The sequence below is a fragment of the Pan troglodytes genome, chromosome 20 (assembly GCF_028858775.2).
Source record: "Pan troglodytes isolate AG18354 chromosome 20, NHGRI_mPanTro3-v2.0_pri, whole genome shotgun sequence".
Taxonomy (NCBI): domain Eukaryota; kingdom Metazoa; phylum Chordata; class Mammalia; order Primates; family Hominidae; genus Pan; species Pan troglodytes.
The window spans coordinates 10,919,125-11,060,655 of record NC_072418.2 but is presented as its reverse complement, the minus strand read 5'-3'; the positions used below and the strand labels follow the sequence as shown (position 1 = coordinate 11,060,655).

General features: G+C 52.1%; 2 protein-coding genes across 8 annotated transcripts; both read left to right on the top strand.

Annotated features, from left to right (window-relative positions):
- The first annotated feature begins 50,692 nt into the window (after nt 1-50,692).
- On the top strand, nt 50,693-81,199 carry ADAMTS10 (ADAM metallopeptidase with thrombospondin type 1 motif 10). Of its 6 annotated transcripts, XM_024351990.2 has the most exons (26): nt 50,693-50,764; nt 53,160-53,271; nt 55,599-55,785; nt 56,050-56,396; nt 57,501-57,657; nt 60,243-60,460; nt 64,119-64,202; nt 64,304-64,449; nt 64,847-64,890; nt 65,020-65,125; nt 65,213-65,359; nt 65,529-65,670; nt 68,576-68,683; nt 69,361-69,506; nt 69,601-69,664; nt 71,470-71,572; nt 71,876-72,009; nt 72,096-72,219; nt 74,555-74,635; nt 74,730-74,893; nt 74,981-75,107; nt 75,200-75,329; nt 75,792-75,996; nt 76,144-76,320; nt 76,398-76,557; nt 80,439-81,199. In XM_024351990.2, the coding sequence occupies exons 3-26, from the start codon at nt 55,698-55,700 to the stop codon at nt 80,546-80,548; spliced, it is 3,312 nt and encodes a 1,103-aa protein (XP_024207758.1). In that variant the 5' UTR covers nt 50,693-50,764; nt 53,160-53,271; nt 55,599-55,697; the 3' UTR covers nt 80,549-81,199. The 6 variants fall into 6 exon arrangements, with proteins under 6 accessions (XP_024207758.1, XP_024207760.1, XP_024207759.1 ...); XM_024351992.3 differs by lacking the exon at nt 53,160-53,271; XM_024351991.3 differs by lacking the exons at nt 50,693-50,764; nt 53,160-53,271 and having other exon boundaries at nt 53,287-55,785; nt 56,260-56,396.
- Nucleotides 81,200-84,104: 2,905 nt separating this feature from the next.
- Nucleotides 84,105-135,256, top strand: MYO1F (myosin IF). Of its 2 annotated transcripts, XM_024351131.3 has the most exons (28): nt 84,105-84,271; nt 101,020-101,157; nt 102,070-102,159; nt 102,242-102,336; nt 103,350-103,437; nt 103,559-103,648; nt 104,624-104,755; nt 104,914-105,048; nt 106,091-106,223; nt 106,425-106,621; nt 108,460-108,540; nt 108,655-108,741; nt 111,044-111,130; nt 112,317-112,484; nt 114,397-114,482; nt 116,357-116,438; nt 119,332-119,438; nt 119,790-119,888; nt 119,991-120,135; nt 125,851-125,965; nt 126,059-126,228; nt 128,863-129,008; nt 129,411-129,557; nt 129,745-129,893; nt 130,782-130,865; nt 133,533-133,728; nt 133,816-133,985; nt 134,764-135,256. In XM_024351131.3, exons 1-28 carry the CDS (start codon nt 84,269-84,271, stop codon nt 134,838-134,840), a joined length of 3,297 nt encoding a protein of 1,098 aa, XP_024206899.1. In that variant the 5' UTR covers nt 84,105-84,268; the 3' UTR covers nt 134,841-135,256. The 2 variants fall into 2 exon arrangements, with proteins under 2 accessions (XP_024206899.1, XP_063656574.1); XM_063800504.1 differs by lacking the exon at nt 111,044-111,130 and having other exon boundaries at nt 84,120-84,271.
- Nucleotides 135,257-141,531: the final 6,275 nt, after the last annotated feature.

Genomic DNA, 141,531 nt, shown 5'->3' with positions numbered 1-141,531 from the left:
TGCCAGCCTCAGCCTCCCAAAGATCTGGGATTACAGGCATGAGCCACCACGCCCAGCCACATCTGCCTTTTTTGTGTAGTAATATATACATAATGTAAAACTAACCGTTTTAATCCTTTCTCAGCGTCCATACAGTTCAGAGGCATTAAGCACACTCACATTGTGCAACCATCACCACCATCCGCCTCCAGAATGCTTCATCTTGCAAAACCAAAACAGCATACCCATTAAACACTAGCTTCCCATTCTTCCCTTCCCTTTATTTATTTATTTATTTAAGTTCCAGGGTACATGTGCGAGACGTGCAGGTTTGTGACATAGGTAAACGTGTGTCATGGGGGTTTGCTGCACCTGTCAACCCATCGCCTCGGTATTAAGCCCGGCATTCCCTATTTTTCCTTTTTTTTTTTTTTTTTTTTGAGACGGAGTCTCGCTCATGCCCAGGTTGGAGTACAGTGGCGCAATCTCGGCTCACTGCAAGCTCCACCTCCCAGGTTCACAGCATTCTCCTGCCTCAGCCTCCCAAGTAGCTGGGACTACAGGCACCCGCTACCACGCCCGGCTAATTTTTTTTTGTATTTTTAGTAGAGACGGGGTTTCACCGTGTTAGCCAGGATGGTCTTGATCTCCTGACCTCATGATCCACCCGCCTCGGCCTCCCAAAGTGCTGGGATTACAGGCACGAGCCACCGCGCCTGGCTTCCCTATTTTTCCTGATGCTCTCCCACCCTGCCCTCCCCCAACAGGCCCCAGTTTGTGTGTGTGTGTGTGTGTCTGTGTGTGTGCGTGTGTGTGTGTGTCTGTCTGTGTGTGTGTGCGTGTGTGTGTGTGTGTGTGTGTTGTTCCCCTCCCTGTGCCCATGTGTTCTCATTGTTCAGTTCCCACTTATAAGTGAGAACATGCAGCGTTTGGTTTTCTGTTCCTGGTTTAGGTTGCTGAGAATGATGGCTTCCAGCTCTATCCACATCCCTGCAAAGGACATGATCTCGTTCCCTTTTTTTGGGGGGGGGGGGCGGGGACAGAATGTCCTTCTTGTCCCCCAGGCTGGAGTGCAGTGGTGCGATCTCGGCTCACTGCAACCTCCACCTCCTGGGTTCAAGTGATTCTCCTGCCTCAGTATCCCAAGTAGCTGGGATTACAGGCGCCTGCCACCATGCCCAGCTAATTTTTGTATTTTTAGTAGAGACAAGGTTTCACCATGTTGGCCAGGCTAGTCTTAAACTCCTGACCTCAGGTGATCCACCCACTTCAGCCTCACAAAGTGCTGGGATTACAGGCGTGAGCCACCGCGCCTGGCCGATCTCATTCCTTTGTATGGCTCCATAGTATTCCACAGTGTGTATGTACCACATTTTCTTCATCCAGTCTATCACTGATGGGCATTTGGGTTGATTCCATGTCTTTGCTATTGTGAATTGTGCACCAACCCTTCCCTTTACACTACTGTTATTAGCTGCCTGCATAACTGAGTCCAGCATTGTTCTAATCGCGTTCCACATAATAGCCTCCTCTGATCCTCACCCAAACTTATAAGGCAGGAGTACCTGCCTATTAACATCCTATTTTACAGATGAGGAAACTGAGGCACAGAGCGATCAAGGTATCCGCCCAAGGTCACACAGCAAGGCAGTCATGGAGTCGGATTTGAACCGGGGCCAGCTGCCTCAGGGCCTGTGTTCTTCCTGCCTGGGTTTTCCTAGCCTAGATCCGGGTCAGGAGGAAGGCTGTGAGGGGTCACTTCTCTGAGGATACGCATTTGCTCTTGGTTTAGGAGGAGCAGCAGAGGAAGGGCATTTTAGACAGAGGGAACAGCACAGGCAAAGGTCCTGAGGTGTTTGGCAAATTGGAGGGACAAAGAGGAGCTCGGTGAGGGCTGAGTGACGTGGGGACAGCAGTGGGAGACAGGACGGGAAGTGATAGAGGGAACTGCATTGTGCAGGGCTTGCCGGCCACAGTGGGGATTGTGGTCTTTAACCCAGGGGCCTCGGGGAGCCACTGACGGTTCTAGGCAAAGGAAGAGTGGCTCTTACTTCCTCTCTCCAGTTATGCAGCCTCTGGCATTACTGGGAAACAGTCAGAACTCCTTTGGGTGTAAAAACAGAAGCAAGTGGCAGAACTGAACACAAGGTGAGGGGTCCAGGAATCCTGGTTCTGGCCACGCCAGCTGTGTGGCCTTGGACAAATTGCTTAACCTCTCTGCGCCCCAGCTTCCTCGTCTGTGCAATGGAGATTAATACAAGGCAAGTGGTTAGGCTGGGCGCAGTGCCTCACGCCTGTAATCCCAGCACTTTGGGAGGCCGAGGTGGGCAGATCACTTGAGGTCAGGAGTTCGAGACTAGCCTGGCCAACATGGTGAAACCCCATCTCTACTAAAAGTATAAAAATTAGTTGGGTGTGGTGGAACACACCTATAATCCCAGCTACTCGGGAGGCTGAAGCAGGAGAATCACTTGAACCCAGGAGGCAGAGGTTGTAGTGAGCCGAGATCACGCCACTGGACTCCAGCCTGGGCAACAGAGCAAGAGTCCATCCCCCCCAAAAAAAAAGAAAAAAAAATAAGGGTCTGGCATGTAGTAGGAGCTGTACAATGTCACATATTATTTAGGTTGGTGCAAAACTAATTGTGGTTTTCCAGTTACTTTTAATGGCAAAAACCACAATTACTTTTGCATCAACCTAATATCATCTTCGTTTTCACAGTAAATATGGACCCACATAACTGAAAAGCTAGCTGCTTCAGGTGAGGCTTGATCCAGGCACCCACCAGACCTCACCAAGGCTCTGGTGCCTCTCCTCTGCCATCACTGGCTGCCTGGGCTTTATGTTCAGGCTCCACATTGCAGCTAACGCCCCAATCCTTCCCAGTAGTCCACAAAGCAGTCACTGCCATTTCTCCCATTCTCCTACCCACACCCTCTAGGGCCAGCTCGAGGGTCTCTTTCAATTGCTCCCAAGAAAGAAAAAGGGAGGTGTACTTTCCCAGAATCCCCAGCAAGTGTCCTTGCCTCTCATTGGCTCTGGGTGTGTTACACACTCACCCCTGAACCAATCACTGTAACCAAAAGATGAGGTGTTGGCTGGGAGCCGGGGTTTGGAGCCAATCACAGCTGAGGCTGGGGACAACATGATCAGAAAAAGTAATGCAGGAGCCAGGCACTGTGGCTCATGCCTGTAATCCCAGCGCTTTGGGAGGCCTAGGCAGGAGGATTAGCTTATGGCCAGGAGTTGAAGACCAGCCTGGGCAACATGGCTAGACCCCCATATCTTAAAAAAAAAAAAAAAAAAAAATCACCCAGGTGTGGTGGTGCAAACATGAGGTCCCAGCTACTCAGGAGGCTGAGGTGGGAGGATCACTTGAGCCCAGGAGTTTGAGGCTGCAGTGAGCTATGATTGCACCACTGCACTCCAGCCTGGGCGACAGACAAGACCCTGTCTCTTAAAATAAAACAGAATTAAGGAAATTGTATCTCATACAGTGAGATAATTGATAAGTAAGAAAATGGAAAGCTGGACAGGTGCAGTGGCTTATGCCTGTAATCCCAGCACTTTGGGAGGCTGAGGCAGGGGATGGGGGGAGGGTGGGATCACCTGAGGTCAGGAGTTCGAGACCAGCCTGACCAACATGGCGAAACCCCATCTCTACTAAAAATACAAAATTAGCCGGTCATGGTGGCTCATGCCTGTAATCCCAGCTACTCAGGAGGCTGCGGCAGGAGAATTGCTTGAACCCAGGAGGCAGAGGTTGCGGTGAGCCGAGATCACACCACTGCACTCCAGCGTGGGCAACAAGAGCGAAACTCCATCTCAAAAAAAAAAAAAAAGGAAAATGGAAAGTTACTAAGATGAGGTTCAAATATCACCCATCTGTCATGATTCCCAAATGCACACCACTCTGGCCCCTCACGGGATCTCAAAGGTGTGCGACCAAGGCCAAGCTCCCGATGGTCCACGCGGACATGCAACCAGCCCCTCCCTCTGTCTTCACTGGCTCAGTTCCAGACGGATCAGTTCTTCCATTGACTCAGGCCAGAAGCGCTGGAGGGGCCCTCAGCTCCTTTTTCTACACCCCACATGCAGTCGAGGATTTGCTGAAGACAGTACACAGGGGGACAACGGGGGTAGCCAGACGTCCAGGCAGAGGTGGCTGCACTGGACCAGGCCAGCCATTGGGCCCTCCGCGGTCTGTCCTCCCTGCAGCAGCCACCAGAGGGCGCCTGTGAGCACCTGAGTCAGGTCCCATTCCTCGTCTGCCTAGGACCTTCCATGGCTCCCACCTCCCTCAGGGGAAAAACTCAAGTCCGAGGCCCACAAGGCCCTGCCCAACCTGCCCTGCCCTCCACTTCTCCCTCTCTTCCCCTCACTCAGTCTGCTCCAGCCACAGGGGCCTCCTCACTCCTCCTCCACCAGGCCAGGCACAGTCTAGCCTCAGGGCCTTTGCACGGGCTGGTCCCTCTACCTAGAATGCCCTTCCCCAAATGTACACCTGACTCGCCCCCTCACCTCCTTCAGGTCTTTCCTCAAATGTCACCTCCACAGAGATGCCTCCCTCAATCCCCAGACTGTACAACCATGCCTTGTCCCCATTCACTCTCCTTAGTCCACTTTGCATTATTTGTTTTGTTTTTGGTTTTGTTCTGAGACAGAATTTCACTCTTGTTGCCCAGGCTGGGGTGCAATGGCACGATCTCGGCTCTCTGCCACCTCCGCCTCCCCGGTTCAAGCTATTCTCCTGCCTCAGCCTCTCGAGTAGCTGGGATTACAGGCATCCGCCACCACACTCAGCTAATTTTTGTATTTTTAGTAGAGATGGGGTTTTGCCATGTGGCCAGACTGGTCTCGAAGTCCTGACCTCAGGTGATCCGCCCGCCTCGGCCTCCCAAAGTGCTGGGATTACAGGCATGAGCCACCACGCCTGGACCTGCTTTGCATTATTTCAGGCCACATGTCACTACCTCCCATCTTATTATTGATTTATTTGTCTAGCATCTGTCTCTGCCATTTTTTTTAATTATTATTTTTTGTAGAGACAGGGTCTCCCTCTGTTGCACAGGCTGGTCTCGAACTCCTGGCCTCAAGCAATCCTCCTGCCTTGGTCTCCCAAACTGCTGGGATTACAGGCATGAGGCACCACACCTGGCCCTGTCTCTGACATTATAAACACCAGCCCCCTGAAAGCAGGACAGCTGCTGCTGTGTCCCCAGTGCCCAGAACAGACCCAGCTGCCTGGGCTCAGATCCCCAGCTACACCTCTGCCCTCGCAGGGCCTTGCTTTTCCCATCTGTAAAGTGGAGGTAATCATGGCAGCTACTTGGTAGGGACAGTTGAGAGGAGTCATGGAGCTCACACAAGTGGCAGGCCAGGAAGGTCACTGGTACACAGTAGGTGCTCAATAAGTGCATGTCTATGACAAATGTCGGTGTTTACCCAGAAGTGTGTGTTTACAGGCAGGCCCAGGGAGGTGTGCACCTGTGTGTCCTCACGCCTGGGTCTCCACCCGCAGGTGTGATGTGAGCAGAACAAGTCACCACCCCAGACCTGACCTGGCCTGGCTCCCATCTCTTCCCCTGCCCGACCCAGGCCCAGGGACCCCAGCCACAGCCCACCTGGCTCAGGGATGCATCCTCCATCCATCTCTGAGGCTAAAAGTCAGCAGGAGCCGGGCACGGTGGCTCATGCCTGTAATCCCAGCACTTTGGGAGGCCTAGGCGGGCAGATCATCTGAGGTCAGGAGTTCCAGACCAACCGGGCCAACTTGGTGAAACTCTGTCTCTACTAAAAATACAAAAAAAAAAATTAGCCGGGCTTGGTGGCAGACACCTGTAATCCCAGCTACTTGGGAGGCTGAGGCAGGAGAATCGCTTGAACCTGGGAGGCAGAGGTTGCAGTGAGCCAAGATCCCACCACTGCACTCCAGCCTGGGCAACAGAGTGATACTCAGTCTCAAAAAAAGAAAAACAAATAAAAAAGGCAGCAGAGACAGGTCTGAGCTGGGGCAGGGGGACTACTGCTCTCATGAGACCCCTATGGACCCCAGCCCCTCCACCCTAGTCCCCTCATGGGAGGTCAGGACCCATCTCCCACCCACCCATCCCCATCCCCAAGCATCCACCTCTGAGATGCCTGATGACCCACAGGAGCCACCAGGAATGAAGGGGCTGGAAGTGCAGGAGAAGCAGCCTTTGGGGAGGAGAAAGGGACAGTGAAGGTCATGGGAGCATGGGGTCTCCTCTCCTGGCCTCCAATGACGCCCACTCACTGGAAGTGATCAAGCCACCAACACTGTGCAGACCTCTAGCAGCTGCAAAGAGGGAATCAGGATACGAGCTCCTCTCCTCTGATACCGTCCCTACCAAGTAGCTCTCTCCTCTCCTCTCCTCTCCTCTCCTCTCCTCTCCTCTCCTCCCCTCCCCTCCCCTCGCCTCCCCCCCTCCCCTCCCCTCCTTTCCACTCCCCAGGAGCCTGAGCCCCGACTACAGCATCCCCTGACCCCAGCATAGGGCAGGTGGGCGTCCAACCGCTGGAGACTATGAAACTGAGCCCGCCAGGAATGCAGAATGCAGTACATGCCTGCCTGGCCCTGGCTGGTGAGGCTTACTCTTAGCTCAGGTACCTTGCTCCTTCTGGGGTCTCAGTCTGGGAGAAGGGGGAGGAAGGGAAGGGATGTTACCACGACGGCCACCTGGACCCCCTCCTGTGGTGCCACCCCCTTCCAGGCCTCCGTTTCCCAAACACACCTCATGGGCTCCGCACACCAGAGCTTCATGGAGAAGGCATGGGCAGGCCAGGAGTTCGAGACCAGCCTGGCCAACATGGTGAAACTCCATCTCTACTAAAAATACAAAAATTAGCCAGGCATGGTGGCATGCACCTATAATCCCAGCTACTTGGAAGGCTGAGGTAAGAGAATCACTTGAACATGGGAGGCAGAGGTTGCGGTGAGCCGAGGTCGTGCCAATGCACTCCAGCCTGGGTGACAGAGCAAGACTCCGTCTCCAAAAAAAAAAAAGAAGCAGCAGCAGCCATGGGCAGGCCTCACCCAATCTCTAGACCCACAGGTCTCAGGTAGAGGAAAAGGGACATAGGGAATGACAGTGTTCAACAGCACACATGGCTGGCACTCTCCATCCACAGCCATCCACGGTGGGCCCTTGTCCACTCTCAGGGGGCACACAGGCTTCCACATGGAGACTTGGCCCCATCCTCTGGGGAAAAAGGTGGGAGCCATTTTTATGCTGTATTAGCTTTTCATTGCTGTCCTACCAATAAACGCTAACTTAGCAGCTTAAAAAACACAACTGTATTATCTTATGATTCTGGAGGTCTCGAGATCTGGAAGGCTGGGTGCAGTGGCTCACACCCTAAATCCCAGCACTTTGGGAGGCCAAGCAAGGAGGATTGCTTGAACCCAGGAGTTTGAAACCAGCCCTGGGCAACATAGCAAGACCCCATCTCTACAAAAAAATTTTTTAAATAGCCTGGTGTGGTGGCGTGCACCTGTAGTCCCAGCTACTCTGGAGGCTGAGTCTGGAGGCTCACTTGAGTTCAGGAGTCGGAGGCTATAGTGAGCTATGACTGTGCCACTGCACTCCAGCCTGGACAACAGAGTAAGACCCTGTCTCAGAAAGTAAATAAATAAATGAAAACATGGGCTACACTGAGTGTCAGCAGGCTGTGTTCCCTTCTGGAGGCTTGAGGGAAGGATGTTTCCTTGTTTATTCAGGGTGTCAACAGAGTTTAGGTCCTTGCAGTTATATTAATAGTTCTTTGCAGAAATCTGTTCCTTACAGTTATAGTTTCCTGCAGAATTCTGTTTTTTGCAGTTACAGTTCCTTGCAGAATTCTGTCCGTTACAGTTATAGTTTCTTCCAGAATTCTGTTCCTTTAAGTTATAGTTTATGGCAGAATTCTGTTATTTGCAGTTACAGTTCCTTGCAGAATTCTGTTCCTTGCAGTTGGGGAATGCTGTTTCTTGTTGCCGTAGTTCCTTGCACAATTCTGTAATTTGTAGTTGTAGTTGCTTGCAGAATTCTGTTCCTTGCAGTTGTAGTTCCTTGCTGTGTGGTTGCAGTTTCCTTGCAGAATTCAGTTCCTTGCAGTTGTAATTCCCTGTAGAATTCTGTTCCTTGCAGTTGCAGTTGCTTGCAGAACTCTGTTCCTCGTGGTTGTAGTTTCTTGCAGGATTCAGTTCCTTGTAGTTATAGTTGCTTGCAGAATTCAGTTCCTTGCAGTTGCACAGCTGAGATCCTCGTTTCCCTGCTGGCTGTCAGCTGGGGGCTACTCCCAGCTTCTAGAGTCCACCCACATTCCTCAGCTGATGAGTCCTTCCCCATCCTCAAAGCCAGCAGCCGTAGGTCAGCCCCACGTCAACCTTCCAATCTTTCCTCCTGTTCTTCCCAGGCAGAAGCTCAGTGGGAGATGAGAGTGTGGCTGAGGCCTCCCCACCCATCCCTGATACAGCACATTTTACTGAGAACAATGCAGGAAAAAGATGACATAGTTCCCAGGCTAGCCCACAATCATCTGTTGAACCCATAAGGAGGGTGAAAGATAGAGAGGTAGGGAATGGGGAAGTGATGGGGGAGCTCAGAAGGATGAGGGAGAAGGCCAGGCGAGGTGAATCATGCCTGTAATCTCAGCACTTTGGGAGGCCAAGGTGGGAGGATTGCTAGAGCCTGGGAGGTGGAGGTTGTGGTGACCTATGATTGCACCACTGCACTCCAGCCTGGATGACAGAGCAAGGCCCTGTCTGAAGGAAGAAGGGGGAGGGGGAGGGGGAGGAGGGGAGGGGGGAGGGGGAGGAGGGGGAGGGGGAAGAGGGGTGGGGGGAGGGGAGGGGGAGAAGGAGAAGGGGAAGAGGAAGAAGAAGGAGGAGGAGGAGGAGGGAGGAAGAGAACCCCACAACAAACAAAGAAATGCAAATATCCCATACAGAGGAAGTCACTTTTCATAATGAGGCTAGTGGGCTAGCCTGGAGGTTATGGTCTCTAGTTATAAAATCTGTTAGTCTGCTCTGCCTGCCCTAACAACATAGGGTCTCCGGTCTTAAGGGTCCACATGATTAGATTGGGCCCCCCTAGATAATCCAGAATAATCTCCCGATCTCAAAAATCTGTAACATTAATCACATCTGCAGATTTCTTCTTGCCATGGAAGGAAATACCTCCACAGGTTCCGGGGATTAAAGTTTCTACAGCTTTGGGAAAAGATGAGCATTATTCTATGTGCCACACACATGGACACCATACAGGTAAATAGGGGTCAGTGGCTAGCTCACAGGGCACCTTTGTGCAAATTAAAACAAGTCATCTGCCGGGTGTGGTGGCTCACACCTGTAATCCCAGCACTTTGGGAGCCCGAGGCAGGTGGATCATCTGAGGTCAGGAGTTCAAGACCAGCCTGACCAACATGGTGAAACCCCGTCTCTACTAAAAATACAAAATTATCCAGGAATGGAGGCGTTTGCCTGTAATGCCAGCTACTGGGAGGCTGAGGCAGAAGAACCCTCTGAACCAGGGAAGCGGAGGTTGTGGTAAGCCGAGATCATGCCGTTGCACTCCAGGCTGGGCAACAAGAGCGAAAACTCCGTCAAAAAAAAAAAAAAAGAAAAGTCATCTGACTGGACATGGTGGTTTAAGAGTGTAATCTCAGCACTTTAGGAGGCCGAGGCAGAAGGATTGCTTGAGCCCAGGAGTTCAAGACCAGCCTGGGCAACATGGTAAGATGCCCATCTCTACAAAAAAAAATTCTTTTAATAGCCAGGCATGGTAGCATACACTTGTGGTCCCAGCTACTCAGGAGGCTGAGGCAGAAGGATCTCTTGAGTATGGGAGGTTGAGGCTGCAGTGAGCCATAGTCTCCACTGCAATCAGCCTGGGCAACAGACTTCAAAGTCATAGCATAGACTGACTTCAATAGAATGAGATTCTTGACTGACCTCCGCTGGAAATGAGTTGAAATATATGTACAAGTTGACCCTATTACCGGCTATGATGAGCCACTCATGCCTGTAATCCCAGCAATTTCGGAGACTGAGGCATGTGGATCACTTGAGGTCAGGAGTTGGAGACCAGCCTGGCCAACATAGTGAAACCCTGTCTCTACTAATAATACAAAAATTAGTTGGGCATGGTAGCAATCGCCTGTAATCCCAGCTACTTGGTAGGCTGAGGCATGAGAGTCATCTGAACCCAGGAGGTGGAGGCTGCAGTGAGCCAAGACCATACCACTGCACTCCTGCCTGGGTAACAGAGCAGGACTCCATCTCAATCAATCAATCAATGCCCTATCTCCAAATTCAGTCACACTGGGGTTTGGGGCTTCAATACGTGCATTTGGGGTGGAACAATTCAATCTATAATGAGGGAAGGAGGTGTTGGGGGAATGCAAATGGCTGAGAGAGACAACCCCACAATAAACGAAGAAATGGAAATGTCCTGTGAATTAGTCAGAGTTCGCCCGAGAAACAAAATCAATAGCTGATCAGAAAGATGGAGAGAGAGAGACAGCAACAGAAAGAGATAGAGAGATCCAGGGTGAGATTTATTATAAGGACTATATAATTACAGGGCTCATCTGATTATGGAGGCTGAGACGTCCTATGATCTGCTTTCTGCAAGCTGAAGACCCAGGAAGATTCATGGTATTGTTCAAAGGTTGGAGAGCCTGAGAGCCAATGATGCAGATTCCAAGCCAGGTCTGAAGGCCTGAGAGCCAGGAGCACCAGGGGTAGAAGATCAATGTCCCTATTCAACAGTTTGACACAGAGAGAATTCAACCTTCCTCTCTGCCTTTTTGTTCTAGTCTGGCCCTCAACAGATTGGATGAGGTCTGCCCACATTGGGGAGCACCATCTGCTTTTCTCAGTCCACCAATGCAAATGCTAATCTCTCCCAGAAACACCCTCCCAGATACACTCAGAAATAATGTTTAACCCAGATATCTGGATGTCTTATGGCCCAGTCAAGTTGACACATAAAATTAACCATCACATCCCATAGAGAGGAAGTCATTTTCCATCATTAGACTGGTGGGCTAGCCTGGAAGTTATGGTCTCTACTTATAAACTCTCTTCTTTTGAGAAGTGAAAACATGTGAAAACATATCTTTAGAGTCAAAATCCTTAGCCGGGTGTGATGGCTCACGCCTGTGATCCCAGCACTTTGGGAGGCTGATGCAGGAACTTCACTTGAGCCCAGGAGTTTGAGACCAGCCTGAGCACCAGAGGGAGACCCCATTTCTTCAAAAAATTTTCAAATTAGCCAGGTGTGGTGGTGCATGCCTATGGGTCCAACTACTCAAGAGGCTGAGGTTGGGGGAGAGCTTGAGCCAGAGGTTGAGGATGCAGTAAACTATGATCACACCACTGCACTCCAGCCTGGGTGACAGGGAGAGACTCTGTCTCAAAAAAAAAAAAAAAAGAGTCAAAATCCTTTAAGTTGAAACTGACGATTCAACACCCAACCACTTGCCAGCAAACGTGTGACAGATTGGGCAGTGGGAAGAACAGCCCCAATATTTACAATATTTGTCATTTCCTCCAGTCAAGAGATAGATTCTGTTTCCTTACTTCCTGAGTCTGGGTTTGACCACATGGCTCGTTTTAGCCAATGAGACATTACCAAACATGACACAAGGGGAAGTTCTTGCGCATTAGGGCTATATTCTCTGCTTTTCCTAGCAACTCTGCAACCACCATGGGAATGAGCTTGAGCAAGCCCACCGGAGAGGCCACGTGGAGGAGAACCAAGGCACCCCAGCAAACAGCCTGCTAATGGACTCATGAGTGAAGCAATCCAAGATAGTCAGCCCCAGCCAACCCACCAGCTAACTGTAGCCACATGCGTGGGCCCAAGCAAGACCAACAGAAGAACTGCCTGGCTAAACTCAACCAAGTTGCCAACCCACAGAATCAAGGGTTAATAAGTGGCTATGGTTGCAATCCATAGGGTAGTTTGTTACACAGCAAAGGCTAACAGATACAATGTGTAAACACACTGTCTTTGGAAAGAGACATAGCCACTAATTCCCCAACAATAACCACACAGGCAAAGACATGCATGTGATCACCATGTTTCAGTGCTACAAACCCTACTTTATTCATCACAGAACCACTAGGTGGCAGGAGTTCTTTGGTTCAAACTTTGACTTAGCTACAGGCTAAAGAATCAAGTCGGGTCTACACTTAAAAAAAAAAAAAAAAAAAGAGAACGGTGATAAAAATTCGAGCCATAGGCCAGGCATGGTGGCTTCACACTTGTAATCCTAGCACTTTGGGAGGCTAAGGCAGGAAGATCACTTGAGCCCAAGAGTTCAAGATCAGCCTGGCCAACATAGCAAGACCCTGTCTCTACAAAAAACATAAAATGTAAAAAAAAGTACTAGCTGGGCATGATGGTGCACATCTGTGGTCCCAGCTACTCAGGAAACTGAGATGGAAGGATCCCTTGAGCCTGGGAGTTTGAGGCTGCAATGAGGTGTGATTGTGCCACTGCACTCCAGCAGCCTGGGCAACAGAGTGAGAAGCTCTCTCTAAAAAAAAAAAGCTATCATTTCTTAAGGCATTGGTTCTAAATGCTTCACATATGTGTCATGTGATCCTCATAGCATCCCTACCAAGTAAGTGTTATTATTATCCTGGCTTTGCAGATAGGGAAACTGAGGCACAGAGAGAAGACATCTCAGCTGGTAAGGGAACTCACATCCAGTTCTTACTCTGACAGCAAGGTCTGTCATGAAGTGTCTTCACAACCCCGAGCAAGTCTTTGTGCTCTTTTGACTCAGTTTCCCCATGTGTAAAATAAGAGAACCAAGCTAGATCAGAGGTTATGAACCCAGAATTGGAATGGGCTCTGTGGATAAAATTTTGGAGCACCACAATATCATATAACTATCTGCAAAATCTTTTGGGTAAATATATTTGGGGTGGGAGGAATTTTGGCAATGGGCCAGCGGTGGTCTTTAGATTTGGGTGAATTCCTAAACAAGTATGTGGTCCAGAAACATTTAAGAAACACTGGAGAGGCCAGGCATGATGGCTCACACCTGTGATCTCAGCACTTTTGGAGGCTGAGGTGAGCGGATTGCTTGAGCCCAGGAGTTCAAGACCACCCTGAGCAACATAAAGAGACCCCATCTCTACAAAAAAAAAACAAACATTAGTCAGGTGTGGTGGTGCATGCCTGTAGTCCCAGCTACGCGGGAGGCTGAGGTGTGAGGATCACTTGAGCCTGGGAGGTCGAGGTTGTGGTGAGCCGTGAGAAAGAAACACTGGAGAATATGCTCTTGAAGACCCATTCCAGGGATCAAGCTTCTATTCAAGCGAACACCAAATGCTACAATTACAAAGATGCAGAAACCAAGCAAACCTTGCAGAGAACAGTCTTAGTTACAATTCAGTCCATATTACCGAGACATTGAACTGCAGTCAAGGTTAAGTGTAACCCTGGTCTTCTTCCAGGCTTGAGTGATATGCATCTTTCCAATACTATCTGCACCCTCGTCTCAGAACTAAACCAGTTCTGGGCTTATCCCATACAGCACGACCTGCCCAAGGAGGTTCTCCTCACCCCTGCCCCTTGCAAGGTGCTGTTGCTGTAACTTTGACCTCTGGTCCTTGAATATCCACACCCTGAGAAAGCAGTTAATGATTACAGAAACTGTGAGAAGAGTCCACAACAGATTCTGTTGCCAACGCTTGCCTAATTTTCCAGAAGTCTGGTGCAACGTGGCTGCTTCTGGTCTCTTGAGGTTTGTCTGGGGATGGGTTGCTGTCTCTCAACGTGTCGCCACCTCAATTTTTCTGGACTGTGCCAGCTCTTACCCACCCGGGAGCAGCAGCGTTCAAGACAGCTTGACATCAAAGGCACCTCCTGCTGCTCACAGCCATTGGCCCCGGGTGTCCTAAGTGAACTTCCCCTTCACAGGACAGCCTGGTAAACTCCAAACCAGTCATCACGCCCTATGCTGTGTTATGCAAGAAGTGTGTAAACTTTTCCTGTTGGTGGTGGAATGCTTTGTCAAGCAACATCTTATGCAGAAGCTCAAGCAATGGTAAAAAAAAAAAAAAAAAAAAAAAAAAAACTACAGCAGGATCAATAGGGTCTTGCTACGTTGGCCAGACTGGGAAAGCACAGTATCTTGAGGGGGAACCTGCAGGCAGTCCATGTGCAAGAGTGATCTGGGGGAAAATCAAGAACACAGGACCGGTTCACCCGCAAAGCACTGGCCCCAGGAAGGTGGGTGAGAGCAAGAGTTCAGCGGGCAGGAACTCAGGCCGAGACGCAACCATGAGAACAGAGGCCCTGGGAATTCACAAGCATCTCGCAGAGGGCACCAGGCTTCCCACAGGTCGTGGGAGAGAGGCAGACGCCAAATCTCCGAGGCTCTATTGACCCCAGCTGACATCTGGGTAACATCTGTTATACAAAAGAGGCGGGACCCAGCCAAAACGCGGCAACCCCAGTAGGGCTTTTAAACACCCAGCAGGGTTTTTTTAAATAGTGTTAGAGAGATTCTTTCACAACAACAAACTCACTAATGGCCACCTGGCTCAGCTGCCGCCCAGACACACCCAACACACACACGCCTACCGCACATAAAAATAAACTAATCTTTACCCCATGTGTGGTATACGCCAGACACTGGCCTATCACTTTACACATATTAATTCATGTCGTCCTTCCAACAACTCCTTCAGGTAGGTGCTATTATCATCCACCCAGCAGCCAGAGAGGACACCCTCAACACATCCCAGGGTAAAACCTTGAGTACTTTCTGCAAATCTTTTTTTTTTTTAATTTTCTTAAGAGATGGTCTGGCTCTGTGACCCAGGCTGTATTGCTGTGGTGCGATCATAGCTCACTACAGCCTCAAACTCCTGGGCTCAAGCGATCTTCCTGCCTCCTGAGTAGCTGGGACTACAGGCACATGCCACCATGCTTGGCTAATTGTTGCGTTTTGTTTTGTTTTGTTTTTGTAGAGTCAGGGGTCTTGCTATGTTGCCCAGGCTGGTTGCAAACTTCCAGGCTCAAATGATCCTCCTGCCTCAGCCTCCCAAAGTGCTGGGGTTACAGGTGTGAGCCGCCATGCCTGGCCTGCCATGCCTGTAACTCTTGAGATCTTGCAAGCTCTCCTTCCCCACAACACCCACTGTCACCTCCCTGCCTTTGCCCTCCTTCCTCTCACCCCTTCTATCACTCTGCTCTAACCACATGGACCTCCTCACTGTTCCTTAAACAGCCAAGTAGGCCGGGCTCAGTGGCTGACACCTGCAATCCCACCACTTTGGGAGGCCGAGGCCGGCAGATCACTTGAGGCCAGGAGTTGGTGAAAGCCTGTCTCTATTACAAATACAAAAAATTAGCTGGGCATGGTGGTGTGCGCCTGTAATCCCAGCTACTTGGAGGCTGAGGCAAGAGGATCCCTTGAACCCGGGAGGCAGAGGTTGCGGTGATCCAAGATTGTGGCACTGCACTCCAGTCTGGGCAACAGAGCGAGATTCCATCTCAAAAAAAAAAAAAAAAAAAACAGCAAAGTAAATTCCTGCTTCAGGGCCTTTGCACTTGCTTTGCCCTCTGCCAGAAAGACTCTCCCCTCCCCTCCATCCCCCTAGAAGCACCTCACTCTCCTCACCTTCCCCAGGAGGCCCCCCCACCTCTAAAGCTGCAGCCTCCTCCCCATGTACACAAACGCAGCCCTACCACCCTGTGACATACTGCAGACTTGACCAACTCTTCATCTTTATTTCTGCCTTCCTGGCCCACCAGGGCAGGCATTTGGGTCTGTTTTGTTCGCCGCTGCAACCCCCAGTGCTTGGAATGGAGCCTGGCACGCGGGAGGTGTTCGTTCCGTAAATATTTGTTGAATGAATGAATCCACACTGAAAGAGGAAACGGGCAGGAGAGAAGTTGGGCAATTCGCCCAAGGCCCCACAGTCCTTAAGTGGCAGAAGCAAGACGGGAGCCCCCACAGTTCAACTGCACAGGCTTCCTAACCACCGTGTGAGGTTTTCCCCCAGGCACATCCCTTTGTACGCCCACAAATGCACACAGCGGCTAACGCACGTGCACACTCATGAACGCACGTGTAAATTCCACTACCAACAGGATAAGTGTGTGCACTTCTAGCATCACACAGCATAGCGTGTGACGCCTGGCTTAGCGTTTACCGCGGAATGGCAATGAGTTCGTTGTAGAATCTAGGGATGGGTGTGCCTGTGCCCAATTCTTTCCATTTTTCTGTGTGTTGGAAAGAGTTTCTAATGTTGAGAAAATCTGACTTCCCATAGCATCTACTGATCTTTGCTCTATTAAGGTGGCCCAGCAAGGTCATGCTGGCACTAACCTGTGTTGGGGGAAGGTCTATGAAGTCCTTCTCTGTTCTACAAGAGCAAGGGGACTATGTGGAGGCTTTTTGTTTTTCTTTTTCTTTTTTTTTCTTTTTTTTTTTTTTTTTTTTTTTTTTTTGAGACCGTCTTGAGTCTTGCTCTTGTTGCCCAGGCTGTAGTACAGTGGCGCAATCTCAGCTCACTGCAATCTCCGCCTCCCTGGTTCAGGTGATTCTCCTGCCCCAGCCTCCCAAGTAGCTGAGATTACAGGCATCTGCCACCATGCCCATATGGCTAATTTTTTGTATTTTAGTAGAGATGGAGTTTCACTATGTTGGTCAGGCTGGTCTCAAACTCCTGACCTCAGGTGATCCACACACCTCAGCCTCCCAAAGTGCTGGAATTACAGGCGTGAGCCACTGCACCCGGCCTTTTTTTTTTTTGAGATGGAGTCTCACTCCGTCGCCCAGGCTGGAGAGCAGTGGTGCAATCTCGGGTAACTGCAACCTCCACCTCCCCAGTTCAAGCTATTCTCCTGCCTCAGCCTCCCAAGTAACTGGGACTACAAGTGTGCACCGCCATTCCCTGCTAATTTTTGTATTTTTAGTAGAGAAGGGGCTTCACCATGTTGGTCAGGCTGGTCTCGAACTCCTGACCTCAGGAGTTGCTGAGTTAACTTTGTGTTTAAGGTTTTGTTTTGTTTTGGTTTTGGTTTTTTTTCTATTGCCCAGGCTGGAGTGCAGTGGTGTGATCTCAGCTCACTACAATCTCTGCCTCCTGGATTCAAGTGATTCTCCTGCCTCAGCCTTCTGAGAGCTGAGATTATATGTGTGCGTCATCACACCCGCCTGGAGTGCACAGTCCTAGCTCACTGCAGCCTCGCACTCCTGGGCTCAAGTGATCCTTCTGCCTTGGCCTCTTAAAGTACTGGGACTACAGGTATGAGCCACCACATTCAGCCTTGCCCATTTTTTTAAAAACTAGGCAAGGATTAGGTTAGAATGAAGATTCTGGCCTCCCCTGCAGGCACCCTGTCCTATACCTCACCTGATTTGCACTTCTATATCTTCCCCTTGGCCCCAGCTCTATCCCTGACTGTCCCCCTCCAGTATCCAGGGGACCAGTGTCCTGTCTCTCCATACAAAAGCCTCCATATAGGCCAGGCGCAATGGCTAATGCCTGTAATCCCAAAACTTTGGGAGGCCAAGGTGGGCGGATCACTTGTGGTCAGGAGTTCGAGACCAGCCTGGGCAACAGGGTGAAACCTCATCTCTATTAAAAATACAAAAATTAGCCAAGCATGGTGGCTCACGCCTGTAATCCCAGCACTTTGGGAGGCCAAGGCAAGCGGATCACCTGAGGTCGGGAGTTCAAGGCCAGCCTCACCAACATGGTGAAACCCCGTCTCTACTAAAAATAAAAATTAAAAAAAAAAAAAATAGCTGGGCATAACGGTGCATGCCTGTAATCCTAGCTACTCAGGAGGCTAAGGGAGGAGAATCGCTTGAACCCAGGAGGCAGAGGTTGTGGTGAGCCGAGATGGCGCCATTGAACTCCAGCCTGGGCGACAGAGCAAGACTCTGTTTCAAAAAAAAAAGATGGAGTCTCGCTGTGTTGCCCAGGCTGGAGTGCAATGGCGCATTCTCGGCTCACTGCAACCTCCGCCTCCCAGGTTCAAGCATTTCTCCTGCCTCAGCCTCCCAAGTAGCTGGGACTACAGGCGTGTGCCACCATGCCCAGTTAATTTTTGTATTTTTAGTAGAGACGGGGTTTCACCATATTGGTCAGGCTGGTCTCGAACTCCTGACCCCGTGATTCACCCGCCTCGGCCTCCCAAAGTGCTGAGATTACAGGCATGAGCCACCGCGCCCAGCCGAAAATAAAATTTTTTTAAAAGGCTAGTTTTGGCTGGGTGTGGTGGCTCATGCCTGTAATACCAGTACTTTGGGAGGCCGAGCCGGGTAGACCACTTGAGGCCAGGAGTTCAACACCAGCCTGGGCAATACGGTGAAACCCCCTCTCTACTAAAAATACAAAAATCAGCTGGGTGTGGTGGTGCGCACCTGTAATTCCAGCTACTCTGGAGACTGAGACAGGAAAATAGCTTGAGCCCAGGAGGCAGAGGTGGCAATGAGCCGAGACCGCACCATTGCACTCCAGTTTGGGTGACAGAGCAAGACCCTGTCTAATAAATAAAAATAAATAAACAAATAAATAAAGAGAGAAAGAGAAAGTCAGAGACAGAGAGAGAGAATAAGGACTCATAGGTATTCACCTTAGAGAAATGGAAACTTACCCTCACACCAAAACTTGCACATCAACGTCTGGCACATTATTATTTATCATCACCTATGAATTTGGGCATTCGTCACCAAAACTGGAAACAACTCACGTGTCTGTCAACAAATGAATGGATGCATGGTGACACATCCATACCAGGGACTCCTCAACAGTAAAAGAAACAAAAAATGCTACACCCAACAACGTGAATAAGCCTCAAATGCATTCTGCTGCCTGGAAGAAGTATGCACCAAAAGCTGCCTATGGTACGATTCCATTGACATAATATCCTGGGAAAAGGCAGAAATATAGCAACAGAGAGGAAGTCAGCAGGGGCCAGGGGCTGGGACTGAGGGAGAGAAATTGACTCCAGAGGGGCACGCAGGAATTGCAGGAATTGGGAGGGAAAAAGGTATTCTGTATTTCTTTTTTTTTTTTTTTTTTTTTTTTTTGAGATGGAGTCTTGCTCTGTTGCCCAGGCTGAGGTGCAGTGGTATGATCTCGGCTCACTGCACCCTCCGCCTCCCAGGTTCAAGCGATTCTCCTGCCTCAGCCTCCTGAGTAGCTGGGATTACAGGTGCCCTCCACCATGCCCGGCTAATTTTTGTATTTTTAGTAGAGACAGAGAGTCACTATGTTGGCCAGGCTGGTCTTGAACTCCTGACCTCAAGTGATCCACCCACATCAGCCTCCCAAAGTGCTAGGATTACAAGTGTGAGCCACCAGGCCTGGCCGGTATTCTGTATTTCTATTGAGGTTGTGGTTATAGGGTTGTGTGGTTTGTCAAATATCACAGAATCGTATACTAATATGTATGGGTTTCACTGTCAGTAAATTACACTTTTTGTTTGTTTGTTTGTTTGTTTGTTTGTTTGTGATAGGGTCTTGGCTAAAGTGCAGTGGGGCCATCTTGGCTTGATGCAGCCTCGACTTCCCGGATTCAAGTGATCCTCCCACCTTAGCCTCCCAATTAGCTGGAACTACGAATGCACACCACTATGCCCAGCTAATTTTCTGTTTTGTTTTTTGTAGAGACAAGGTCTCACTGTGTTGCCCCGACTGATCTCCAATGCCTGAGCTCAAGCGATCCGCCCGCCTCAGCCTCCCAAAGTGCTGGGACTATAGGCCTGTGCCACCACACCTGGCCAGTAAATTACACTTTAATTTTTACTTAAATGAAAGGAAGAAACATTACAATAATAAGGCCCAGCATTTTGGTAGGCTGAGGCAAGAGGATTACTTGAGGCCAGGAATTTGAGAGAGATCCCATCTCTACAAAAGTAAAAATTAGCTGGGTGTCATGGCATGCGCCGATAGTTCCAGCTACTCAGGAGGCTGATGTGGGAGAATCATTTGAGCCCAGACATTCAAGGCTGGATTGCACCACTGCAATCCAGCCTGGGCAACAGAGTGAAACCCTGTCTCAAAAAGAAAAAAAAAAAAAAAAAAAAAGAGGCCAGGCAGGGTGGCTCACGCCTGTAATCCCAACACTTTGGGAGACCAAGGGGGTGGATCACTTGAAGCCAGGGGTTCAAGACCAGCCTGGCCAACATGGTGAAACCCCTTCTCTACCAAAGATACAAAAATCAGCTGGGCATGATAGCACACACCTGTAGTCCCAGCTACTTGGGAGACTGAGGCAGGAGAATCGCTTGAACCTGGCAAGTGGAGGTTGCAATGAGCCAAGATGGCGCCACTGTACTGCAGCCTGGGTGATAGAGCAAGACTCTATCTCAAAAAGAAAAACAAGGAAAGAAGAAAGCAAGCAAGAAAGCAAAAAAGAGAAGGAAAGAAGGGAGGGAAGGAAGGAAGGAAGGAAGGAAGGAAGGAAGGGAGGGAGGGAGGAAAGTTATACTAATGATAACTGAGTAAGAAAGAAAGCTATACTCCCCAAATCCACTTCCTCCCCTTCCACAACCTCCTGTCCAGCCTCGACATCTGTCTCTCCCTCCCCAGGACCCTGCTCCCTTGACCAGGAGGCAGGGGGCCTTGTCCCAGGACAAGAGCTGAGTTGGGCGTAGCTAAGTTGGTCTTCAGAGGGGGCAGGAAGGGAGGCAGGAAACCATCCTCAGGGTGGCTGGAGGGCTCCTCCCACAGCAGCTGCAGGTGCACTTCCAAGAGCCAGAGGTGGGGGAAGGTAGAGAGAGGGAAAGGAGCTGGCCCTCAGAGCCTAGGCAAGGGTCCAAGGTCAAGGTGTCAAGTTCAAGGTCAAGACACCTTCCCTGTGCATCCTCAGCTTAGCCACAGCTTCCCTACCTCACTGCCAATAACACCAACTTTTACTGGAAAAGGGTCCCGATCCAGACTCCAAAAGAGGGTTCTTAGGTCCCCTGCAAGCAAGATTTCAGGGAGAGTCCACGGAGTAAGGTGAAAGCAAGCTTATTAAGGAAGTAAAGGAGGCCGGGCGCGGTGGCTTCCACCTATAATCCCAGCACTTTGGGAGGCCGAGGTGGGTGCATCGCCTTAGGTCAGGAATCTAAGACCAGTCTGGCCAACATGGTAAAACCCCGTCTCGACTGAAAATACAAGAAATTAGCTGGGCATGGTGGCGCACGTCTGTAATCTCAATTAGTCAGGGGGCTGAGGCAGGAGAATCCCTTGAACCCAGGAGGCAGAGGGTGCAGTAAGCCAAGATCACACCACTGCACTCCAGCCTGAGTGACAGAGCAAGGCTCTGTCTCAAAAAAAAAAAAAAAAAAAAAAAAAAAAGGCAGGCGCAGTGGTTCACGCCTGTAATCCCAGCACTTTGGGAGGCTGAGGCAGGCGGATCACCTGAGGTCAGGAGTTTGAGACCAGCCTGGACAACATGGTGAAACCCTGTCTCTACTAAAAATACAAAAATTAGCTGGGCATGGTGGTGTGTGCCTGTAATCCCAGCTACTCAGGAGGCTGAGGAAGGAGAATTGCTTGAACCTGGGAGGCGGAGGTTGCAGTGAGCCAAGATCGTGCCACTGCACTCCAGCCTGGGGGACAGAGCGAGATTCCGTCTCAAAAAAAAAAAAAAAAAAGGAATAAAAGAATGGCTACTCCACAGACAAGAGCTGCTGGTTGCCCATTTTTATGGTTATTTCTTGATGATATGCTAAACAAGGGGTGGATTATTCATACCTCCCCTTTTTAGAGCATAGAGGGTAACTTCGTGATGTTGCCATGGCATCTGTAAATCATCAGGGGGCTGGTGGGAGTGTAGCAGTGAGGACAATCAGAGGTCACTCATGTCGTCATCTTGGTCTTGATGGGTTTGGGCCGGCTTCTTTACTGCAACCAGTTTTATCAGCAAGGTCTCTATCACCTGTATCTTGTGCCGAACTCCCCTCTCATCCTGTGAGTTAGAATGCCTTAACTGTCTGGGAGTGCAGCCAAGTAGGTCTCAGGCTCATTTTACCCAGCCCCTATTCAAGATGGAGTCACTCTGGTTCACAAGTCTCTGACACAACAGCGGTAAAAATAACCACCCGACACACACACACACACACACACACTGTATGGCGGGGCAGTCAGCCCTGAACCTGCCTCCCTCTGGCTCCTCTAGAGCATCCCAGTAATAAAACACAAGGGCAGCTGGGCGCAGTGGCTCACGCCTGTAATCCTAGCACTTTGGGAGGCCAAGGCAGGTGGATCACCTGAGGTCAGGAGTTCGAGACCAGCCTGACCAACATGGTGCAACCCCATCTTTACTAAAAGTACAAAAATTAGCCGAGTGTGGCGGCAGGCACCTGTAATCCCAGTACTGGAGAGGCTGAGACGAAAGAATTGCTTGATCCCGGGAGGCGGAGGTTGCGGTGAGCTGAGATCGAGCCACTGCATTGCAGCCTGGGCAACAAGAGCGAAACCCCATCTCAAAAAAACAAACAAACAAAACACACACACACACACACACACACACACACACACACACATAAAAGCGAGGACTGGAGTGACCAAGCCCCCAGGGTCCCCATCACTAGAGATGCTTCAAGAGGTCAGCGGGTGTAGACGGAGGAGGCAGAAAGTGAAAGGCCAGGAGGCTGAGAGGCTGGAGCTGCCGCACAAAGGGGCTGGACAAGAAGGCCTGGTGGCTGGATGTAGGGGAAGCCAGGCCAGCACTGCCTGTTTACTTTCAGAAGAACAGGGCCAATCTGCGGCCTCCCACTGTGACCCTGGACTCGGGGGAAGAGGGGGCCAAGACTCAGATGTTTGTCTACTGAGCTAATCCCTGGGCTTTGTCCCAGGGGACTCCGCTGCCTTCCCAGAAGACACGCCTGCCTTCAGACCCCCCAGAGATCAAGGGACAGGCACAGAACTCCAGTTCAGAACCCTGCCTCTCTGTTCGGTCCCCCTGTTCATCCCAAGCCCAGCCCCCAGCCCTGCCTGGGCTGACCTCCTCCAGCCTCCCTGTGAGCTCCTAATTTGGCCTGCCTAGAATTTGCAACCCCACTGGGCCACCCCCGAGACAGCTGTGGGGTGCCAGCCTTGTTCTCAGTGCCCGGGTCCTGGGAAGGGAAAGCAGAGAGGGAGGAGCAGGAGGAAACCTTTGATGCTTAGCCAGAAGTCCCTGCCTGAAATTCCACCATTCAGGCACCCTCTTTGAGTTAAAGCAATAATTCCTGTATCCCTTCCAGAAACCCCTGGTACCCCAAAATGCTACAGAGGAAAAAATATCAAAGGAGTTAAGTAAGTTTTAGAAAGCTGTGCAAAGCACAGGTGTCTATTAAAGGCTCTGAAAAGATCTGCATGAAACGATCCTAGTCAGCTTTGCTTAATCCCCTCACTTGGCGGCAGTTCCATGCAACATGACCCGGGCATCCAAGGCCCCAATTAAAGGCAATCATGAGATCCCAGAAGGGAGATGGAGGTAGTTAAGCTGCAGGGGGAATGAGCTGATCCAACCGGACCTGTGTGGGGGTGAGGGGAGCCTAACCCAGCTCTGCATGCCCTCCTGTGTCAGAGACCAGAAATGTCCCACCCAAGGCATGGGAAGGAAGACTCAGCCTCTCATCATTACCACCTTGCTTCCTGCTCCTTGCTCCTCCTGGCTCTCCAGTCTTCCACCCAAGCCCTCAGGTTCCCCTAGAGCTCTTTCCCACTTCCTAGTCCCCAGCCATAGCAGAGAACTCTGTGCCCACGAACAGGGCTATAATGGAGATATCCCAGGTATTGTCAACCAACAAAGTGCCATGGAGGTGACATCATAAATATCAGTGATAGGCTGGGTGCGGTGGCTCACGCCTGTAATCCCAGATCTTTGGGAGGCCCGGGCAGGTGGATCACGAGCTCAGGAGTTCAAGACCAACCTGGCCAACATAGTAAAACCCCGTCTGTACTAAAAAGACAAAAAATTAGCCAGGCGCGGTGGCACGTGCCTATAATCCCAGCTACTCAGGAGGCTGAGGCAAGAGAATCACTTGAACCTAGGAGGCAGAGGTTGCGATGAGCAGAGATCACGCCATTGCACTCCAGCCTGGGTGACAGTGTGAGACTCCAACTCAAAAATAAATAAATAACTATCAGTGACAGGAGTTTGAAGCTAGTGAATACAATGTTCATGGACACTATGAACACTCTCATAGGTTATTCCTGATGCCACACACCAGTGTGGATTTGAACTGTGCATCTACCACTGAGCAATTGTGTGATCCTGGGGAGTTAAACTAACCAGACCTCATCTGGAAGTTTGTAGTATTTTGTTATAGCAGTCCTAGGTAACTAACATACACTCTCTCCCTTTCTCTCCCTGTTTTCTTTTCTTTAATTTATTTTTATCATTTCTTTCTTTTTTTTTTTTTTTTTTTTTTTTTTTTGATGGAGTTTCACTCTTGTTGCCCAGGCTGGAGTGCAATGGCACAGTCTCGGCTCACTGCAACCTCCGCCTCCTGGGTTCAAGCAATTTTCCTGTCTCAGCCTCCCAAGTAGTTGGGATTACAGGCATGTGCCACCACACTTGGCTAATTTTGTATTTTTAGTAGAGACGGGGTTTTACCATGTTGGTCAGGCTGGTCTCTAACTCTTGACCTCAGGTGATCCACCTGACTCGGCCTCCCAAAGTGCTGGATTATAGGCGTAAGCCACCATGCCTGGCCTATCCTTTCTTTCTTTTTATTTATTTTTATCTTTTCTTTCATTTTATGTATTTTTATCTGAGTGAGATAAAGTGTCCAACACCAGGAGATTGTGGGGTTTCTGTGAGATACTGAACCCAGACCCTAGCCTGCCCTTGTGCTATCTTGTCCTTCTCTGGGGTCTCACATCCTTCCTCTGTCCACAGTCCTCCATAGCTCCCACCTCCTCAAGGTAAAAGCCCAAGTCCTTCCTGCAGCCCACAAGGCCGTTCATGACCTGTCCCTGTCACCTCCCTGTCCTCACCTCTCCCACATCAACTCACTTCCTTCCAGCTGTACACACAGACCCTGTTATGATGCCAGAACAGATAACAAAACAGGCACAGCCCAACCCCAAGACCTTTGCACACGCTGTTCCCTCCACTTAGAATGCTCCTGCCCCAGATCCCCTTGACTTCAATCAGGCCTCTGATCATATATTGCCTCCTCCAAGAAGCCTTCCATGCTTCCATGAACTCCCTCTCTAAAAGAGCCCCCTGGACTGGGTTGAATAGTGTCCCCTCACCTAAATTCATGCCCACCTAGAACTTGTGAATGAGACTTTATTTGGAAATACAGTCTTTGCAGATGAAATCAACTTAAAATGAGGGCCTCCTGCGTTAGGGTGGGTCCTGATCCAATGTGACTCGTGTCCTTATAAGAAGACGGAAATGGCCAGGCATAGTGGCTCACGCCTGTAATTCCAGCACTTTGGGAGGCCAAGGCGGGCAGATCGCCTGAGGTCAGGAGTTCAAGACCAGCCTGACCAACATGGAGAAACCCCATCTCTACTAAAAATACAAAATTAGCCAGACGTGGTGGCGGGTGCCTGTAATCCCAACTACTTGGGAGCTGAGGCAGGAGAATCACTTGAACCTGGGAGGCAGTGGTTGCAGTGAGCCCAGATTGCACCGTTGCACTCCAGCCTGGGCAACAAGAGCGAAACTCCATCTCAAAAAAAAAAAAAAAGAGGGAAATGGCAGGCTTGGTGGCTCATGCCTGTGTAATCACAGCACTTTGGGAGGCTGAGGTGGGCAGATCAGCTGAGGTCAGGAGTTCAAGGCCAGCCTGGCCAACATGATGAAACCCCGTCTCTACTAAAAATACAAAAAAATTAGCCAGGCAGAGTTGTGGGCACCTGTAATCCCAGCTGCTCAGGAGGCTGAGGCAGGAGAATCACTCCAACTCAGGAGGCAGAGGTTGCAGTGGGCCGAGGTCACACCATTGCACTCCAGGCTGGGTGACAAGAGTGAAACTCCATCTCAAAAAGGAAAAAAAAAAGAAGAAGGAGGAAATTCAGAAACAGAGGCAGACACACGCAAAGAAGGCTACACGACGGAAGCTGAGATTGGAGTGATGCAGCTGCAAGCCAAGGATAGCTGGCCACCACCAGAAGCCAGGGAGAAGCAAGGAAGGGTCCTTCAGAAGGAGCATGGCCCTGTCGACACCTTGATTTTGGACTCCTGGTCTCCCAAACTGTACAATAAAGTTCTATTGTCAAAAATCACCAGTTTCTAGTATTTTGTTACAGCGGTCCTAGGTAACTAACATACACTCTCTCCCCTTGTCTCCCTGTTTTCTTTTCTTTCATTTTATGTATTTTTATCCTTTTTTTCTTTCTCTCTTTTTTTGAGATAGAATCTCTCTCTGTCGACCAGGCTGGAGTGCAGTGCTGCCATCTCGGCTCACTGCAACCTGTGCCTCCTGGTTACAGCAATTCTCCTCCTTCAACCTCCCAAGTAGCTGGGATTACAGGTGCGTGCCACCATGCCCAGCTAATTTTTGTATTTTTAGTAGAGACAGGTTTTGCCATATTGACCAGGCTGCTCTCCAATCCCTGACCTCAGGTGATCCACAAGCCTCGGCCTCCCAAAGTGCTGGGATTACAGGCATGAGCCACCGCATCCAGCCTGTTTTTATCTTTGTTTTTTTTTGTTTTTTTTTTTGAGACAGAGTCTCGCTCTGTCCCCCAGGCTGGAGTGCAGTGGCACAATCTCCGCTAACTGCAAGCTCCGCCTCCCAGGTTCATGCCATTCTCCTGCCTCAGCCTCCAGAGTAGCTGGGACTACAGGTGCCCGGCCACCGCGTCCGGCTATTTGTGTGTGTGTGTGTGTGTGTGTGTGTATTTTTAGTAGAGACGGGGTTTCACCATGTTAGCCAGGATGGTCTCGATCTCCTGACCTCGTGATCTGCCCACCTCGGCCTCCCAAAGTGCGGAGATTACAGGCGTGAGCCACCGCACCCGGCCTATTTTTATCTTTTTAGAGACAGGGTCTTGCTCTGTCACCCAGGCTGGAGTGCAGTGGTGCAATCATAGCTCACTGCAGCCTCAAACTCCTGGACTCAAGCGATTCTCCTGCCTCAGCCTCCCAAGTAGATGGGACTACAGACACATGCCACCACGCCCAGCTATTCTTCTAAAAAACATTCTTTTGGCAGAAACATGGTCTTGCTATGTTGCCTGGGCTGGTCTCAAACCCCTAGCCTCAAATGATCCTCCCACTTCAGCCTCCCAAAGCAATGGGATTAAAGGCGTGAGTCTGTTTTCAACCCAGCCTTTTATTTCCCGCACAACATTCACTTCCACCTGTAATATGATACAGTTGATACTCATTATTCATGGATTCTGGCATCACAAATTGGCCTGCTTGGCCGGGTGTGGTGGCTCATGCTTGTAATGCCAGCAATTTGGAAGGCCAAGGCAGGCGGATCACCCGAGGTCAGGAGTCGAAGACCAGCCTAGCCAACGTGGCGAAACCCCGTCTCTACTAAAAATGCAAAAATTAGCTGGGCGTGGTGGCAGGTGCCTGTAATCCTAGCTGCTTGGGAGGCTGAGACAGGAGAATCGCTTGAACCCGGGAGGCGGAGATTGCAGTGAGCCGAGATCACACCACTGCACTCCAACCCTGGGTGACAAAGCATCAAAAAAACAAAAACAAAACAAAACAAATTGGCCTGCTTGCTAAAATGTATTTAACCCCCAAATCATTACTGGTGGGGTTCTCAAAGCCATTCTCAGTCACGTGCAGATGGAGCAGCAAAAACTTTGAGTGGCGCTACACACCCGTCCCCAGCTGAGGTCACACAAGGCGACACTCTGCCTTCCTGTCTCAGCTCTCATCATATAAACAAGTGCCCTTTTGGAGTCTATCGAGTGGTGCTGGGTTTTTTGGGGTTTTTGGGGTTGTTGTTGTTTTTCATTTTTGTGCTTTTTTTTTTTTTTTTGGTGATGTTGCTGTTCACATTGGCTCCAAGCACAGTGCTGGTGTGGAGTCCTGGGTCCCTGCGCACAATGTCTTACTTCACTTTGTGCTGCCATCACAGAATTCCATAGACTGGGTAGTTTATGAAGAACAGAGATTTATGTCTTACAGCTGGAGGCTGGGATGTCCAAGGTCAAGGGGACTGCACCTGGCAAGGGCCTTCTTGTCCCATCATCCCATGGCTAAGTTTCTTAGAAAAATTACACTTTTCCAGACCAGTCGGGTGGCTCATGCCTGCAATCCCAGCACTTTGGGAGGCCGAGGCGGGCAGATCACAAGGTCAGGAGATCGAGACCATCCTGGTTAACACAGTGAAATCCCGTCTCTACTAAAAATAAAAAAAAATTAGCCAGGCATGGTGGCGGGCGCCTGTAGTCCCAGCTACTCGGGAGGCTGAGGCAGGAGAATGGCGTGAACCCAGGAGGCGGAGCTTGTAGTGAGCCGAGATCGCGCCGCTGCACTCCAGCCTGGGCGACAGAGCAAGACCCCGTCTCAAAAAAAAAAAAAGAGTTCGAGACCAGCCTGGCCAACATGGTAAAACCTCGTCTCTACTAAAAATACAAATATTAGCCAGGCATGATGGTGGATGCTTGTAATCCCAGCTACTCGAGAGGCTGAGGCAGGAGAATCTCTTGAACCCAGGAGGCAGAGGTTGCAGTGAGCCGAGATCACTCCATTGCACCCCAGCTGGGGCAACAGAACAAAAACTCTGTCTCAAAAATTAAAAAATAAAAGAAATAAAAAGAAAAATCACACTTTTCCATTTGGTTTTGTTTTGTTTTGTTTCAGAGACAGGGTCTCACTGTGTCCTCCAGGCTGGAGTGCAGTGGCAAAATCATGGCTCACTGCAGCCTTGACCTCCCTGGCTCCAGTGATCCTCCCATCTCAGCCTCCCAAGTAGCTGGGACTACAGGCATGTGCCACCCCGCCTGGCTAATTTTTCTGTTTTTTGTAGAGACGGGGCCTCGCTATGTTGCCCAGGCTGATCTCAAACTCCTGGTCCCAAGCAACCCTCCTGCCTCAGCCTCCCAAAGCACTGGGATTACAAGCATGAGCCACCTCGCCTGGCCAGAATTATGTATTTAATCTAATCCTTACCACAGCTCCATTAGATGGTGCTATGGTGTGAACGTGTGCCCCAAAATTCATGTGTTGGAAGGGCAAAGAGAGAGTGTGAGAGAACAAGAAAAATCAGGCTCATAGTCTCAATCCTCCTCTTTTTTTTTTTTTTTTTTTTTTTTTTTTTTTTTTTTTGAGGCAGAGTTTCACTCTTGTTGCCCAGGCTGGAGTGCAATGGCACGATGTCAACTCACTGCAACCCCCACCTCCCGGGTTCAAGCGATTCTCTTGCCTCAGCCTCCCAAGTAGCTGGGATTACAGGCCCGCGTGACCACGCTCAGCTAATTTTGTATTTTTTTGGTAGAGACGGGTTTCCTCCATGTTGGTCAGGCTGGTCTCGAACTCCCAACCTCAGGTGATCTGCTCACCTCGGCCTCCCAAAGTGCTGGGATTACAGGCATGAGCCACCGCACCCAGCCTAATCCTCCCCTTTTATTGAGATAGAGTTTTCCTCTATTGCCCAGGCTGGAATGCAGTGGTATAATAACAGCTCCCTGCAGCCTCAACCTCCCTGGGCTCAGATGATCCTCCTGCCTCAGCCTCCCAAGTAGCTGGGACTACAGACTCATGCCACCACACCCAGCTAATTTTTTTTTTTTTTGTAGAGACAGGGTCTTGCTATGTTGCCCAGGCCGGTCTCAAACGTCTGGCCTCAAAGGATCCTCCTGCCTCAGCCTCCCAAAGTGCTGGAGTTACAGGCATTAACCACTGTACCCAGCACTCAACCCCTTTTCAAATTGGTCCTAATCTATTCATGAGGGTGGAACCTTCATCACCTAAACACCTCCCCTTAGGCCCCACTTCCCAACACTGTTGCACTGGGGACTGAGTTTCCAACACATGTCTTTTGTGGGGACACATTCAAACCACAGTACACAGAAGACTGTGATGAATCTCACAGAGAAAATCCATGTGTTAGAGAAGCTTCATTCAGGCGCGAGTGGTCTTGCTGTTAGCCGTGAGTTCAATGTGAATGAAGCAACTATATATATTTAACAAGGTGTCTTTAAAAATAAACACATATAGGCCGGGTGCAGTGGCTCATGCCTGTAATCCCAGCACTTTGGGAGGCCGAAGCAGGCAGATCACCTGAGGTCAGGAGTTTGAGACCAGCCTGACCAACACAGAGAAACCCTATCTCTACTAAAAATACAAAATTAGTCGGGCGTGATGGCGGGTGCCTGTAATCCCAGCTACTCGGGAGGCTGAGGCAGAAGAATCACTTGAACCCAGGAGGCAGAGGTTGCAGTGAGCCGAGATTGCACCATTGCACTCCAGCCTGGGTAACAAGAGCGAAACTCCGTCTCAAAAAATAAAAAATAAATAAACACATATAGGGCCGGGTGCAATGGCTCACACGCCTGTAATCCCAGCACTTTGGGAGGCCAAGGTGGGCAGATCACTTGAGGCCAGGAGTTCAAGACCAGCCTGGCCAACATGGCGAAATGCCATGTCTACTAAAAATACAAAAATTAGCCAGACATGGTGGTGTGCACCTGTGGTCCCAGCTATTCTGGTGGCTGAGGCATGAGAATCACTTGAGCCTGGGAGGCAGAGGTTGCAGTGAGCCAAGATCCTGCCACTGCACTCTAGCCTGGGCAACAGAGCGAGACTCTGTCTCAATAAAATTAAATTAAATTAAATAACACATATAAACCAAGGTTATGTATTGATCAGTTGATTAAAATGCTGTGACCAGAGAGTCATAGGAACCTAACCTTGTATTTCCCCAGGAACAACAGTTTAGTGTTCCCTAATTCAGTGTCCATGGCGACATTAAAGAACAGAACTACCACAAGTAAAGAGAATCTACTCTGTGTGTATTCGTTTATTGGTTCTTTTGTCTTTTTCTAGTGCTATGAGAGTGGAGATGTTGTTCTCTTCTTCTGCCTGAACAAGGCACAGAGTAGGGGCCCAATAAATGTTTGCTGAATCAATCAACTAATTAATAATATCAGAGTGGCCGGGCATGGTGGCTCACACCTGTAATCCCAACACTTTGGGAGGCGGAGGCAGGTGGATCACCTGAGGTCAGGAGTTCGAGACCAGCCTGGCCAAAAGGTGAAACCCTGTCTCTAATAAAAATGCAAAAATTAGCTGGGCATGGTGGTGGGCACCTGTAATCTCAGCTACTCAGGAGGCTGAGGTTGGAGGACCACTTGAGCCCAGGAGTCTGAGGTTGCAGTGAGTTATGATGGCACCTCTGCACTCCAGCCTCTGGGTGGCAGAGTGGGACCCTGTCTCAAAAAAAAATAGTAAATAAAAGGCCAGGCACGGTGGCTCATGCCTGTAATCTCAGCACTTTGAGAGGCTGAGGCGGGTGGATCACCAGAGGTCTGCAGTTCAAAACCAGCCTGGTCAAAATGGTGAAACCCAGTCTCTACTAAATATAACCTGGTCTCTACTAAAAATAACAAAAATTAGCTGGGCACGGTGGCGGGCACCTGTGATCCCACTTACATGAGAGGCTGAGGCAGGAGAATTGCTTGAACCCAGGAGACAGAGGTTGCAGTGAGCCAAGATCATATAACTGCACTCCAGCCTAGGAGACAGAGAGAGACTCTGTCTCACACAAACACACACACACACACACACACACACACACACACACAAAATAATAATAATAGTAATAATAACTTCTGTGCCAGGCACCATTCTAAGTCTCTTATAAGAATTACATATTTAATCTAACCCTCACCACAAGGAGCTTCCAATCTGGGTCTCGGATTCTGTGGCTGAAAAGTGTAGATAGGAAAAGGCTTAGGGGCTGTGGAAGGGCGGGTGGGTCTGGAGGTCACAGCCTTTTGGAGACGGGGGTTCAGAGGAGACAGTTGCAGCTGAGACTAGGTCCCAGCCCAGCCCAGATACAGCAGGAGACAGCAGGGAGACAGCTCCAGGGGACACTGGCGTGGAAGCAAGAGGGGGCAAATCATGGTCTATATGTACAATGGAATATCATTCAAACTTAAAACATGTATGAGCAGCCAGGCATGGTGGCTCACGTCTGTAATCCCCAGCATTTTGGGAGGCCGAGGCGGGTGGATCACCTGAGGTCAGGAGTTCAAGACCAGCCTGACCAATATGGTGAAACCCTATCTCTACTAAAATACAAAAATTAGCCAGGCGTGATGGCAGGTGCCTGTAATCTCAGCTGCTTGGGAGGCATTGCTTGAACCCAGAAGGTGGAGGTTGCAGTGAGCCGAGATCACACCATGCTCTCCAGCCTGGGCAATAAGAGCGAAACTCTGTTTCCAAAAAAAAAAAGCATATGAGCTTGCTAGGGCTGCCAAGAAAATGCACCACAGACCTGGCTAAAACAACAGAAATTCATTTTCTCACAGTTCTGGAGGCTGGAGGTCCAAGTTCAAGGTGTCAGTAGGGTTGGTTTCCTCTGAGGCCTCTCTCCTTGACTTGTAGATGGCCACCTTCTCTCTGCGTCTTCACCTGGTCGTTGTTGGAGGGCTGGTGGGGCAGGGTTTTAAATGCTCACAAAGGCCAGACTTTGTGGCTCACTGTAATCCTAGCACTTTTGGGAGGCTGAGGCAAGATGATTGCTTGAGGTCAGGACCTTGAGACCAGCCTGGGCAACATAGTGAGACCCTATCTCTATAAAAAATTTTAAAATTAGCTCGGCCTGTAGTCCAGCTACTCAGGAGGCTGAGGTGAGACGTGGGAGAGGATCACTTGAACCCAGGAATTCAAGGTTGCAGTGAGCTATGATTGTGCCACTGCACTCCAGTCTGGGTGACAAAACAAGACCCTTCCTCTTAAATAAAACTAATTATTTAAAAAAAGCTCACTGAGAGGCCGGGTGTGGTGGCTCACGCCTGTAATCTCAGCACTTTGGGAGGCCGAGGCGGGTGGATCACGAGGTCAGGAGTTCAAGACCAGCCTGGCCAAGATGGTGAAACCCCATCTCTACTAAAAACACAAAAAATTAGCCAGACGCGGTGGCAGATGCCTGTAATCCCAACTAATTGGGAGGCTGAGACAGGAGAATCACTTGAACTTGGAGGGCGAAGGTTGCAGTGAGCCAAGATCGTGCCACTGCACTCCAGCCTGGGCGACAGAGTAAGACTCCATCTCAAAAAAGAAAACAAAACTCACTGAGTTTTGTCTCATCCTGGGTCCCATTCCTTCATCTGAGTAACAGCCAATGATTGGCTTCTACTCTCTTAGAGAAAGGCTGCCTTAGCAAGGCAAAAAGCAACAACAAAATGTCTTGTGAATGTCTAAAATAGAGCTACTGGCTGGCCACAGTGGCTCATGCCTGTAATTCCAGCATTTTGGGAGGCTGAGGCAGTTGGATCACTTGAGGTCAGGAGTTCGAGACCAGCCTGGTCAACATGGTGAAACCCCATCTCTACTAAAAATACAAAAAAAAAAAAAAAAATTAGCCGGGCATGGTGGCAGGTGTCTGTAATCCCAGCTACTCAGGAGGCTGTGGCAACAGAATCACTTGAACCTGGGAGGCAGAGGTTGTGGTCAGCTGAGATCATGCCACTACACTCCAGCCTGGGCAACAGAGCAAGACTCCATCTCAAAAAATAAAATAATAAAATAGGGATACTGAAATAATTAACAACCCTGGGCTGAGAGGAAATCTACTCTTCCTAGCGGATGGCAGCATAGGCAGAAGATGACCCAGGATCAGACTGGTTGTTCTCACTCCCACTCCCACACCTGCAGGGGACATTGGACAGTGTTTGGAAATGTTTTTCGTTGTCACATTTGGAGGAGTTACTGGCATCTGGTAGGTACAGACCACGGATGCTGCTGAACAGCATACAATGCATAGGACAGCCCTCCACAGCCAGGAACTATCTGGCCCAAAACATCAGCAGTGCTAAGAGTGAGAAACCACATGCTGGAAATCATGTGGTCCACCACAGGCATAAACATCATCACCATCATCATCATTATCACTATCACCAACATCATTATCATCATCACCATCATCACCATCATTATTATCGTGATCACCACCATCACCATCATTGTCATCACCATGACCATCATCACCATTGTCACCATCATCATCATCACAACCACCATCACCATCATCATCCCCACCATCATCACAATCATCACCGTTTTCATCATTATGATCACCATCATTATAATGATCACCATTATCATCACTGTCATCATCAGCACCATCAACACCATCATCATCGCCATTACCGTCATCATCATCACCATTACTATCATCACCATCATCACCACCATCACCATCATCATCACCATTATCATCATCACCACCATCATCACCATCACCATCATCATTACCATCATCACCATAATCATTACCATCACCACCACCAGCAGCAGCAGCAGCACCATTATCACCATCATCATCACCATCATCATCATCACTGCCATCACCATCATCACCATCATCAGCACCATCATCATCATCACCATCATCATCGTCATCACCACCACTACCATTACCACCACATCATCACCACCACCATCACCATCATCATTATAATGATCACCATCATCACCACCAGCAGCAGCACCATTAACACCATCATCATCACCACCATCACCATCATCATCACCATTACAATCATCAGCATCATCACCATCATCACAGCCATCACCATCATAACCATCACCATCACCATCATCATCCCCACCATCATCACCATCATCACTATGATCACCGTCATCATCATAATGATTACCATCATCACTGTCATCATCAGCACCATCAACACCATCATCATCACCATTACCATCATCTTCATCACCATCACTACCATCACCGTCATCATCACAACCATCACCATCATCACCATACTAATTACCATCACCATCATCATAACCATCATCACTACCATCATCACCATTATCATCACCATCATCATTACCATCACCAGCAGCAGCAGCAGCACCATTATCACCATCATCATCACCATCATCATCCCCACCATCATCACCACCATCATCGCCATCACCATCATCACTGCCATCACCATCATCACCATCATCAGCACCATCATCATCACCATCATCATCGTCACCACCACCACCATTACCATCATATCATCATCACCACCATCACCATCATCATTATAATAATCACCATCACCACCAACAGCAGCAGTACCATTAACACCATCATCATCACCACCATCACCATCATCATCACCATTACCATCATCAGTGTCATCACCATCATCATGGCCATCACCATCATCACCATCAGTAGCAGCAGCACCACCCTCATCAGCACCATCAGCACCATGATCATCATCACCATCACCATCACCATCATCATTATATTGATGAGATTTACTGTGCACTTACTGGATATCAACTCCTGTTCTAAGTGCTTTACATACATTGACCCTTTAACCCTCATAACAACACTATAAGGTGGGTACTATTACAGTCCTCATTTTCAGAGAGGGTAAGTAACTGGCTGCAATGGACTGAATGTTTATGTACTCCCAAAATTTATATGTTGAAATCCTAACCCCCAAGGTGATGTTACTGGGAAGCAGGGCGTTTGAGAGGTAATTAGGTCATGAGGGTGGAGCCCTCATGAATGGGATTAGTGCCCTTATAAAAGATACCTCAGAGAGCTCACTCACCCCTTTCACCATGTGGGGCTACAACAAGAAGATGGCGCTGCCCTATGAACTGGTTAGGAAGTGGACCCTAACCAGATATGAGGTTTCTGGCACCTTTATCTTCGGCTTCCCAGCCTCCAGAACAATGAGAAATAAATCTCTGTTGTTTATAAGCCACCCAGTTTATGGTAGTTTGTTACAGTAAGCAAAAGTCACTCAACTGGTAAACAGCAAAGACAGATTCCAACTCGGATGCCTGGCCATCCCCAGGTAGGAGTGGCAGAATACCCTAAAACAATTGGATCAATTGGGCTTACATTTTTTCTCCTGTAGCTGAATGAGGAGTTGGAATAGGAGTTAAGAGGGATTATAAAATATTCATTCTGCCAGATGCAGTAGCTCACACCTGTAACCCCTACATTTTGGGAGGCCAAGGTAGGAAGATTGCTTAAGCCCTGGAGTTCGAGACCAGCCTGGGCAACATAATAAGACCCCATCTCTACAAAAAATTAAAAATTAGCCAAGCATGGGGACACATGCCTGTAGTCCCAGCTACTTAGGAGGCTGAGGTAGGAGGATCACATGAGCCCAGGAGGTTGAGGCTACAGTGAGCCATGTTTGCACCACTGCACTCCAGCCTGGGTGACAGAGCAAGATCCTGTCTCAAAAATATAAAATAACAGGGCTGGGCGCAGTGGCTTACACCTTTGGGATGCCCAGGTGGGCACTTTGGGATTCCAATGTGGGCAGATTGCTTGAGGTCAAGAGTTCAAGACCTGCCTGGCCAACATGGCAAAACCCCATCTCTACTAAAAATACAAAAATTAGCCGGGCGTGGTGGCACATGCCTGTAATCCCAGCTACTCGGGAGGCTGAGATAGGAGAATCGCTTGAACCCAGGAGGTGGAGGTTGCAGTGAACCAAGACTGCACCACTGCACTCCAGCCTAGGTGACAGAGCAAGACTCGGTCTGCCTCAAAATGATAATAATAATAATGAAGTAACAGAATAAAATATTCATCCTATTTATTGCAACCTGAGCTTTAGGATTCATGACTATGTGCCTCCCTCTGGGAGTACCAAGCCCTCACATTGGTACTTGTGGGACATTTTTTCCAGCTGTGAATAAGCTGAGCTCTTCCTATTGTAGAAATAATCTTGCTTGGCTGTAGGGCGACAGGGGTCTGTGTTGGGACTAAACATGGGGCTAGTTATTCCAGGAGCTAGTTCAGAAATTGGAGGGTGTGGCCGGGCATGGTCCTCATGCCTGTAATCCCAGCATTTTGGGAAGCCAAGGTGGGCGGACCACCTGAGGTTGGGAGTTCGAGACCAGCCTGGCCAACATGGCAAAACCTCGTCTCTACTAAAAATACAAAAATTAGCTGGGCGTGGTGGTGGGCGCCTGTAATCCCAGCTACTCAGGAGGCTGAGGCAGGAGAATCGCTTGAACCCGGGAGGCAGAGGTTGCAGTGAGCCAAGATCGTGCCATTGCACTCCAGCCTGGGCAAGAGAAGGAGACCCTATCTCAAAAAAAGAAAAAAAGAAAGAAATTGGGGGGTGTGAGGGACAGTGCAGCAGGACCCACATGCTGCCATCTTCATCCTCATCACCCTCATCATTATTAACACCACAATAACAACAGTTCACACTAATTGAGCATCTACCATGAACCCAGCCCTGTCCTATATTCCTTAGGTTTTTAACTCAACATCCCCAAAGCCCTGTGGAATCGATACAACTCATCAGCCTCACTTTACAGATGAGGAAACTGAACCTCAACAAGATCAAGCCACCTGCCCTGAGCCACGCGGTAGAGGGTGTGGCTCCAAGGTTCCTGCTCTTCGCCCAGAGCTTCTTTTTTTGTGTGTTCGTTTTTGTTTTTGTTTTGAGACAGAGTCTCACTCTGTCACCAGGCTGGAGTGCGTGGCGCAATCTCGGCTCACTGCAACCTCCGTCTCCTGGGTTCAAGTGATTCTCCTGCCTCAGCCTCCTGAGCAGCTGGGACTACAGGCACCCGCCACCACACCTGGCTAATTTTTGTATTTTTAGTAGAGACAGGGTTTCACTATGTTGGCCAGGATGGTCTCGATCTCTTGACCTCGTGATCTGCCCACCTCGGCCTCCCAAAGTGCTGGGATTACAGGCATGAGCCACCACACCCAGCCTCACCCAGGGTTTCTCCACGTCCATCTGCTGTTTGCACTTGAAGCTGGATCATTCTTTGTGTCAGGGGCTGTCCTGTGCATGGTAGGAAGTTTCACAGCATCCTCAGCCTCTACCAACTAGATGCCAGGAGGATCCGCCCCCAGTTGCAATGACCAAAAAATGCCAGATGTCCCCTGGAGGGCAGAATTGCCCCCTGGTTGAGCACCACTGCCTTAACCCTGTGCTTTGGGATGAGGCAGGGAGTAATTCATATGGCTGAGGTCTGGCTGCTGCAGCCTCAGAATAATCTAGAGCCTGCCATGTGAGCCAGTAATAATAATCAGCATGGGCCGGGCGTGGTGACTCACACCTGTAATCCCAGTGCTTTGGGAGACCAAAGTGGGTGATCACCTGAGGTCAGGAGTTCAAGATGAGCCTGGCAAACATGGAGAAACCCCCTCTCTACTAAAAATACAAAAATTAGCTGGGCGTGGTGGCACACACCTGTAATCCCAGCTACTCAGGAGGCCGAGGCAGGAGAATCGCTTGAACCCAGGAGGCAGAGGCTGCAGTGAGCCGAGATTGCACCATTGCACTCCAGCCTGGGTGACAAGAGTGAAACTCTGTATCAAAAAATAATAATAATAATAATAATCAGCATGATGACAATACAGTTATATAGCACTACTATGTACCAGGCCCTTGAAGTCTCTTCCCTCATGTCATCCTCACGAGGACCTTGCCAAGGGAGGAGGACAACGAATCCCATTTGCAGGCGCAGAACCAGGAGCAGAAGGAGGAGGAGGGATTCCCCTGAGATCAGGACACGTTTACCTGACTGCAGAGGTGATGCTGGTCAAGACAGGTGAGAACAAGGGGAAAGAAGTTCTAAATTTGCAAGAGCAGAGCCTTCCGCTAGATTTTATTAGGGACCAACTGTGTGCTCCACGCCCTGGCCAAAAAAGAGAGTGACAAAGCTGATCTTGAGCTGTTCACCTTCCTGCCCGAACCCTCTTCTGTCTGGGATTCTTTTCCCAGCCTCTCAATCCAACAGCCAGAAAAGAGCGGAGAACCTATTAAGTGCCAATGTTTGCATCCACATTTAACACATGCACACACTGGGGCCCAGAGAGGCCAAGCAATTTGCCAGGGACACACAGCGGTCGGGCAGGAACTAAGAAGTTCTCCATCCATTTCGCCAGGTCCCTCTTTCACCTGTGATCAATTGTCAGCAAGAATCTACAGCCTCCCCGGCCCCTACAGCAGCCCTGACCGTCCTGGCAATCATCGATCCACACTTTTCAAGTCCACAGCCCTGGGGAACTGTCTCGGTGTTGGCAGGGTCTGAGTCCAGAGTATGTGTTTGCTTTTCTCTCCTGATGGGGGCCCAGCAAAAGCCTATAGACTTGGGGGGAGGCATTTTGGGGTCTCCTAGACACTACCCCTCGGGGGACCTTCTGGAGTGGAAGCTGCTTCCCTCGGGGCGTCCACCATGTCAGCTTCTTTTTTTTTTTTTTTTTTTTTTTTTTTTTTTTTGAGACAGAGTCTCGCTCTGTCGCCCAGACTGGAGTGCAGTGGCGCAATCTCGGCTCACTGCAAGCGACGCCTCCCGAGTTCACGCCATTCTCCTGCCTCAGCCTCCCGAGTAGCTGGGACTACAGGCGCTGCCACCACGCCCGGCTAATTTTTTGTATTTTTTACTAGAGACGGGGTTTCACCGTGTTAGCCAGGATGGTCTCAATCTCCTGACCTTGTGATCCGCCCGCCTCGGCCTCCCAAAGTGCTGGGATTATAGGCGTGAGCCACCGCACCCAGCCCACCATGTCTGCTTCTTTTCCCAGCTAGACTCCACCAACTCCAGACTCCCTCATCCCTCCTGATCCTCCCCAGCAGCCTCCTGACGCCTGGTTAATACTTGGCCCCTTTGGGCCAGGCACGGTGGTTCACACCAGTAATCCCAGCACTTTGGGAGGCGGAGGTGAGCAGATCACGAGGTCAGGAGATCAAGGCCATCCTGACCAACATGGCGAAACCCCGTCTCTACTAAAACTACAAAAATTAGCTGGGCGTGGTGGCACACACCTGTAATCCCAGCTATTCCGGAGGCTGAGGCAGGAGAATTGCTTGAACCCGGAAGGCGGAGCTTGCAGTGAGCCAAGATCCCACCACTGCACTCCAGCCTGGGCGACAGAGCGAGACTCCATCTCAAAAAAAAAAAAATACTTGGCCCCTTCTACCAGACCCAGGCCACCCCAGAAAAGGTGGCCAAGGGCTACTCCATCCAGGCATGACTTCCTTGGAGGACTGGGAGATGGATGCCCGGGCAAGCAAACCACTTGGGCATCTCTGGTCCTCAGCACCAAAGACAGCTGGTTCTAGACGAAGAATTGGAGCCCCAGAAGCCAACTCGGGTTTTTCTCAAGTTGGACCCGCAGCCTGATACTTTCCTCCCCGCTCACTCACCACCCCTCCACCCCAAGCAAGGGGTAAGGAGGTCACATCCCGGGGTCTCTCACTCAGGGGTGGGGGATTTTTTTTTTTTTTTGAGGCAGGGTCTTGCTTGTTGTCCAGTCTGGAATGCAATGGTGCAATCACAGCTCACTGCAGCCTCCAACTCCTGGGCCCAAGCAATCCTCTCGCCTCCTCCTCCCAAAGTACTGGGATTACAAGCATGAGCCACCACACCCAGCTGGGGATGGGAAATTTTAGTCACCTTCTGCCAAGTGTCCCCTGAAACCTCTGGGGTGGTCAAGGTGGCAGAACAGGACCAGAAGGTGCAAAGACAGCCACCCCACCAGGTGCACCAGGGGCAGCACAAAGGCCCACCCAGAACAGGACAAGAAAGGGAGCAGTGTTTGAAGTTTACATCGAAATCACAAAGCGCTGGGAAATCGAGGAAAATCACGGGGGATGCCGGGAGCTGCACCGCATCTGCCCCAGCTGCAGAGGGGAAACTGAAGCCAACCCCAGGCCAGGTCTGTGGGATAATCACACCAGGAGCCAAGATGGGAGCCAGCCAGGGCAGGGAAACACGTGAAGCAGGATCAGAGCATCTCCTGGGACGGGCTGAGACCGGGAAGCCAGGGATGCCCAGAAGAGACCGGATGCAGTCAGGAGGATATCAAAGAAGGATCAGAAGAAATTAACATTGCATGAAGTCGCAGAGACAGGGCATCTCCCCAGTACCCAGCACGTGGACCTCCTCAACACAGCTGCACCCAATCAAACATCCCCTCCTGCCTCATCCTCATCTTCCTCCTGTCCCATGCAGCCTGGACACCTGGGCGGTTTGGGGCACCCCCACCCCCGAACTGTGACAGCATCCACCTCACACTTGGGCCAGGCACACAAACCTCACGTCTGCTCCCTGGGACGAGGGACCTGTAGGGACCGCCCGCTCCACGACCTGTTTCCGCCCTTTCTATCCACTTCACCAGCACTGCTCCCTCCATGTGGCCTCAGGGACCTGCACAGAGCTGTCCAGCCCACCTGTTGTGACCTGGTCCCCAGCCTGCCTGAGGTTTTCTCCATGCCCACACTCCAGCCTCCCATTCAGAGACTTCCTCCCCAAGTCTCTATTCTTCCTCTCCCCATGCAGAAAATCTCTTTCCTGGACTCTGGGCTGGGATACTTGCTTCTTTCTTTCTTTTTTTTTTTTTTTTTTTTTTTTTGAGACGGAGCCTGGCTCTGTTGCCCAGGCTGGAGTGCAGTGGCACGATCTTGCCTTGCCACCACCTCCACCTCCCAAGTTCAAGTGATTCTCCTGCCTCAGCCTCCTAAGTAGCTGGGACTACAGGCACGCCACCATGCCCAGCTAATTTTTGTATTTTTAGTAGAGATGGGGTTTCACCGCGTTGGCCAGGCTGGTCTCGAACTCCTGACCTAGTGATCCGCACGCCTCAGTCTCCCAAAGTGCTGGGATTACAGGCGTGAGCCAGCACACCCGGCCTACTTGTTTCCTATACAAGATTATCTCTGGCTCACACCTATAATCCAGCATTTTGGGAGGCCAAGGCGGGCAGATGACCGCCCAGGAGTTTGAGACCAGCCCAGCCAAGATGGTGAAACCCCATCTCTACTAAAAATACAAAAATTAGCCAGGCATGGTGGTGCATGCCTGTAATCTCAGCTACTCGGAAGGCTGAGGCATGAGAATCGTTTGAACCTGGGTGGTGGAGGTTGCAGAAAGCTGAGATTGCACCAGGACTGCACTCCAGCCTGGGCGACAGAGCGAGACTCCATCCCAAAAAAAATAAAAATAAAAACATTCTCTCAAAGCTGTTTTTGCTGGAAGCCTTCCCTATCCCCGTAGGCATTGTGGAACTTCGGGTCCAGAAAATGCCTCTCTTTTTCCAAGGTGGACACTCCCTTCTTGGGGATATGAGACCAGTGCCCTTGCTCAGGGAAAGAACAGAGTAGAATAATAATAACCAAAAATATTTAAAAAAAAAAAAATTTAAACAAAGATTAAAACCAAAAAAAGAAAAATAAAGATTAATAAACAGAAACATTTCTAAAAATCAAACCAAAAACAGATTGGGCACGGTGGCTCCTGCATGTAATCCCAACACTTTGGGAGGCTGAGGTGGGAGGATCACTTGAGGCCAGGAGTTTGAGACCAGCCTGGGTAGGTGAGACCTTGTCACTACAAAAAATTTTTAAAAATTAGCCAGTTGTGGTGGTGAATGTCTGTAATCCCAGCTACCCAAGAGGCTGAGGCAGGAGGATTAATTGTACCCAGGAGTTGGAGTCTGCAGTGAACTGTGATGATGCCACTGCACCTCAGCCTGGGTGACAGCAAAAGACCTTGTCTCTTTAAAAAAAAAAAAAAAAAAAAAAAAACAGTCCGTGCACAGTGACTCATGCCTGTAATCCTAGCAGTTTGGGAGGCTGAGGCACGCAGATCATGAGTTCAGGAGATCAAGACCAGCCTGGCTAACACAGTGAAACCCTGTCTCTACCAAAAATACAAAAAAAAAAAAAATTAGCCAGGCGTGGTGGCAGGTGCCCATAGCCCCAGCTACTCAGGAGGCTGAAGCAGGAGAATGGCGTGAACCTGGGAGGCGGAGGTTGCAGCGAGCCGAGAAGGCACCACTGCACCCCAGCCTGGGCGACAGAGTGAGACTCTGTCTCAAAAAAAAAAAAAAAAAAAAAAAAAGCCTGTAATCCTAACACTTTGGGAGGCCGAGGCTGGTGGATCACCTGAGGTCAGGAGTTCAAGACCAGCCTGGCCAATATGGTGAAACCTCTTCTCTACTAAAAATACAAAAATTAGTCTGACGTGATGGCGGGTGCCTATAATCCCAGCTACCTGGGAGGCTGAGGCAGGAGAATCACTTGAACCCGGGAGGCAGAGGTTGCAGTGAGCCGAGATCGCACCACTGCACTCCAGCCTGGGTGACGGAGCAAAACTCTGTCTCGGGAAAAAAAAAAAGATAAAGAAAAAATTGTTTAACTTTAAAAAATTAAAAATCAAAACAAAATAATAAATAGTAACAACAAAACCAGAACTAATCATAATAGCTACCACTTACTTTGTGCCTGGCACTATGGTAATAAGCACTTTACCATTAATAGTGTTGAATCCTCACAGCCACCTGATTAAGCCCATTTTCCAGATGAGAAAACTGAGGTATGGAGAAGTTTAAATAATGGACAAAGATCGGCAAGGTGGGATTTGAACCCCCAGTCCTCAGTATTAAAAGATGAAGGAGGGTGAAACATTAGTTGTGAAATATCACCCTACAGAGGGACCAGCCTTACAGAGGTGTAAAGGTTTAGGTCTAGAGGGGCGTGAGGCAAGTATGTTGCACGTGGAGCATTTAGGCGCTATGTGGGTTGAGAAACCTCCAGATAGCTGGGGGCTTCCGGCCATGGGGACTTTCAACTGTTGTAGGACACTGACCTGGCAGCCACCGAATCCTTCTGGGCCCCAAAACTGCATGGGGCAGGGGTGAAGGAGGTGGACCCAGCCCTCAGATCATTCTGGGCTCAGCTTGCAAGATAAGATTATCTGTGATATCCAAATGAAGGCCGATTAATGTGTTTTTTGTTTTGTTTTTTTTGAGATGAAGTCTCGCCTTGTCCCCCAGGCTAGAGTGCAATGGCACGATCTCAGCTTGCTGCAATCTCTGCCTCCCGGGTTCAAGCGATTCTCCTGCCTCAGCCTCTCGATTAGCTGGGATTACAGGCGCGCACCACCACACCCGGCTAATTTTTGTATTTTTAGTAGAGACGGGGGTTTCACCATGTTGGCCAGGCTGGTCTAGAACTCCTGACCTCAGGTGATCCACCCGCCTGGGCCTCCCAAAGTGCTGGAATTACCGGCGTGAGCCACTGCGCCTGGCCAAATGTGTGTTTTGAATTTCAAGAGGAAGGGGGATGGGGGTGGGAGAGTTGCATTGCCTCTGCCAGGAGGGGTTTGAGTAAATAAATATTCACTCCAAGAGAATCCCATAGGAAACTGAGACCTGCCCTTCCCTCTCTCCCACGTCCAGGATTTTGGGCAGGCCGTGCCCCCAGCTTGAAACTCCCTTCCTCCCCGTCTTTAACTGCCTAAGTCTTCCCTGCCCCTGAAACTTGGAGATGAATTTTGATTTCAAATGACCTTGAGGAGGCATGATTTATCTCCACATTTAAGAAGATACCAAGCCACAGAGCTGGGAGAAAACGCCCAGCAGATGGGCTAAGGGTTAGGAGCTCCATTGTCAGGTGTAGTGACTTATGCCTGTGATCCCAGGACTTTGGGAGACCAAGGCAGGAGGATCACTTGAGCCTAGGAGTTCAAGACCAGCCTGGGCAACACAGCAAGACCCCATCTCCACAAAAAAAAAAATTTAAAAATTAAGCGAGCATGGTGACGCATGCTGTAGTCCCGGCTACTTGGGAGACTGAGGTGGGGTGATCTCATGAGCCCAGGAGTTTGAGACCACCTGGTGAACATAGCAAGTCCCCATCTCTACAAGAAAAAAAAATTTTAAATAGCCAGACAAAATAGAGCATGCCTGTAGTCCCAGTTTCCTGGGAGGCTGAGGTAGGAGAATTGCTTGAGCCCGGGAAATTGAGGCTGCAGTGAGTCACGAGTGTGCTACTCGTCTCCAACCTGGGCAACAGGGCAACACCTTGTCTCAAAAAAAAAAAAGAGAGAGAAAGAGAGAGATGGGAGCTCTACCCACTGGGAAAAGAGTCAGCCCTCAGCACAATGATCCCACGGCCCCCCCAGGACTCCCTCCTCCCCCGATCCTAGGGGAAGGTCTTCAGCCTCAAAGTTCACCTGCCTTCCCCCTAAATGGTCAAATTATGGGTGACTTTTACCTTGGTTGCTCTATTCTGGTTCTACCAATCCTAGCTGAGAGACCTTGAACAAGTTACTCAACCTCTCTGGGCTTAGTTTCCTCAGTTGCAAAATGGGCACCTACCTTGTAAGGCTGTCGTGAAGTTAAGACAAACCTCACAGCCCCTGCTCCATCGCCATCACCATCATTATCACCATTATCATTGCTTCTTTTTTTTTTTTTTTTTTTTTTGAGACGGAATCTCAATCTGTCACCCAGGCTGGAGTGCAGTGGCGCGACCTTGGCTCACTGAAACCTCCGCCTCCCGGGTTCAATCGATTCTCTCGCTTCAGCCTCCTGAGTAGCTGGGATTACTGAATAGCTGGGATTACAGGTGCACACCATCACGCCCATCTAATTTTTGTATTTTTAGTAGACACGGGGTTTCACCATGTTAGGCAGGCTGGTCTCAAACTCCTGACCTCGTGATTCGCTCGCCTCGGCCTTCCAAAGTGCTGGGATTACAGATTACAGGCGTGAGCCACCGCGCCCTGCCGATTATCATTACTTCTATTTTCCTAGTTCCTACTTTCCAAGGGCAACAATGGCGTTCCATTGCGCCCTCCTGTGGCAGAGCTGCAGTACTGCAGTACTGCATCCCTAGGCACAACCACTCCGGGTTCTAAAGGTTGCAAAGAATCTGAAAAACAATTTTTTCTTTTAAGTCAGTCCAGGCTGGTTTAAATAAAAAGAGAATGGGCACAGGAACCTTGCAGTTACTGTGCACTCCTCCTAGAACGCCTTCACCCTCACACTGCCTTTTTTTTTTTTTTTTTTGAGACAGGGTCTCACTGTCCCCCAGGCTGGAGTACAGCGGCACCTTCACGGCTCACTGCAACCTCGAATTCCCTGGCTCAAGTGATCCTCCCGCCTCAGCCTCCCAAGTAGCTGGGACTACAGGTACGCATCACCATGCACAGCTAATTTTTTTTTTCCAGTAACAGGCTCTCTTTCTTAACATTCAAACCACAACGTCATTGTCACCTCTTCTGAGAGCCCTTTTATTTACTAGTGAGCCTATTTATTCAACGGTGGGCACTAACTGTGGGTGAGACCCTGCTAGGCACCAAGGATACTGCTGTGGACCACACAGATGAAAACCCCTTCCCTCACGGAGCTGGCATTCCAGTGGGAGACACAGGAAGTCAGCAGATATAAGTATTCCATAGAGTATGTCCAGTAGTGACTCACACTAAGAGTAAAATAAATCAGGGAGTGGGAAAGGAAGCCCGTTGGGGTGTCATGTTGAAGTGAGGGGATCAGTGCAGACCTCCCTAAGGAAACGATGTTTGAGTCAAAACTTGAAAGATGGCCAGGTGCAGTGGCTCACGCTTATAATCCCAGCACATTGGGAGGCTGAGGCAGGCAGATCACTTGAGGTCAGGAGTTCGAGACCAGCCTGGCCAACATGGCAAAATCCCATCTCTACTAAAAATACAAAAATTAGCCAGGCGTGGTGGCGTGCGCCTATAATCCCAGCTACTCAAGAGGCTGAGGCAGGAGAATCGCTTGAACCCAGAAGGCAGAGGTTGCAGTGAGCTGAGATCGTGCCACTGCACTCCACTGAGATCACGCCACTGCACTCCAGCCTGGGTGACAGATCAAGACTCTGTTGCAGAAACAAAAAAAAAATTTTCAAAGACAAAACAGAGCTGGCCATGGAATAAGGGGGTTGGGGAGGGAGGGTGTTCCAGGCACAGGGAACAGCAAGTGCAAAGGCCTTGAGGCAGGACAGTGACCTTTGTGGGATGGAGATTGTTGTTCCTGGCCATGTCCCCAGTACCTGGATCAGCACCTGATACAATATAGTGCTCAATAAAGAGTGTGACTGGATTAAAGCCCATCTATGGGCTTCAGGAACAGCTTGCTCAGGGCTCAAATGATGATGGCCCCAGGGCCATTACTCTCCCCCATCTGCTCCATCTGGTGACTTCGTTCTTTTTTTTTTTTTTTTTTTTACTTAACTTTTTTTTTCTTTTTTTTTTTTTTTTAGAAAGAGTCTCACTCCATCACCCAGGCAGAAGTGCAGTGGCCCAATCTCAGCTCACTGCAACCTCCACCTCCTGGACTCAAGCCTCCCACCTCAGCCTCCCGAGTAGCTGGGACCACAGGCATGCACCACTACGCCCTGGCTATTTCTCTGTATTTTTTAATAGAGATGGGCTCTTGCCATGTTGTCCAGGCTGGTCTCAAACTCCTGAGCTCAAGCGATCCACCTGCCTTGGCCTCCCAAAGTGCTGGGATTACAAGAGTGAACCCACATTCTCAGCTGGCTTCATTCTTATAAGAGGCCTCCCTCTGTTGTCTAAGATAGGGACTCAGCTACAAATCCATCCCACTCAAGACACAGAAGTCAGGCCAGACTTGTTGGCTCACAGCTGTAAATCCCAGCAGTTTGGGAAGCCGGGGCAGGGAGATTGCTTGAGGCCAGGAGTTCAAGACCAACCTGGACAACAGAGAGAGACCCTGTCTCTACAATTTGAGGCCAGGCACAGTGGCTCACACCTGTAATCCCAACACTTTAGAAGGCTGAGGTGGGCGGATCACTTAAGGCCAGGAGTTCAAGACCAGCCTGGCCAACATGGCAAAGCCCCATCTCTACTAAAAATACAAAAATTAGCCGGGCGTGGGCGGCTTGTGCCTGTAATCCCAGCTACTTGGGAGGCTGAGGCAGGAGAATCGCTTGAATCCAGGAGGTGGAAGTTGCAGTGAGCCGAGATCGCGCCACTGCACTCCAGCCTGGGCAACAGAGCGAGACTCCGTCTCAAAAAAAAAAAAAAAGAACTTAATCGGGCATGGTGGCTCACATGTGTGGTCCCAGATACTCAGGAAGCTGAGGCAGAAGGATCATCTGAGCTCAGGAGTTCGAGGCTGCAGTGTGCTATCATCATACCACCTCACTCTAGCCTGGGCAACAGAGCAAGATCTTGTCTCAAAAGAAAAAGACAGAAAAGGGCCGGGTGTGGTGGCTCACACCTGTAATCCCAGCACTTTGGGAGGCCGAGGCAGGCAGATCACAAGGTCAGGAGTTTGAGACCAGCCTGGCCAACATGGCAAAATCCCATCTCTACTAAAAATACAAAAATTAGCCAGGCGTGGTGGCACATGCCTGTAGTCCCAGCTACTCGGGAGGCAGAGGCAGGAGAATTGCTTGAACCCAGGAGGCAGAGGTTGTGGTCAGCCGAGATCGCGCCATTGCACTCCAGCCTGAGCAACAGAGCGAGACTGCATCTCAAAAAAAAAAAAAAAAAAAAGGAAAAAGAAAAAGACACAAAAGTTTGTTTCCCAAGACTCATCACAAATGCCTCAACACAGCTCACTGGAGGCTTCAGATGGGGAAGGTGCATCCCCTAAACAATCGGCCAGGCCCTAGAGGACCACATGCCCTCGAGGAAAAAAAGAGACCCCCCCACCCCAGGGAAGTCTGGGGCTGTGGTGGGAAGTAGTGGGTGTAGAACTGTCAAAGTTTCACAGAGTAATTATAATGAGAGGTTTCACAGCTAGGAGTGCCAGAACCTAGGAGCGCCTGGCTCAAAGCAACCCTGAAATTCCCAGTGTGGTCTGGAAACCACCCATCCTTAAGAGGAGGGACAGGTGGGCTGGGCGCAGTGGCTCATGCCTGTAATCCAAGCACTTTGGGAGGTCAAGGTGGTCGGATCACTTGAGGTCAGGAGTTCAAGACTGGCCTGGCCAACATGGTAAAACCTCATCTCTACTAAAAATACAATTAGCCGAGCATGGTGGCAGGTGCCTGTAATCCCAGCTACTCGGGAGGCTGGGGCTGGAGAATTGCTTGAACCCGGGAGGCGGAGGTTGCAGTGAGCCAGGATCACACCACCACACTCCAGCCTGGGCAACACAGCAAGACTCCATCTCAAAAAAAAAAGTAGGGACAGGTGGCTGGACCAGTCACTAGGCTAACAGTGGGAGCCTTTAGTATCTACAGCAAAGAAAGGAAGCCACCACCTCTTTGATGGAGAAAGAGGGCCCCACAGGTAGTAGAAGAACAGCTAACAGAGGCCAGAAATGGCTGACTTAGACTCGTTCCTCAAATGGGGGCCCGAGAGGCCCTGGTGGGAAGGAGGGAGTGTGGGGAGCAAACAGGAGGGTGGGGGCTGCACCTCTGGTCTAGCCTGGAGTCCCAGGAGGTTGGGGTAAGGTAGTGTGGTGGGAACTCCAGGAGTCTGGTATTTATGCAGCACCTGCTGTATGCGTGAGTAATGACATGTCATTCCAAGTTCAAAAGGAAAAATTCCGAGTTGGGAAGCTGCCCTCCTGGTCTCAGCTGTGTCCCTGGAACCCAGCACATAACAACAAATCTTTGCTGCAGAATGAAACCCCTCCTCCACCCCCTACTCCAGCCCTGGGAAAGCTGTTATTACCCCCACTGTGTGGATGAGTAAACCCAGACTCAGACAAAGCCAAGGCCAAGGCTCTGCCCAGCTCCCTGGGGGGGGCGTTCCTGGGAAATGCCTGCAATTGTGAGGCCTGGGGGTCACCGCCCTTCCCTGGAACCAGGCACTGTACCAGGCGCCTGGGATTCAAATCCCAGCCCTGCCCCAACCATCCAGGTCCTCCTCATTCACACATTCGTTCATTTTATGGAGCGAGACCCAGAGTGACCAAGACCAAGAGGACTCCGGTTCCAACAGAATTTTCACTCTCCCCATCTCTGTGGCCTCAGTTTCCTCATCTGTGAAATGGGACCAGCTGGGCCTACGTCACCACAAAGGAGTTAAGGCACAGAGACCAAGGCCAGGCCCAGGACCGATCAAACCCCCCTGAGAGCTCGGAGAGGGCGGGGCCGAGCTGGGACTTATTTCCCGCCCCGGGCACCGTGCCTGGCACACGGGAGGCGCCCAATAAATGCTTGTTTGAGCCAGGCCCAGCCCTCAATAAATAACAGCTGTTGTTGATGCCGCAGAGGCTGGCGAGGAAGTGGGCTCTCCCCTCCCCAACCCCAGCATCTCATGCTCCCATCCCCCCTCCCGCCCCATTCCTTACCCCCCTCCATTCCTTCCCGTGGCCCCCAACCCAACTCAGCCCCTTCCTCCAGGCCCCCACCTCCCCCCACCCCACTCAGCCCCTCCTCAAGGGCCCCACCTCCCCCCACCTCACTCAGCCCCTTCCTCCAGGCCTCCATCTCCCCCTACCCCTTCCCATTCAAACTTCCCCCTCCCCCAACCTCTCCCTTCTCCTCTTCCTCCCTTTCCCCGAACCCCCACCCACCCAATTCTGCCTCCATCCCCATCCCCCACCTGATTCTTTCTCCCCTCCCCCGCCCATTCTCCCCGCCGCCACTCGATTTCTCCCGCTTCGTCCCCTCCCCGCCCCCCGCGGTTCCCCAGCCCCCTCCCCCGCGGCGGGGGCGCTGGTCCCGGGCGGGGCGGCCCGAGTTCCCGGGTCCCTGGCTGGGGTCCAGCCCGCGGCCCAGGCCGGGCGGCGGCGGGCGGGCGGGGTTTCTGGCCGCGCGCGGTTTGGGGGTTTTTTTATAACCCTGGCAGGCGGCTCAGGAAGTGCCTTCCCCGCGCCCCCTCCCCCGGCCACGCCGCCGCGCTCGCTCGCTCCCTCCCTTCCTGCGCGCGCGGGGCGGCGAGACAGCGGCGGCGACGGCGCGGAGGCCCCGGGCGCGGCGCAGGTAGCGGCGCGGGCGGGGGGCCCGGGGGTGCGTGACTCAGTGGGACTTTGTGTGTCCGCATCGGGCTGTGAGGGCGTGGGGCTGTGGTGCCCTGGATGGGGGAGGGCATCCCGCTGTGCGACTCCGGTCGGTGCCTGAGGTCCCCAAGTGCGCGCGCCACTGATCACGCCCGGGGTTGCCGTGGGTTTGTTTGCGCTGTGTGTGTGTGTGTGTGCGTGTGTCCGTCCACGTAGGGGCAGAGTGGTTGTGCATTACATGTGTGTGTCAGTGCCTGGGGATGAGTCTCTTGTGTGTCTGTGTGTTTGGACAGTGTGTGCGCATAGGGGTTTGCTATGTGCGCGCAGATCTGGAGGCGAGTGTGTGTGTGTCTGGGTTTGTGTGTGTGTCCCCAAGCATGTGTGCGTTTGTCTCTGAGCGTGATGAGTGTGTAAATACCTGTGTGTGTGTGTGTCTGGTGTGGGGGGGTGTCTAGGTCTGTGGGACTTGTGAGTTTGTCTCTGGTTTGGTGTGAGCATGCAAATGAGTGTGTATGTGTCAGCGTGTAGGCCTGTGTGTCTGTCTCCTTGGGTTGTCTGTGTATGTATGTGTGTGTTTCTGTTTGTGTAGGCCCCGGGTGCGTGTATTTGTGTGTCCGCGTGTTTCTCTGTCTTGTCCCGTGTGTGCGCGTGTAAACGAGTGTGTGTTTACACATGTCTGGGAGTGTGTGGTTGTGTGTCTCCATGTGTCTCCGGGTGTGTGAGTGTGCACTGAGCCTGTCGGCGTGTGTGTCTGCGGTGGAGGCGTCCTGCGTCTTTTGTGGGTCTACAGTGCCCGAGCGCCGGTCTCTGGTTGCGCGGGGTGTGTGTGTCGCTGCCAGTGTGTGTTTGTGTGTCTGGGTGTGGGAGTGGCGCCGCCCACTTCCCCTGAGTTGGTCAGTGAGGCCACAGCCGTCTGTCTCAGGGTGTCTCCAGCGGTCGGGCTCAGGGCCTTTAATTAGCGGCCGGTTGTGGGGGACCAGCCCGGGCGCCGGCCCCCTCCTCCCGCAGGCCCCGGCTGGGCCTTTGTCTGCTCTCAGGCAGGGACTGCCTCCTGCCAGCCCGGCCAGATGTGCAGCCGGGAGGAGGCCGGCAGGCTGGGGCCTCTGCCTGGGGAGACGCGGCCTTGGCCTCCACGGGGGACCGTCCGTCGGCCCTGTCCCCGCAGCCTGGCCGGAGAGGTTTGGGTGTGGAGCTTAGGGTCCCTTCAGGATCCCCGGGATGGGATGGGATGGGACAGAGCCTCTGTTTCTAAGCCATTTCCATTTCCCGGAGGCATTTCCTCCTCCAGGCCTGGCACCCTCCCCCACGCTGGCCACCTCCCTCCTGCCTTCGGGGAGGAGGGGCTGGAGGAATGGCCAGGCCTGGGTACACACACACACACACACACACACAGGGTCACACACACTCACAAGCCATAATGCACATGCAGTCACACGCTCACAGTCACACACAGGGTCACACACACTCACATACATGCTGTAATGTACATGCAGTCACACACACACGCCACAGTGCAGATCCCTCACTGACATCCTGTTGGCCACCACCGTCTCTGTCCCTGAGCCTCTCTCAAGCTTCATCTTTGGCCCCACACCCACTGCCTTGTTCATGTCCCCCCACCACCCGGTGCCCTGGGCTGTGTCACACCTCGACACCACCCTGTGGGCTGGACCCCCAGCTCAGATGCCTGTGAGCCTTCTGCAGACCCCCCTCCTCCCCCTACCCCATACACTGTGCACAGGTGAGTCCCCTTCCCCTGTCCTCACCCCCTATGCTGGGTCCTTCCACAATGTCCCAAGCCTTGTCCCTCACACCCCACCTGAGCCCAAAGCACAGAAGGGGGTGTGAGGGTTTTGGGAGGAGCGCCTCACTTCAGAGGACAATGATGAGGACTGAGGGTCTTAGGGGGACCGGGACAGACCCAAAGACCATCTAGACAAGACCAGAGAGAGCCCCTGAAGGAGGAGGATGGGGCACCAGGCCTGGCAGTGCAAGAACAGGAGAGGAGGGAGGGAGCCAATGGGAGAAAGGGGTGAGGTCCCTGCTTCACTTGCAATGAGAATGTTCCTACCTTTCAGGGGTGGCTCAGGGCAGGAGCGGGGGTCAGAGGTGCCCAACCAGGAAGGGCCTTGATCTGGGAGTTGGTTGACACTTCCAAAGAAGGAATAGGAAAGAAGAAGCAAGAAGAGAGGGAGAGGGAGAGGAGGTGGGTTTTTGTTGGAGGGGGTTCATTAGGAACAGAAGAAAGAAGAAGTCTAAGAGGAAGTTCTCCAGGGGCAGAGAGAGGGTCAGAATTTCCTCAGTGATCCCTCAACTACAGACCCAGCTCAGTGCTGAAGACCAGCCCGGCTCCTCCTCTTTGACCCCTCCCTGCCCAGGCTCCAAAGAAGAAACCAAGGCCCAGAGAGGGAGGCCCAGGTGCAGGGAGCAGGCGAGGGAAGGATCCATACAGGGGCCCAACACTACTCCACCAACCGAAGCCCCCAAAAGGTAAAAAAAAATAAAATAAAAAGGAGAGAGAGGCCAGGTGCTGTGGCTCACGGCTATAATCCCAGCACTTTGGGAGGCCAAGGCAGGCTGATCATGAGGTCAAGAGATCGAGACCATCCTGGCCAACATAGTGAAACCCCGTCTCTCCTAAAAATACAAAAATTAGCTGGGCATGGTGGCGCACACCTGTAGTCCCAGCTACTCGGGAGGCTGAAGCAGGAGAATCGCTTGAACCCGAGAGACAGAGGTTGCAGTGAGCAGAGATCACACCACTGCACTCCAGCCTGGCGACAGAGTGAGACTCCGTCTCAAAAAAAAAAAAAAAGAGAGAGAGAGAACAACAACAGAAGGAATGGACATTAGCCCAGCTAAAGAGTGCAATGGGGGTCACAGAATATCTGTGAGTGAGCTCCCCGTCACTAGAGGGATCCAAGCAGAAGTGGGGAATGTGGGCTTCTTGGTCCATCAGCAACTTGGCAAAAACCTGGCTCCCTCCCTTGGGGCTGAACTGCCCTGTTTGGGGATTGACTCTCAGACTTGGACTCTCAGACTTGGCTGGGCTGCAAAGAAAACAAGACTCTGTGATTAAGGGATTTTGCACAGAGGAGGAGGAGGGTGGAGACAGCAGGGTGGGGGAAGAGGGTTTGGCACAGGGTGGTGGCCCAAAGTGGTGTCTGCGGCAGGCTGGCCTGGGGCAGATGCTGGAGAGACTCAGACCTGCGGGGCGGGCTGGCTTGGAGCCTTGAAAGAATCTGAATAGAGGACGGGGTCGGAAACACAGGGTGGAGGAGAGGCCTGGGAGGTGGGAGTGAATAGTGCTACCCAGTGCAGAGAATCCAAAGATGGCCCAAGACAGTGGGTGCGTGGGTAGGCATATGAAAGTCTGCAGGACTGGAATACTAGCCTTAGCTTTAAAAATTTGGCTTGAATGGTGCTACCCATTTCAGAGAATCCAAAGACAGGGCCCAGGACAGTAGATGCATGGGTGGGAGCCTTAGCTCTAATCTGACTTGAAAATTCACACTGACCAGCCCAGCCTTCAAGTGCCTCTGATGCCAGCCTCCCCTTGCTCTCCTGCACCCACCCTGTCTGGGCTCATGCCAGGCTCTACTCCACCTCCAGGCCTTTGACCTTGCTGTTTCCCCTCCCAGTGCACCTTTGCCTGTCTCTTCACACCATTGATTTCTTATGCTTTGAACGTCTGCTTCCCAGTCTCCCCATTGATACCTTCTAGAGAACATGTCACAATCTGAACTATTCTCCATTCACTTGACTGTCATCTGTCGCTCCTAAGAGATGGAACCCCACAGGGCTAGGGCAAGTAGGGATTGCTATCCTTAGCATGCCTGGCTGTCATGCCCCCGTCCACCCTCCACCGGAGGCTATAACCCAATGAATGAACCCAGGTTCTACCACTTTCTAGCAATGTGACCCACGACAAACTCTATCACTCCTGAGTCTATTTCCTCATCTATAAAAAGATGAGGGATATGAGTGTGATGCGAGGTCAGGAGTTCGAGACCAGCCTGGCCAACATGGTGAAACCCCATCTCTACTAAAAATACAAAAATGTAGCTGGGCGTGTTGATGCGTGCCTGTAATCCCAGCTACTCAGGAGGCTGAGGCGGGAGAATCAAATGAACCTGGGAGGCGGGGGTTGCAGTGAGCCGCGATTGCGCCATTGCACTCCAGCCTGGGCCACATAGTGAGACTCCATCTCAAAAAAAAAAGCGTGATGACCATGACTTCTCAGTTATTTTGGAAATGAAATATGGTGGGCTGGGTGCAGTGGCTCATGCTTGTAATCCCAGTGCTTTGGGAGGCTGAGGTGAAAGGATCCCTTGAGGCCAGGAGTTCAAGATCAGCCTGGGCAACAAAGTGAGACCCCCGTCTCTCCAAAAAAACAAAAACATTAGCCAGGTGTGGTGGCTTGCACCTGCAATCTCAGCTACTTGGGAGGCTGAAGCAGGAGGATTATTTGAGCCCAGGCAGTGGAGGCTGCAGTGAGCTATGATCACAACACTGCACTCCATCCTAGGTGACAGAGCAACGCCCTCTCTAACAAAAGAACAGAAATGCAGTGGTGTGAAAACTAGGGCCAGTAGCTGGCACATAGGAGATACTCCCAGCATCCCAGTCCCTGTCTGTCCTCTTGTAGGAGTGTAGGAAGGATTGGAAGGGGAGGTGGGGAGAGGGGAGTGGCTGAGTGAGAAAATGCATTCAGAATCTTCAGAGTCAGGTGAAAAGCTTTGGCCATGATTGGCCTTGGCATTGGTTGTGCTGGACAGCGGGACCAGGCGCCCCCTTACCTGGCTCCCCCCTCCCAGGAGCCCGGTGATGCTGCGAAGGCTGTGAACGGGGGAGGCGGCACTGTGGGGGCTGCCGGCAGCCGGGGCTGGGGAGAGACATGTGGACACGTGGCCTCTATGGCTCCCGCCTGCCAGATCCTCCGCTGGGCCCTCGCCCTGGGGCTGGGCCTCATGTTCGAGGTCACGCACGCCTTCCGGTCTCAAGGTAGGGGAAGTCTGGTGGTGGCGGTGGGGAGGGAGCGAAAAATGTAAGAGACCAGTTGGGCTCCAACAGAAAGAGGCATCAGGGGGCTGGGATGGGGGTCAATGGGGGAAGGCCCTGGGGTCAATAGGCGGGAGCCTTGCAGCCAACTCCCTGGATTTCGGGGGTCAGTGAGGCCAGCATCACTTGCTCCAGCAGCCTAACAGCCAGGACACAGGGGTCCACTAAGACCAGGGCCCACCCCAGGCCTCTGACCCTCACCCACAGATGAGTTCCTGTCCAGTCTGGAGAGCTATGAGATCGCCTTCCCCACCCGCGTGGACCACAACGGGGCACTGCTGGCCTTCTCGCCGCCTCCTCCCCGGAGGCAGCGCCGGGGCACGGGGGCCACAGCCGAGTCCCGCCTCTTCTACAAAGTGGCCTCGCCCAGCACCCACTTCCTGCTGAACCTGACCCGCAGCTCCCGTCTACTGGCAGGGCATGTCTCCGTGGAGTACTGGACACGGGAGGGCCTGGCCTGGCAGAGGGCGGCCCGGCCCCACTGCCTCTACGCTGGTCACCTGCAGGGCCAGGCCAGCAGCTCCCATGTGGCCATCAGCACCTGTGGAGGCCTGGTGAGCTGAGGATTCTGGAAAGCAGGGGGAAATGCCCATAAGTTTGGAAGTTAAGAAAAACACTTCTACATAGAGGGCAGAGAAGGAATGATAGTGGGACATTTTTTAAGTGTTTTGAGCGAATCAGTGCTTTGGGGATGCAGCTAAAGCAGTACTTAAAGGAAAATGTATAGCCTTAGGTAAGGCTGAAAATTAATAAGCTGAACATCAATCTCAAAAAATTCGAGGCTGGGCATGGTGACTTACGCCTGTAGTCCTGGCATTTTGGGAGGGTGAGGTGGGCAGATCACTTGAGGTCAGGAGTTCGAGACCAGCCTGGCCAACATGGTGAAACCCCATCTCTACTAAAAATACATATAAAAATTAGCCAGGCATGGTGGTATGTGTATGTAATCCTAGCTACTCAGGAGGCTGAGGTGGGAGAATCAGTTGAACTCAGGAGGGGGAGGTCTCAGTGAACCGAGATCACAACACTGCCCTCCAGCCTGGGCGACAGAACAAGACCCTGACTCTTTAAATATATATATTTTTTTTATATTTATAAATATATATAATATATAATTATATATGTGTATGTGTATGTATACACATACATACTAGACACATACACACATATATAATTTTAAAATAAAAAGAAATTAGAGGCTGAGCATGCTGACTCATGCTTTTAATCTTAGCACTTTGGGAGGCCGAGGCAGGAGGATCACTTGAGGCCAGGAATTCGAGACCAGCCTGGGCAACATAGTGGAACCCCATCTCTATGAAAAATAAATTAAAAATTTTTTTAATTAGCCAAACATATTGGTGTGCTCCTATAGTCCCAGCTCCTTGGGAGGCTGAGGCAGGAGGATCGCTTGAGCCCAGGAAGTTGAGGATGCAGTGAGCTACGATTGCACCACTGCACTCCAGCCTGGATGACAGAGTAAGACCTTGTCTCCAAAAGAAGAAATAAATAAATAAATAAATAGCATGGACACTAATTACCTATGCCAAAAAAAAAAAAGAAATAGCAAAATAAACCTGATAAGAATGAAATCATAAAGACAGAGAGAAGGTCCCAGAACCTGATCCTGAGAGCTTTCTATCCCACTTCTCAAAACCCAGCACGGCCTGATTGTGGCAGACGAGGAAGAGTACCTGATTGAGCCCCTGCACGGTGGGCCCAAGGGTTCTCGGGGCCCGGAGGAAAGTGGACCACATGTGGTGTACAAGCGTTCCTCTCTGCGTCACCCCCACCTGGACACAGCCTGTGGAGTGAGAGGTACATCGGTCTTTCTGGGGATGGGCAGAGGGCTACACAGTATCTTTCCCTTGAGGCAGCAGTGTCTTTTTATCCAGAAAGTCAGCAGGCAGTTATGTGAGGGGAAGAATGGAGCTGCTGAGAAGGGGACACAGTGATATAATTACGGAGTTCCGGCTGGGTGCAGTGGCTCACACCTATAATCCCAGCACCTTGGGAGGCCGAGGTGGGCGGATCACCTGAGGTCAGGAGTTCAAGACCAGCCTGACCAACATGGCGAAACCCCATCTCTACTAAAAATACAAAATTAGCCGGGCGTGGTGGCGCATGCCTGTCATCCCAGCTACTCAGGAGGCTGAGGCAGGAGAATCACTTGAACCCGGGAGGCAGAGGTTGCAGTGAGCAGAGATCGCGCCATTGCACCCCAGCCTGGGTGACACAGCAAGACCCCGTGTCAAAAAGAAAAAATAGGGAGTTCTATCCAGGGGACAGCAGAGACATATCCTCAGACAGCAAACCAGTGGATCTATGGAATAATCTTATCCCTGCTATAGTCACCTAGCCCAGCACTGAGTAAGACAGCCAGAAAGGTGTTCAGGTATAAAACCATTCCTTCTCTAGGATTATCATCTGATCAGACAGTTAGACAGTGTGGTGGTTGTATCAGATACTCCAGCAGTTATACAGCCAAAAGGCCAGATTTACGATCAGACTGGTAGGAGGATGGTTGTACAATCAGGCATTTAAGAAATGAGAGAGGAGGAAAGCTATACACCAACAAAATACTTACCAACACAATCGTACTGCTAGGAAACCAGGTCAGTTCGGGCATGGTGGCTCACACCTGTAATCCTAGCACTTTGTGAAGTTGAGGCGGGAAAATCACTTGAGCCCAGGAGTTTGAGAACAGCATGGGCAACATAGTGAGACACTATCTCAACCAAAAATAGAAAAAATAAGCCAGGTGTGGTGGTGTGCTCCTGTAGTCCCAGCTACTTGAGAGGCTGAGGCAGGAGGATCACTTGAGCCGGGGAGATTGAGGCTCCAATGAGCCTTGATCACACTACTGCACTCCAGCGTGGGCAACAGAGCAAGATCCTGTTTCAAAATATATATACAGAAAGTCAGGGTCAGGCACGGTGTCTCACGCCTATAATCCCAGCATTTTGGGAGGCCGAGATGGGCAGATCACTTGAGGTCAGGAGATTGAGATCAGCCTGGCCAACATGGCGAAACCCCGTCTTTACTAAAAATACAAAAAAGTTAGCCAGGCGTGGTGGCACACACCTGTAATTCCAGCTACTTGGGAGGCTAAGGCAGGAGAATCGCTTGAACCCGGGAGGTAGAGGTTGCGGTGAGTTGAGATTTCACCATTGCACTCCAGCCTGGGCGACAGAGTGAGGCTCCGTCTCAAAAAAGAAAATCAGATGAATGTTAGATGGAAAAGCAGAACAGTGTGATATTGAATTAAGTATATAATCAGATACTCTATGAGTAGGATGCTGTGGTAGACATACAGCCACAGTCAGCAGTACAGACAGAAAAAAGGTGGATGACGTACGATGTCACAGTTGGGTGGTCCATGAGACCATCTGGTTGTAGTACATCAGGCAGTATGATTGTTCTAACTGCAGTGCATTGCAGTTAGAACTAACTGATCTAATTGGGCAGTGCGTTGATTGGAAAGTTGCTCAGCTAGAAGGACAACACATTGTCCAAGCACACAGTTCAAATTGCAAAACAGGCTGGTTCACACCATTCCATTCAGGCAGTGGAATTGTCAGTGGATTGTACAATCATGCTGGTCATCATGGGACAGTGATTCAACCAACCAGCTTAGCTGTGGGACAGTCATGCAAGTGTTCAGTTGGACATTTGGGCAGCGGGGCAGGCTGGTAGCTGAACAGGTTGGCAAACAGGCAGTGGAACAGCCATACAACCAACAGTGGGAGAAGTCAGACTGTTATTCAACTCAACAGTTTGGCAGAGGGACAGTGACATCATGGTAGACTACAATATTCTCAGGTAGTAGGACATTGACAAAAAAAAGAGATGGTACCGCCAAGATGCCCTATAGACAAAACAATGAGGCAGCCGGGCACAGTGGCTCAAACCTGTAATCCCAGCACTTTGGGAGGCTGAGACGGGCGGATCACTTGAGGTCAGGAGTTCGAGACCAGCCTGGCCAACATGGTGACATGCAGTCTCAATTAAAAATACAAAAATTAGCCAGGCATAATGGCACATGCCTGTCATCCCAGCTACTCAGGAGGCTGAGGCAGGAGAATTGCTTGAACCTGGGAGGCGGAGGTTGCAGTGAGCCAAGATCGCACCACTGCAGTCCAGCCCGGGTGACAGAATGAGACTCCGTCTCAAAAAAAAAAAAAAAGAATAAGAAAAACGATGAGGTGTTTGGCAGCCCATTGGGCAGACAGACCATCACACAGGTAGCTGGACAACAAGAGAAGGCAGCAGAATGACCAGAAATTGTCTGTCCAGACTGTTGGGTAGAGAGGTAGCCAGTCAGAGGTTGGACAAGACAGTTGTCAGGCAGCTCTGCGTCCCACCAGCAGGGCAGGGCTTAATTGCTCTACTGGGTTCCCCAGATGAGAAACCGTGGAAAGGGCGGCCATGGTGGCTGCGGACCTTGAAGCCACCGCCTGCCAGGCCCCTGGGGAATGAAACAGAGCGTGGCCAGCCAGGCCTGAAGCGATCGGTCAGCCGAGAGCGCTACGTGGAGACCCTGGTGGTGGCTGACAAGATGATGGTGGCCTATCACGGGCGCCGGGATGTGGAGCAGTATGTCCTGGCCATCATGAACATTGTAAGTGCCTTCCCCTCCCTGGGCACGCAGCCCTGAGGACTTGGAGCCAGCCTGCAGTGTTAGGCAAGGGGGTGGCTACCATCCCACCCCAATCCCTGACGTGGGGACAGGGGTAGAAATGAAGGTTGCAGGCCGTGCGCGGTGGCTCACACCTGTAATCCCAGCACTTCAGGAGGCCGAGGCGGGCAGATCACGAGGTCAGGAGATTGAGACCATCCTGGCTAACACGGTGAAACCCCATCTCTACTAAAAATACAAAAAATTAGCCGGGTGTGGTGGCGGGCGCCTGTAGTCCCAGCTACTCGGGAGGCCGAGGCAGGAGAATGGCGTGAACCTGGGAGGCAGAGCTTGCAGTGAGCCGAGATCACGCCGCTGCACTCCAGCCTAGGCGACAGAGCGAGACTCTGTCAAAAAAAAAAAAAAAAAAGAAAGAAAGAAAAGAAAAGAAAGACAGACAGACAGAAAGAAAGAGAAAAGAAAGAAAGAGAGAGGAAGGAAGGAAGGAAGGAAGGAAGGAAGGTAGGTAGGTTGGTTGCATATGGCAATGAACGAGGAGGAGAAAGAGCATAAGCACAGTGACTAGATGCAGAGGTGCCCTGGGGCAGAGGGAACCTGCTTGGGCTTAAATTTCCATTCTGCCACTTTTTAACTATCTGCCTTTGAGCAAGTTACTTCACCTCTCTGCCTTGTCTTACCTATCTGTAAAATGGGCATAATTGTGGTACCTACTTTATAAAGCTAAGGTAGATCCAGTGCATTCATAAAGCATGTAGAACAGTTCTTGGCATGCAGTAGGTGGCATATAAGTGTTTGCTCTGTGTAAAAATACACACAGGCTGGGCACAGTGGCTCATGCCCAAGGTGGGCAGATCACTTGAGGTCAGGAATTCAAGACCAGCCTGGCTAGCATGGTGAAACCCCGTCTCTACTAAAAAATACAAAACATCAGCCGGGCATGGTGGCGGGCACCTGTAATCCCAGCTACTCAGGAGGCTGAGGCAGGAGAATCGCTTGAACCAGGGAGGTGGAGGTTGTAGTGAGCCGAGATCACGCCACTGTGCTCCAGCCTGGGCAACAGAGCAAGACTCTGTCTCAAAAAAAATAAAAACATAAGTACACAGCAGCCTGGGAAACATAGTGAAATCCCGTCTCTACAAAACATTTAAAAATTAGCGGAGCGTGGTGGCACACGCCTGTAGTCCCAGCTACTCAGGAAGCTGAGGCAGGAGGATCACTTGAGCCCAGGAGTTTGAGATGCAGTGGGTTATAATCCTTGTCATTCATTCATTCATAAATAAATAAATAAATCGCAGTAGGCTGGGCACGGTGGCTCACGCCTGTAATCCCAGCACTTTGGGAGGCCAAGGTGGGTGGATCACCTGAGGCCAGGAGTTCAAGACCAGCCTGGCTAACATGGTGAAACCCCGTCTCTACTAAAAATACAAAAATTAGCTGAGCGTAGTGGTGGGCACCTGTAATCCCAGCTACTTGGGAGGCTGAGACAGGAGAATCGCTTGAACCCGGGAGGCAGAGGTTGCAGTGAGCCAAGATCGCACCATTGCACTCTAGCCTGGGCAACAAGAGGGAAATTCCGTCTCAAAATAGATAGATAGATAGATAGATAGATAGATAGATAGATAGATAGATAGATGATAGATAAGTAGCTCACAGGTACTCGTTGAGGTTAGCAGTACACACACAGGCACACATCTGTATTCACGCAGCATTCTTGCACAAGCACCTACTTATAAATTCCTACAGGCTGACCTCCCCGACCCACCTTCAGATATAGTCCATTTCCATCCTAGATCTCAGGCGAGATTCTTGACCTCTCTAAGCCTCAGCGTACCACTGTATCAAATGGAGATATAATGGTAGCTACCCTAGAGAGTAAGGATTGGTGGGAGGGAAGCCAGGTAGGCTATTTGGCACATAGTAAGGACTTGATGAATGGTGCTCTTGTTTCACTGAAGCAAAAGGGAAAACAAAAAGTTTAGCACACAGGCAGAGGGTCCAAAATGTTGTGTAGTGTCGTCTCTGATGGCCCTCAGTTGTGCCTGAGCCTGGCCTCTCTCCCTAGGGCTTTCAGAATTTCCTGGGGGTTTCCAGCCCGGTGCAGTGGCTCACGCCTGTAATCCCAACACTTTGGGAGGCCGAGGCGGGTGGATCACCTGAGGTCGGGAGTTCGAGACAAGCCTGGCCAACATGGTGAAACCCTGTCTCTACTAAAAATACAAAAATCAGCTGGGCGTGGTGGCGGGCACCTGTAGTCCCAGCTACTCCGGAGGCTGAGGCAGGAGAATCGCTTGAACCTGGGAGGTGGAGGTGAGTGAGCCAAGATTGCGCCACTGCACTCCAGCCTGGGCAACAGAGTGAGACTCCATCTCCAAAAAAAAAAAAAAAAAAATTCTGGGGATTTCCAGACAGGGAAATGATTACCCAGGGTTCCAAGATCCCTGCACAGCCTGGCCTCTGTCTTCTGTGCCAGCTCATCCCTGGGGCTGCTTCCTCCTTTCCTCTGACCACTGTCTCCAGAGCCTCCTGCCCTCACAGTTTTACTTTCCTGTGGTGATGGGCAAATTGGTACCTTCAGACAGCTGTGGAATGAACCCAGACATGTATATCCCTCAGGTCGCCTCTGGACAAAGACGCCTGAGGCAGTCAGGGGGGTAAGCAGGGGTTGGGGGACAAGTAGATAAGCTGAGCTTGGAGGAGTCTGAAAGAAATGTTCTGGTAAGCAATCCAGACTTGAGTCTCACTTCTGACAGCTACCAGCTGTGTCCTAACCTCTCTTTGCATGTCTCCTCATCTGTAAATTGGGGATGATAATAGCACCTGTTGATGAAAAGACTGATGCATGGCCAGGCATGGTGGCTCACACCTGTGATCCCAGCACTGTGCCAGGCCAGGACAGGAGGATCGCTTGAGGTCAGGAGTTCAAGACCAGCCTGGCCAACATGGTGAAACCCAGTCTCTACTAAACATACAAAAATTAGGCGGGCATGGCTGGGCACGGTGGCTCACGCCTGTAATCCCAGCTACTCGGGAGGCTGAGGCAGGAGAATCGCTTGAACCCAGGAGGCGGAGGTTGCAGTGAGCTGAGATCACACCATTGTACTCCACCCTGGACAAAAAGAGCAAAACTCTGTCTCAAAAAAAAAAAAAAAAAATTAAGTGGGCATAGTGATGTGCGCCTATAGTCTCAGCTACTTGGGAGGCTGAAGCAGTAGAATCATTTGAACCTGGGAAGTGGAGGTTACAGTGAGCTGAGATTGCACCACAGCACTGCAGCCTGGGCAACAGAGCAAGACTCCATCTCAAAAAACAACAACAACAAATAGTAACAACAGCAAATATTACCTATTCATGAAAAGACTGATGCATGGCTGGGCGTGGTGGCTCACACCTGTAATCCCAGCCCTATGGGAGGCCAGGCAGGAGGATCACTTGAGGTCAGGAGTTCAAGACCAGCCTGAGCAACATACCAAGACCTCCATCTTTAACAACAACAACAACAAAAAACCCTAATAGCAGGTTTAGCCTAAGACCTGACACAGTAGGTGCCTGATGAAAGCAAGCTGTTATCATTGTTTTTGCTTTTCATTTTCTACCCTGGGCTCCTCTTAAGACTCGGTCTCTCTTGTTTCTTGGAGGTCAGGTTGCCAAACTTTTCCAGGACTCGAGTCTGGGAAGCACCGTTAACATCCTCGTAACTCGCCTCATCCTGCTCACGGAGGACCAGGTGCGGGGGGCTCCCTCCCCTTCCCCTTCCCCTTCATACCAGCATGTCCTGCCGTCCCCTGGGTGGTGGGTGCCCACGCATTTCCCTCTGTCCATCCCCAGCCCACTCTGGAGATCACCCACCATGCCGGGAAGTCCCTGGACAGCTTCTGTAAGTGGCAGAAATCCATCGTGAACCACAGCGGCCATGGCAATGCCATTCCAGAGAACGGTGTGGCTAACCATGACACAGCAGTGCTCATCACACGGTGAGGGGACAGGAGAGGTCTAGGACTGGGGCTGAGAAAACAGGTGGTCCAGGGAACCGTGAGAGTCCAAACAGAGACCACTTCTGCTGGGGTCAGGAGGAGCAGAGAAGTTTGGGCCGCCCATGAGGGAGCCAGGGATGGGGAGGGGCTGCTTGAGAATAATGAGTAAGGGAGGTTTGGGACCATTTGGGCACCGATGCCCTCATTCACTTATTCTCCCACTCATGCATGCATGCATTCATTCATTCATGTGGTCAGTCACTCCTGTATGCAGCTTCAGGTGAGAGGCAGATGGCACCTCCAAGGCAGGACTCAACCCCCAGAGCTGGGCATGGTGGCATCAGCAGGGCTTAGGGAGACAGCCCAGCCCCCTCACTGACCCTGTCTCCTTTTACAGCTATGACATCTGCATCTACAAGAACAAACCCTGCGGCACACTAGGTACCCGAGCCCCGTAGGTTTCAGGCGCCTATGAAGGCAGTGGGCTGGGGTGAGACCTGGCAGGTGGATGGGGCCAGCCAGCACCGTCCTGAGCCTCCCAGCCCCATCCCCACATGTCCGTCTTCCCAGGCCTGGCCCCAGTGGGCGGAATGTGTGAGCGCGAGAGAAGCTGCAGCGTCAATGAGGACATTGGCCTGGCCACAGCGTTCACCATTGCCCACGAGATCGGGCACACGTGAGGCCAGGGCACACAAGAGGGGGAGGAGGGGAGGAGCTGGGCGGGTCCCTCAGCGCCCGGCAGAGCCGACACCCCTTTCCCCAGATTCGGCATGAACCATGACGGCGTGGGAAACAGCTGTGGGGCCCGTGGTCAGGACCCAGCCAAGCTCATGGCTGCCCACATTACCATGAAGACCAACCCATTCGTGTGGTCATCCTGCAGCCGTGACTACATCACCAGCTTTCTAGAGTGAGGATGCACCTGGGTGTCCCTCAGAGCGGGTCACACTCATGGTGGGGCAGGATACACGGGAGACGATAGAAATCAGGGATGCTCCCTGGGACCCCCGTCCAGCTGAGGCTCCTGAGCTCTTGATTTGCAGCCACCTAGCATGACAGTTGCTTTTCTCTCGAGGCAGCTCGGGCCTGGGGCTCTGCCTGAACAACCGGCCCCCCAGACAGGACTTTGTGTACCCGACAGTGGCACCGGGCCAAGCCTACGATGCAGATGAGCAATGCCGCTTTCAGCATGGAGTCAAATCGCGTCAGTGTAAATACGGGGTAGAGAGAGCCTTCCTGCTTTCCTTCCTGGGAGGGGAGGGGGCCACTGGGGCTGGGGGAGGGAACTCCACCAGGGCACCCACCTGGGAAGTGAGGGGGTGGGAGAACCAGGAAGGGGGGTGAGGTGAGCCCCCATGGTGACCTGGGAGGACAGAGGTGCATGGAGTGTGCAAAATGTCCTAAGCAATCAGACAGTGCTTGGGAACAAAAATGGGATCACCTGCTTCTCCAGACCCCTGATTTGAGGGCTGGGCTGGGGGGCCAGCTTCTGTCTGGCACATCACACCCCCTGTGGGCTACAGCAGGATCAAAGTCTCAAGACCTCTCACGGGGCAGTTTTTAACTAAACATCCAGTCCTGACGGAAATAATTTCCCTGGGGATGAGCCATCTTTCCTACTTGGCAAAGAACTAGACAGAACCTTCCAGGGACTCCCTGTCTGGAGGAGCTCTGAGCCTCCTGACCTCTCCCCACCCTTTCCTGAGGTTTAGATTCCCAAAGCCCCATTCGTGCATAGAGAAGGGCATTGGGGGGCAGGAGGTTCCACTCCCAGCTCCCCCCAGGAAGCTGAAGACCTGCTAGCTTCCTGCTTCAGCCACCAAGGTTCAGCCAGGATCTGCTCCTCCTCTGCCCACCTGCCTCGATTCCCTAAATGCACCCCTAAGCTCCTCACAGTCTCAGCCCTAGGGGCCCAGGCTCAGCCCCAGTTCTTCACACTATCACAACTCAAAGGATCAGAGTTTTTGTGATGCCATGTTAATGCAAAGCAGAAGGCAAGCAGCTGCCAAATTGCCCTCCCTTCATTCCACTGCAAGACAGAGACAAACCCTGGAACAATTTCTATTTCACTGACATTCCACCCTTGACACCCCCCAACACCCTAACTTAGCTGGTAACTGCAGCACCCTCTAAGGAATTCCTAAAGAATTCTGAAGCTACTCCTCAACATCTGCTGTGACCCAGGTGTCCTAACAATGCTAATGGTGTCTGACATTTACTGAGCTCTCACTATGGGCTAAGCATGTGCTGTGTGTCACTATCTAAACTCCTGACAATCCTGCTAGCCCCCACGTTACAGAGGAAGGGACTGAGCCATAGCATAGGGAGGATGACTTGTCCAAGGCCACAGTTTGAGACCATGACAGAGCTGGGATTTAAATCCAGGTCTCTCATGACTCTCTAAATTTTACAAAGGGGCAGGGGAGGGGAGGAGCTGTCAAAATATCAAGCTTGGGCTGGCACCGGCTATATGTTGAATTGAGCCTTCCTTTTAGTTTTTGAAGGAACATCTTTCAGGCCATCTTGGCAAAGGGGGATTTATTTACTAAATGTGAACTGGTTAATATATGTAAAGGGTTCAGCCTGGTGCCTGGTCCAGAGATAGTGGTGGTCATTGTTACCCCATAATGGCATTGGTGCAAGTCCTTTCTTATCTATCCTGTCACGTGCCTCATAGCCATTTATATAGGCAAGACAGGCATTAGGCTGCCCATCTTGTAGATGAGTAAACTGAGGCCCAGAGAGGGGAAATATATTGCAAGTCGGTAGCAGAATTGAGGTCTCTGCACAACTCAAATATGCCACAGTGCCTCCTTGTGGAGAGGAGGACAAAAGCAGAGCTGAAATCATTATCTTGAAGAGGTGTCAGAAGTGGGATTGCGACAGGACTGATGTGATATTTTTAGATATGGCCAGGAGGACACAGTCTGAGTTTTTAGCTGAGAAATGTCCTCTATAAGGCAGAAGGCAGAGATTCTAGAGGACCTTTGAGGGAGAATGTATTTGAGAACAACTCTTCCAGCTTCTCACATATGTACAGGTATCTCTCAGGGGCTGACCTAGGAAGGGTCCTTTCCTGTGGCCATTGATCGATCCAGTCCCACATCTGGAAAGCTTACAAGAATTGGGTTCAAAGCAGGGATTACACTTGATAATTACAGAAGGACCACCTACTTCTTAGAGGAAAGACACTGGGAGGTTGCTTAGGATGTGGGCCAAGAGGGTCAGAGAGGACCACCTACTTCTTAGAGGAAAGACGCTGGGAGGTTGCTTAGGATGTGGGCCAAGAGGGTCAGAGATTTTGCTTCACCTGAACTCACTGGGGCTTCTCCAGGGATATTAACCTGGACTTTAAGAGTCAGAGTGAGTCCCTGGGACTAGTTCAGCCCATCCAGGATTCAGACGGGAAGAAGGTGGGGCTGATTTTTCACCTGGAGAAAGAGAGGCATGTCCCACACAGACCTAACTCGGCATTGTCCCCTCCCAAACTCCCACCCCTCCACATAGCTTAAAAGTGTTGGGGGCTTCTCCAGTTTAGATGGGGGAACAAAGAGAACCAACAGCTGGAAAAAACTAGAGATGAGGCCGTTGGCCTAGTCATCATCCAGGCCGATTTCTCAGAACCACCACTTTCTCTTCGGCTACTTTGCCCATCCTATAAAAGAACCCCAAATCCTTCCTGTTCATTCCTCAGCAGTTCCCAAGTTTCCTTCCAGAAACTCAGAAGGCACCAGGAACTGAATTGCAAAGTTCGTTAGAGCACAGACTCTGAATTAAAGAGCTGGGTTAAACTCCAGGCTATTCCCTTAGTAGCTGTGTGACCTCTAGCAAGTGACCTTACCTGGCTGAAGCTTGGTTTTCTCCCAGTAAGATGGGGTAGTACTGCCTAAAGAGGTATATGGCATGTATAAAGTGCTCCATAAATGGAGCTTATTGGCAGAGTATAAGTCACAGGCCATGCCCCGCAAGGGGATGCACGAAGACCCACCGCGAGCCAGGAAGGGAGCACGGGGCTCTCTGCTCTGGGACCGGCAGTGAGCCGGACATCTGGGTCCTCCCAAGCCGGGCGGGCTGCCCCAGGGAGGAAGGGAGGGGGGCGAGCCTGAGCGGGCACCTCGGCCCGCAGGAGGTCTGCAGCGAGCTGTGGTGTCTGAGCAAGAGCAACCGGTGCATCACCAACAGCATCCCGGCCGCCGAGGGCACGCTGTGCCAGACGCACACCATCGACAAGGGGGTGAGCGCCGGCCAGGGCCCCCAACCGGGCCACGCCCCCTGAGCCACCTTCCGCGTTGGCCACGCCTACCCGCCTGTCCTTCGGCCTATTATCTGCTCCCTCCCACATTGGCCACGCCCGCCATCTGTGCTCCCTCGGCTGTGGCCACGCCTACTGCTTGCTCCTTCCCGCGTTGGCCACGCCCACCGCCTATGCGTCCCTTGGTTCTGGCCACGCCTACTGTTTAACGCCCTCCCGCGTTGGCCACGCCCACCGTGTGATGATTCCCACGGCTCTGGCCTCGCCTACTGTTTGCTCTCTCCCTCATTGGCCACGCCCATCCCCTGTGCTGCCCTCGGCTCTGGCCACGCCTACTGCCTGTAGACCTCCCCTCCCCAGCCTGAAGCCACGCCCCACCTCGTCTCCACGCTTATCGTGGTCCTGTCTACACCCCTCCCCGTTAAGCACCCTGTGCTCAGGCCACGCCTCTCGCTTGTACCTTGTCTGTCTCCCAGACCACTCTCCTACGTAACCTGACTCTGTTCGCATGTTCAGACCCCGCCTCTGCCCATCCCCTTCCAGCCCCATCCCGGAGAGGCTGATATCTCTCTGGCTGGGGCCTGGAGTGGGGAACGGTGCATGGGGCCGGCGAGTGTCCTCCGGGCTGGACTCACTCCTTCCTGTCTCCCCCCACTCAGTGGTGCTACAAACGGGTCTGTGTCCCCTTTGGGTCGCGCCCAGAGGGTGTGGACGGAGCCTGGGGGCCGTGGACTCCGTGGGGCGACTGCAGCCGGACCTGTGGCGGCGGCGTGTCCTCTTCTAGCCGTCACTGCGACAGCCCCAGGTCAGCCCTCAGGACCCCCACCCGGGAGGGCAGCGCGACCCCTGCCCCCATCGCCCCCTGCCTCATCCCTCTCCTATCCCACCACCCTTTCCAGGCCAACCATCGGGGGCAAGTACTGTCTGGGTGAGAGAAGGCGGCACCGCTCCTGCAACACGGATGTGAGTTCCCCCAAACCCCTTGAGGGGTGGAGGGAGGAAGCATTAAAAACAGCTATCAGAGGCCGGGCACCGTGGCTCACGCCTGTAATCCCAACACTTTGGGAGGCCAAGGCAGGCGGATCACGAGGTCAGGAGATCGAGACCATCCTGGCTAACATAGTGAAACCCCGTCTCTACTAAAAATACAAAAATTAGCTGGGCGTGGTGGCAGGCGCCTGTAATCCCAGCTACTCGGGAGGCTGAGGCAGGAGAATCGCTTGAACCCGGGAGGCGGAGGCTGCAGTGAGCCGAGATCGCACTACTGCACTCCAGCCTGGGTGACAGAGCGAAACTCCATCTCAAAAAAAAAACAAAAACGCTATCAGAGTGCTTCATCCAGGCACCTGCTGCCTCCTAGGGAACCTGCAGCCGCCACCCCTCTCTTCCCTCCTCTCCCTGACCCCCACCACCTTCTCATCCCCAACCCCTCCTCCTTAAAGACCTGGCTCCTTCCAGCTCTCTTTTCCTCCTACATTTAGACTACAAGCCCCCACCTTGAAATCACTGCTTGGCCCTCACAACCCCCTACCATCCAGTCTCTCCCCTCCCTTTACAGCCCAACTTCCCCCGAAGAGTCCTACCCCTGCCTTCTGTCATCCCTCAAAGTTGTAGCTGAAGCTTCCTCTCACCAAACCCAGTGACAGGTGTCTGTCCTCTGCTTGTGCCCTCAGCTGACCTGCAACCACCAGTGAGCAGTGAGAAGTTTACTGGGGAGGGGGTGTTTTAGAGGGCAGTGAGAGCTTTGGACTTTTCAGCCTCCCAGCTGGGGGGAACCAGGTCTTCAGAGAATCCACATGCTGGCACTTTCTATAAACCCTGATCCCTTCCAGACCTTCTCTCTCAAGAAAGACTCCATGTGGCCAGGTGCAGTGGCTCACGCCTATAATCCCAGCACTTTGGGAGGCTGAGGCAGGCAGATCACCTGAGGTCAGGAGTTCGAGACCATCCTGGCCAACATGGCAAAACCCCATCTCTACTAAAAATACAAAAATTAGGCTGGATGCAGTGGCTCATGCCTGCAATCCCAGCACTTTGGAAGGCTGAGGCGGGTCGATCACCTGAGGTCAGGAGTTCGAGACCAGCCTGGCTAACATGGTGAAACCCCGTCTCTACTAAAAATACAAAAAATTTGCCAGGCATGGTGGCATGCGCCTGTAGTCCCAGCTACTTGGGAGGCTGAGGCAGGAGAATCACTTGAATCCAGGAAGCAGAGGTTGCAATGAGCCGAGATTGTGTCACTGCACTCCAACTAGGGCAACGAGAGCGAAACTCTGTCTAAAAATAAATAAATAAATAAATAAATAAATAATGCAAAAATTAGCCAGGCATAGTGGCATGCACCTGTAATCCCAGCTACTCGGGAGGCTGAGGCAGAAGAATTGCTTGAACCCAGGAGATGGAGGTTGCAATGAGCTAAGATCATGCACTGTACTCCAGCCTGGGCGACAGAGTGAGATTCTGTCTCAAAAAAAAAAAAAAATGCAAGCAAGCAAGAAAGATTCCATAGCCTGGAACCAGAAACCCAGGTGTGTCCTGCCCAGCTCACCCTCAGACCTCTAATGAGGGATCCAGTCCTATCCCAGATGTGTCTACACGCCCAGCCCAGGCTACCTTCCAGGCCTAGTCTCACGCAGACCACCACAGCCTCCTCCCTGGCCTCCCTGCCTCTAGCCTCCCTCCTCCAGCCCATCTTTCTCTGAGCACCCCTTTTCTGACTCCATCCCCCCAAGCCTGGCCTCCCTCCATCTCTCCTCTCCTGCCCCCAGGACTGTCCCCCTGGCTCCCAGGACTTCAGAGAAGTGCAGTGTTCTGAATTTGACAGCATCCCTTTCCGTGGGAAATTCTACACGTGGAAAACGTACCGGGGAGGTGAGTGTGGGACTCCGAAGGCTGTGGGGCCATGAAGGGCAGCCGTGGGAGTGTCCAGCAGCAGGTGGATGAATGCAGCATCCCGGGGTCTGCCCTGAGCCCTGTCCCCACCCAAGGAGACAGAGTACCTGGGATACGGTACCATGGGGGTTCAACGTGACGCTGGGAGCCCCCACTCCCTCTGCCCAAGCTGCCCTTCCTCTTGGGTCTGGGGTCTGTCCCTCTTGGCCTCACTCCCCCAGGGAGCGAGCAAAGAGTTCCGGGGTGGCCTGGCCCGTGGTGTGACGGGGCCGTGCCCCCCAGGGGGCGTGAAGGCCTGCTCGCTCACGTGCCTAGCGGAAGGCTTCAACTTCTACACGGAGAGGGCGGCAGCCGTGGTGGACGGGACACCCTGCCGTCCAGACACGGTGGACATTTGCGTCAGTGGCGAATGCAAGGTGGAGGGGACTCCCAGGCAGGTGGAGAGGGGATGGGGAGCGGGGGTGGGTTAGGGGGTTGCCTCACTCACGCCTTCTCCACGCAGCACGTGGGCTGCGACCGAGTCCTGGGCTCCGACCTGCGGGAGGACAAGTGCCGAGTGTGTGGCGGTGACGGCAGTGCCTGCGAGACAATCGAGGGCGTCTTCAGCCCAGCCTCACCTGGGGCAGGTGAGAGTCTCCAGCTTCCCTCCCACACTCCCTGCATGGGCCAGCTGACTGCGGGTGGAACTGATCCCAGTGCAGTAGCTGAGATCACTAACTCCTCAGACCCCAGGGGCCCCGTGGAGTGTCAGGAGGCCCCAAAAGTCCTGGGGGCTCAGCCAGGTGAAGTGGCTCAAGCCTATAATCCCATCGCTTTTGGAGGCCGAGGCAGGATGATCACTTGAGGCCAGGAGTTTGAGACCAGCCTGGCCAACATGGTAAAACCCTGTTTCTACTAAAAATACAAAAATTAGCTGGGCGTGGTGGCGAGCACCTGTAATCCCAGCTACTCAGGAAGCTGAGGCACGAGAACTGCTTGAACCTGGGAGGTGGAGGTTGCAGTGAGCCGAGATCACACCACTGCACTCCAGTCTGGGCGACAGAGCGAGGCTCTGTCTCAAAAAAAAAAAGAGTGTCTCAGGAGATGGGAGCCCGAATCTGTCTCCTCTGCCTCCTGGAGGAGCTCGTGCCACGTCTGGGTGGAAGCAAGCGTCACTTTCCATCCTCTGTGAGCCAGAGGAGCTGCGAGAATGAATGTTCTGTGCTAGCAGGGAAAGGCTTACTACGGGAGGGGATATTCAGAGAGTGTAGAAAGCACCTTTTCCAGCTTGGGCTTTGGGCAAGTGACAGAGAGCCCAGGGAGTGGGCAAGAGGGGAGGAGGCTCAGGAAATATCTGGAAGGCTGAGGAAGCCGTAGGCACTGTCAGAGGGAGGGAGTGTGTCCAGGTGTGGCAGGAGTAGGTTGCAGAGTGTGAGTTTCAGTCCCCAGGTAGAGTCCCATTGGGGTTTTATAATAAGCAGCCTGGCCGCTGGCATCAAAAGTGAGACAGGCACAGTGGCTCACACCTGTAATCCCAGGGCTTTGGGAGGCTGAAGCGGGAGGATCCCTTGAGCCCAGGAGTTTGAGACCAGCCTGGGCAACCTAGGGAGACCCCAACTCTACCAAAAAAAAAAATTTTTTTTGAGACGGAGTCTCAATCTGTCACCCAGGCTAGAATGCAGTGGCTTGATCTCGGCTCACTGCGACCTCTGCCTCCCAGGTTCAAGAAATTCTCCTGCCTCACCATCCCAAGTAGCTGAGACTACAGACATGCACTACATGCCTGGCTAATTTTTGTATCTTTGGAAGAGATGGGGTTTCACCATATTGGCCAGGCTGGCCTGGAACTCCTGACCTCAAGCGATCCACCCACCTAAGCCTCCCAAAGTGCTAGGATTACAGGTGTGAGCCACCACACCCGGCCAAACTCTACAAAATTCTTTTTTTTTTTTTTTTTTTGAGATGGGGTCTCGCTCTGTCACACAGGCTAGAGTGCAGTGGTGCCATCTCAACTCACTGCAAGCTCCACCTACCAGGTTCATGCCATTCTCCTGCCTCAGCCTCCCAAGTAGCTGGGACTACAGGAGCCCGCCACCACGCCTGGCTAATTTTTTGTATTTTTAGTAGAGATGGGGTTTCACCGTGTTAGCCAGGTTGGTCTCAATCTCCTGACCTCATGATCTGCCCACCTCAGCCTCCCAATGTGCTGGGATTACAGGCGTGACCACTGCGCCCGGCTACAAAATTCTTTTAATTAGGCGGGTGTGGTGGTGTACACTTGTAGTTCCAGCTGCTCGAGAGGCTGAGAGGCAGGAGGATCCCTTGAGCCCAGGAGGTCAAGGCTGCAGTAACCTATGATCGCACCACTGCACTCCAACCTGGGTGACAGAGTGAGATCCTGTCTGAAAAAAAAAAAAAAGCTGTCCAGGCTCATACCAGTGCTCCCAGCACTTTGGGAGGCTGAGGCAAGAGGATCACTTGAGCCCAGGAGTTTGAGACCAGCCTGAGCAACTTAAGGAGACCCCCAACTCTACAAAAAAAAAAAAAAAAAAAAGGTTTTTTAGTTAGCCAGGTGTGGTGGCTCACGCCTGTAGTCCCAGCTACTCCAGAGGCTGAGGTGGGAGGATCACCTAAGCCTAGGAGTCTGAGGCTATAGCAAGCCAAGATCACTTCACTGCACTCCAGCCTGGGCAACAAAGACATCCTGTCTCCAAAAAAAAAAAAAAAGAAAGAAAAATCCTAACCCAGTCATTTCCTAGCTGTAAAACCTGGTCAAGTTCCTTAGCTTCTCTGAGCCTCAGTTTTGTCAGCCCTAAAATGGGGGTAATGAAACACCTGGTTCACAAGGGTGGGGCAGGGGTGCAGTTAGATGTGTGTCTAGCGCAGTAATAGTTAGCTGTTATCCTCATGGGCCGGGGACAGGGGAGGCAGGCAGGTGTTGGGGACATGCCAAGTGGGTGACATCTGAGCTCTGCTGTTCAGGGTACGAGGATGTCGTCTGGATTCCCAAAGGCTCCGTCCACATCTTCATCCAGGATCTGAACCTCTCTCTCAGTCACTTGGGTGAGCAGATGGTGGGGAGGGGATGAGGATTAGGGGTCAGTGGGGAGGGCGGTTTCAGCATGACTAGAATTCTGAACCCTGCATCGTCCCCCAGCCCTGAAGGGAGACCAGGAGTCCCTGCTGCTGGAGGGGCTGCCCGGGACCCCCCAGCCCCACCGTCTGCCTCTAGCTGGGACCACCTTTCAGCTGCGACAGGGGCCAGACCAGGTCCAGAGCCTCGAAGCCCTGGGACCGATTAATGCATCTCTCATCGTCATGGTAACAGGGAGACTGGGGGCAAGGTGCAGCCTTTGGAATTAGAGACTCCATGCGATACTTCCACTGGCTGCCGCCCCCTTTCTCCAGGTGCTGGCCCAGACTGAGCTGCCTGCCCTCCGCTACCGCTTCAATGCCCCCATCGCCCGTGACTCGCTGCCCCCCTACTCCTGGCACTATGCGCCCTGGACCAAGTGCTCGGCCCAGTGTGCAGGCGGTGAGGCCGGGGGTGGGGGAAGGCACAAGATACCTGGGCTGAGGTTCTCTGGGCCGGGAGGGGCTGAGCAGGCCTCTCACCCTCCCCCCCAGGTAGCCAGGTGCAGGCGGTGGAGTGCCGCAACCAGCTGGACAGCTCCGCGGTCGCCCCCCACTACTGCAGTGCCCACAGCAAGCTGCCCAAAAGGCAGCGCGCCTGCAACACGGAGCCTTGCCCGCCAGAGTGAGTGCCGCCAGGGGGCAGTGTTGCTCAGGGTGAGAGGAGAGTACTCCCTGGAGTCAAGAGCGAGTGCTCCAGGGGGGTGGGGAGCAGATTAGTGCAGAGTCGGAGTGACAGTGGGCCGAGTGCTGCAGTGATGGTTCTATAGGACTTATGGGGGAGTCCAAGGTAATAGTGCCCCCAAGGTGGCGGTCAAAGCTGCATGGCCCTGGAGTCAGAATGATGGCGCTGCCTGGTCACTCTCATTGTCCAAAGATTTATTTCTCCTTAGGGTAATGCACCTCTCTGCCCCCAGTCTGGGTGCAGGCTAACGATGCCCCAAGTGTGGAATGTGGAGGTGCCTGGTGCCAGTTTCCATATGAGGCTGGGTGATTGGAAGGGTGGGGGGAGGCTATAGTGCCCCCCTGCTATTGTGTTGGGACCCCCTGCCCTGCTTACTTGCTCAGACCCCTTCATCTCTTACAGCTGGGTTGTAGGGAACTGGTCGCTCTGCAGCCGCAGCTGCGATGCAGGCGTGCGCAGCCGCTCGGTCGTGTGCCAGCGCCGCGTCTCTGCCGCGGAGGAGAAGGCGCTGGACGACAGCGCATGCCCGCAGCCGCGCCCACCTGTACTGGAGGCCTGCCACGGCCCCACTTGCCCTCCGGAGTGGGCGGCCCTCGACTGGTCTGAGGTCAGCCGCCCCCTTCCTTCGTGCCCACTGGGATGCCCAGGTGGGGTGTCCACGGAGACGCCTCTGCGCGGTCTCCAGGTTAGCTGTCCCCTCCTCACTTCGCACTGGGGCAGCACCCTGAGCACGAAACGCCCCTTCCAACTGCAGTGCACCCCCAGCTGCGGGCCGGGCCTCCGCCACCGCGTGGTCCTTTGCAAGAGCGCAGACCACCGCGCCACGCTGCCCCCGGCGCACTGCTCACCCGCCGCCAAGCCACCGGCCACCATGCGCTGCAACTTGCGCCGCTGCCCCCCGGCCCGCTGGGTGGCTGGCGAGTGGGGTGAGGTAGGAGGGCGCGCCCCAGAGGGGTGGGGGCCAGGGCAGGGGCTGCGGGGCAGCAACTGAGTGGTGTCCCCTCGCAGTGCTCTGCACAGTGCGGCGTCGGGCAGCGGCAGCGCTCGGTGCGCTGCACCAGCCACACGGGCCAGGCGTCGCACGAGTGCACGGAGGCCCTGCGGCCGCCCACCACGCAGCAGTGTGAGGCCAAGTGCGACAGCCCAACCCCCGGGGACGGCCCTGAAGGTATGTGGGTGACCAGCCAGGGTGCGCCAGGAGGGTCCTGGCCAGAGGCAGCCACAGAGGGCATTGGGGGTCCTGACTTCATCCTAGAACTTCTGGAACCTCGGAAATGCATTGCTGTGTCTCTGCCAGGCCATCCTTCACCATCCCCTCCCTGCAAGCATTTATTAAGTGCCACTGTATGCTGAGTGTTTGAGGCACCTGACCCTTCTGTGCACCCAAACTTGTGACATTTCCCCAGTCACTTTCATAACCTGTACCTATTCATCTCCACCTGTAGCACAATTTCCTGAATATTTTTCCTTTAAATCGGTTTTTCAACCTCAGGCACTAGTGACATTTTGAGCTGGATGATTGCCGTGGGGAGCTGTCCAGCACATTGTAGGGTTTTTTGTTTGTTTGTTTTTGTTTTTTGGAGAGATGGGGTCTTGCTGTGTTACTCAGGCTGGTCTCCAACTCCTGGGCTCAAGCGATCCTCCCACCTCAGCCTCCCAAAGTGCTGGGATTTGTGCCAGCCTGTAAGATGTTAAGCAGCATCCCTGGCTTCTATCCACTGGGTGCCAGTAGCAGCCTTCTCCCAAGTTATGACAACTAAAAATGTCTCCAGACATTGCCCAATGTCCCCTGGGGGTCAAAATCGATCACTTCCCTTGAGAACCACTGCTTTTAAGTATACACATTTTTTTCTGCCTAGGTAATTTTTTTTATTTTTTTATTTACTTTTTTTTTTTTTTTTTTTTTTTTTTTGAGATGGAGTCTCGCTGTCACCCAGGCTGGAGTGCAGTGACCTGATCTCGGCTCACTGCAACCTCCGCCTCCTGGGTTCAATCGATTCTCCTGCCTCAGCCTGCTGAGTAGCTGGGAGTACAGGTGCCCGCCACCACACCCAGCTAATTTTTGTATTTTTAGTAGAGACAGGGTTTCACCATGTTGGCCAGGCTGGTCTCAAACTCCTGACCTTGTGATCCGCCGGCCTTGGCCTCCCAAAGTGCTGGGATTAAAGGCGTGAGCCACCATGCCCAGCCTTATTTACTTATTTATTTTTGAGACCGGGACTCACTTTGTCACCCACGTTGGAGTGCAGTAGAGCGATCTCGCTCACTGCAACCTCCACCTCCCAGGCTCAAGCGATCCTCCTGTCTCAGCCCCCCAAGTCTCCCCAAGGACTACAGGCAAGAGCCACAGTGCCCAGTTAATTTTTGTATTCTTGTATTCTTTGATAGAGACGGGGTTTTTCTATGTTGCCCAGGCTGGTCTTGAACTCCTGGCCTCAAGTAATCCACCAGCCTCGGCCTCCCAAAGTGCTGGGATTATAGGCGTGAGCCACTGCGCCTGGCTGTAAATTTTTTTTTTCTTTTTTTGAGACAAAGTCTCACTCTGTCACCCAGGCTGTAGTGCAGTGGCATGATCTCAGCTCACTGCAACCTCCACCTCCTGGGTACAAGTGATTCTCCTGCCTCAGCCTCCTGAGCAGCTGGGATTACAGGCACATGCCACCATGACCAGCTAATTTTTGTATTTTTAGTAGAGATGGGGTTTCACCATATTGGCCAGGCTGGTCTCGAATTCCTGACCTCAGGTGATCTGCCCGCCTTGGCCTCCCAAAGTGCTGGGATTACAGGCATGAGCCACCGCGCCAGGTCCATAAATTTATTTTTGATAGAGAACAATTAATTCATTAGTCTGGGCACTGCAACCAAACTACCTGGGTTCATCTTCCACCTCTGTGTTTTTGTTTCTTTATCTGTCACGGGATGTAAATGATATATTCACTTGAGGGGTGCCCCAGAAGGGAGATGCAATAAAATGATCCACCCAGGCCGGGTGAGGTGGCTCACGCCTGTAATCCCAGCACTTTGGGAGGCTGAACTGGAAAGATTGCCTGAGCCCAGGAGTTGGAGACCAGCCTGAGAGACATAGTAAGACACCTGTATCTACAAAAAATAAAATTAGGCTGGGCGTGGTGGCTCACGCCTGTAATCCCAACACAATGGGAGGCCAAGGTGGGCAGATCACCTGAGGTCAGGAGTTTGAGACTAACCTGGCCAACATGGCGAAACCCCAGATCTACTAAGAATACAAAAATTAGACAGGGGTGGTGGCATGTGCCTGTAATCCCAGCTACTCGGGAGGCTGAGGCAGGAGAGTCTCTTGAACCCAGGAGGTGGAGGTTGCAGTGAGCCAAGATTGTGCCACTGCACTCCAGCCTGGGCGACCAAAAAAAAAAAAAAATCCATCTGTAGCTCTTAATTCGCCCCTGGTCCTGCCATAAATCACTGGCCGCTAGATGGAAGCTCATATCCATCCATAGTCATCAACAGACATCATGATCACACAAAATAGTCAATGTTCTGAAAAATACCCTGACTCACCCACTCAGCTGGGACTCAAGCTCTTCAGGTTTTGTTTTGTTTGTTTTTGTTTTGCTTTGTTTTGAGACAGAGTCTCACTGTCGCCCAGGCTGGAATGCAGTGATGCAATCTCCGCTCACTGCAAGCTCCACCTCCCAGGTTCACGCCATTCTCCTGCCTCAGCCTCCTGAATAGCTGGGACTACAGGCGACTGCCACCACGCCCAGCTAATTTTTGTATTTTTAGTAGAGACGGGGTTTCACCATGTTAGCCAGGATGGTCTCGATCTCCTGACCTCATGATCCGCCCAACTCAGCCTCCCAAAGTGCTGTGATTACAGGCGTGAGCCACCATGCCCGGCCTATCTTCACTTTATTAAAAAAGAAAATGAGTGAGGATTACAGCCCCAAATGGACATTTTTTCCTGGGTGCTGTGAAAAGGAACAATGGAAAGGAAAGGGAATATTTGTCTTCTTTTGTTTTATTGGATCGTGTTTGTTTGTTTGTTTGTTTGACAGGGTCTCACTCTGTCGCCCAGGCTAGAGTGCAGTGGTGCCATCATAGCTCACTGCAGCCTCCGCCTCCTGGGCTCAAGCGATCCTCCAGCCTCAGCCTCTTGAGTAGCTGGGACTACAGGCACATGCCACAACACCCGGCTAATTTTTCCTTTTTTTGTTTGTTTGTTTTTTTGTTTTGTTTTGTTTTGTTTTGTGACAGAGTCTCGCTCTGTCTCCCAGGCTGGAGTACAGTGGTGCAATCTCGGCTCACTGCGACCTCCGCCTCCCGGGTTCAGGCAATTCTCCTGCCTCAGGCTGTCAAGTAGCTGGGATTACAGGCACCCGCCACCACGCCCAGCTAATTTTTATATTTTTAGTAGAGATGGGGTTTGATCACGTTGGCCAGGCTGGTTTCAAACTCCCGACCTGAAGTGATCCACCTGCCTCGGCCTCCCAAAGTGCTGAGATTACAGGCATGAGCCACCATGTCCAGCCTATTTTTTTCTTTTAATTAGTTTTTGTAGATGCAGTGCTCTCACTATGTTGCCCAGGCTGGTCTCAAACTCCTGGGCTCAAGCAGTCCTCCTGCCTTGGCCTCCCAAAGTGCTGGGATTACAGGCATGATACACTGTACCCGGCCCTTTTCTCATTACTAATGTGTCTGTGTTGGCCCCCAACCCTACACTCTCTCTCTTAAATCCTCAAAACAGCCTAGTGACATCGGTGCTATTATAAGCCCCCTTTGATAGTTGAGGAAACTAAGGCACAGAAGTCAGGCGTGGTTTGCTCACACCTGTAGTCCCAACTACTTAGGAGGCTGAGGTGAGAGGATCACTTGAGCTCAAGAGGTGGAGACCAGCCTGGTCAACATAGCAAGATAACATCTGTAAAAAAAAAAAAAAAAAAAAAGTAAATTTAAAAAGAAAGAAACCAAGGCACAGAAAGTCACTGGCCAGGAAGCACTGCAGGTCGTGTGTGCAGCCCTGCGGGGAGGGCGGCTGAGACCTGATTTTCCTTCCTTCTCCCGTCCCCGCAGAGTGCAAGGATGTGAACAAGGTCGCCTACTGCCCCCTGGTGCTCAAATTTCAGTTCTGCAGCCGAGCCTACTTCCGCCAGATGTGCTGCAAAACCTGCCAGGGCCACTAGGGAGCGCGCGGCACCCGGAGCCACAGCTGGCGGGGTCTCCGCCGCCAGCCCTGCAGCGGGCCGGCCAGAGGGGGCCCCGGGGGGGCGGGAACTGGGAGGGAAGGGTGAGACGGAGCCGGAAGTTATTTATTGGGAACCCCTGCAGGGCCCTGGCTGGGGGATGGAGAGGGGCTGGCTATCCCCCCAGAGCCCCTCTTCAGCATCCCCCCCTTCCAGTTCACATAGTGAGACCCCCCCTCCAGGGTGGGTCTGGGGAGGGGACAGCTGTTCACCCCAGCACCCTTTGAACCCACCCTTAGGGAGTCCCCAACACTCCCCCCCTCCTTTGATCGGAATATGTACTGTGAAGAGTAGGGGTGGGGAGGTGGTCTGCCGGTGCCCTGCCCCCCAGCACTGCCCTACCCCTCCACTCCGAGCTGGGGGGGAGTCTGTGTCTGCTATGGGAGGGGGGGGGTAGCACCACCTCCCTGACACCCTCCCCTGACCTGACTAGGGGGAGGATCCACCCCAACCTCTGCCCTGCCTGCCCTAGGGGCACCCCGACATCCAGGCCACCCCCTCATGGTGCTACAGACCCTGCCCTGGGGCCCACACACTCCTGCCAGGAAGCCCTACATCAATAAAGTTCTGTCTTGTGTAGATTTCTACGAATTGAGGTGTGTGTGTGTCAGTGCATCCAGTAGCCCCCACCCAGGTCTGGAAAGGACCACCCATTCTCCCAGGTCTACCCAACAGCCAAAAGGGGACTTCTTTTTTTTTTTTTTTTCCTGAGACGGTCCCTGTCGCCCAGCTATGCCTATCATAGCTCACTGCAGCCTTGATCTCCTGGACTCAAGTGATCCTCCCACTTCCACCTCCTGAATAGCTGGGACTACAGGCGTGCACGACCACACCCAGCTGATTTATTTATTTATTTATTTATTTATTTATTTATTTTTTTGAGACGGAGTCTTGCACTGTTGCCCAGGCTGGAGTGCAGTGGCACGATCTCAGCTCACTGCAAGCTCCGCCTCCTGGGTTCATGCCATTCTCGCCTCAGCCTCCCGAGTAGCTGGCACTACAGGCGCCCGCCAACATGCCCGGCTAATTTTTTGTACTTTTTTAGTAGAGACGGGGTTTCACCGTGTTAGCCAGTATGGTCTCGATCTCCTGACCTCGTGATCTGCCCGCCTCGGCCTCCCAAAGTGCTGGGATTACAGGCGTGAGCCACCGTGCCAGGCCGATTTTTTAATTTTTTGTAGAGATGAGGTCTCGCTATGTTGCCCAGGCTGGTCTGGAACTCCTGGGCTCAAGCAATCCTCCCACCTCAACCTCCCAAAGTGCTGGGATTACAGGCATGGGCCACCGTGCCCAGCCAGAAGGGGACTTTTAACATTGCAGACAGGAACCCAGGGATTTTAGGAGAAAAGTACAACAGCTTCTCGTGGAAGCGTTTTGCTTTTGTTTTTGTTTTTGTTTTTTGAGACAGGGTCTCACTCTGTAGCCCAGGCTGGAGTTCAGTGGCACGATCTCAGCTCACTGCAGCCTTGAACTCCTGGGCTTAAACGATTCTCCTGCCTCACCCTGCCAAGTAACTGAGATTATAGGTGCAACAGCACACCTAGCTGATTTTTTAATTTTTTGTAGAGATGAGGTCTTGCTATGTTGCCCAGGCTGGTTTGGAACTCCTGGGCTCAAGCGATCCTCCCACCTCAGCCTCCCAAAGTTCTGGGATTACAGGCATCAGCCACCATGCCTGGCCCTCACAGAGGCTCTTAAAGCCACACGGTCTAGCACCCGCCACCCTGGCCATCACACTCCCCGTCACTCCGCATGCTCCAGCCACACCAGCCTCCCTGAACTTCCTCAATTGCCCTATGGTTTTCCCATATCTGGGCCTTTGCTTGAGCGGTTAGCATGGCCAGGTGCACGCTCCTGCCCCTCTACCTTTTTTAACTCCAGCTTACTCGCCGGTGTCAGCACAAACCTTGCCTCTTCCTAGAAGCCTCCCCTGATGGCCCCCAACAAAGTGGGGTCCTCTTAACCATTCATATTCACTCTTGAGTGCCTGGAGACATTGCTGAGAATTGCATGCCCCAAGCCCGTCAATTCTGCAAACTCGCTCAGGAGATTCCAGCAGAGACGGGCTCCTTCCCAGCTGTGGCCACTAGGGGCGCTGCATATTAACATCTTCAAGGGGGATGAGGGTTTATCGCCCTGAACCAAAGATAGATCTGAACATGGGTCCCCCAGGGTCTCCCAGGGTCGGGTCCTGCCTCGGCCACCTCCTTGCTGGGTGGTGTGGGGAAGTAACAACCTATTAGAACTGCCATTTCCTCACATGTCAAGAGAAGCCTCAGGTGGTTGGCTGGTGTCCCAAAGACCAGCTCATAGGCTGACACGTACCTGGGCCAGGCTCTGCTGGGGGGACCCACGTTCCCATTTTACAATGAGAAAAGGGAGTAACTAAGTCATCCAGGAAGTAGCCAAACTGGAGGCTGTTAAATCTAGATGTGACATCCAAAGTCAGGGACCTTTCAGATGCACCTGCTTCCCAGTACCCTCCACTTCTGCACACAAACACGTGTGACTTCTGAGGGTCATCTAAAGAGGGAGGTTGGGCCAGGCGTGGTGGCTTATGCCTGTAATCCCAGCACTTTGGGAGGCCGAGTTGGGAGGATCACCTGAGGTCAGGAGTTCAAGGCCGGCCTGGCTAACATGGCGAAACTCCGTCTCTACTAAAAATACAAAAATTAGCCAGGTGTGGCGGTGGGCACCTATAATCCCAGCTACTCAGGAGGCTAAGGCAGGAGAATTGCTTGAACCCAGGAGGCGGAGATTAAAGTAAGCTGAGATTGCACCACTGCATTCTAGCCTGGGTGACAGAGCTAGACGCCGTCTCAAAATAATAATAATAATGAAGGAGGTTGCCCAGGGATGCCCAGAGCAGACACAGCTGAAGAAGGCACCCTTCCCTGTTTTTGTTTTTTTGGTTTTTTGGTTTTTTCTGGTTTGTTTTTAGAGACAGGGTCTCACTCTTTCACCCAGGCTGGAGTGCAGTGGCGCAATCACGGCTCACTGAGGCCTCCACCTCCCAGGTTCAAGCAATCCTCCCACCTCAGCCCTCTGAGTAGCTGGGACTGCAGGCTCATGCCACCATGCCCAGCTAATTTTTTTTTCTTTTCATTTTTTGTAGAGATGGGGTCATGCTATATAGCCCAGGCTGGTCTCAAACTCCTGGACTCAAGCGATCCTCCAACCTTGGCCCCCCAAAGTACTGGGATGACAGGCGTGAGCCACCTCCCCTGGGCCCCTTCCTTGGTTTTAAAAAGAGACCCGGGAAGCCCAAATGCTTCCTGAATCGCCCTGAAAAGAGGTGGTTCGTCCTGCAGCCAGCTGACCCAAATGTTCCTGCAGCAGCCCTGTCCCCAAGGAGTTGGGGAAGAGGCCTCTGAGGTCCAGTAGTGGCTGCCATCAAGTTCTGACCCCTCCCTTCAGGCTCAGAGCCCCAAACAGCCAGCTCCCCGCCCCCCTCCACACCCAGCTTCCCTCCCCCATGGCCTCGGCCCCTCCCGCCAAAGGAAGTGAGAAGGGGCTGTTGTAAGAGGAACTAAAGCCGGGAGTCCAGTGAACGGGCAGAAGCAGGGCCATGCCCAAGCCACCCCCAAGATCCCCCTGAACCTGCACCTCCATCACGACCCATTCAGGAGCCTCCAGGAGCCCAGACACCAGCCCCCCACCATGGTAAGTCCTTCAAGGGTGGGATCTGGAAGAGGAAAGATGAGGGACACCAGCCAGCTGGAGGTGTCCTGAAAATGACCATCAGAAATTGGGGTGAGGGGAGGGGCATGGTGGACTTCTGTGGGGGTGGGGTGTCTCTCAGTGCAGCTCAGGTGCCTCCAGCATCCCTTACCAGGGAGCAAGCTCCCATCTGTAGGTGGTGGGGATGCCAGGGTGGTATCCCTGGATCCAAGGATAGGGCAGGACCTGGAAGACAGAAGGTGGCCCAGGGAGAATCAGAGTCTGCAGGGACAAGGACATAGCCTCCTTTGCTTGCAAATTAAGGGAGCCCTTTCCCAGTCCAGCCCAGTCCCTCGTCTCCCTGTGTAGCCTTGGGCTAGTCACTTCCCCTCTCTTGGCCCCGGTTCCCACAGATGTCATATTTGGAAATCCGTCTAGATGCGGAAGTTGCTCTTCAGGGGTCTTTCAGTTGCAACATTCTCAAGGTCTGTGGGTTCTGCCACAGAGTCCTCGGCTGAGATGGGAAGCTATGTCTAACAAGCGATGGGGTGGATTGACGCCCTCCCTGTGCCGGTGACGGGCGGTGTGGCTGCAGCAGAGGCAGGAGAGGCTGAATACGTCCATGCCACCCTTTGGTGGGCATCCCTTATCCCAAGAGGAGGATGGCAGCCAGAGGTGTTGCTGCCTGTCAAGTTTGAGGTCTGTCGATGGTAGCAATGGGGAGACTGTCGTGATCATGGCGCTATTCCTAGCAGCATCGTACCACCATAAGACGCAAAGTAAGAGGTGGCCAGGGCTGACTACAAACCCCACCCCACAGCTCTCTGCTGTGTAGACCACTTCAGCTTTCATTTCTCGTCATTCAGTCAGTGAGGATGAGAGCATGTGGCTGTGACAACGGCCACTGCAGGATTCTTGGCAGGTACAGCTTACTAGGGTGGAGTCAGGGACATAGGGCAAGAGGCAGAGGTGGTGTTAGTCTGAGAGACAACACCTTCTTTCAGGAAGCCAGTGAGGGCCAGGGACAGTGGCTCACGCCTGTAATCCCAGCATTTTAGGAGGCTGAGGCGGGTAGATCACTTGAGGTCAGGTGTTCGAGACCAGCCTGGCCAACGTGGTGAAACCTCGTCTCTACTAAAAAATACAAAAAATTAACCGGGCGTGGCGGCACACGCCTGTAATCCCAGCTACTTATGAGGCTGAGGCAAGAGAATAACTTGAACCCAGGAGGCGGAGGGTGCAGTGAGCTGAGATCCTGCCGCTGCACTCCAGCCTAGGTGACAGAGCACACTCCGTCTCAAAAAAGGAAAGCTGATGAGAAATTGGGCATCCCGGAATTCACACCCAAACCATCAGCTGGAGCTCTGAGACTGTTGGGGTGGGAATTCTTCCAAGATGAGAAGCAAGCCAGGGAGGCTCAGGTCCTGGGATGGGCAGGGCTTTGATCAAAAGAACACAGGAAGTGATTTGCTACTTGAAAGAAAGGCAACCCCTCCCCAAGGAAGCCCTCTGAAAATGCTTAGTCAACAGTCAGCTTGGCAGACAAGGTCTGGGAGGGGCCACCCGTATCGCAGAGGATGATAGAAGAGAAAAAAATGACACCCACCTCTGTCTGGGGATGCTGAAATCTTCCTGGAGGAGTGGTGAATGCCAGGAAGATGGCTGAAGGATTCAATGAAACAATATTTCTGAAGTCCTTTACAACAGGGGTCCCCAACCCCCGGGGCCACGGACTGCTATCGGGCCATGGTCTGTTAGGAACCGGGTCACAGAGCAGGAGATGAGTGGCAGGCAAGCGAGCCTGAGCTCCACCTCCTCTCAGATTCTCGGGGGCGCCATTAGATTATCATAGGATCGCAAACCCTGTTGTGAACTGCACACACGAGGGATCCAGGTTGCATGCTGCTTATGACAATCTAATGTCCGGCCGGGTGCGGTGGCTCACACCTGTAATCCTAGCACTTTGGGAGGCCGAGGCGGGCAGATCACGAAGTCAAGAGATAGAAACCATCCTGGCCAACGTGGTGAGACCCCGTCTCTACTAAAAATACAAAAATGAGCTGGGTGTGGTGGCACGTGCCTGTCATCCTAGCTACTAGGGAGGCTGAGGCAGGAGAATCGCTTGAACCCGGGAGGCGGAGGTTGCAGTGAGCCAAGATCACACCATTGCACTACAGCCTCGGCGACAGAGCCAGACTCCGTCTCGAAAAAAAAAAAAAGAAAAAGGAAATCTAATGCCGTTGGCAAGGTGCAGTGGCTCATGCCTGTAATCTCAACACTTTTGGAGGCCGAGGTGGGCGGACCACCTGAGGTCAAGAGTTCAAGACCAGCCTGGCCAACATGGCAAAACCCTGTCTCTACTAAAAATACAAAAATTAGCCAGTCGTGGTGGTGCGCGCCTGTAACCCCAGCTACCCAGGAGCCTGAGATAGGAGAATCACTTGAACCCAGGAGGCAGAGGTTGCAATGAGACGAGATCACGCCACTGCACTCCAGCCTGGGCCACAGAGAGAGGCTCCATCTCAAAAAAAAAAAAAAAGAAAGAGAGAGAGAAAGAAAGAAAGAAAAAGAAAAAAAGAGAGAGAAAGAGAAAGGAAGAAAGAAAGAAAGAGAGAAAGAAGAAAGAGAAAGAAAGAAAGAGAAAAAAGAAGAAATAAAGGAAAAGAAAGAAAAGAAAATCTAATGCCCCGCTCCATGGTCCATGGAAAAATTGCCTTCCATTAAACCGGTCTCTGGTGCCAAAAACGTTGGGGACCATTGCTTTACAGAGCACATAACATGCACTTGATCCATGGTAGCTGCCATTAGCTGGGATGTCCATTCATTTCTGGATTCAGCAATGAGGATGGACGGAGGTGACGATTGTGGTAATTGGGGAGGAGTTGCTGCGAGTGGTCATTGCTGGGTTGTTGGTGTCATTGGTTGTGGTGGTGGTTGTGGCTGTTTCTTGTTGCAGGTTCGTGGTGATAATGGCTCTTGCAGGTGGGCTGGTGGTGGTGGCGGTTGGTGTTTAATGTTGTTCGTTGGTGGCGGATTGTTTTCAGCTGGAAATTCTGGAGATGCTTGGTGACCAGTGGAATGATGACCATCGGTGGTTGCTGTTATTTGGAGAGGAAAGGTGTTGGTAGTAGCGTTCATTTGCGGCTGGTAGTTTATTGTTGGTTTCTGGTAAGATGATGATCAGCAATGGTGGTGCTGGTTCAATGTTGGGTTTTGAACAGGATAGGACTGGTGACTGCTACTTTCTGTGGTTGCTAATGGTAGTTGGTTATGTGTGGTTGTTGATGGCTAGTATTGTTTTTTTGTTTGTTTTGTTTCTGAGACAGAGTCTCGCTCTGTCACCCCGGCTGGAGTGCAGTGGTGCAATCTCGGCTCACTGCAACCTCCGCCTCCTGGCTTCAAGCAATTCTCGTGCCTCAGCCTCCCAAGTAGCTGAGATTACAAGCACCTGCCACCACACCCAGCTAATTTTTGTGCTTTTAGTGGAGACGGGGTTTCGCCATGTTGGCCAGGCTGGTCTCCAACTCCTAACCTCAAGTGATCCACCCGCTTTGGCCTCCCAAAGTGTGAGATTACAGGTGTGAGCCACTGTGCCTGGCCGATGACTAGATGGTGGTTGGTTATTATAGCGTGGTGGTGGTGGTGGTGATCGTGGGAGAATGTAAGGAAGGCTGAGGCTGGAATTGCTCATGGGACCTGTCTGACATTGGCTAGTCATGATGGTATTGGAGTTATCAGCAGTTTCTGTTTGTCTTTGAGAAGGGTAGGAGAGAGAGTGAAGACGTTCACTGGTTGCCTTTGGTTGGTGATGGTGGTCATGTGAGGATAATAGTGATTGTCTCTTCTTTTTTTTTTTGAGACAGAGTCTTGCTCTGTCACCCAGGATGGAGTGCAGTGGCATGATCTTGGCTCACTGCAAGCTCCACCTCCTAGGTTCATGCCATTCTCCTGCCTCAGCCTCCCGAGTAGCTGGGACTACAGGCGCCCACCACCATGCCTGGCTAATTTTTTTCTATTTTTTTAGTAGAGATGGGGTTTCACCGTGTTAGCAAGGATGGTCTCGATCTCCTGACCTCGTGATCTGCCCGCCTCAGCCTCCCAAAGTGCTGGGATTATAGGCGTGAGCCACCACACCTGGCCAATAGTGATTGTTTCTAAGGTACAGTCACAGGGCCAGGAACAATGGCTCATGCCTGTAATCCCAACAGTTTGGAAGACGGAGGTGGGAGGATCACTTGAGGCCAGATGTTCGAGACCAGCCTGGGAGACATGGCAATACCCCATCTCTACAAAGCATTTAAAAGTTAGCCAGGCATGGTGGCATGGACCTGTAGTACCAGCTAATTGGGAAGCTGAGGTGGGAAGGTCACTTGAGCCCAGGAGTTCCAGGCTGCAGTGAGCTGTGATGGCCCCACTGCACTCCAGCCTGAGCAACAGAGACAGACTCTGTTTCTAAACAAATAAATAAGATACAGCCACAAAGCAGGGAGACCAGTGAAGTGGCTGCTGGGTCCAGAATCAGTGGCCATGAGGCTGGACAGGAAAGGCTGGGAGTCAAAAGGAATTTAGGAGGAAGAATCAGTTAAGACCACTAACTGGGCATGGGCACAGTGGTTCACACCTGTAATCCCAGCACTTTAGGAGGCCGAGGCAGGTGGATCACCTGAGGTCAGGAGTTTGAGACCAGTCTGGCCACCATGGTGAAACCCCATCTCTACTAAAAATACAAAAATTAGCCAAGCGGGGTGGCATGTGCCTGTAATCCCAGCTACTCGGGAGGCTGAGGCAGCAGAATCGCTTGAACCCGAGAGGCAGAGGTTGCAGTGAGCTGAGATCGCACCACTACACTCCAGCTTGGGCAACAGAGCGAGACTCTGTCTCAGAGGGAAAAAAAAAATGCCCGTAATTGATTGGATGCAAACAGTGAACGTAACAATGAATCAGAGACAGGCAGGTTTCTGTCTTGGGGGTTGGGGACCACATCCCAGAGGATCTTCCCCAAAAAGCAGGAGGGACAAGACCAGGGTTCCCCAGCTCCAGCTTCTGCGTGGAGATGTTTGAGGCAGTAGCCACCGACTGTCAGCAATCTCCAGCGACGAGACAAAGAGCCCAGCTCCAGAAAGACAAGGGTCCCCACATACAAAGGCCAGGCGCGGTGGCTTACGCCTGTAATCCCAATACTTTAGGAGGCTGAGGCGTGCGGATCACGAAGTCAGGAGATCGAGACCATCCTGGCTAACACAGTGAAACCCCATCTCTAAAAATACAGGGGCTGGGCGTGGTGGCTTACACCTATAATCCCAGCACTTTGGGAGGCCGAGGCGGGCAGATCATGAGGTCAGGAGATAGAAACCATCCTGGCCAACGTGGTGAGACCCCGTCTCTACTAAAAATACAAAAAATTACCCAGGCGTGGTGGCGGGCGCCTGTAGTCCCAGCTACTTGGGAGGCTGAGGCAGAAGAATGGCGTGAACTCGGGAGGCGGAGCTTGCAGTGAGCCGAGATGGCGCCACTGCACTCCATCCTGGGTGAGAGAGCAAGACTCCGTCTCAAAACAATAAAAATACAAAAATACACACAAAAAAATTAGCCGGGCGTGGCGGCAGGCGCCTGTAGTCCCAGCTACTCGGGAGGCTGAGGCAGGAGAATCGCTTGAACCCAGGAGGTGGAGGTTGCAGTGAGCCGAGATCATGCCACTGCACTCCAGCCTGGGCAACAGAGTGAGATTCCATCTAAAAAAAAAAAAAAGAGAGAGAGAGAAAAGAAAAGAAACAGAGTCCAGTCCCCCTGCTCCCCTGAGGGATGGAGCCTTTGGAGGTGAGAATGTTGTTTGCACAGTGCATGGACGCAGGGTGTGGCCCCAGAGCCCCACTGAGCTGGGGGCAAGGCTCCAGGGCCACCCTCAGGCACCAGGGCAGGGTCTGGGAGCTGAGAGCTGGCTCCAGAAGCAGCTACGGAGGCTTAGCTCTCCTCCCGGCAACCACAGCTCGCAGGACCTGGGTGAGGAAGGAAGTGGCTGTTTGGTTGCTGTCTTCAATCTAGAGCTCTTGCTCATCACGCCCAGAAAAAGCAGACAGCCTGGAGCCCATGGGGTGAGTTGCAAAAGCTCCCTCCTCCAGCCCTTCCTCCTGGCCAGCTCATGGCCGCCATTGATGGGGACAGTGAGGAACGCTAGCATTTACACTGGACAACCTTTGCTTCGTTGAATCTGCAGAGCAGCCTGTGAGATTTGCACCCCTCAATGTTCCCATTTTCCGAATGAGGAAACTGAGGCAGAGAGGTTAGGTGAGCTGCCCAATCTAAAATGAAAGAGGATTTTGACTCAGTGACTCCCAAGGCCACACTATTAACAGCCATCTTGGCCGGGCGCAGCGGCTTGCACCTGTAATTCCAGCGCTTTGGGAGGCCAAGGCAAGAGGATCAGCAGTCCAGGAGTTTGAGACCAGCCTAAGCAACACAGTTAGACTTTGTCTCTATTTAAAAAAAAAAAAAATGTGGTTGGGTGCGGTGGCTCATCCCAGTGCCCGTCATTCCAGCACTTTGGGAGGTCAAGGCGGGCAGATCACTTGGGGTCAGGAGTTCAAGACCAGCCTGGCCAACATGGTGAAACCCTGTCTCTACTAAAAACACAAAAATTAGCCAGGTGTCGTGGCGTGCACCTGTAATCCCAGCTACTCAGGAGGCTAAGGCAGGAGAATTGCTTGAACCTGGGAGGCAGAGGTTGAGCCAAGGTCATGCCACTGCACTCACAGACTGAGCAACAAGAGCGAGAATCCATCTCAAATAAAAAAAAAAATGTGGCTGGGTGCAGTGGCTCACGCCTATAATCCCAGCACTTTGGGAGGCCGAGATGAGTGGATCGCCTGAGGTCAGGAGTTCGAGACCAGCCTGGCCAACATGATGAAACCTGGTCTCTACTAAAAATACAAAAATTAGCCAGGCGTTGTGCACGCCTGTAATCCCAGCTACTTGGGAGGCTGAGGCAGGAGAATCACTTGAACCTGGGAGGCAGAGGTTGCAGTAAGCCTAGATCATGCCGCTGCACTCCAGCCTGAACAACAGAGCGAGACTCCATCTCAAAAAAAAAAAAAGTATTAGCCAGGCGTGGTGGTATGCACCTGTGGTCCCAGCTACTCAGGAGGCTGAGGCAGGAGGATCGCTTGAGCCTGGGAGGTCAAGGCTGCAGTGATATCAAACCACTGCCTTCCAGCCTGGGCAACAGAACAAGACTCTGTCCAAAAAAAATAACAGGCACCTTGACCACAGCCTCCTGTCCTCCTAAGCGATGAGAGGCCAGCAGGACTATGTGCTGACCCCACATGGCCTGGGCTGTCTATCCCTCCAGGACCATGACCCTCCATCCCAAACAGACTAGAATCCTGGTGTCCACCACACACCCAAGGCCTCTCTGGCTGATGTCTCTTGCAGCCACCACTGATGCTGCCTGGAAAGTTCACGTTGCAAGACGTGCCTTCTACAGGAAGCCCTCTCACCTCTCCACAGTACTTTCCAGCCATGGTCTCCTCTGGGCAACTGAGACACCACTTGGGGAACACCGAGCCCCCCAAGGGCAGGTTCTGGGCCTGGTCCACCTAAGCCTGGTCTCCACCTACCTCCATGCACAGTAGGGGCCCAGGAAGTGTGTTCCCTCCATGGCACACATCCCCCAGCCCCATAGGCACCATCACCTTCACCACAAACAGCCCCTCCCTGGTGTGATACCAGGAAGGTTGTCCCCGCCTGCCCTAGTTCTGCCTTCTGCCTTGGGGTAGAGAGACCTCTCTGAAGAGCTGAAGGAAGAAGCTACCCGTCCTTCCTACCCCACCCACCTCAAGCCCCTGACTGCCTTTCACAAGAGCTCCAGCAGGTTGAGTCATATTCAGCTTGTGGTCAACTGTGACCACAAGCTCTTTGTTGCATCCCCACCCCCAAGGAAGAGACTTACAAACAAACAGTTTTGACTTGACCCATGGAGACTTGGAGGCCACAGAATGAGAGAGATATCTGGGAGACAGGGCAGGGGGCAGTCTCATCCCAATAGGACTTCATTCATTCATTCATTCATTCAACAAGTATGTATTGACCAGGCTTTCTGTCCAACACTGATGCCTTAAATCCTCTCAAGGTCACAGATGACATTTCCTGAGGCATCTCGGCGCATTTTTTCTCTTTGTTCGCTCCTGTACTTGTTTCAGAGACCCCACACAAGGGTCATTATGGAATCCATTTGGTTATTTGTTGTTGTTGAGATGGAGTCTCCCTCTGTTGCCCAGGCTGGAGTGCAATGACTTAATCTTGGCTCACTGCAACCTCCACCTCCTAGGTTCAAGCAATTCCCCTGCCTCAGCCTCCCGGATAGCTAAGACTACAGACACCCGCCACCACGCCGGGCTAATTTTTGTATTTTTAGTAGAGATGAGGTTTCATCATGTTGGCCAGGCTGGTCTTGAACTCCTGACCTCAAGTGATCTGCCTGCCTCGCCTCCGAAAGTGCTGGGATTACAGGCGTGAGCCACCATGCACGGCCAAATCCACTTGCAAAGAGGAGAAACTGAGGCTTGGAGAAGAGAAGTGACCTCCCCAGAGTCACACAGTCAGTCAACTGTCAAGCCAGGCCTTGACCCCAATCCATCACATGCCAAAATTCTCGACTATCCTCCCCACACGATATTCACTTGAGCAAAACCCTCTCTCCCTTCGATGCAAACAGCCTGTGATTAATTTTTTTTTCTTTTTTTTTTTTTTTTTTTTTTTTGACACGGAGTCTCACTCTTTCACCCAGGCCGGACTGCAGTGGCACCATCTCAGCTCACTGCAAGCTCCGCCTCCCGGGTTCACGCCATTCTCCTGCCTCAGCCTCCCGAGTAGCTGGGACTACGGGCGCCCGCCACCGCACCTGGCTAATTTTTTGTAGTTTTAGTAGAGACGGGGTTTCACTGTGTTAGCCAGGATAGTCTCGATCTCCTGACCTCGTGATCCACCCACCTCGGCCTCCCAAAGTGCTGGGATTACAGGTGTGAGCCACCGTGCCCGGCCCAGCCTGTGATTTTACAGGTGGCTGGAGCATGGAGTGTCTGAGGGCCTCTAGTGCCTGGGGCAGGATAGAGAGGGAGAGAATGGTCAGAGAAGAGGGCCACTCTGCCAGATGAGGGAAGAGGGGAAGGGCAGGAAGAGGAACCAAGTCGTCAGAGCCGGGAGAGCCAGGAGGGCTGATGGGCCTAGCCAGACACAGCTGACCCCAGTGAGGGGAAGTGGCCTGGGGTCTTAGTTCAGCCTGAGTGGCCTGGCAGGCTGAAGCCTGCACTGGCCCCCAAAGGGGAAATTGTAGACATGACCCATCTTCTCCCCACCCCATCCTCATCTGACCTCAGCAGCAACCCCGGCGATCTCTGATACAGACCAGCCTGGGGAAGGACAGCTTCGTGGGTCCTCCCCAAGGTCCTCTCTGCACCTTTGTGTGTCCTTGAAGAGGACGCTTAACCTCTCTGTGCTGTAGTTTTCTCTTCTATAAAATGGACCCAGGATGGGTGCGGTGGCTCACGCCTATAATCCCAGCACTTTGGGAGGCCGAGGTGGGAGGATCACCTGAGGTTGGGAGTTCGAGATGAGCGTGCCCAACGCGGTAAAACCTTGTCTCTACTAAAAATACAAAAATCAGCCATGCGCCTGTAATCCCAGCTACTCAAGAGGCTGAGGCAGAAGAATCACTTGAACCCAGGAGGTGGAGGTTGCAGTGAGCTGAGATCATGCCACTGCACTCCAGCCTGGGTGCAACAGAGCAAGACTTTGTCTCAAAAAAAAAATAGACCCAGTAGGCCGGGCGCAGTGGCTCATGCCTGTAATTTCAGCACTTTGGGAGGCCGAGGCAGGTGGATCACAAGGTCAGGAGTTCAAGACCAGCCTGGCCAAGATGGTGAAACCCCCATCTCTACTAAAAATACAAAAATTAGCAGGCTTGGTGGTGGGTGCCTATAATCCCAGCTACTCGAGAGGATGAGGCAGAGAATTGGAATTGCTTGAACCTGGGAGACGGAGGTTGCAGTAAGCCAAAGTCGTACCACTGCATTCCAGCCTGGGCAACAGAGCAAGACTCAATCTCAAAAAAAAAAAAAAAAAATTGGACCCAGTGATAGGACTGACCTCAGCCAGCGTGTGTTGAAAGGATAAGATGAAGTAATTCACATAAAAAGCTTAGACCAGGCTCGGCCTGGTGGCTTACGCCTGTAATCCTAGCACTTTCATAGGCTGAAGCAAGAGGATTACTTGAAATTCAGGAGTTCAAGACCAGCCTGGGCAACATAGCGAGACTCTATCTCTGTTTGTAAACATATATTATTTAATATAATCCCAGTGCTTTGTGAGGCCAAGGCGGGCAGATAACGAGGTCAGGAGATCAAGACCATCCTGGCTAACACGGTGAAACCTCGTCTCCACTAAAAATACAAAAAAAAAAAAAAAAATTAGCGGGGCAGGAGAATGGCGTGAACCCTGGAGGCGAGGCTTGCAGTGAGCCGAGATTATGCCACTGCCCTCCAGCCTGGGCGACAGAGCAAGACTCCATCTCAAAAAAAACAAAAGAAAAAAAAAGAAAAAGGAAGGAAGGGCCGGGTGCAGTGGCTCATGCCTGTAATCCCAGCACTTTGGGAGGCCGACATGGGTGGATCACGAGGTCAGGAGTTCAAGACCAGCCTGGCCAATACGGTGAAACCTTATCTCTACTAAAAATACAAAAATTAGCCGGCTGTGGTGGTGCGCGCCTATAGTCCCAGCTGCCCGGGAGGCTGAGGCAGAAGAATCGTTTGAACCTGGGAGGTAGATTTTGCAGTGAGCCAAGATCGCGCCACTACACTCCAGCCTGGCCAACAGAGCGAGACTCCATCTCAAACAAACAAAAAAAAAGATAGAAAAAAAGGAGGAAGGAAGGAAGGAAGGAACGAAAAGGGAAGGGAAGAAAGGAAAGAAGGAAAGAAAAAATGGAAGGAAAGAAGGAAAGAAAAGAAAGAAAGAGAGAAAGAAAAAAGAGAAGAGAGGGAGGGAGGGAAGGAAGGAAGGAGGGAGGGGAGGGAGGGAAAGAAAGAGGAAGAAAGAAGAGAGAAAGAGAGAAGAATGAGAGAGAAGAAAGAAAGAGAACAAAAGAAAGAGAAAAAGAAAGAGAGAGAGGGAGAGAGGGAGGAAGGAAGGGAGGGAGAGAGGGAGAAAGGAAGGGAGGGAATTCATGCTGACTACTCAGGCCAGGAGCACTGTGAGGGGTGGAAGCCCTGACTACCCCTGCATTCCATTCTCTGTCCCTGCTGCAGCCACACCTCCACACCTTTCCCCAGACAGTTAACCCTGACTGGTGCACGCTTTCTCCCAGCTGTTTATCAAAACCCTTCTCAGGCCAGGCACAGTGGCTCACCCCTGTAATCCCAGCATGTTGGAAGGCCAAGGTGGGAGGATCACTTGAGCCCAGGAGTTATAGACATCAGCCTGAGCAACAGAGCAAGACCATGTCTCTATGAAATATTTAAAAATTAGCCAGGCGTGGCCAGGCGCGGTGGCTCACACCTATAATCCCAGCACTTTGGGAGGCTGAGGCGGGCAGATCACAAAGTCAGGAGATTGAGACCATCCTGGCTAATACAGTGAAACCCCGTCTCTACCAAAAATACAAAAAATTAGCCGCCGTGGTGGCGGGCGCCTGTAGTCCCAGCTACTCGGGAGGCTGAGGCAGGAGAATGGCATGAACCCAGGAGGCGGAGCTTGCAGTGAGCCAAGATCGTGCCACTGCGCTCCAGCCTGGGCGACAGAGCAAGACTCTGTCTCAAAAAAAAAAAAAAAAGTTAGCCAGGTGTGGTGGCATGTGCCTGTAGTCTCAGCTACACAGGAGGCTGAGACAGGAGGATCACTTGAGCCCAGGAGGTCAAGGCTGCAGTGAGCCATGACCTTGCCACTGCACTCCAGCCTGGGAGACAGAGTGAGACCCTGTCTCAAAAACCAAACCAAAACAAAACAAAAAAATCCTTCTCAGCACCAGCCCAGCCTCCTGTGCATGTAGACAGAGGCAAGAACCTGTTCTTTTTTTTTTTTTCCTTTTTTTAAGACCAAGTCTCGCTCTGTTTGCCCAGGTTGGAGTGCAGTGGTGCAATCTCGGCTCACTGCAACCTCTGCCTCCCAGGATCAAGCGAGTCTCCTGCCTCAGCCTCCTGAGTAGCTGGGATTACAGGCGCGCACCCCCACACCCAGCTACTTTTTTGTATTTTTAGTAGAGATGGGGTTTCACCATGTTAGCCAGGATGGTCTCGATCTCCTGACCTCATGATCCGCCCGCCTCAGCCTCCCAAAGTGCTGGGATTACAGGCGTGAGCCACCACGCCCAGCCAAGAACCTGTTCTTTGCTGTTGAATAGACCCAGGTTCAAATCCCACACCCTTGGAAACAATACCTGTATCTTTAGTCCAGTGTCCTTAAGGAAGCTGCTATACTTCTCCAGCCTCCGTTTCCCTTGGAGCCTACCCACACTGAGATGGTGTGATGATGGCTGCCAGTATCAACCATCTACATCCCCCAAACCAGGCACAGCATAGGTGCTCGCTGAGTGTTAATTCTTTACTTTTTTTTTTTTTTTTTTTGAGATGGAGTTTTGCTCTTGTTGCCCAAGCTGGAGTGCAATGGCACAATCTGGGCTCACCGCAACCTCCGCCTCCTGGGTTCTAGCGATTCTCCTGCCTCAGCCTCCCGAGTAGCTGGGATTACAGGCATGTGCCACCACGCCCAGCTAATTTTTGTATTTTTAGTAGAGATGGGGTTTCACCATGTTGGTCAGGCTGGTCTCAAACTCCCGACCTTAGATCATCTCCCCGCCTCGGCCTCCCAAAGTGCTGGGATTGCAGGTGTGAGCCACCGCGCCCGGTCGTGTTAATTCTTTCAAATGCCCCTCAGCCTCGGTCTATCCTCACGACCACTCAGGCTTGGGGAGGGGCACCAGCCTCCCATCCCACCTTGTTCCCCCAGAGTAGTTCACCCTCTCATCAACCCTGGGAAGTGGAGCTGCCTCTTCCTTTTTATAGATGAGACGATGGAGACTCACAGCAGCATCTGTTCGCCCAGTCAGGATCAGAACCCAGATCTACCCTTATGCCAAAGGCTGGGCTTATTTAATGCCCATGGGCATCCCTCAACAACCTCTAACTGTCAGTATGTCCAGAATCTGATCATGCACCTCTACCCCCCCCCCCACCCCCTCAAGAACATTCCGTGGCTCCCCAGTACCCCCAGGAGAGACTGGCTCCACTTCTGCCTTACAGTTGCCCACGTGGACACTTCTGCTTGTGCCCTGCCTGTATCCCTGGAATCCACTGGCAAACACAGTCCACTTTAAAGACTTCAATCCTGGGCTGGGAGCAGTGGCTCATGCCTGTAATCCCAGCAGTTTGGAAGGTCGAGGCAGGAAGGTCGCTTGAACTCAGGAGTTCAAGACCAGCCTGAGCAACACAGTGAAACCCCGTCTCTACCAAAAATACAAAAAATTAGCTGGGCTTAGTGGTGTGTGCCTGTAGTGCCAGCTACTCAGGAGGCCGAGGTGAGAGGCTCGCTTGAGCCCCGCAGGAAGAGATAGCAGTGAGCTGTGGTGTCACCACTGCACTCCATCCAGCCTGGGCAACGCAGTGAGACCCCATCTCAAAAATACAAAAATACTTCAATTCCCAGCTTTGTTTGCTCTGGTGGTTTTTGCTCTGAATCTGGGTTTCTTTCTTTACCTTTGTCCCCTGTTCATTTGACAGAGAAAAGACTCAGCCCCAGTCTCTGTCTCCAGGAGCTCCTGGCCTGGGGATGGGGGCTTCCAGGAGGAGAGACATCTTATCTGACCATCAGTTCACCAAATGGGGTAGCTCCAAGTTGCCATCACTCCTTTGCAGAGATGTGTTGAATAGAGACAGAGTGAGCCTGAGAAAGCCAGGGTGTTTAAGGCACTAGATAAATTCAGTCGGGCTAAAAGGAGAGCAACCAGGGCAGGCTTCCTGGAAGAGGAGATTTTGGAGAGCATGTGCCTCAGTCTCCTCCATGGGGCCTAAAGAAAGCGTCGTCTGGGTCAGGCAAGGTGTCTCATGCCTGAAATTCCAGCACTTTGGGAGGCTGAGGTGGGAGGATCACTTGAGGCCAGAAGTTAAAGACCAGCCTGAGCAACAGAGCAAGACCCCATCAATACAAAAAAAATTTAAATATTAGCTGGGCATGGTGGCACACACCTGTGGTCCCAGCTACTCAGGAGGCTGAGGTGGGAGGATCTCTTGAGCCCAGAAGGTCAGGGCTACAGTGAGCTATGATCCCACCACTGCACTCCAGCCTGGGTGACAGAACAAGACTCTGACTCAAAATAAAAAAAGAAAAGAAAAAGAAAAACTGAGAGAGGAAATGAAATGAAAAAAATGGCAACCTAGGAAGGTGCTGGCACTGCTGAGGGGCAAGGTGAAGGGACACAGAGGAGAAGGCCGCGGCAGGGGCAGCAGGGAGGCAGGGCTGGGAGTAGAGGGTGGAGCTGAGGAACAAAGTCGTACATAGGCACAGAGGGCAGAGGTCACAGCACATGGTGGCCTGGAGGAGCTCAAAGGGACCAGCTGGTATGTGTGACCACAAGAGAAGAGGAGAGGTGGGAGGGAGAAGGAAGGGGCCTGGCAGCAGTGGGTCAAATGCCACAGAGAAGTCAGGGACTGGCCTGGGCCTGGGGAGGGGACGGGGGATGTGAAAGGGAGAGGCTGGGAGGCTGGCAGGAAGTGAGAACTGGGATGCGCCCACTTCCCACCAAGTCGCCCAGTCTCCCTGCTCTGCTCCTACAGCCTGCAGAACCCCAAGCACTCTGTGCCCTGCCCGCCAAGCCTGGCATCCTTCATGGGAAGTGAGGGGTACTAGGTGGAGTGACAGATGGAAAGAGAGACCAAAGGAGAGGGCTGAGGGGCTGGGCGCAGTAGCTTACGCCTATAATCCCACCACTTTGGGGGACTGAGACAGATAATCCATTCAGCCCAGTTCAAGACCAGCCGGGGCAACATAGCAAGACCCCATCTCTACAAAAAAATACAAAAATTATCCAGGCATGGTGGTGCACGTCTGTAGTCCCAGCTATCCGGGAGGCTGTGGTGTGGTGGAAGGATTGCTTGAGCCCAGGAGGTTGAGGCTGCATGGAGCTGTGATCACACCACTGCACTCCAGCCTGGGCGACAGAGTGAGACCCTGTCTCAAAACTTTTTTTGTTGTTTGTTTGGTTTTTTGTTTGTTTTTTTTGAGACGGAGTCATCCAGGATGGAGTGTAGTGGCGAAATATCAGCTCACTGCAACCTCCACATCCTGGGCTCAAGTGATCCTCCCACCTCAGCTTCCAGAGTAGCTAGGACCACAGATACATGCCACCACTCTTGTCTAATTTTTCTATTTTTTGTAGAGATGGGGGTCTCACTATGTTGCCCAGGCTGGTCTTGAACTGCTGGCCTTAAGCAGTCCTCCCGCCTCGGCCTCCCAAAGTGCTGGGATTACAGGTGTGAGCCATTGCGTCTGGCCCCACTGATCTTTTACTGTCCTCATAGTTTTGCCTTTTCCAGAATATCCTATAGTTGGAATAAGACAGTATATAGCCTTTTCAGATTGGCTTCCTTTTTTTTTTTTTTTTTTTTTTTTTGAGACAGAGTTTCACTCTTGTTGCCAAGGCTGGAGTGCAATGGCACAATCTCGGCTCACTGCAACCTCTGTCTCCCAGGTTCAAGCGATTCTCCTGCCTCAGCCTCCCGAATAGCTGGGATAACAGGCATGTGCCAGCACACCTGGCTAATTTTGTATTTTTAGTATAGACGGGGTTTCTCCATATTGATCAGGCTGGTCTCGAACTCTCGTCCTCAGGTGATCCACCCGTCTTGGCCTCCCAAAGTGCTGGGATTACAGGCATGAGCCACTGTGCCCAGCCCCAGATTGGCTTCTTTCACTTAGTGATATGCCTTTAAGTTTCCTCCATGTCTTTTCATGGCTTGAGATCTCATTTCTTTCTTTCTTTCTCTTTCTTTCTCTTTCTTTCTTTCTTTCTTTCTTTCTTTCTTTCTTTCTTTATAGAGACGGGGCCTCGCTATGTTGCCCAGGCTGGTCTCGAACTCCTGGCCTCAAGCGATCCTCCTGCCTCAACCTCCCGAAGTGCTGGGATTACGGGCATGAGCCACTGCACCTGGCATTTAAAAATTTTTTAATTAAAAAAAAAAGAGGCCGGGTGCGGTGGCTCACGCCTGTAATCCCAGCACTTTGGGAGCCTGAGGCGGGTGGATCACTTGAAGTCAGGAGTTCCAGACCAGCCTGGCCAACATAGTGAAACCCCGTCTCTACCAAAAATATTAAAAATTAGCCGGGCATGGTGGTGGGCACCTGTAATCCCAGCTACTCGGGAGGCTGAGGCAGGAGAATCGCTTGAACCCGGGAGGTGGATGTTGCAGTGAGCAGAGATCGCGCCACTGCACCCCAGCCTGACTGACAGAGTGAGACTCTGTCTCAAAATAAATAAATAAAAATTAAAAATTAAAAAAAAATAGAGGGCTGAGGGCTGGATCCGAGCAGTGCAACTTCTGTCTGGGGCAGGGGGCCTGGCTTGGACCCTGCCAGCCTCTCCTGGAGATGGGGAAGGAGGAATGGAGGTGGGGCGGGGGAGGTGGGACAGAACCCAGAAGCTGATAGCGTCGGTGAGCCAGGTGCCGCATCCCCGTGCAAGGGCTCACCCCGACCCCCCTCTCACCCCCCAGGGCAGCAAGGAGCGCTTCCACTGGCAGAGCCACAACGTGAAGCAGAGCGGCGTGGATGACATGGTGCTTCTTCCCCAGATCACCGAAGACGCCATCGCCGCCAACCTCCGGAAGCGCTTCATGGATGACTACATCTTCGTACCCTGGGCCAGGGCTGGGGGCGGGCAGGCAGGGAAGGAATGAATGGCTGGGCCATGGACGGAGAGGAGGGTGAAGGAGCAGAGGGAGGAATGGGCCGGGAGAGCACCAAGTGGTGAGACAGAGGACAGACGGAGTGACAGCAGGGCTCTGGTTGGGGGCAGCTGTGGCTGCCACTGCTCCCTCTGTCCTGGGGAAGCTCAGCCCCAGCGTGTTCCATTTCCCCCATTCCGGATCCAACCCTGTTTGTTCTTTTTGGTTTTTTTTTTTTTTTTTTTTGGGACGGAGTCTTGCTCTGTCGCCCAGGTTCCAGGCTGGAGTGTAGTGGCACAATCTCAGCTCACTGCAACCTCCACCTCCCGGATTCAAATGATTCTCCTGCCTCAGCATCCCAAGTAGCTGGGATTATAGGCATGCGCCACCATGCCTGGCTAATTTTTTTGTTTTTGCTTTTTGTGTTTTGTGTTTTGTTTTTGAGACTGAGTGGCTCTTGTTGCCCAGGCTGGAGTGCAATGGCACGATAGCTCGCTGCAACCTCTGCCTCCCAGGTTCAAGCGATTCTCCTCCCTCAGCCTCCCAAGTAGCCGGGATTACAGGCACGCACCACCATGCCCGGGTAATTTTTTGTATTATTAGTGGAGACAAGGTTTCACCATGTTGGCCAGGCTGGTCTCAAACTCCTGACCTCAAGTGATCCGCCTGCCTCGGCCTTCCAAAGTGCTGGGATTACAGGCATGAGCCACCGCGCCCGGCCAGCCCTGTTTTTTCCAAGAGACTCGAGGTGCATCCATTATCTCCATCTCTTCCACCTCCAAGCAATGGAGTTTTAGGAAGCCCTGGGTGGGGGCAGGATGAGGGGACAAGGAGGACAAAACCTACCAGGACACCACACGACCCTTAACCATCCCTCAGACCTACATCGGCTCCGTGCTCATCTCTGTAAACCCCTTCAAGCAGATGCCCTACTTCACCGACCGTGAGATCGACCTCTATCAGGGCGCGGTGAGGCTGGGGCTGGGTGGGAGGCACAGCCCCAAGACTCCTGGCCCCCAGCCCTGGGCTGAGACCTGACCTCCCCCGCCAGGCCCAGTATGAGAATCCCCCGCACATCTACGCCCTCACGGACAACATGTACCGGAACATGCTTATCGACTGTGAGAACCAGTGTGTCATCATTAGGTATGGACAGAGTTGGGGGTCCACAGACCCTGCTGCCCGGGCCCCTGCTGAAACATCATCACCGCCCCTAGGGAGGTTTGCCTGAAACTCCCAATCTGAACAGAGCCCTGCTGTCCCTCTCTGCCCTCACTCTATTTTCCTTGTCACCATCTGACTCACGATGTATTTTATTGATTCATTCTGCTATTGTCTGTCTGTCCCCTCTAAATGTCACCTCAGGCCAGGTGTAGTGGCTCATGCTTGTAATCCTGGCACTTTGGGAGGCCAAGGCGAGAGGATCTCTTGAGGCTAGGAGTTCAAGACCAGCCTGGGCAATATGGCAACATCCTGTCTCTGTATAGATAATAATTAGCCGGACACGGTGGTGCACGCCTGTAGTCCCCAGCTACTCAAGAGGCTGAGGAGGGAGGATTGCTTGAGCCCAGGAGTTCCAGGCAGGAACAGGTGCTATGATCACACCACTGTACTCCAGCCTGGGCAACAGAGTGAGACCCCATCTCAGTCAATCAATCGATGCCAGCTCTATGAGAGCAGAGAGAGAGAGAGAGAGAGAGAGAGTGTGTGTGTGTGTGTGTGTGTGTGACAGAGTCTCAGTCTGTCACCCAGGCTGGAGTGCAGTGGCACAACCTCAGCTCACTGCAACCTCTGCCTCCCAGGTTCAAGCAATTCTCCCGCCTCAGCCTCCTGAGTGGCCGGGATTACAGGCGCCCACCACCATGTCCGGCTAATTTTTGTATTTTAGTAGAGACTGGGTTTCACCATGTTGGCCAGGCTGGTCTCTAACTTTTGACCTCAAGTGATCCGCCCTCCTCAGGCTCCCAAAGTGCTGGGATTACAGGCATGAGCCACCGTGCCCAGCTGAGAGCAGAGATTTTATCTGTCTTGTTCATTACAGTAACCCCAGTACCCGGAATACTGGCAGGCACACAGTAGGTGCTCAATGAATGAATGGTCAGGCACTAAAAAGGGCTCTTCCCCATCCACTGATCATTTATTCCTCCATTCATCCCCAGTGGAGAGAGTGGAGCTGGGAAGACAGTGGCAGCCAAATATATCATGGGCTACATCTCCAAGGTGTCTGGCGGAGGCGAGAAGGTCCAGGTGAGACGAGGAAAACAGAAGGATGAGCTGGGTCACCCTCACCTGCATGGTAGTGCAGCCCCACCCATCTGCACTCCTGCCTCAGTCTGACTTCTTCCCACTCCACCTGCCTCTGCCCCAGCACGTCAAAGATATCATCCTGCAGTCCAACCCGCTGCTCGAGGCCTTCGGCAACGCCAAGACTGTGCGCAACAACAATTCCAGCCGCTTTGTAAGTCTCTGCAGACCTGCTTGGAGCAGCTGCTCCCTCCGTGCTGACCTTTCTACACACACACCCACACATACACACACCCGTATTGCCAAGACAAGAGTCCATTGAAAACCCAGCAGGAAATACCTACTCCTGAAGGGGAGACTCACTTCCTGCTCATGGTCCCTTTCAAAAGAGAGTCCCCCATTGGCAGAACTGTGGAGGCCATGACACCCCTGTGTAACATTCTTAAATGCTCCCCACCCGGCTGCAGCCATGCTACATTGTTCCCATTCACATTTCAGGTCCAATTTATTCCCTCATTCATTCCTTCTTTCGACAATAGTTCTGGGACTCGTTCTTTGTGTGGGTGCTGCGCTGGGCCCAGTGAAAGTCAGGATAGGTAAACAGATATGGATTCAGGGTTTGATTCTATCACTGTGAGCTGTGTAGCCTGGGGGGAAAAAAATCTATGCAACTTCCTGAGTTTCCTCTGTTTGCTCATCCATAAAATGGGGACGATGTTAATATCCATCTCATAGACTTCAGTATTACACCTGCACATGGACATGGTTTAATAAATTCCATACCCTTGGGCTGGGTGCAGGGGCTCACATCTGAAATCCCAGCACTTTGGGAGGCTGAGACAGGCGGATCACTTGAGGTCTGGATTTCAAGACCAGCCTGGCCAACATGATGAAAAATACAAAAATTAGCTCTACCAAAAATACAAAAATTAGCTGGGCATGGTGGCAGGTGCCTGTAGTCCCAGCTACTCAGGAGGCTAAGGCAAGAGAATCACTTGAACCCAGGAGGTGGATGTTGCAGTGAGCCGACATCGCGCCACTGAACCCCAGCCTGAGCAACAGAGTCAGACTCTGTCTCAAAAAAAAAGGAAGAAGGGAAGAGAGGCAAGGCTCATAAGACCCATCCCCAATCCTTCCCCCACCTGCACCCCAGGACACTGGGGTGCTGACATGGTTCTCTTGGATTCAGGGCAAGTACTTTGAGATCCAGTTCAGCCGAGGTGGGGAGCCAGATGGGGGCAAGATCTCCAACTTCTTGCTGGAGAAGTCCCGCGTGGTCATGCAAAATGAAAATGAGAGGAACTTCCACATCTACTACCAGGTGCAGGGAAGGGGCCGGGGGAGAGGGAGCCCCACCTGGAGTCCAGCGGGGTGGACAATGGGAAGGTAAACACCTAGGGGGGCATGGCAGGGCAGATGAGGGATCACAGGGGCTGAGCCAGGCAAGCACCAGATGCATGAACATGGCACACCCTCCAGCTGCTGGAAGGGGCCTCCCAGGAGCAAAGGCAGAACCTGGGCCTCATGACACCAGACTACTATTACTACCTCAACCAATCGGACACCTACCAGGTGGACGGCACGGACGACAGAAGCGACTTTGGTGAGACTCTGGTGAGCACCGGCCTCCACTCCAGTCCCCGGCCAGGCAGACCTCAGCCCCAGAAACCCTCCTGAGTTACAAATTAGGAAACCGAAGCCCAGGCCAGGCATGTGGCTCAAGCCTGTAATCCCAGCACTTTGGGAGGCCGAGGCAGGTGGATCACTTAAGGTCAGGAGTTTAAGACCGGCCTGGCCAACGTGGTTAAACCCCGTCTCTACTTAAAATACAAAAATTAGCCAGGTGTGGTGGTGCATGACTGTAATCCCAGCTACTGGGGAGGCAGAGGCAGGAGAATTGCTTGAAAACGGGAGGTGGAAGTTGCAGTGAGCCGAGATCACACCACTGCACTCCAGCCTGGGCAACAGAGTGAGACTACATCTCAAAAAAAAAAAAAAGGCCAGGCACGGTGGCTCACACCTGTAATCCCAGCACTTTGGGAGGCCGAGGCAGGTAGATCACCTGAGGTCAGGAGTTCAAGACCAGCCTGGCCAACATAGTGAAACCCCGTCTTTATTAAGAATACAAAGATTAGCCGGGTGTGATGCCACGCGCCTGTAGTCCCAGCTACTAGGGAGGCTGAGGCAGGAGAATCGCTTAAACCCGGGAGGTGGAGGTTGCAGTGAGCCAAGATAGCGCCACTGCATTCCCGCCTGGGTGAAAGAGTGAGACTCTAAAAAAAAAAAAATAGGAAACCAAAGCCCAGTCCGGACATGATGCTCACGCCTGTAATCCCAGCTACTCGGGAGGCGGAGGCAGGAAAATCGCTTGAACCTGGGATGAGGAGGTGGCAGTGAGCCAAGATCATGCCACTGCACTCCAGCCTGGGCAACAGAGGGAGACTCTGTCTCAAAAATAAAAAATATAATAAAAAACAAAGCCCAGAGAGGTGCAGGCACTTACCCAAGGTCACGCGGCAAGTGACTGAAAGGGGTAGGACAGGGACCCAAGGGTGCTCACTCCCTGAGTCCGTGCTGTGGTCCCTCAAGCCTGCCCCTGGAGGCAGGTTGGAGGCCGGGATTCGCGGCACAGTTTCTGCCCCCGCTGTACCCACAGAGTGCTATGCAGGTCATTGGGATCCCGCCCAGCATCCAGCAGCTGGTCCTGCAGCTCGTGGCGGGGATCTTGCACCTGGGGAACATCAGTTTCTGTGAAGACGGGAATTACGCCCGAGTGGAGAGTGTGGACCGTGAGTGTGGGTATCAGGGAGGGCGGGATGGAGGCCTGTGGGTGGGTGAACTGCATCCTCCTAGCTCAGCCCCCAGGAAGCTGAAAGTCCATGAGGAAAAAAATGTGGGTGGCACTGGGCAAGACGGGGATAATAGGAGGCCCATGCAGGAGGCACAAGAGCCCAACCGTCCCGTTTTTGCCCTGACCTTTGCCCTCGTAGTCCTGGCCTTTCCCGCCTACCTGCTGGGCATTGACAGCGGGCGACTGCAGGAGAAGCTGACCAGCCGCAAGATGGACAGCCGCTGGGGCGGGCGCAGCGAGTCCATCAATGTGACCCTCAACGTGGAGCAGGCAGCCTACACCCGTGATGCCCTGGCCAAGGGGCTCTATGCCCGCCTCTTCGACTTCCTCGTGGAGGCGAGTGGGGCTGGGGCTGGAAGGCAGAGTGGGTCACAAACATTTATGGAAGCTGAGTGCAGTGGCTCACGGCTGCAATCCCAATGCTTTGGGTGGCTGAGTTGGGAGCATCCTTTGAGGCCAGAAGTTCAAGACCAGCCTGGGCAACATAGCAAGACCCCCATCTCTACAGAAATTTCAAATTAGTTGGGTGTAGTGGTGTGCACGTGTAGTTCTAGCTACTCAGAGGGCTGAGGTTGGGGGATCATTTGAACCCAGGAGGTTGGGGCTGCAGTGAGCTATGATTGCGCTATTGTACTCCAGCCTGGGTGACAGAGCAAGACCCTGTCTCTAAAAAAAACTTTTGGCCAGATACAGTGGCTCATGCCTGTAATCCCAGCACTTTGGGAGGCTGAGGTGGACGGATCACTTGAGGTCTGGAGTTCGAGACCAGCCTGGCCAACATGGTGAAAAATTACCTCTCTACTAAAAATTACCCAGGAGTGGTGGCACATGCCTTTAATCCCAGCTACTTGGGAGGCTGAGGCAGGAGAATCACTTGAACCTGGGAGGTGGAGGTTGCAGTGAGCTGAGATCGTGCTATTGTACTCCAGCCTGGGCAACAGAGAGAGACTCTGTCTCAAAATAAATAAATAAATAAAATAAAAACTTTTTTAATATATGGAGTCAGCCTGGGCAACATGGCAAAACCCTGTCTCTACAAAAATACAAAAATTAGCCGGGCATGGTGGCTGGTGCCTGTAATCCCAGCTACTCAGGAGGCTGAGGTGGAAGAATCCCTGACCCCAGGAGGTTGAGGCTGTAGTAAGCCATGATCAAGCCACTACACTCCAGCCTGGACAACAGACTGAGACCCTGTCTCAAAATAAAAAATAAAAATAAATAAAGTATAAAATGTATGGCCAGGTGCAGCGGCTCATGCCTGTAATCCCAGCACTTTGGGAGGTCAAAGCGGGCAGATCACCCGAGGTCAGGAGTTCGAGATCAGCCCTGGCCAGCATGGCAAAACCCCGTCTCTACTAAAAATACAAGAATTAGCCAGGCGTGGTGGCGCATGCCTATAATCCCAGCTACTTGGGAGGCTGAGGCAGAAGAATCTCTTGAATCCTGGAGGCGGAGGTTTCAGTGAGCCGAGATTGCGCCACTGGCATTCCAGCCTGGGCAACAGAATGAGACTCCATCTCAAAAAAAATAGAAAAGAAAAAGCCCCATAAGGTAGTTGCTATTATCAACCCCTTTTAAAGATAAGAAAATAGAGGTGCAAGGCCGGGCGCAGTGGCTCACACCTGTAATCCCAGCACTTTGGGAGGCCGAGGCGGGCGGATCACGAGGTCAGGAGATCGAGACCACAGTGAAACCCCGTCTCTACTAAAAATACAAAAAATTAGCCGGGCGTGGTGGCAGGCCCTTGTAGTCCCAGCTACTTGGGAGGCTGAGGCAGGAGAATGATGTGAACCCGGGAGGCGGAGCTTGCAGTGAGCCAAGATCATGCCACTGCACTCCAGCCTGGGCGACAGAGTAAGACTCCGTCTCAAAAAAAAAAAAAAAAGAAAGAAAAAAAAAGAAAATAGAGGTGCAGAGAGGTTCAGGGGCAGAGTCAGCTCTGGAGTCAGGGACCCTGATACACTGACACTTGGGTTTCTCCTCTGAGTGACTGATTATGGGGTGGGGAGACTGTACACAGAGCCAGGAAGGGCAGAGCTAAAGAGGGCTGGAGGGAAACTGGCATGAGGGGACATCACCCATGAAGTTGGCTAGGCGTGTGTCTAAGGAGTGGTGGGCAGGGGCTTCAGATCTGACCGATGCCCACTGACTTCCTGTCCCCACCCACACCGCAGGCCATCAACCGTGCTATGCAGAAACCCCAGGAAGAGTACAGCATCGGTGTGCTGGACATTTACGGCTTCGAGATCTTCCAGGTACAGCCCCCTGCCTCCAGCCCACATCCTGTCCTCCCTGGGGCAGCCCAGGGTGGCCACAAGAACTTCCAGCACCAGGACATTGAGGGAAGGACCCTTTTCCTCCTTCTGCAGAAAAATGGCTTCGAGCAGTTTTGCATCAACTTCGTCAATGAGAAGCTGCAGCAAATCTTTATCGAACTTACCCTGAAGGCCGAGCAGGTGGGCAGCCAAGCAGTCAGGGATGGGGGATCCTGGGGTGGGGGTGGGGTGGAAGGACCATGAGGATCCCTTAGCAACTAGGGGACACCCCAGCCCTCCCCACCACGTTCCCACCTCTCTGTGCCAACCTACCCAGGGTCCATAGTGATACTTCCTTCTGCCTCTAAAGCTTTGGGAAGGACCGTGCCTCTTAGTTCATTCATTCAGCAATTATTTATTGAGCACCTGTTGGGTGCCAGGCACTGTTTAGGGTGCTTGGAGACACAGCCATGAACAATAAGGCAATAGTCCCTGCTGTCTTCATTTTGCCCCTCCCCCAGAAGCAGAGCCTGAGGCAAGGATTCAGAGACAAATGGTTTTTCTGGGAGGCAATCCCAGGAAGCTCCAAGAGGAGACTGAGGAAGTAAGTCAGGGATTTTTTCTTTTTTTTTTTTGAGACAAAGTCTCGTTCTGTCACCCAGGCTGGAGTGCAGTGGCATGATCTCGGCTCACTGCAACCTCCACCTCCAGAGTTCAAGTGATTCTCCTGCCTCAGCCTCCCGAGCAGCTGGGACTACAGGCACCCACCACCATGCCCAGCTAATTTTTGTATTTTTAGTAGAGACAGGGTTTCATCATATTGGCCAGACTGGTCTCAAACTCCTGACCTCGTGATCCACCCACCTCAGCCTCCCAAAGTGCTGGGATTACAGATGGGAGCCACCATTCCCCGCTTTTTTTTTTTTTTTTTTTTTTTTTTTGAGACAGGAACTCGCTCTGTTGTCCAGGCTGGAGTGCAGTGGTGTGATCACAGGTCACTGCAGTCTACACCTCCTGGGCTCAAGCAATCCTCCCACTTCGGCCTCTCAAGTAGCTGGGACCGCAGGCACACACCATCATGCCTGGCTAATATTTTAAAACTTTTTTGTAGAGTTGGTGTTTCACTTTGTTGCCCAGATTGGTCTTGAACTCCTGGCCTCAAGCAATCCTCCCGCCTTGGCCTGCCAAAGTGCTGGGACTACAGGCATGAGTTAACATGCCCAGTCCGGAGACAGGGATTTTTTTAACAAAGAGAGAGAGAGAGGCTGGGTGCAGTGGCTCATGCCTGTAATCCCAGCACTTTGGGAGGCTGAGGTGGGTGGATCACCTGAGGTCAGGAGTTTGAGACCAGCCTGGCCAACATGGTGAAACTCCATCTCTACTAAAAATATAAAACTTAGCCAGGTGTGGTGCTGGGCACCTGTAATCCCAGCTACTCAGGAGTCGGAGGCAGGAGAATTGCTTGAACCCAGGAGGCAGAGCTTGCAGTGAGTCGAGATTGTGCCATTGCACTCCAGCCTGGGCAACAGCAGAATGAGACCCTGTCTCAAAAAAGAAAAAAAGAAAAGAAAAGAAAAAAGAGAGAGACAGACCGAGCCAGACACAATCACTCACACCTATAGTCCCAGCTATCTAGGAGGCTAAGTTAAGAGGATCGCTTGAGCCTGGGGGTTCAAAGCCAGCCTGGACAACATAGTGAGACCTCATCTCTACAAAAAACATAAAAATTAGCCAGGCATGGTGGTGTGCTCCTATGGTCCCAGCTACTCGGAAGGCTGAGATGAGAGGATCACTTGAACCCTGGAGGTCAAGGTTGCAGTGAGCTAGGATCGCATCGCTGAGCTCCAGCCTGGGTAACAGAGCAAAACCCGGTCTCAAAAAAAAAAGCAAGCTGTGTGCGGTGGCTTATGCCTGTAATCCCAGCACTTTGGGAGGCCGAGGTGGGCAGATGTCCTGAGGTTGGGAGTTCGAGACCAGCCTGACCAACATGGAGAAACCCCATCTCTACTAAAAATACAAAATTAGTCGGGCGTGGTGGCACATACCTGTAATCCCAGCTTCTCGGGAGGCTGAGGCAGGAGAATCGCTTGAACTCGGGAGGCAGAGGTTGCGATGAGCCAAGATCGTGCCATTGCACTCCAGCCTAGGCAACAGGAGTGAAACTCCATCTCAAAAAAAAAAAAAGAGTCAAAATAGTGTGTTAATGAGCACGTTATGCTGTGGACAACCGGAATGCAACTGCACTGGGACTCGAGGAGGCTTCATAGAGCAGAGAAGCGAGGGAGCTGGGGTGTTTATCCACCCACTCCTATTGATTATTGGTCAAGGACTGCTGAAACCGATGTAATTCCCTGGCACTTCCAGCCTTGCCCACATAGGAGTGACGGGCTTTGTTACCAGAGACAGTCCTAAGTGATGAGATGGAGAAGGGGAGAGGACATGGGGGGAAGGGTGGCCACACCTTTTTCACTGGCCCCCACATCCACCCCCTTTTCCACCCCAGGAGGAGTATGTGCAGGAAGGCATCCGCTGGACTCCAATCCAGTACTTCAACAACAAGGTTGTCTGTGACCTCATCGAAAACAAGCTGGTGAGGGCTGGGTCAACTTTGGCGGGGGCGTCTCACTGGGCCCCTGAGCTGAGTCTGGAAGATGAGGGGGAGGGCCAAGGGTGTTATGGCATCCTCAGGCCCTTCTCTACCCTACACTCAGGACTTCCAGCGACAGAGCACAACCAAAATGTCCCTTCCGCCCCTCATCCATTCATTCCGCCTACTTGTCCACCTTTCGCTTAATCATTCAATAAACATTCCCCCGGGAACCCCAGCTCACAGTTAGAGTCAAATTTGCAGATTCCATGCCGGTGGCTCACGCCTGTAATCCCAGCACTTTGGGAGGCCAAGGTGGGCGGATCACCTGAGGTCAGGAGTTCGAGACCAGCCTGACCAATATGGTGAAAACCTGTCTCTACTAAAAATACAAAAAATTAGCCAGGCGTGGTGGCAGGTGCCTGTAATCCCAGCTACCCGGGAGGCTGAGGTGGGAGGATCACTTGAGCCCAGGAAGTCAAGGGTGCAGTGAGCTATGATTGCACCACCACACTCCAGCCTGAGGAACAGAACAAGACCCTGTCTCAAAAAAAATTAAATTTAAGACGTATTTAGGCGGGACATGGTGGCTCATGCCTGTAATCCCAGCACTTTGGGAGGCCAAGGCAGGTGGATCACCTGAGGCCAAGAGTTCGAAACCAGCCTGGCCAACATGGTGAAACCCCATCTCTACTAAAAAATACAAAAATTAGCCGGGCATGGTGGCGGCATGCCTGTAATCCCAGCTACTCAGGAGGCTGAAGCAGGAGAATCACTCGAACCTGGGAGATGGAGGCTGCAGTGAGCTGAGATCACACCACTGCTCTCCAGCCTGGGCAACAGAGCAAGACTCCGTCTCTAAATAAATAAATAAATACATAAGGCAGGTCCCCCTACCAAGGGATTCTAGTCTAGGGCCTGAATCTCTTGAGGGGTCCCCACCCACTTCTGCACCTCAGCGAGCTTCCACAGTAGCCCCACACACCCTTGCCCTCCTATCCCTTCCATCCCTGACCCCTGCAACGCCTTTTGTGCTTGTATTTGGAAGCCCCTGGTGTCCTCCGCACCCGCAAAGCTCTAGCTCCCTCCACTCCTCCACCCCCTCCCTCCCCTAATCTCCACACTGACGAGCTGTGGGGAGGCAAGGCAGACCAAACTGAGCCGCTGCTGGCTCCTGCTCGCCCCGCAGAGCCCCCCAGGCATCATGAGCGTCTTGGACGACGTGTGCGCCACCATGCACGCCACGGGCGGGGGAGCAGACCAGACACTGCTGCAGAAGCTGCAGGCGGCCGTGGGGACCCACGAGCATTTCAACAGCTGGAGCGCCGGCTTCGTCATTCACCACTACGCTGGCAAGGTGCGCCCCCTGCCCCTACCCTACCCTGTGCCTCCTCGCAGACCCCCAGGGCTCCAGGCTGTAGCCCCCACCCTCCAGCACCCAGGCTGGAAAGAGCCTGCTAGGACCCTTATCCAGGGCTGTAGAATTCCACTGTCCCCCTGCCTCAATCCACCCCCTACTAACCAGAACTACAGACCCTTCCAGCTGACCCCCCAGGAACTCTCTAAGCCCCAAACTTGTCTGGACACCACCATCACCACCACCACCACTACCACCACCGTGTTCCCTGGGCCAGGGCTGCAGAAACCCTGACCTCTGATCCAGGCCACAGCTTCCCTTACACATCAACTCCCCTAACAGAGGGAACAGAATTCCCCCCGATTAACACCAGCTTGGGTACCAGACTGCCTATGCTCACAGATAAGCCCCAATGTGAGTCATAACCCCCTGACTACGACACAGCCCCCCACCTTCTGATCCCAATTTGGAGAGGAAATCCCCAAAGCCCCCAGGCCCCTCCTGTGAGCCACCAGCCTTCAAAATGTGCTGAAGCCTCCTACAGACCCCTACCGAAGTCTACAGAAATCCACTGGACTCTAACCATGCCCGCAGCCCCACTCCCCAAAAGACAGGACTACAGACTCTCAGGCAGTGATCCAAGGATCTCACAACATGAGAGCAGAAGTTCCTAGGAGTGCCCCTAAAATGGGCTGGAGAGGCTAGGAGTGGTGGCTCACGCCTGTAATCCCAGCACTTTGGGAGGCCGAGGCAGGTGGATCACCTGAGGTCAGGAGTTCAAGACCAGCCTGGCCAACATGGTGAAACCCAGTCTCTACTAAAAATACAAAAATCAGCTGGGCGTGGTGGTGGGCACCTGTAATCCCAGCTACTCAGGAGGCTGAGGCAGGAGAATCACTTGAACCCAGGAGGTGGAGGTTGCAGTAAGCCAAGATTGTGCCACAGCACTCCAGCCTGGGCAACAGAGCAAGACTCCATCTCACAAAACAAAAGCAAACAGGGCCGGGTGCAGTGGCTCATGCCTATAATCCCAGCACGTTGGGAGGCTGAGGCGGGCGGATCACAAGGTCAGGAGATCGAGACCATCCTGGCTAACATAGTGAAACCCCGTCTCTATTAAAAATAAAAAAAATCAGCCAGGTGTGGTGGCACATGCCTGTAATCCCAGCTCATCAGGAGGCTGAGACAGGAGAATCACTTGATCCCGGAAGGCAGAGGTTGCAGTGAGCTGAGATCGTGTCATTGCACTCCAGCCTGGGTGATAGAGCAAGACTCTTTCTCAAAAAAGAAAAAAAAAAAGAAAACAAACAAAAACAAAAACAGCTGGAGCTCCCATGTTCCCTCAGCCAGGGTTGCAAAAGCCCTGCTCAGAACTACAGAGGGCCCTAACCTTTGGTAGCAGCTCCAGCCCCCAACCCTGGCTGAAATGCCCCCAGAGATCCCTGAGACAGGGCTATTACCCTCCTGACACAGGCCCCCTGCACTGGCCCCTGATTGACCAGGTCACAGATATCCAATCTAACCTCTGACTCCCAGGGACCCCCCCGCCAGGCTGCAGCCCCCCACCCACCAGTCTGAGCTATAATTTTCACCGCCCCCCGGCCTCTGATGCAAGCTGCAACTCTCTCCTGGCTCATCTAGGTTGTAACCCCCACCTCCCCTTACCTCTGACCTGGGATACAGCCACGATCCTCTAACCCCAACTTGAACATCAGCTCTCCAGGAAGCCCGCCCCCCATCCCCTATTCTGAACTGTAGATACCCCCCAGCCAGCGCTGTAGACACTCCCTGATCCTCTCACCCCACAGCAGGCCCCAGGAAAGCCTTGACCACCTGGGCTGTAAGCACCCCATGCCCACCCTCCCAGCCAGGTTTCTCAGTCCCTCACTGTCCTCAGCACTGTCCCCTCCAGGTCTCCTACGACATCAGCGGCTTCTGCGAAAGGAACCGAGACGTTCTCTTCTCCGACCTCATAGAGCTGATGCAGACCAGTGAGCAGTGAGTGGTCCCAGGCATGGGGACCTCCGGCTACAACCCCCCAAGGGGATGGAGGGAGGACTGGGCACCACCCCATCTTCCCCAGAACTGCCATCTCGCCACAAACTCGAGGGGAGTGGCTGTGCGGCCAGGATGGTGTTTCTATGGACTAGTTCTGATGTAAAAAGTAACTCCAGAGGCCGGGCGCAGTGGCTCACGCCTATAATCCCAGCACTTTGGGAGGGCGAAGTGGACAAATCTCTTGAGGCCAAGAGTTTGAGACCAGCCTGGGCAACATGGCAAAACCTTGTCTCTACTAAAATTATAAAAATTACCTAGGCGTGGTGGCGCGCACCTGTAATTCCAGCTACTCAGGAGGTGGAAGCATAAGAATCTCTTGAACCCAGGAGGCAGAGGTTGCAATGAGCCAAGATTGTGCCACTGCACTCCAGCCTGGGCGACAGAGGGAGATTCTGTCTCAAAAAAAAAAAAAAAAAAAAAAAAAACACACACACACACACACACAAAGAACGTAGTATTAGATGTAAAGTAATAAGACGGGGATCCTTAAAGTGCTTGACATGTGGTTCCTAGACCAGCAACCTGAGCATCCTTGGGCCTTGTTTCCAGTGCAGAATCTCCCTAGCCAGAAGGATCACTGGAGGTCCCAAGTTTAAGACCAGCCTGGGCAACATAGCAAGACCCCTGTCTCTTAAAAAAAAATTTTTTTTTAAATACTTGTCTACTCTGCCAGCAAAAATAATAATAATCAATTAATTAGCTGGGTGTGGTGGCACATGCCTATAGTCCCAGCTACTCGGGAGGCTGAGATAAAAGGATCACTTGAGCCTAGGAGGTGGAGGCTACAGTGAGCCGTGATTGCACCACTGCACTCCAGCCTTGGCAACAGACCTTATCTCTGAGGGGAAAAAAAAGGCAGAACCTCAAACTCCACCCCAGACCTCCAGAATCAGAATCTGCATCTGATTCTGAACTATCAGAATCTGAACAATGAGGTTTAGAACTATCGGAATCTAACCTGATCTTTAAACCAGGATGCACCCATGCCTCCCAGGGATCCATGTGCACATTAGGGTTTCAGCAGCACTTACCATTAAATCCACCCACTTTAAGCAGCGTCTAAATCAATGACGTTTAGCAAATTCACAGAACTGCGCAACCATCACCACAATCCGATTTTTTTTTTTTTTTTTTTTTGAGACAGTGTCTCTCACCCTGCCGCCCAGACTGGAGTGCAGTGGCACGATCTCGGCTCACTGCAACCTCCACCTCCTGGGTTCAAGCAATTCTCCTGCCTCAGCCTCCCGAGTAGCTGGGATAATAGACGCCCACCATCATGCCCAGCTAATTTTTGTATTTTTAGTAGAGACAGGGTTTCACCATGTTGGTCAGGCTTGTCTCAAACTCCTGACTTCAGGTGATCCACCTGCCTCAGCCTCCCAAAGTGCTGGGATTACAGGCATGCACCACCGCACCCGGCCTTATTAACCATTTTAAAATGTACAATTTATCCATGTTGTTCCCTTTTTGTGACAAAGAAAAAATAAAGGAAATAAATAAATAAATAAAATAAAATGAAATGAAATGTACAATTCAGTGGCATTCAATACATTCACACATTGGCTTGAGCCCAGGAGTTCCAGGCTGCAGTTCCTATCATCGCACCAATGCGCCCCAACCTGGAGGACAAAGCGAGGCCCTGCCTCAAAAAACAAACCAAAAAACCAACCCTCTGCATCTCACCCATCACAGCTCCCCTCCACATTGAGAGAACCATATTTTGCGTTGCGGCATTGAGGCTGCCCCACCCCTGGAGGAGAGTACCCGAAGGTCTAGCCATACCTCCAACTCCTCCTCTCCCCTTTCCTACCCAGGGCCTTCCTCCGGATGCTCTTCCCCGAGAAGCTGGATGGAGACAAGAAGGGGCGCCCCAGCACCGCCGGCTCCAAGATCAAGGTGGGCCTGGGGTGTACAACGGGGAGCTGGGCCTGCAGAGGGCTGAGTTCCACCCTACCTGGGGTCCGGACTCTGTTTCTCGCATTCCAATGTCTGTCTGTCTACCAATCCCGGGGCTTCTGCCTCTGTCTGTGATGTCATCTGTTCAGCAGGGTCTTCCTCCAGCTCTGGGTTTAGGGAGCTTGAACCAGCTTCTTGGAGGTCTCCATCAACTCCTTCAATGCAGAAGTAGACCATTATTCTAATACATTTTTGTTTGGTCTTTAGTCATTTATCATTTTTTAAATTTGTGGTAAAATATACATGACATAAAATTTATCATCTTAATAATATCCAGTAATTTTTTTTTTTTTGAGACAGAGTCTTGCTCTGTTGCCCAGGATGGAGTGCAGTGGCATGATCTGGGCCCTCTGCAACCTCCACCTCCTGGGTTCAAGCGATTCTTCTGCCTCAGCCTCCCAAGTAGCTGGGATTACAAGCATGCGCCACCACACCCAGCTAATTTTGTTTTTTTGTTGGTTTGTTTTTTTTTTGAGATGGAGTTTCACTCTTGTTGCCTAGGCTGGAGTGCAATGGCGTGATCTCCGCTCACCACAACCTCTGCCTCTTGGGTTCAAGTGATTCTCCTGCCTCAGCCTCCCAAGTAGCTGGGATTACAGGCATGCACCACCATGCCCGGCAAATTTTGTATTTTTAGTAGAGACAGGGTTTCACCATGTTGGCCAGGCTGTTCTCGAACTCCCGACCTCAGGTGATCCGCCTGCCTCAGCCTCCCAAAGTGCTGGGATTACAGGTGTGAGCCACGGCGCCCGGCCTAATTTTGTATTTTCAGTAGAGACGGGGTTTCACCATGTGGGCCAGGCTGGTCTCCTGACCTCAGGTGATCCGCCCGCCTCAGCCTCCCAAAGTGCTGGGATTACAGGTGTGAGCCACCGTGCCCAGCCTATCTAATAATATTTTAACCAGTTTTAATGTCACAGTTCAGTGGTATTAAGTGCATTCATATGGTTGTGCAACCATCACCACTACCCATCTCCAGAACTTTCTCATCTTCCCAAACTGAAACTGTGTCCCCAGGAAACACTGCCTATCTGCTTTCCAAGTCCCTGGCACTCACCATTCTGTCGCTATGAATGTGACAACAACTCTAGTCTGGGCAACAAAACAAGACCCCGTCTCTATAAAAAATAAATTAAAAATTAGCCAAGCATAGTAGTGCACACCTGTGGTCCCAGCTACTTGGGAGGCTGAGGCAGGAGGATCACTTGAGCCCAGGAAGTCGAGGCTGCAGTGAACCATGATTGCACCCTGGCACTTTAGCCTGGGAACAGAGTGAGACCTTGTCTCTTTAAAAAAAAAAAAAAAAAATCAGACCAGAGCAATGGCTCACACCTGTAATCCCAGCACTTTCAGAGGCTGAATCAGGCAGATCACTTGAAGTCAGGATTTCAAGACCAGCCTGGCCAACATGGTGAAAGCCCATCTCTACTAAAAATACAAAATTTAGCCAGCATGTGCCTGTAATCCCAGCTACTCAGGAGGCTGAGGCAGGAGAATTGCTTGAACTTGGGAGGTGGAGGTTGCAGTGAGCCAAGAGCCACTGCACTCCAACCTGGATGACAGAGCAAGACCCTGTCTCAAATAAATTAATAAATAAATAATAAAATAAAATAAAATAAAAATGCAAGCCAGGCACAGTGGCTCAAGCCTGTAATCCCAGGACTTTGGGAGGCTGAGGCAGGTGGATCACCTGAGGTCAGGAGTTGAAGACCAGCCCGGCCAACATGGTGAAACCCCGTCTCTACTAAAAATATATATATATATAAAAAAAGGAGCTGGGTGTGGTGGCAGCTACTCGGAAGGCTGAGGTAGGAGAATCACTTGAACCTGGGAGACAGAGGTTGCAGTGAGCCGAGATCATGCCACTGCACTCCAGCCTGGCAACAGAGCGAGATTTTGTCTCCAAATAAAAATAAAAATAAAACAAAATGCAAAACCCAAGGCAAACCTCTCAGGCATACACACAGTTTCCCTACCTTCAAAGTACGTGTCTCAGCCAGGCACAGTGGCTCAGACCTGTAATCCTAGCTACTCCGGAGGCTGAGGCAGTGGATCGCTTGAGCACAGGAGGCTGAGGCTACAGTGAACTATCACGGCGCCACTATACCCCAGCCTGAGTGACAGAGGGAGACCCTGTCTCAAAAAAAATCACCCAGCCAGGCACGGTGGCTCATGCCTGTAATCCCAACACTTTGGGAGCCAGAGGCGGATGGATCACCTGAGGTCAGGAGTTCATGACCAGCCTGACCAACATGGCAAAACCCTGTCTCTACTAAAAATTAGCCGGGTGTGGTGGCACATGCCTGTAATCCCGGCTACTTAGGAGGCTGAGGCAGAAGGATCTCTTGGATCCAGGTGGTGAAGGTTGCAGTGAGCCAAGATGGCACCATTGCGCTCCAGCCTGGGTGACAGAGCAAAATTCCATCTCAAAACAAAATAAAACAGAACAAAACAAAAAAACAAACACCCAAGGTACCTATCTCCCCAAAGGACAAAAAGAAATGCTCTCATAAGGGCTCTGTTACTCAGTCAACAAACATTTACTGAGCACTTACTATGTGCCAAGCTAAGTGGTGAGTGCGGTAGACGTGAGAGTTCCTTGTCTTGGGTTCGAGGGTCAGGCAGACACCCCACATCAGTCCCACTAGTGTGGTGTGCACTAGTGGAGGTGCACACAGACCAGGGACATCTGGCCCCTGTGGCTTATCTGTTACCAGCCCTCACCCACCCCCAGTCTCTGTCTATTGGGACTGTATCCAGGGTGGAAAAAAGAGGGGCCAGAGGGTCCCATCTCTGTGCCCCCCACCCACCCCTGCCTTCGCTTCTGCCTCAGAAACAAGCCAACGACCTGGTGGCCACACTGATGAGGTGCACACCCCACTACATCCGCTGCATCAAACCCAACGAGACCAAGAGGCCCCGAGACTGGGAGGAGAACAGGTGATCCCCCCCAACAAATCCAAGATTCATTCCCCCCAGCCCCTGCAGTTACCCCTAGAACTGACCGAGACATCTCCCTGACCTCCTGTAGGATGACCCAGGGACTAGCACAGCCCCTCCCACAACCCCCCACCTGCAGAACTGACCCCAGAAGGGATCATCAGGACAAGATCCCTCCCCCCAGTCCCCAGGCTGACCCCTGAAGCCCCCCCAGACCACAGAACTCACCCCCCAAACTTCCCTCAGCATGAATCCAGATCCCCCCAGGTCCCCCACCTCCAGCACCTCCCACCCACCCCCAGGACTGGTGACTCCCCACCCCGAGGGGACTCAGCCTACCCTCCCCACCAGAGTCAAGCACCAGGTGGAATACCTGGGCCTGAAGGAGAACATCAGGGTGCGCAGAGCCGGCTTCGCCTACCGCCGCCAGTTCGCCAAGTTCCTGCAGAGGTGAGGAGCCCTCCACCCCCGCCCTCGCCATCCCCCTCATCAGAACGCCCAGCCAGGCCTGTCTGCTATGAGCACTCCCACACCCCAGCCCTCCGCCCCCAGGTATGCCATTCTGACCCCCGAGACGTGGCCGCGGTGGCGTGGGGACGAACGCCAGGGCGTCCAGCACCTGCTTCGGGCGGTTAACATGGAGCCCGACCAGTACCAGATGGGGAGCACCAAGGTCTTTGTCAAGAACCCAGAGTCGGTGAGTGTGTTTGAGGGACAGGCAGAGAAGGAGGGAGAGGGGAAGAGAGAGAAAGGTATAGAGAGGGACTGAGAGAGACAGAGAGAGAGAGACAGAGGGAGACAGATTGAGAGAAAGACTGATAGATTGAGAAATTGAGAAACAGATTGAGAGAGAGGGATTGACAGAAAAATTGAGAGAGAGGTTGAGAGAGAAATTGAGAAAGCAATTCAGAGATTAATAGACTGAAAGTAAGAGACTGAGAGAGACTGAGCGAGAGATTAAGAAAGACTGCGATTGCCGGGCGCGGTGGCTCATGCCTGTAATCCCAGCACTTTGGGAGGCCGAGGCGGGCGGATCACAAGGCCAGGAGATCGAGACCATCCTGGCTAACACAGTGAAACCGCGTCTCTACTAAAAATACAAAAAAAATTAGCCGGGCATGGTGGCGGGCACCTGTGGTCCCAGCTACTCGGGAGGCTGAGGCAGAAGAATGGCTTGAACCCGGGAGGCAGAGGTTGCAGTGAGCCGAGATCGCGCCACTGCACTCCAGCCTGGGCGACAGAGCGAGACTCCGTCTCAAAAAAAAAAAAAAAAAAAAAAGAAAGACTGTGATTGAGAGATTGAGAGAGAGAGACTGAGAGAGACACTCTGGAAGAAATAGACCAAAAATTTTGACATAGAACAGAAAAAAGGCAAAATAAAACTAGCACCAAGTCAGGTGTGGTAGCGCATGCCTGTAATATCAGTGCTTTGGGAGGCTGAGGCAGGAGGATGGTTTGAAGCCAGGAGTTCGAGACCAGCCTGGGAAACATAGTGAGACCCTGTCTCTACAAAAGACAAAAAGAAAAAAGAAAAATAACTATCACCAGCAAAGACTATATAAAGTAAAATTTAATTTAGACAAAAATTTCAGTCTATGGATTTTGATTTGGAGAAGACAGACGGGGTAGAAATGATGAAATTCACGACGGCAGATGCTTAGTGGTAAAATCTTATAAGAACATCAACAACAAAGACAGACTGAATATTTATAAAAGAAAGAAAATAATCCTGATGAAAATAATCTTGCTGGCCAGGCGCAGTGGCTCACACCTGTAATCTCAGCAATTTGGGAGGCTGAGGTGGATGGATCACTTGAGGTCAGGAGTTCGAGACCAGCCTGGCCAACATGGTGAAACCCCTTCTCTATTAAAAGTACAAAAATTAGCTGGGCGTGGTGCACACCTGTAATACCAGCTACTCAGGAGGCTGAAGCAGGAGAGTCACTTTAACCCAGGAGGCAGAGGTTGAAGTGAGCCAAGATCGTACCACTGCACTCTAGCCTGGGCAACAGTAATTTAATTTTAGTAAAATAAGCTGGGTGCAGTGGCTCACGCCTATAATCTCAACACTTTGGGAAGCCAAGGCGAGTGGATCACGAGGTCAGGAGTTCAAGACCAGCCTGACCAACATGGTGAAACCCCGTCTCTACTACAAATAGAAAAAATTAGCCGAGTGTGGTGGTGCGCACCTGTAATCCCAGCTACTCAAGAGGCTGAGGCAGGAGAATCACTGGAACCCAGGAGGCAGAGATTGCAGTGAGCTGAGATCGCACCACTGCACTCTAGCCTGGGCAACAGAGCGAGACTCCATCTCAAAAAAAAAAAATTAGTAAAATGAAAATAGAAGAAAAGGCCAGGCACGGTGGCTCACAACTGTAATCCCAGCACTTTGGGAGGCCAGGGTGGTGGATCACTTGAGGTTAGGAGTTCGAGACCAGCCTGGCCAACATGGGGAAACCCCATCTCTACTAAAAATACAAAATAAGCCGGGCTTGGTGACACGTGCCTGTAATCCCAGCTACCTGGGAGGCTGAGGCAGGAGAATTGCTCGAACCTGGGAGGCAGAGGTTGCAGTGAGCTGAGATTGCGCCACTGCACTCCAGCCTGGGGGACAAAGTGAGACTCTGAAAAAAAGAAAAGAAAAGAAAAGAAAAGAAAAATAGCCAATGGTTTAACTGCTATATTTAAAAAGTAATCAAGAAATTAAATTAGCTTAATGGAGTTGGAGCCTTTCTCAACCAAAAATGCATTCATGTTGGGATGAATTTTTTTTTTTTTTTTTAGACAGAGTCTCGCTCTGTCACCCAGGCTAAAGTGGAATGGTGCAATCGTGACTCACTGCAACCTCCACCTTCCTGGTTCAAGCAATTCTCCTGCCTCAGCCTCCCAAGTAGCTGGAATTACAGGCACCCGCCACCACACCAGGCTAATTTTTGTGTTTTTAGTAGAGATGGGTTTTCACCCTGTTGGCCAGGCTGGTCCTGACCTCAAGTGATCCGCCCACCTCAGCCTCCCAAAGTGCTGGGATTATATGCACGAGCCACCGCGCCCGGCCCCTATTTTGATTTTCTTATGAACATGGTTTGGGCCATCCTCAAACATTTTATCTGCCTGTTGGCCTTTGTGGCCCAGCATCCCAGGTATAGTATAATAGTCTGCTGGGACGGCTGAAACAAAGTTCCACAAACTCCATGGCTTAACACAACAGCAATTTATTCTCTCACAGTTCCGCAAGTCAGAAGTCCAAAATCAAGGTGTTGGCATGGCCATACTCTCTAAAGGTTTTAAAGAAGAATCTGAGGCTGAGTGTGCTGGCTCATGCCTGTAATTCCCAGCACTTTGGGAGGCCGAGGCAGGCGGATCATGAGGTCAGGAGATTGAGACCACCTTGGCTAACACAGTGAAACCATGTCTCTACTAAAAAAATACAAAAAAGTTAGCCAGGCATGGTGGCGGGCGCCTGTAGTCCCAGCTACTCGGGAGGCTGAGGCAGGAGAATGGCGTGAACCCAGTAGATGGAGCTTGTAGTGAGCCGAGATCGCACCACTGCACTCCAGCCTGGGCGACAGAGCAAGACTCCGTCTCAAAAAAAAAAAAAAAAGAAGAAGAAGAAGAAGAAGAATCTGAGGCTGGGCACGCTGGCTCGCGCCTGTAATCCCAGCACTTTGGGAGGTCAAGGCTGGTAGAGTCCTTGAGCCCAAGAGTTCCAGACCAGTCTGGACAACATGGCAAAACCCCAACTCTACCTTTCTACCAAAAACAATATATATATAATAATACCATAATTAGCCTTGAGTGGGTGAGGTGGGAGGATCCCTTGAGCCCGGGAGCCGAGATCGCACCACTGCACTCCAGCCTGGGAAACAGAGCAAGACCCTGTCTCTGAAAAAATTAAAACTATTTTGGTCAGCAGAGCAGGCAGCAAGGCTCTTAGCAGCAATGTGCTACCTATGGACTTGTGAAAGCACTCTGGGTGAAGTGCTAATTTTTCTAAATAAAGCCCAATTGTGTGTGTGTGTGTGTGTGTGTATGCACGCATGTATGTGTGTGTCTGTGTGTGTGTGTGTATATATATATATATATTTTGTTGTTGTTGTTGTTGTGAGACAGGATCTCACTCTATCTCCCAGGCTGGAGTGCAGTCGCACAATCACAGCTCACTGCAGCCTCAACCTCCTGGGCTCAAAGAATCCTCCCACCTCACCCTCCGGAATAGCTGGGACTACACATGCGTGCCATCACCCTCGGCTAATTTTTGCTTATTTTTTGTAGAGACGGGGTCTTTCTACGTTGCCCAGGCTGGTCTTGAACTCCCGGGCTCAACAATGCTCCCACCTTAGCCTCCCAAAGTGCTGGGATTAGAGGCATAAGCCACCGCACCCAGCCTATATTTGCATTATTTCCCATCTTCACTAATTGACAATATTGTCCCTTTGATCACAGTTTCTCTTTGAATTAGGATGTTTCTCAAGCATCTGCCCTATTCCAGTTAACCATTCTATTCTCTGACAGGCATGCTATTGTTTTTATTACTATAGATTTACAGTATTTTAATATCCAGTAGGCTCCTCACCTTGTTCACCTGCTATTATTACAAATGAGTAGACATTCCTCTTAGACTTTGTACTTTGACTTGCTGTAATGTAATTCATTCTCTAAGTCCCCTCTGGGTCTAGACTTTTACAACTCAAAACCCTTTTCTCTGCTTTCTGCAAAAGCTTCCTTTCTGGGCCTGCCACGGATGGCTGTGCAGGTTGTACACTGCCCAACCACAAGGTTGCTAGTCACATCACAGTCCTACACATCAGATTTTCTTTTTCTTTCTTTTTTTTTGAGATGGAGTTTCATTCTTTTTTTTCAGGGGTCGGGGGACTGAGTCTCACTCTGTCGCCCAGGTTGGAGTGCAGTGGCTCAATCTCCGCTCACTGCAACCACCACCTCCCGAGTTCAAGCGATTCTCCTGCCTCAGTCTCCCGAGTAGCTGGGATGACAGGCATGCGCCACCACACCCGGCTAACTTTTGTATTATTAGTAGAGACGGGGTTTCACCATGTTGGCCAGGCTGGTCTCAAACTCTTGACCTCAGGTGATCTGCCCACCTCGGCCTCCCAAAATGCTGGGATTACAGGCTTGAGCCACTGCACCTGGCCACATTTTCATATTTACTGTATTTTATTGGTTTTCCAAGATGCACACTGGTTCCTATTTCTACCATCTCTGACACGGCAATGTACCTCGTGGATAGTGTAGAGTAACAGTGTAAGAAACCGTGACATCATACCGTTTCTTGCAAAAGCACACAGGTAGTAAGTGGCACAGCTGTGATCTGAAGCTAGTGACTCACTGTTATCATGTAAGGCAGAAGTGTGTACCCCACATGGGGAGAGACCCACAGGGAGGTCCAGTCATTTGGAGGAAGATAAAAATTTTTCCAGCCTGGGCAACATGGCAAGACCACATCACCACAAAATTAGCTGGGCATGGTGGCTCACAGCTGTAGTCCCAGCTACTCAGGAGGCAGAGGTGGGAGGATCACTTGAACCCAAGAGGTTGAAGCTGCAGTGAGCTATGACTGCACCACCACACTCCAGTCTGGGTGACGGAGCGAGACCCTGTCTTTTTCTTTTTTTCTTTTTTTGAGATGAAGTTTTGCTCTTGTTGCCCAGGCTAGAGTGCAATGGCACAATCTCGGCTCACCGCAACCTCCAACTCCCAGATTCAAGTGATTCTCCTGCCTCAGCCTCCTGAGTAGCTGGTATTACAGGCATGTGCCACCATGCCCGGCTAATTTTATGTTTTTAGTAAAGACAGGGTTTCTCCATGTTGATCAGGCTGGTCTCAAACTCCCGACCTCAGGCGATCTTCCCGCCTCAGCCTCCCAAAGTGCTGGGATTATAGGCATGAGCCACCAGCTTTTTTTGTTTTTGTTTTTTGTTTTTTTGAGATGGAGTTTCACTCTTGTTGTCCAGGCTGGAGTGCAATGGCGCGATCTCAGCTCACTGCAACCTCCGCCTCCCGGGTTCAAGTGATTCTCCTGCCTCAGGCTCCCGAGTAGCTGGGATCACAGGCATCTACCACCATGCCCAGCTAATTTCTTTTTGTATTTTTAGTAGAGATGGGGTTTCACTATGTCGGTCAGGCTGGTCTCAAACTCCTGACCTCAGGTGATCCACCCGCCTCGGCCTCCCGAAGTGCTAGGATTACAGGCGTGAGCCACTGCGCCCGGCCCCTTTTTCTTCTTTTCTTTATGAACGAGTGTCACTAGAAAGACCCCGCCTCTTAAAAAAATTAGCACATGTGTGGGGATGGGTGAGCAAAAGCGTGTGAGTAGGGTGAGCGCAGGGAAAACCCGGAACTGCAGCCCCTGGGGAGACACCAGGACTCACCCTTGCCCCCCACAACCCCCGCCCAGCTTTTCCTCCTGGAGGAGGTGCGAGAGCGAAAGTTCGATGGCTTTGCCCGAACCATCCAGAAGGCCTGGCGGCGCCACGTGGCTGTCCGGAAGTACGAGGAGATGCGGGAGGAAGGTGAGAGGCTTCAGGTAAACGGCGCGGGGTGGGGGCACAAGGACCTGGAGGAGCTGTATCAGGAGCTCTGCCCTCCACCCTCTGTCCCCGCAGCTTCCAACATCCTGCTGAACAAGAAGGAGCGGAGGCGCAACAGCATCAATCGGAACTTCGTCGGGGACTACCTGGGGCTGGAGGAGCGGCCCGAGCTGCGTCAGTTCCTGGGCAAGAGGGAGCGGGTGGACTTCGCCGATTCGGTCACCAAGTACGACCGCCGCTTCAAGGTGAGGCACTAGTGGGTGGGCACAGCAAGACCCTGGCTACAGCCTGGCACCCTCACCTGGCCCAGATGCACCTGCCCACAGCCAGATATCCCCCAGCCTAGATCCATCTGTTCCATCACAGGTATACCCTCACCTGGCACAGACACACCTGTCCATAGGTATCTATCCCCCAGCCTAGATCCATCTGTTCCATCACAGGTATATCCTCACCTAGCCCAGGCACACCTGCCCACAGGTATCTATCCCCCAGCCTAGATCAATCTGTTCCATCACAGGTACATCATTACCCGGCACAGACACACCTGCCCACAGGTATACACTCAAGTATAGCAGACACAGCTGTCCATCAAACATGCACTTGTAGCCCAGACACACCTGTCAGATACACCCTCACCTGGCCAGATGCATCTCTCAACAATCACACATTCATTCACCTTGTCTAGAAGCCCCAACCACGGGGCCACCCTTGCCTATCCTAGACACACCCATCCATTAGGTACACTCTACCTTCAACCTGGAAATTAGATATACCTTCACCTGGCCCAGACACACATGTCCACAGGTACACTCTCACCTGGCCCAGGCAGCCTAGTCCATAGGTACATGCTGTCTACAGGGATACACCACCTGACCCGTGCATTCATGCTTGGCATAGACAGCTGGGCACCTCCACCAACAGACACATCCTCTTCTGCCCCAGACAGCCCTGAACCTAGGTGTACTCTAATCACCTAGCCTGGACTCTCCTGTCCACAGGTACACCCAGACTTGGCCTGTTTACCGTCACCTGTACCTGGGCGGGCCAGGTACACACTCACTTGACCCATATCTCATGTCCCAGAGAGTCACCTAGCCCAGTAACTCACCCTACCCTCACCTTAGAGAGGCCTATGTGTGGCAGGTACACACTGAGATCACCTATATACCATCTTTACCTGGATGGATAGTCTCATATGGCCTGGACACCCTCACCCACCTTGGACAAGTTTATGTGGCAGGTGCCTCCTCACATGATCTGTACAACTTCACATACCAGACATACATTATTAGGTACCTTCACCTGATCCACCCACCTGCTTTGGACAGGTCTGTGTGGCAGGTATGCCCTCTCAGGTGACCTGTATACCATCACCTAAAATGTTTTCACTGAGACAGGTATCCCCACTAGACCCAGAGAACTCTGACCGCAGGCCAGCTCAACCGGCTTGCACATTCACCCTTCTACCAGGTACACCCTCACCTGCCTTCCTGTACAAACTCATAGAGTTCAGATACACACCCGCTCACTTCCTCTCATGATCCAGATACTCCTATTTACCTGACTTGTACACCCTCACCTGAACCATAATACCTTTACCTGAGCTGGCTACAGTCACATGACCCAAGTACTTTCGCCTGGTCTAAGTGTTCTCATCTGGCCCGGGAACCCATGTCCAGCAGGTGCCTTACCTACCCAGCACCTGTTCACTGACCCAAACACCCTTTTCTAGCCAACCAACCAACCAACACATTCCCATCTGACCTCGTTTCTTTTTTGTTTTTGTTTTTTGTTTTTTTGAGACAGAGTTTTGCTCTTTTGTGTGTGTGTGTTGAGTCAGAATCTTGTTATGTCGCCCAGGCTGGAGTGCAGTGGCACAACCTCGCTCACTGCAACCTCTGCCTCCCAGGCTCAAGCAATTCTCCTGCCTCAGCCTCCCGAGTAGCTGGGACTACAGGCATGTGCCACCACGCCCGGCTAGTTTTTTGTATTTTTAGTAGAGATGGGGTTTCATGGTGTTAGCCAGGATGGTCTCAATCTTCTGACCTTGTGATCCACCCACCTCAGCCTCCCAAAGTGCTGGGATTACAGGCGTGTGCCACCGCGCCTGATCTGTTATTTTTTGTTTGTTTGTTTTTGAGACAGGGTCTTGCTCTGTCACCCAGGCTGGAGTGCAGTGGCAGGATCTCGGCTCACTGCAACCTCATCCTCCTGGGTTCAAGCGATTCTCCTGTCTCAGCCTCCTGAGTAGCTGGGACTACAGGTGCCCACCACCTCGCCCAGCTAATTTTTGTATTTTTAGTAGAGACGGGGTTTCACCATGTTGGTCAGCCTGGTTTCAAACTCCTGACCTCATGATCTGCCCGCCTCGGCCTCCCAAAATGCTGGGATTACAGGCGTGAGCCACGGCACCCAGCCCTCCTTCTGTTTCTTATATAACAACTCATGGCCAGGCGTAGTGGCGCACACCTGTAATCCCAACCCTTTGGGAGGCCAAGGAGGACAGTTTGCTTGAGATCAGGAGCTCAAGACCAGCCTGGGCAACAGGGCAAAACCCTGAATCTACAAAAAATACCAAAATTAGCTGGGCATGGTGGTGTGCACCTGTGGTCCCAGCTACTCAGGAGGCTGAGGCAGGTGGATCACTCAAGCCCAGGAAGGGGAGGTTGCAGTGAGCTATGATGGCACCACTGCACTCCAGCCTGAGCGACAGAGTGAGACCCTGTCTACAAAACAGACGACTCATACACCTTCACCTGGAGGGCTCCCACCTTCCTCACCTGACCTGCCAGCACCACCCCTCTGCCTGGGGTGGATCCTCTGTGGCCAGGCTGGCCAGGCTACAGGCATCAGCCTCTAATCCTGCATCCCCACAGCCCATCAAGCGGGACTTGATCCTGACGCCCAAGTGTGTGTATGTGATTGGGCGAGAGAAAGTGAAGAAGGGACCTGAGAAGGGCCAGGTGTGTGAAGTCTTGAAGAAGAAAGTGGACATCCAGGCTCTGCGGGGAGTCTCCCTCAGGTGAAGCCAGGTCCCTACCTGCCGCACAGTCACTCTCACCTGTCCCCTGGCTGCCCTCATTCTAGTGACCCCGTCTGTTACCCTGACAATCTTACCTGGTGCCATGCCTGTAGCCCTCTGTTGGCCCCACCTGTCATGTTCACCTGCCCCCTATGCTCATGATCCTTAGATGCCAAATGCTTCCGTCCTGCACCTTACCCTCTTACTAGACCTCACCTGGCCCTCTTCTGTAACCACCTCTTCCACTCCTTGCCACATCTCCCTTTTTCTCCTACCTGGTCACCGCTGACTTGGCCCTTAGCTGACCCTTCCCTAAATCCACCTTCAGCCACCTTCATCTGTCTCTCTCACCTGTCGCCCTCACCTGTGTCCCACCTGACGCTCTCACCCGCCCCTCCCCAGCACGCGACAGGACGACTTCTTCATCCTCCAAGAGGATGCCGCCGACAGCTTCCTGGAGAGCGTCTTCAAGACCGAGTTTGTCAGCCTTCTGTGCAAGCGCTTCGAGGAGGCGACGCGGAGGCCCCTGCCCCTCACCTTCAGCGACACGTACGGCCCCGCCAACCCCAGCACCATCTCGGGGTGGTCTCGGCGCGGCGCACCCTCTCCCGCCCCACCGACCCGGCCGAACTGCGCTTCGGCCCCGGCCCCGGCCCCGCCCCTGCCCCAACCAGCGAGAGTTGGGTGGGGCGGGGGACCTCAGCCAGCGCCCCCAAGCTTTCTTCTCTCCCCATAGACTACAGTTTCGGGTGAAGAAGGAGGGCTGGGGCGGTGGCGGCACCCGCAGCGTCACCTTCTCCCGCGGCTTCGGCGACTTGGCAGTGCTCAAGGTTGGCGGTCGGACCCTCACGGTCAGCGTGGGCGATGGGCTGCCCAAGAGCTCCAGTGAGTCTGCGCGGAACTAGGGCAGAGGGGGCGGGGCCAGCGAGGCTGGTTAAGAGTGGACGAAGGCCAGGAAGGGGAGTGTCTACAGAGAGAGAGAGAGACTTTTGAGTTTTGTGGTTTTTTTAAGACGGAGTCTCACTCTGTCGCCCAGGCTGGGGTGTTGTGGCACGATCTTGGCTCACCGCAACCTCCGCCACCCGGGTTCAAGCGATTCTCTTGCCTCAGCCTCCCGAGTAGCTGGGATTACAGGCGCCTGCCACCGCGCCCAGCTAATTTTTGTAGTTTTAGTAGAGACGGGGTTTCACCATCTTGGCCAGGCTGGTCTTGAACTCATTACCTCATGCTCCACCCGCCTCGGCCTCCCAAAGTGCTGGGATTACAGGCGTGAGCCACTGCGCCCGACCAGAGAGACAGACTTTTAAACAAAGGCCGCAACCAATTAGTGGGCGTGAAATGTGGAGGAGGGACGTGGCCATGGAGGAAACCAATCAAAATAGTGGGGCGGGGCCAGCAGGCTGGACCAGAGAGGGCAACAGCAAGGAAGGCGCGGGTCTAGAGAGAGAGAAAGACTGTTAAGGAGAAGACATGACCAATGCGGGGGCGAGAAATGTAGAGGGGTGCGGCCAGAGCGGCAACCCTGGAACTGGGTAGTGATGAAGGAGTGACCTAAAGTGGGCGGGCCCAAAGAGCAAGGCCAGTGAGGTGTTGGGCCCTTGGGGGGCGAGGCCAATTAGTGGGCGGAGCCAGTGTAACTGTACCTAAGGGGCGGTGCTAATGGGAGAGCCTGAGGGGGCGGGGTGCGGCGGAGCCTCAGAATGGACTAGATTTGTGGGCGGGGCAAAGACCGTGGTCTGTCTGTCATTCAACTCCCTGACACTCTTCTTTCAGAGCCTACGCGGAAGGGAATGGCCAAGGGAAAACCTCGGAGGTCGTCCCAGGCCCCTACCCGGGCGGCCCCTGCGCCCCCCAGAGGTGAGGAGCTGCGTCCCTTGCTATATTCCTTTGTCTGTTGTGGGTCCCATGGCCTAAGCCAGACCTTCAGCAAACGAAATCTAACAAACACAGTTTACCACTCACTTCTCTGTCCAGGACTCTCCGTAGCTCCACATCTCCCGCAGAATAAAGGCTAAACTTAGTTTGGCATTCAGAGCCCTTCAAAACCCAAACCCAGCTAACCACTGACATCTTCTCTCCTCCTACCCTACACTCCTGCCCTGTAAACTACATCTTTTTTTTTTTTTTTTTTTTTTTTTTTTGAGATGGAGTCCAACTCTGTCTCCCAGGTTGGGGTGCAGTGGAGCGATCTCGGTTCACTGCAACCTTCGCCTCCTGGATTCAAGCGATTCTCCTGCCTCAGCCTCCCGAGTAGCTGAGATTACAGGCACCCGCCACCACGCCCGGCTAATTTTTGTATCGTTTTAGTAGAGACAGGGTTTCACCACATTGTTCAGGCTGGTCTCGAACTCCTGACCTCAGGTGACCCGCCCGTCTCGGCCTCCGAAAGTGCTGGGATTAACAAGCATGAGCCACGGCGCCTGGCCTCAAACTACATCTTATTTTCCCAATTCACAAAATTTATTCTTACCTCCAGGCCTTTGGGCCGTTTTCTCTGCTTCTCTCTCAAATTCCCATTCCATTCGTTGAGCTCTTATTTATCCACCAAGACTTACCCACAGAAGCCCTCCTACAGAGGATAGGAGGAGGGAAACTTGCCCCTGCAAAGCCACTCCTGGCCAGGCAAGATGGCTCACACCTGTAATCCAAGCACTCTTGGTAGGCCAAGGCAGGAGGATCACTTGAGTTCAAGATCAGCCTGGGCAACATAGCAAGATCCTGTCTCTACCAAAAATTCTTTCTTTTTTTTTTTTTTTTTTTTTTTTGAGACAGTCTCGCTCTGTCACCCAGGCTGGAGTGCAGTGGCATGATCTTGGCTCACTGCAACATCCACCTCCTGGGTTCAAGCGATTCTCCTGCCTCAGCCCCCTGAGTAGCTGGGACTACAGGCGTGTGCTACCACGCCTAGATTTTTTTTTTTTTTTTTTTTTTTTTTTGAGACAGAGTCTAGCCCTGTTGCCCAGGCTGGGGTGCAATGGTGCGGTCTCAGCGCACTGCAACTTTCCACCTTCTGGGTTCAAGAGATTCTCCTGCCTCAGCCTCCCCAGTAGCTGGGATTACAGGCATGCACCACCATGCCCAGCTAATTTTATCTTTAGTAGAGACAAGGTTTCACCATGTTGGCCAGACTGGTCTGGAACTCCTGACCTCGTGATCCACCCGCCTCGGCCTCCCAAACTGCTGGGATTACAGGTGTGAGCCACCACGCCCGGCCTTTTTTTTTTTTTTTTTTTTTTTGAGACGGTGTCTTGCTCTGTTGCCCAGGCTGGAGTGCAGTGGCGTGATCTTGGCTCACTGTAACCTCCACCTCCCAGGTTGAAGCAATTCTCCTGCCTCAGCCTCCCGAGTAGCTGGGACTACAGGCACACGCCATCATGCCTGGCTAATTTTTGTATTTTTAGTACAGGCGGAGTTTCACTATGTTGGCCAGGCTTGTCTCAAACTCCAGACCTCGTGATCAGCCCGCCTTAGCCTCCCAAAGTGCTAGGATTACAGGCGTGAGCCACCGCGCCTAGCCTAAAAATTCTTTTTAAATTAGCTGGGCATGGTGGTGTGTGCCTGTAGTCCCAGCTATTTAGGAGGCTGAGAGGGGAGAATATCATGAGCCTAAGAGTTGGAGTCTGCAGTGAGCTATGATCTCACTGCTGCACTCCATCCTGGGCCACAGAGCAAAACCCTGTCTCTAAACAAATAAAAAATAAATAAGGCCAAGTACAGTGGCTCATGCCTGTAAAACCAGCATGTTGGGAGGCCGAAGTGGGAGGATTGCTTGAGGCCAGGAGTTTGAGACCAGCCTGAGCAACATAGTGAGACCCCATCCCTACTTTAAAAATTATAAAAATCAACTGGGCATAGTGGAGCATACCTGTAGTCCCAGCTCCCCTTAAAAGGAGGCTAAGGAGGGAGGATTGCTTGAGCTCAGGAGGTCAGAGTTGCAGTGAGCTACGATTGTACCACTGCACTCCAACCTGGGCGAGAGTGAGACCATGTCTCAAAATAAACAAATAAAAGTAAAAAATAATTGGCCAGGCGCGGTGGCTCATGCCTGTAATCCCAGCACTTTGGGAGGCCAAGGCGGGCGGATCACGAGGTCAGGAGATCGAGACCATCCTGGCTAACATGATGAAACTCCGTCTCTACTAAAAATATTTTAAAAATTATCCAGGCGTGGTGGCAGGTGCCTGTAGTCCCAGCTACTCGGGAGGCTGAGGCAGGAGAATGGCATGAACCCAGGAGGCGGAGCTTGCAGTGAGCCGAGATTGCGCCACTGCACTCCAGCCTGAGCGACTGAGCAAGACTCCATCTCAAAAAAAAAAAAGTAAAAAATAATTTTAAAATTATGCTTAAAAAAGCTTCTGTCTAGGCCCTCCCATCGGCAGAGTCCCTCCGTCTGGCCCAATCCTTACCACACTGGGTTGAGAGTGTCGCAGTCTCCTCCCTCAGCCTGAGAACTTGGAGCCAAGTCCTCCTCAAATCCTCCTAGCATCACCCTAATACATGTCTTCATCCTTGCTCCTGCCACAGGCATGGATCGCAATGGGGTGCCCCCCTCTGCCAGAGGGGGCCCCCTGCCCCTGGAGATCATGTCTGGAGGGGGCACCCACAGGCCTCCCCGGGGCCCTCCGTCCACATCCCTGGGAGCCAGCAGACGACCCCGGGCACGTCCGCCCTCAGAGCACAACACAGAATTCCTCAACGTGCCTGACCAGGGCATGGCCGGGTAGGTGGGGTGGGAGGGCAGCTCCAGGAGGTGGGCAGGGGGTAGGGGAGTGTCTGGGGCTGTGACTCAAACCCCCTGTGCCCACAGCATGCAGAGGAAGCGCAGCGTGGGGCAACGGCCAGTGCCTGGTGTGGGCCGACCCAAGCCCCAGCCTCGGACACATGGTCCCAGGTGCCGGGCCCTATACCAGTACGTGGGCCAAGATGTGGACGAGCTGAGCTTCAACGTGAACGAGGTCATCGAGATCCTCATGGAAGGTGTGTGTACCAGGGCAGAAGCTGGGGTGAGGGGAGTGGTAAGATCCCTGACATCAGCTGGGCGCGGTGGCTCACGCCTGTAATCCCAGCATTTTGGGAGGCCGAGGCGGGCAGATCACGAGGTCAGGAGATCGAGACCATCCTGGCTAACACGGTGAAACCCCGTCTCTACTAAACATACAAAAAATTAGCCGGGCGTGGTGGCGGGCGCCTGTAGTCCCAGCTACTCGGGAGGCTGAGGCAGGAGAATGGCATGAAGCCAGGAGGCGGAGCTTGCAGTGAGCCGAGATTGCGCCAACACACTCCAGCCTGGGCGATAGAGCGAGACTCCGTCTCAAAAAATAAAAAATAAAAATAAAGAACCCTGACTGACATTGCCAGGCAGACCCCACCACTGCACACCCTCCCCACGGGAGAACAGAGATAACAGATGGGCGAGGTGGCTCATACCTGTAATCCCAGCACTTTCGGTGGCTGAGGCAGGAGGATCACTTGAGGTCAGGAGTTTGAGACAAGCCTGGGCAACCTAGCAATACCCCATCTCTACAAAAGATTTAAAAAAAAAAAAAATTTAAAGAGTAGAAATGGCCGGATGCAGTGGCTCACACCTGTAATCCCAGCACTTTGGGAGGCTGAGGCAGGAGGATGGCATAAGCCTAGGAGTTTAAGACCAGCCTGGACAACAGAGGGAGTCCCCATGAACAAGATGGACAGACCAGGCATGACAGCTTTCTCCAGGGCCAGCTAGGGGCACCTCAAGCTTTCCTCTCTCCCACAGATCCCTCGGGCTGGTGGAAGGGCCGGCTTCACGGCCAGGAGGGCCTTTTCCCAGGAAACTACGTGGAGAAGATCTGAGCTGGGCCCTGGGATACTGCCTTCTCTTTCGCCCGCCTGTCTGCCTGCCTGCCTGGTGGGGAGCCAGGCCCTGCCAATGAGAGCCTCGTTTACCTGGGCTGCAATGGCCTAAAAGTCCAGTCCTGTGGCCTCCAGTCCTGCCCAGGCCCTGGGTCACCAGGTCACTGCTGCAGCCCCCACCCCTGGGCCCTGGTCTTCCTCCAACATCACACCTGCTGCCCATTCTCCATTTCTGTGTGTGTCAAAGGGGACTAACAGCAGAATCTACCTCCCAACTGCCATGTGATTAAGAAATGGGTCTTGAGTCCTGTGCTGTTGGCAAAGTGCCAGGCACAGTTGGGGAGGGGGGGGTCCTTGACAAGCGTGACTTTGCTCATTCTGTCATCACTAAGGCAATAAACCTTTGCCAGGTGAAAGCACGAGTTAACTTACTAAGTGCCCAACAAGGACGATGTTTTCACAGCCCTGTGAGGTAGGAGCTGTGAAGGACCCCATCTTACAGGTGGAACAATGGAGGTTCAGAGAGGTTCACTGACCCAAGACTGCACAGAGCCATGCCTTGCATTCATATGTGACCACAAAGCTTGAATTTGTCCCAGTTTGGGCTGGGCGCAGTGGCTCACACCTGTAATCCCAGCACTTTGGGAGGCTGAGGCGGGCAGATCACGTGAGACCAGGAGTTCAAGACCAGCCTGGATAACACAGCAAAACCCTGTTTCTACTAAAAATTTAAAAAAAAAAAAAAAAAAGCCAGGTGTGGTGGTGCCTGCCTGTAATCCCAGCTACTGGGAAGCCTGAAGCAGGAGAATCGCTTGAACCCGGGAGGCAGAGGCTGCTGTGAGCCGAGATCATGCCACTGCACTCCAGCCTGGGCAACAGAGCAAGACCCTGTCTCAGAAAAAAAGAAAGGAAGGAAGGGAGGGAGGGAGGGAGGAGGTGGGCACGGTGCCTCACACCTGTAATCCTAGCACTTTGGGAGGCCGAGGCGGGCAGATCACAAGGTCAGGAGATCGATACCATCCTGGCTAACACGGGGAAACCTTGTCTCTACTAAAAATACAAAAAAGTAGCCCGGCGTGGTGGCGGGCGCCTGTAGTCCCAGCTACTCGGGAGGCTGAGGCAGGAAAATGGCATGAACCTGGGAGAAGGAGCTTGCAGTGAGCTGAGATCGCGCCACTGCCCTCCAGCCTGGGCAACAGAGCGAGACTCCATCTCAAAAAAAAAAAAGAAAGAAAAAAATAAAAGAAAGAATTTGTCTCAGTTTCCCTTCCAAAATCTGCATCCCAAATGGTCCAGCAGGTCCTGTTAGTCTTGAAGCTACAGCCGCCAAACCCATCTGGGACCTATGGAGAGAGGCAGGTCCCACATGCCACATGCTCCCACCCTCAATGCACTCTGGGTCACTCCTGCCCCCTGCACCCCAATCCCATTTCTGTGCCCTCTTAGTCTTCACCTAACTGGGACTAAGACTGGAGTCCTGCTATGGTCTGAGCCTAAAGATCCTGAATTTTGGGCTGGGCGCAGTGGCTCATGCCTGTAATCCCAGCACTTTGGGAGGCCAAGGCGGGCGGATCATCTGAGGTCAGGAGTTCCAGACCAGCCTCGCCAACATGGTGAAACCCTGTCTCTACTAAAAATACAAAAATTAGCTGGGCATGGTGGCACGTGCCTGTAGTCCCTGATACTTGAGAGGCTGAGGCAGGAGGTGGAGGCTGCAGTGAGCCAAGACTGCACCATGGAACTCCAGCCTGAGCAATAGACTGAGACTCTGTCTCAAAAAAAAAAAAAAAAAAATTCCTGAATTTTGGGAGTGGTGGTGCATGCCTGTAGTCCCAGCACTTTGTGAGGCCGAGGCTGGAGGATCACTTGATCCCAGGAGTTCAAGGCTGAAGTGAGCTATGATCGCGTCACTGCACTCCAGCCTGGGCAACTCAGCAAGACCCTGTCTCTAATACTAAAATAAACCAAATCCTGGCCAAGCATGGTGCCTCACAGCTGTAATCCCAGCACTTTGGGAGGCCAAGGCAGGAGGATCACTTAAGGTTTGACCACCCTAGGCAACCTACTAATACCCTGTCTCTACAAAAAAATTTTAAAATTGGCCAGGCGCGGTGGGTCACACTTGTAATCCCAGCACTTTGGGAGGCCAAGGCGGGCAGATCACAAGGTCAGGAGATCGAGACCATCCTGGCTAACACAGTGAAACCCCATCTCTGCTAAAAATACAAAAAATTAGCCGGGCGTGATGGTGCGCGCCCGTGGTCCCAGCTACTCGGGAGGCTGAGGCAGGAGAATTGCTTGAACCTGGGAGGCAGAGGTTGCAGTGAGCCGAGATGGCGCCACTGCACCCCAGCCTGGGTGACAGAGTGAGACTCCATCTCAAAAAAAAAAAAGCTAGTGTCGTGCCTGTATTCCCAGATACTCAGGAGGCTGAGATGGGAGGATCACTTGAGCCCAGCAGGTCGAGGCTGCAGTGAGCTGATTGCAACATTGTACTCCAGCCTGGGCAACAGAGCTAACCCTGTCTCTCTCTAAAAATAATAATAATAATAATAATAATTAATTAATTAATTCTAGCTTCCTAATATGGACACCCGCTCTGTGCTCAGCCCCTCAAAGAGAAGCCAGTCCAGTAGAGATGGGGCTGACTGGTGAGGTGAGGACTGGCCCACAGAAGCGAGGGGAATTCAGAGGTGGAATGGGCGTTGCAGCAGGAGCCAGGAAGGTGGGAGAGGGTCGGTCTCAGCAGATTTGGTTGACAAGCACTGCACAGAGTGATCTAAGCTGTGATGAGCGAACTTCGGGCACAGAATACCTACCCAACGGAAGAATGGGGCATCGGGAATCCCCAGTAGAGCCAGGAATCAAAGCAAGACTAGCAGCCGGGCACAGTGGCTCATGCCTGTAATCCCAGGGCTTTGGGAAGCTGAGGTGGGCAGATCACTTGAAGTAAGGAGTTCGAGACCAGCCTGGCCAACGTGGTGAAACCCCATCTCTACTAAAAATACAAAAATTAGCTGGACATGATACGCACGACTATAGTCCCAGCTACTCAGGAGGCTGAGGCAGGAGAATCGCTTGAGCCCAGGAGGTGGAGGTTGCAGTGAGCCGAGGTTGTGCCACTGCACTCCAGTCTGGACAACAGAACAAGACTGTGACACACACACACACACACACAGAGAGAGAGACAGCAAGAATGGCCAGCAGAACCTTCTGCAGAATCTATTCTCCCTTCTGTGCCTGTCTTGGGAAGCTGAGCATGGCTGGAAAAAATTCTCAAGGCTGCAACCGGGTCTCAAGGGCCCTTTTATTGCTCAATGATGACACAAAAGCATTTAGCAATCTCTTGAATGGCCCTGGTGCTTTCCATCTCTGAATTTCCTTTTCTTTTTTTGAAGATGGGGTCTCACTGTGTTGCCCAGGCTGGTCTCGACCACCTGGGCTCCTGCGATCCTCCCACTTCAGCCTTCCCCCAGTAGCTGAGATTACAGGCACACACCACTGCACTCCAGCATCTGATTCTTGTTGCTGTTGTTTTGAGACAGGGTTTCACTCTGTTGTCCCAGACTGGAATGCAGTGGTATGATCATAGCTCACTGCAGCCTTGGATTCCCAGAATCAAATCATGATCCCGCATCACCCTCCCAAACTGCCGTGATTACAGGTGTGAGCCACTGTGCACGGCACCATGGGCCATTATCTTAAAGGTTTAGCATATGCTAAAAGATATCATCTCCTATCTAGGTTACAGGCATCTTCAGACTGCAGACCTCAGTCATGTGTGCCCCGCCTGCTGCTCACCGCCACATCCTGCTGACTCTTTTACAAAATTTCTTAAGTCTAGTCCCTCCTCTCCCTTCCTTCCTTGGGTCCCTGTCCCTTCTGCCACCTCACCCCATCCTTCCCCAGATTGCACTAGCCTCCCCTGCACACACGCACACACACACACACACACACATCCTTACCCTGCATTAAAATGATCTTTGTTTTTTAAAGCAAATGAGTTTTTAACTGAATGAATAATTAAAAGAAAAAAATTTAATTTGTTTTTGTTTTATTTTTTATTTTTGCATGTATGTATGTATTTATTTTTGAGACTGAGTCTCGCTCTGTTGCCCAGACTAGAGTGCAGTGGCACGATCTCGGCTCACCGCAATCTCTGCCTCCTGGGTTCAAGTGATTCTCCTGCCTCAGCCTCCCGAGTAGCTGGGATTACAGGCACGTGCCACCATGCTTGGCTAATTTTTGTATTTTTAGTAGAGATGGGGTTTCACCATGTTGGTCAGGCTGGTCTCGAACTCCTAACCTTGTAATCCGCCCGCCTCAGCCTCCCAAAGTGCTGGGATTACAGGCGTGAGCCACCGTGCCTGGCCTTTTGTTTTATTTTCTTAGAGACACGGTCTTGCTCTGTTGCCCAGGATGGAGTGCAGTGGCATGAACACAGCTCACTGCAGCCTCTAAATTCTGGTCTCAAGCAATCCTCCCACCTCAGCCTCCCAAGAAGCTGAGACTACAGGCATGTGCCACTACGCCCAGCTAATCTTTTTATTTTTTGTAGAGATGGCATCCTGCTCTGTTGCCCAGGCTAGTCTCAAACCCCTGGCCTCAAGTGATCCTCCCACTTCAGCCTCCCAAAGTGCTGGGATTGCAGGCTTGAGACACCATGCCTGGACAGAAAAAAATAATAATAATTCAAAAAACACAAAAGTGAAAACTCAGTCTCTCTCCCACTCAAACATCCCTGTTCCTCTCCCCAGTTTTTAAATATCTCCTAAAGGTACTCTCTGCATATAAAAGCCCATAGGGGGCTGGATACAGTAGCTCACACCTGAAATCCCAACACTTCGGGAGGCTGAGGCGGATAGATCACTTGAGCCCAGGAGTTCTAGAACATCCTGGGCAATGTGACAAAACCCCATCTCTACAAAACATATAAAAACTAGCTGGGTGTGGTGGCACACACCTTTAGTACCAGCTACTAGGGAGGTTGAGGTAGGACGATCACCTGAGCCCAGGGAGGTTGAGGCTGCAGTGAGCTGTGATCACATCACTGCACTCTAGCCTGAGCAACAGAGTGTGACTGTGTCTCAAAAAAACAAACAAAAAAGCCGGATGCAGTGGCTCATGCCTGTAATCCCAGTACTTTGTAAGCCCAAGGCAGGTGGATCTCTGAGGCCAAGAGTTCAAGACTAGCCTAGCCAACATGGCAAAACCCCGTCTCTACTAAAAATACAAAAAAAATTAGCTGAGCGTGGCGGCACAAGCCTGTAGTCCCAGCTACTTGGGAGGCTGAGGCACGAGAATTGCTTGAACCCAGGAGGCGGAGCTTGCAAGATCATGCCACTGCACTGCGGCCTGGGGGACAGAGTGAGACTCTGTCTCAAAAAAAAAAAAAAGTGCATAGGTACAACTTGCTTTGCAGATGGAAATACACTGCACATAAAACCTACAACTGTGGCCAGGTGCAGTGGCTCATGCCTGTAATCCCAACACTTTGGGAGTCTGAGGCAGGCAGATCACCTGAGGTCAGGAGTTGAGACCAGCCTGACCAACATGGAGAAACCCCATCTCTACTGAAAATACAAAATTAGCCTGGCATGGTGGCACATGCCTGTAATCCCTGCTACTTGGGAGGCTGAGGCAGGAGAATTGCTTGAACCCAGGAGGCGGAGGTTGCAGTGAGCCGAGATCGCGCCACTGCACTCCAGCCTGGGTGCAGTGCAAGACGTCGTCCAAAAAAAAAAAAAAACCCTACAGTTGCCTAGAACTCAACAAACACCTCTTGAATGGCAGCATGATGAGATCTAGGATGATCTCATCTTAGATGAGATGGCAGCAGAGAGATCTAAGGTGTTAGATCTACCTTACCGCCCTCTCAACAGCCCATCCTCCTCCAAGTGACTGCCAGGAATCAGATGATGCGCCTCCCCCTGCTAAAAATTCATCAGTGGTTACAACATAAACCACACTCCTCTCTCTGCACCACTCCCATGGCCCTGCATGACCTGCCGCGCACCATATTCGCTTTCTGACCTCCACACCCCGCCTCCACTCTGCTCCAGTGGTGCCCTGGCCACCTCGCTGCTCTTTGACCAAAATAAGCCCGTCCTGCCCCACTCCAGGACATCACCACCAGCTATCCGGTAGAGCCCCCTGCTCCTCGGGCTTTCCACCAGCTCACTCCTTGATCATCTGGAGACAGCTCCGAAGTCACCTCCTCAGAGTGGCTTCCCTGACCCATCACTTCGACATTTCATTGTTTGCTTCATTGCTCTGAATAGAACAAAAGATTGTTTTTGCACTTGTTGATTTACTGTCTATTTCCCCATTTTTATTTAACTTTTAGAGATGGGGGTCTCGCTTTTTCGACCAGGCAGGAGTGCAGTGGTGCCATCACGCTCACTGCAGCCTCGACGTCCCTGGCTCGAGCGATGCTGTTTCCCCATTTTAAAATGTGAGTGCAAGGGGAGGTGAGGTGGCTCACGCCTGCAATCCTAACACTTGGGAGGCCAAGGCGGGAGGATCGCTTGAGCCCAGGAGTTTGAGACCGGCCTGGGCAACACACAGAGAGACCTTGTCTCTAAAAAGAATTTAAAAATTAGCTGGGCACGGTGGCGCACGCCAGTAATCCCAGCTACTCGGGAGGCTGAGATGGGAGGATCGCCTGAACCCAGGAGGTCAAGGCTGTAGC

Coding starts and splice junctions, on each gene's coding strand:
- ADAMTS10 (XM_024351989.3), top strand. CDS start 55,527: ATGATTGGCCTTGGCATTGGTTGTGCTGGACAGCGGGACCAGGCGCCC. Junction 56,397..57,500: donor TCAGCACCTGTGGAGGCCTG/GTGAGCTGAGGA, acceptor CTCAAAACCCAG/CACGGCCTGATTGTGGCAGA. Junction 65,671..68,575: donor CGCGTCAGTGTAAATACGGG/GTAGAGAGAGCC, acceptor CTCGGCCCGCAG/GAGGTCTGCAGCGAGCTGTG.
- MYO1F (XM_024351131.3), top strand. Junction 101,158..102,069: donor TCATGGATGACTACATCTTC/GTACCCTGGGCC, acceptor ACCATCCCTCAG/ACCTACATCGGCTCCGTGCT. Junction 108,742..111,043: donor TTACCCTGAAGGCCGAGCAG/GTGGGCAGCCAA, acceptor TTTCCACCCCAG/GAGGAGTATGTGCAGGAAGG.